General features: G+C 55.4%; 9 protein-coding genes across 11 annotated transcripts in view; 3 read left to right on the top strand and 6 right to left on the bottom strand.

Moving 5' to 3' along the window:
* The first annotated feature begins 14,659 nt into the window (after window positions 1-14,659).
* Window positions 14,660-31,135, top strand: LMTK3 (lemur tail kinase 3). The gene is made up of 15 exons (XM_087826801.1): window positions 14,660-14,735; window positions 15,622-15,755; window positions 16,018-16,168; window positions 16,677-16,753; window positions 17,222-17,340; window positions 19,587-19,674; window positions 19,987-20,135; window positions 20,477-20,561; window positions 20,646-20,767; window positions 20,904-21,053; window positions 21,529-24,056; window positions 26,676-27,073; window positions 27,499-27,649; window positions 27,797-27,934; window positions 30,924-31,135. Exons 1-15 carry the CDS (start codon window positions 14,660-14,662, stop codon window positions 30,938-30,940), a joined length of 4,383 nt encoding a protein of 1,460 aa, XP_087682927.1. The 3' UTR covers window positions 30,941-31,135.
* Window positions 31,136-35,114: 3,979 nt separating this feature from the next.
* On the bottom strand, window positions 35,115-43,003 carry CYTH2 (cytohesin 2). 2 transcript variants are annotated; one of them, XM_016206110.2, is made up of 12 exons: window positions 42,818-43,003; window positions 41,815-41,962; window positions 41,647-41,713; window positions 40,484-40,602; window positions 39,380-39,460; window positions 38,769-38,881; window positions 38,501-38,649; window positions 37,966-38,077; window positions 35,859-35,935; window positions 35,705-35,776; window positions 35,455-35,609; window positions 35,115-35,373 (listed from the first exon to the last, which is right to left on the bottom strand). In XM_016206110.2, exons 1-12 carry the CDS (start codon window positions 42,834-42,836, stop codon window positions 35,286-35,288), a joined length of 1,200 nt encoding a protein of 399 aa, XP_016061596.1. In that variant the 5' UTR covers window positions 42,837-43,003; the 3' UTR covers window positions 35,115-35,285. The 2 variants fall into 2 exon arrangements, with proteins under 2 accessions (XP_016061596.1, XP_087682928.1); XM_087826802.1 differs by lacking the exons at window positions 41,647-41,713; window positions 41,815-41,962; window positions 42,818-43,003 and adding an exon at window positions 40,690-41,637.
* Window positions 43,004-45,148: 2,145 nt separating this feature from the next.
* KCNJ14 (potassium inwardly rectifying channel subfamily J member 14) lies at window positions 45,149-50,195 on the bottom strand. Its single transcript, XM_087827288.1, has 2 exons — window positions 48,639-50,195; window positions 45,149-47,011 (listed from the first exon to the last, which is right to left on the bottom strand). The coding sequence occupies exons 1-2, from the start codon at window positions 49,353-49,355 to the stop codon at window positions 46,424-46,426; spliced, it is 1,305 nt and encodes a 434-aa protein (XP_087683414.1). The 5' UTR covers window positions 49,356-50,195; the 3' UTR covers window positions 45,149-46,423.
* Window positions 50,196-53,379: 3,184 nt separating this feature from the next.
* GRWD1 (glutamate rich WD repeat containing 1) lies at window positions 53,380-58,736 on the bottom strand. The gene is made up of 7 exons (XM_016206002.2): window positions 58,550-58,736; window positions 58,230-58,347; window positions 57,856-58,015; window positions 56,008-56,221; window positions 55,727-55,869; window positions 55,390-55,587; window positions 53,380-54,295 (listed from the first exon to the last, which is right to left on the bottom strand). Exons 1-7 carry the CDS (start codon window positions 58,734-58,736, stop codon window positions 53,978-53,980), a joined length of 1,338 nt encoding a protein of 445 aa, XP_016061488.2. The 3' UTR covers window positions 53,380-53,977.
* A 2,159-nt stretch (window positions 58,737-60,895) lies between these two features.
* GRIN2D (glutamate ionotropic receptor NMDA type subunit 2D) lies at window positions 60,896-87,676 on the bottom strand. The gene is made up of 12 exons (XM_087827287.1): window positions 87,212-87,676; window positions 82,440-83,059; window positions 78,970-79,084; window positions 78,440-78,651; window positions 78,099-78,267; window positions 77,502-77,655; window positions 74,981-75,106; window positions 74,551-74,780; window positions 73,066-73,226; window positions 62,781-62,968; window positions 62,359-62,591; window positions 60,896-62,227 (listed from the first exon to the last, which is right to left on the bottom strand). Exons 1-12 carry the CDS (start codon window positions 87,674-87,676, stop codon window positions 60,896-60,898), a joined length of 4,005 nt encoding a protein of 1,334 aa, XP_087683413.1.
* A 6,219-nt stretch (window positions 87,677-93,895) lies between these two features.
* On the top strand, window positions 93,896-100,586 carry KDELR1 (KDEL endoplasmic reticulum protein retention receptor 1). Its single transcript, XM_016206115.2, has 5 exons — window positions 93,896-94,059; window positions 94,722-94,822; window positions 95,027-95,185; window positions 98,366-98,618; window positions 99,866-100,586. The coding sequence occupies exons 1-5, from the start codon at window positions 93,969-93,971 to the stop codon at window positions 99,898-99,900; spliced, it is 639 nt and encodes a 212-aa protein (XP_016061601.1). The 5' UTR covers window positions 93,896-93,968; the 3' UTR covers window positions 99,901-100,586.
* A 2,547-nt stretch (window positions 100,587-103,133) lies between these two features.
* SYNGR4 (synaptogyrin 4) lies at window positions 103,134-109,869 on the bottom strand. Its single transcript, XM_016206003.2, has 4 exons — window positions 109,762-109,869; window positions 104,455-104,692; window positions 103,707-103,846; window positions 103,134-103,367 (listed from the first exon to the last, which is right to left on the bottom strand). Exons 1-4 carry the CDS (start codon window positions 109,852-109,854, stop codon window positions 103,134-103,136), a joined length of 705 nt encoding a protein of 234 aa, XP_016061489.2. The 5' UTR covers window positions 109,855-109,869.
* A 1,441-nt stretch (window positions 109,870-111,310) lies between these two features.
* Window positions 111,311-124,310, top strand: TMEM143 (transmembrane protein 143). Of its 2 annotated transcripts, XM_016206116.2 has the most exons (8): window positions 111,311-111,334; window positions 111,700-111,940; window positions 113,026-113,130; window positions 116,098-116,292; window positions 117,588-117,718; window positions 118,870-119,149; window positions 123,061-123,250; window positions 123,887-124,310. In XM_016206116.2, exons 1-8 carry the CDS (start codon window positions 111,312-111,314, stop codon window positions 124,135-124,137), a joined length of 1,416 nt encoding a protein of 471 aa, XP_016061602.2. In that variant the 5' UTR covers window position 111,311; the 3' UTR covers window positions 124,138-124,310. The 2 variants fall into 2 exon arrangements, with proteins under 2 accessions (XP_016061602.2, XP_087683407.1); XM_087827281.1 differs by lacking the exon at window positions 111,311-111,334 and having other exon boundaries at window positions 111,665-111,940.
* A 1,148-nt stretch (window positions 124,311-125,458) lies between these two features.
* Window positions 125,459-128,554, bottom strand: part of EMP3 (epithelial membrane protein 3 (MAM blood group)) — a 3,525-nt gene continuing 429 nt past the window's right edge. The window contains exons 2-5 of the mRNA XM_016206004.2: window positions 127,909-128,001; window positions 127,548-127,650; window positions 126,515-126,655; window positions 125,459-125,709 (exon numbers count right to left, since the gene is read on the bottom strand). Of these exons, the coding sequence (XP_016061490.1) occupies window positions 125,540-125,709; window positions 126,515-126,655; window positions 127,548-127,650; window positions 127,909-127,986 (492 nt within the window). The 5' untranslated portion in view covers window positions 127,987-128,001 and the 3' untranslated portion in view covers window positions 125,459-125,539. The remainder of the gene's footprint in view (window positions 125,710-126,514; window positions 126,656-127,547; window positions 127,651-127,908; window positions 128,002-128,554) is intronic.

Raw genomic sequence — 128,554 nt, 5'->3', positions numbered from 1 at the left:
GCCAGCATGACTCCCTCCCCCCAGCCTTCCCCTCTAATCAGCGGGTCCATCTTGGGGTGTGCATACAGTAGAAACCTCCTTCTCTGCTCTCCACCCTGATTACTCCATCCCACCGAGGAACCGCCCCGGGGCCGATACTGTGGCCCCAGCCCCACCCACACACTCACACGCCGCCCCGCCCACCCGCTCCCAGCCCGGGGTGGGCCACACCTGGTCTCCGGGAGGGGATGCTGGGACCCTGCAGGGATGCTGGGGCTGGGGGAGCTGGGAACCTGGGGCCCCACCTGCTGCCTGGTCACAGGAGATGACGGATGCAGGCACCCAGAGCAGGGGGTTGGGGAAGTAAAGCCTGGTGGTGACACTGTGTGAGGAAACCTAAGCCTTGGAGCCTGCACTCCTGGGTCTGAGGGAGGAGGGGCTGGGGGCCTGCACTCCGGGGTCTGAGGGCAAAGGTTGGGAGTGGGAGTCAGGTTCCTGGTCCCTGAGGCTGGCATGGACAGAGCTAAGTGAGGTTTCTGGGGTGGGGGTGTTGGATATGAGAGTTCGGGGTCCACAGGGATAGACCCATGAACAAAGGAGCCGCCCCTCCCCCGAGTCTTCCGGTCCTCCTGTCCGCTCCCAGCAACATCCTCACTTGTCCCCAGCATTTTTTTCTGCCAAGATGCCAGGACCTGCCAAACCAGCTGTGCCAGTCGGGCATTCCCTGAACCCCCACACACTCTCGTCCTTCCCTCCGGTGGCTCCGGAGGCCTGGGCCCAGCCGGGGTGGGGGGTGAGTAGGTGGGCGGAAGGCCGGCTCGAGTGGGAGAACAGGCCAGCCCATCACCGCATCATCCCGCCTCCCGCGCCCTGCCCGGCCTGCTCATCCCTGCTCCTGCTGTCCTGCCCTGGGCAAGGGGCGCCGCCCCACTTCCTTCTGGGGCTAGCACTTCCTCCTTGGCCCTCAGTCCCCCAAAACCTGCTCTACCAAGCATCCATCCTGCCCTATGTGCTCCTTGTGACTCATACTTTCATTCATTCATTCATTCATTCATTCATTCATTCATTCATTCATTCATTCATTCGACAACTCCTACGCAAGAGTGCCTACGGAATGCCAGGCCCTGTTCCAGGCCCTAGGGAAACAGGTGAACAAATAAGGAGAATGAATTGTGGTGGGCTGAAGAATGGCCCCTCCCAAAGATGTCTTCATAATCAGTCCTGGAACCTGTGAACATGTGACCTCACATGGCAAAAGGGACTTTGCAGATGTGACCAAGTTAAGGATCTTGATATGAGAAGATGACCCTGGGTTATCTGGGTGGGCCCAGGGTAATCTCGAGGGTCCTTAAAAGTGAAAGAGGGTCGAAGTTAGAGCGGGAGAAATGATGATGGACACAGAAGGTCCTAGTTAGAGAGATTTTTTTCTTTTTTAAGAATATTTTTTTGCCCGGCCAGGTGTGGCTCAGCGGTTAAGCATCGGCCTAGGATCCAGGAGATCGGGGTTCGATTCCCGGTCAGGGCACATGCCCGGGTTGCGGGCTCGATGCCCCGTCAGGGGCGTGCAGGAGGCAGCCGATCAATGACTCTCATCATTGATGTTTCTATCTCTCTCTCCCTCTCCCTTCCTCTCTCTGAAAACAATAAAGAGATATATTTTTAAAAGTATAGTTTATTGATTTCTAGAGAGAGAGGGAAGGAGAAGAGAGAAACTTCGATGTGAGAGAGTAACATCGATTGGCTGCCTCCTGCATGCCCCTGACCGGGGATCGAGCCCACAGCCTGGGCATGTGTCTTGACCCAGAATCAAACCAGCAATCTTTCCATGTACGGGAAGACACCCAACCAACCGAGCCACACTGGACAGGGCTAGAGAGATTTGAAGATGTTCCCCTGCTGGCTTTGGCGATGAAGGAAGGGGCCAAGGGCCAAGGAACACAGGTGCCGCCCAGAAGCTGGGAAAGGCAGGAAACAGATTCTTCCCTGGACTTTCCAGAAGGAAGTAGCCCTGCTGATACATTGATTTTAACCCTGTAAGAACCACTTCTATCTCCAGAACTGTAAGATAATAAAAATGTATTATTTTAAACCACTAACTCCATGGCCATTTGTTACAGCAGCCTTAGGAAACTAAAAGTAATGGAGAAAGATGACAGGCAGTTAAACCACGTCAATGGCAAGGAGTGACAAGTACTAGGAAGGAGACCTAAGTTAGGTGAAGGGCCTGAAAGTGCACCAGGGTCTGTTTTAGGTGGGGTGGTCAGGGTGGGCCTTTCAGAGGAGGTGACATTTTGCAGAGCCCTGAAGGAGGTGAGGGAGTGAGCCAGGCGGAGATGGTGTGAGAGGGTTGCGGACAGAGAGAAGACAAAAGCCAGTGCAGAGAGGCCTCGTGGTGGGAGCAAGTCTGGTGTGACAAGGGAACCCGGAGGTGGCAGTGTGGTTGGAGCAGGGGTGTGAGGGGCAGCTGGTGGTCCATACAGCACCTTCGTGTCCACTAGAGACTTCCTCCTTTCTCAAATGAATTTTTTAAAAATATGAGAATATTATCAAATAGCCTTACTAATGGTGTGTGGCTGTCCCACAGGGAGAGCTTTCCAGATAAACATGTAAATATTGTGCTATGAGAGAAACTAAGGCAGAGTGGGGGATTGAATTGCAATTTTTTTAAATACAGCTTTTAAAAACATTTATTGATTGATTTTAGAGAGAGCTAGAGAGAGAAACATCGATTTGTTCTACTTATTTATTTAATGTATTCATTGGTTGATTCTTTTTTAAAAAATATGTTTTTATTGATTTTTTAGAGAGAGAGGAAGGGAGAGGGAGAGAGAGAAATATCAATGTGAGTGTATAACGTCGATCGGCTGCCTCCTGCACGCCCCCTACTGGAGATGAAGCCCGCACCAAACCTGGGCCTGTGCCCTGATGGGGAATCGAACCCGTGACCATTTGGTACATGGGACACTGCTCAACCAACTGAGCCCTGACTGGGGGTGAAACTCAAATCCTTGGCATATTGGGATGACATTGTAACCAACTGAGTACAATGAGCCAGGGCTGAATTACAATTTTAAACAGAGGTGGTGACATCTGATCAAGCATTCGAACGAGTTGAGAAAAGGAAAGACAAAGTTTAGAAGGTGGGACAGTGCCTGTCAGCCAGAAGAACAGAAAGGTGGGGGAGCTGGATCCAAGCCCACTGATCCTCTGTGACCCAGGGTTGATCCCCGATGTGGCAAGCTCTCTCCCAGCTCAGGGGAACCGACACACCTTGCCAATGTACAAATGCAGCCAAGGACACTCTTGTTATTCCAAGATACGGAGTCATAGTTTTATTGTATTTGTCAAACGCTTACATAGCACTTACTCAGTGCCCGGCACAGGGCCAGGAGATCTACTCGGCTACTCAGTTAATCCTTGGGATGACCTATGAGGTCAGCGCTATTATTATTCCCATTTTACAGGTGTGGAGACTGAGGCTCAGAGGGCTGACGTCACTCACCCAGCTTGGATTCGAACCTGGCAGCCCATGCTGTTGGCTTTAACGGGGTTCGAGACGAAATACCTTGAACAGCTCCTGGCCCACAGTGCACACTTGCTCCACAGTGGCACAGGGTGGCCAGTCCTCACCCTGGCTGCCCATCACATCACGACCCTTGGACAACTTCCCAAAGTCAGTCCCCAGGCTGAGGACGTCGGAAGCTCGGGGAGTCTGAGTGTAACTGTCTATGTCCCTGTTGGTTGGCCACCTCTGGAGGAGAAAGTATGTCCACCCCCATCACCGTAAGAGACCCACTGCTCTTGGGACAAATGGGAAGACTTCACACCACAAAGGTTGACCCAGTGGTATTCAACTGAGGACAGTCTTGTCCACTGAGGGGACATTTGGCCATGTCTGGAGACACTTTTGGTTGTGACAGCTTGGTGTAGGAGATGCTTTGGGAATAATGCATTGAGGCCAGGGGTGCTGCCCCACATCCTACAGGGCACAGGGTGGCCCCTCAATGTCATGGAGCCCAGAAGAGAATCCTGCTCTGTACACACTTTGGGTTTAAGGGAAACAGGGGCGAAAGGGCCCCAGCTAAAGGAATCCACAAAGGGAGAGAGGAATCAGAAGGTGGGGTGTCTTAAACAGGACAATATGCCAGGCTCTTCAGCTCCTCAGATTGGGGACTGCAGCAGAAAAGGGCCACACAAGTCAGGTCTTTCTCAGAATGCATGAATTAAGACTTGAGCATGTTACAGTATGTACACGTCACCCCATTAAAAAAATACAGCTGGGGGAAAACAGAACTCTAGTTAACAATGGGCTTGTTGGAGGGCTTAGGGGTGAGTGGACTGGTTTCTGCTGCTCACTTTGAAATGCACCAAAAAGTTCGATGCATGCTATGTTATTGTGATTTATAATAATATGTGTTTCACCTTTATCCCCATTTCTGGCACAGAGCTCCTAAAACCCTTGGAATTCCCTAAGTGACAGGAGTGATAAAGGTGCCTTTTATTCATAACACACCCTTTTCAACCACATTTGAGTTAAATTAATGACGTGACTTTCGGGAAGCACCAAGGGAACCAACCATGTGATTAGAGGGCTGGAGTTTTCAGTCCCACCCCTGACCTCCAGGGAGGGGCCAGGAGCTGGAGCTGGAGCTCCATCACCAAGGGCCAAGGATTTCATCAGTCATGCCTACGTAATGAAGCCTCCCTTAAAAACCAAAAGCAGCGTGCGGAGAGCTGGGTCGGTGGACACGTGCATGTGCCTGGCCCTGTGCATCTGTCCCTTCCATCTGGCTGTTCCTCAGTTACACGTTTATAATAAACCGGTCATCTAGTAAGTAACGTGTTTCTCTAAGTTCTGTGAACTGCTCTAGCAAATTAATCGAACCCAAGGAGGGGGTCCTTGGAGCTTCCAATCAGCTGGTCGGAAGCACAGGTGACAACCTGGACTTACAATGGGCATCTGAAGTGGGGGAGGGAGGCAGTCTTGTAGGACGGAGCCCTCAACCTGCGTGACTTGGCGCTGTCTCTAGGTCGGTAGTCTCAGAATTGAGCTGAACTGTAGGACGCCCAGCTAGCACTGGGGATTCCCTGGTGTGGGGAAAACCCACACATTAGAACCGGAATTGGTGTCTGAATATCACATACCCGCCAGAGTGGCTAAAATTGGAAAGACCTAGCCCTGCCTGGGTTCCTCAGTAGGTTAGAGCATCGTCCTGATAAACCAAAGTTTCAGGTTCGATCCCCAGTCAGGGCACATACAAGAATCAACCAATGATGCGTGAATGAGTGGCACAATGAATCCATGCTTCTCTCTCTCTCATCAATAAATAGAATTTGAAAGGCCTAGGCCTAGTGGAGCGGTTGGAGCCCAATACTGCTGGTTCGGCCACTTGGGAAAACGGTTTGTCTTGATCAAGTTAAACACACACTTACATGACCCGGCAATCACACTCCTGGGTATTTACCCAAGAGAAAGCAAGCAAGCACGTCATGTTCATACCAGGACTTGTACACATGTTCACAGTTGCTTTATTTGCTATAACCAAACACTGGAAACAACCGAGATGTCTGTCAACAGGCAGCTAATCAGCAAAACATGACACACTTGGACCGCGGAATGCCGCTCGACACGTGGCAACGTGGACGACCTCAAGATAATTCTGCTTAGCAAAAGAAGGCAGACAAAAAATAGGACGCTCCATGCGATCCACTTATAGAAAACTCTAGAAAGTGTGAGCTAATCTACACTGACCGAAAACTGGGGGGGGGCCTGGGGGTGGGGGTAGGGAGAGGAAGGAGGAGCTATAAGGGGGCACAGGAGACTTTCGGGGGTGACGGCGTGTTCACCATCTTGATGGTGGTGACGGCTTCACGGGGGTGCATGTATGTCAGAGCTCACCAAATGGAGCCCTGGCCCGTGTGGCTGTTGGTTGAGTGTCATTTTGTGCACCGAGAGGTCGCTGGTTCGGTTCCCAGTCAGGGCACATGCCCGGGTCTGGGCTCCATTCCCAGTAGGGGCGGGCAGGAGGCAGCCGATCGATGTTACACTCTCACATTGATGTTTCTCTCTTCTCCCTTCCTTTCTTTCTAAAAATCAAGAAACTGTTCTTTAAAACAATAAATAAATATATAATAAAATTTGCACCATGTACTTTAAGAGGATGGGTTTTACTGTCCGGAGTCGTACAATTTTATGTAAATGATACCTCAATAAACCTGACTTGTAAAAATAAGATGAATAGCCTTGGCCCATGTGGCTCAGTTGGTTGGGCATCTCCCATGCACCAAAAGGTCACTGGTTCGATTCCCGGTCAGGGCACATGCCAGGGTTTCAGGCTCGATCCCCGGTGGGTGGTGTGCTGGAGGCAGCCGATTGATGTTTTGCTCTCACATCAATGTTTCTCTCTCTCCCTCTCCCTTTCTCTATAAAAATCAATTTTAAATTCTTTTTTTAAAAAACAAGATGAATATAAACCCCCCAGCCTGATAAGTCCTGGAGAGCTAATGCTCAGCATAGTGATTATAAGCAACAATATTGTATTATAAACTTCAAAGTTGCCAAGAGACTAGATCTTTTTGTCGTCATTGTTGTTAATCATCACCTGAGGATATTTTTTCCATTGATTTTCAGAGACAGTGGAAGGGAGGGAGGGAGAGAGAGAAATATCGATGTGAGAGAGACACGTCGATTGGTTGCCTCCCGCACCCCCCCCACCAGGGCTGGGGATCAAACCTAAGACCTTTTGGTGAGCAGGTCGGCACTCCAGTCACTGAACACACCAGCCAGGGCGAGACTAGATCTTCATGGTTCCCACCACAGAAAAACAAGTAAGTTATAATGTGACCTGATGGAGCTGTTGGCCAACTCGAGGCAGTAATCCTGTTGCAATATATAAATGCACCAAATCAACACGCTGTACACCGTAGCCTTGCCCAATGTTACGTGTCAATTACATCTCTTTTTTGAAAGTGGATGGATAGACCTCACCTAGGCCCCTCTTCATGGGGTTCTGTACCCTTTATCACATCCTGATAAACTGATAAACGTAACTGTTTCCCTGCATTCTGTGAGTTGCCATAGCAAATTATTGAACCCAAGAAGTGAATCATGAGAATTCCCAATTTGTAGTCAGTTGGTCAGAAGTACAGGTGACAACTTGGCACTTGCAATTGGTGTCTGGAGTGGGGACAGTCTTGCAGGACTGAGCCCTTAATCTGTGGGATGCACGTTCATCCCGCTAACTCTGGGTAGCGTCAGAAGTGAATTGAATTTTTGAACACCCAGCTGGTATCTGGAGACTTGGAGAATTGGTTGGTGGGCAGGTGCGGGGTGGGGATGGGGTGAGGTTTGGTGGGGAAGCCTAATCAGAGCCTTTATTGGGATTTCTTTGGGAAAGGCAAGTCAGAGCAGGATGAGCAGTTTAGAATTGGCTACTTTGTATAAATTCTGGGGGTTTTGGGCCATAGGGGTAACCTCTAGTCACCTGGTACCTCGATGTTTCTCTCTCACATCGATGTTCCTCCCTCTCCCTCTCCCTTCTTCTCTCTCTAAAATCAATAAAAACATATTTTTTAGAAAAGTTTTTATTGGACTCCAGTGTGTGTGTGTATATATATGAGAATATATTTCAGAAGTGGACAGCTTGATAAATTAATTTCTTTTTTTTCAATACTTATCTGAGGATACTTTTTCCATTGCTTTTCAGAGAGTGGAAGGGGGGGGAGAGAGAGAGAGAGAAAGACCGATGTGAAAAAGACACATCAGTTGGCTGCCTCCCACCCACACCCTGACAGGGGTCAGGGATCGAGTCTGCAACCGAGGTACGTGCCTTTGGCCAAAATCGAACCCGGGACCCTTCAGAACCCAGGCCGACGCTGCAACCACGGAGCCAAACCAGCCAGGGCTTGATGAATTAATTTCAAAAGGACACACCCAGTACCCAGCACCCAGATTAAAAAAAACAAGCCAGGCTCGTGTGTTCCGCACCCCTCGTCCCCCCCCCCCCCCCCGCCCCAGGTAATCGCGGCCAAGTCTCTCGTATCTGATAATCGCATTTTAACTGCCAGCTCCGACTTCCTAAAAGACGTGCCTGTGGGATGCCCGTGAAACCCGCGGCGCCTCGCGAACGCGCTCGCTCCCCTCCCTCCGCGCCCGAGCCTAACCTAACCCCGGCTTTCCGAGTCTGCATTCAAACAGCGCAACTCTCTCGCTTAAACCAACAGCAGATGCCCAAGCCCAAAGCCCAAAGCCCGAAGGCGGCGTGGGGACATCTGGATGGATGTCTAAAGGGCAGTGAGGTCACAGGGAACAGGAGTGAGGTCCCCCAGAGGCTGCGAGGAATGTCGCCCACCGGCAGGGAACATCTGAGCCACCAGTTTGAAAGCTGAGTGTCACAAACAAACGGACTGGATGATGTTGGCTATTTTACTGCCATGGGATGTTGGCCCCATATTGCGGCAGGCGCCCTCCAAACGACCTCCGACAGCCCCGGCTGGTGTGGCTCGTGGGCCAAGCACTGTCCCATGCAGCAAAGAGTGATGGGGGGGGGGGGCAGAGGTGGCCAGAGGTGGCCAGGCTCTGGGAATAGTTTTAAAGCAGAACCAGCTGAGGGAGGGAGTGGGGGTGTGAGAACGAGATACCAGGCGGCAATGACTGAGGTTTGGGCCCAAGCTGCCGGGCTGGAAAGGCAGTGGGTGGGGCTGGCGGAAGCTGCTTGAACATCCCGGCCTGTTTCACCTCCAGGCCCTCGTGCACTGTGTCCGTGGCCTGGCCTGGAATGCCCTCCCTTCTCCACTTCCCACCCCCAGCCTCGGCCTCGCCCCTGATCCCTCACAGCTGAGCCCAAATGTCACCCTTCCGGGAGCTTGTGGCACGCCCTCCTGCATCCCCACAGCACCACCCCTCTTGTCCTCCCAAATGCCAGCAACTCATGCCAAGTGGGTGACACTCGAATGACTGGGGAGGGGCCAGGGCTTTAACCCAGCAGCAAATGCATCGGTAGGCAATGGCCTTGAATTCTTTCCTTCATTCAGCAGCTATGTATCGTGCCAGAAACTCTAGGAGGCACTGGGAAGAGAGCAGGGAACAGGAGGAACGGACCTGGGCCCTTATGGGGCTCTACTGGGAGAGACGGCAATAACGAAAGCGAAGAAACGAAAGACCTAATGTGTCACATGTCCAGGAGGAAACCCCCTAGTTCCCCCCATCCCAAGGCAACCACTAGTGTACCTTCTGTCTGACTTGCCTGTTCTGGACATGTCCTATAAATGGGGTCCTACAATATGTGGTCTTTTGTGTCTGGCTTCTCTCGCTTAGCATAATGTTTTCTAGGTCCATCCATGTGGCAGCATCTGTCGGGAATTCATTCCTTTTCGTGGCTGAATAATATTCTGTTGTCTGGATAGACCACCTCTTGTTTATCCATTCATCAGTGGATGGACATTTGGGTTGCTTCCACATTTTGGTTATTATGAGAAATGCTGCTATGGACATTCATATTCATATCAAATATTTGTGTGGACACGTGCTATCATTTCTCTTGTGTAAATACCCAGAAGCGGAACTGCTGGGCTGCATGATAAATCTGTGTTTACCTTTCTGGGGATCCGCCAGACTGTTTTCTAAAGTGCACCATTCCCACCAGCAAAGTCCGAGAGTTCCGAGTGGCCCACATACTTGTCGGCACTGGTTACTGTCCTGAAGCCATTTGCCCCTCTTTGCCTCCACTGCCAGTAGCTGGCTTGAGCCGCTGCCATCTCTCACTTGGCCCACTGACGCTGCTCAGCCCTGGGCTCTGGCTCCCACCCTGTCTTTCCCTACACCACAGACAGAGGGAGCTGTTGGCACCCAGGGACAATCCTGTCCCTCCTCAGGTCAGACAGAACTCTTTGATAGTTCCTCAATGACTGAGAATAAACCCAAACTTTTCACCATATGGCTACTGCTCAACCCTCTGACATTACTCATGTCCTCATTTTCCTACCCATTCAGACCCAGCCACACCAGCTGTCCAGCCTCAGAGCCATCCCAGGGCAGTTCCCTCTGCCTCAGTACTCTTTGCCCTGCTCTCCTACCTATTTTATCCCCTCTCAGTCCTGGGCTTCATTGTAACCTTCCTAGAAAAGCCTCCCCTGACTCCGTCTCCAGTCTAAAATCACACCCCTATCCTCTCCCTCATTGCGTTTTACACCATTTCAAGTTGCACGTCTATTTGTGTGATGGCTCTCCCACTGGCTACCCCTACCTCAGGCTGGGATCCATGAGGGTGGGTGAGCGTCTGAGCTTGGCCTGCGATGAGAACAAACTAAATATTTGTGCTCATTTCACCCATTCAACGGCCACCTCCTACCTTCTTCCTCATTTGCATGTGCTGTTCCCTCTGCCCAAACACACTGTTCCTTCTCTTTTTCTCAGGGCCTCAGCTATATGTCACTTTCTCTCAGATAGTATTTCTGTTTAACTCTTTTCTCTCTTATTTCAGTCTTTACTGTGACCCACAGGACATACTTAGACACAAATCTTTACACTCGCAAAATTATTAAGGACCCCAAAGGGCTATTATTTATGTGGGTTATATCTACCAATTTACCACATTAGAAATGAAAACTGATACATTTTTAGAATATTTGTTTATGAATGCATTTAAAAATAACAATGATAAACCCATTGCAGTTAACATTCAAAACAATTTTAATAACAATAATTTTTCCAGACAAAAAAAATTAGTGAGAAGAGTGGCATTGCTCTTACCATTTTGCAAATCTTTTTAATGCCTGGCTCAACAGAAGACAGCTGGATCCCTGTAGTTGCTTCTGTGTTAGTCACCATAGGGCATCTGTGTAGCTTCTGGAAAATTCCAATGTACAAACATGACAATCAGAATGAAAAAGACAGGCAACCTCTCAGTGTTAGTATGAAAATAATTCTGACTTCTCAAATAATCTGGCAGGGTTTTGGAGACCCCTAGGGGACCCTGACCCACACTTGGAAAACCGGCTGATGGACAGGTCCACTGTTTTAAAATCAATTAAGCTCCAAAAATAAAAAGTTTATTTTTTATTTCTTCAATTACAGTTTACATTAAATATTGTTTTATATTAGTTTCAGGTGTACAGCACAGTGGTTAGACAATCGTGTACTTTACAAAGTGTTCCCCTGATATTTCTAGCACCCACCTGGCACCATACATAATTATCACAATATTATTGACTATATTCCCTATTTTTACATCCCTGCGACTAATTTGCAACTACTGTGGCCCCTGGAAAAGAAGGTACCTGATAAGAAGGGCTCCTGGTGGCTAACTGGGCTCAAATTTAAAAAACAGAGCCCAGCTTCCATTTCTACACAGGGGCCTCTCACTCAACTCTGCACTGAACTGCCCGCCTGCTCTCTTTCTGGCATCTGAGCAGCCCTTATGGAGCTCCTGGGACCCTACTTCAACGACAGGCCTGAGGCTGTCCCCACTCAATAGGAGCTGAGCAGCTATAGCCCATCAGCATCTCCACGGACGGATCAGAGCAGTGCCATTCTAATCAATCAGGACAGTGCCTTTCGGACCAATCAAACCATGAGAATGTGCAGTCCTCGTCTGCATGAGGACAGACCGACAGGGACCGGGGCAGGGACTTCTGTCCGCGCAGTCCAGCTCCCCTCTGTCTGTGAGAGCATTTACCCTTTGTACTGAAGACTGAACGCATCTGGCCCCCAGCGCTTCAGACGAGGGGCCCGTCAGAATGAAGGTTCTCATACCTGGACGTTTCCCCTGCAGCGAATATGCTCTAGCTTATTCTATTTTACTATCCCCCCAAAATATGGTCGCAACCCACAACCTGTAAGTCACACCTCGGTAATGGCTCTAGTGGGCATTTGGCAGCCCCTGTGACCCCCCACCACACCCCCATCCCCACCCCCACCCCGTGAAGGGCAGGGAGCTGGATTGGCTTGTTTCCTGCTGTACCGCCCGCTTCTGGCTTAGGGCCCGGCTAAGCACATAGTAGGCATTTAATAAATGTTTGTTGAGTGAATAATTAACAAGTAGCGGGACGGGGACAGAGTTAGGACTGTAAGTCCGCCTGTGCCGTTCCCTAGGAGTCAAGAATTCTGCCCACATCATTTCCAAAGACCGTGGCAGAGGCCTCCGCGTCCTCTTACCCTCATCCAGCCGCTCCTTCCTCCGGCGAAAATGCTTAACCCCAGCCTCCCTTTTGGATGAACCAGAACTACATTTCCCACAAGCCTCAGGGCTGGGACTACACTTCCCACAAACCTCTGCTTCCGCCTGGTTCTGTGCCCTTCAGCCAAGGGGGCAGATCGTGGCATATTTGCTGCCCCCAACCGCCTAATTTCGTTCTCTCTACGTGCGTAATGGTCAAGCCTCGTACAGCCCTGGTCGGGGCAGCCCCTCCTTCCCACCCTCCTCGAGCGATGAACCTGCCTCAGTTTCTCTAACGAGACCCCCGCAGCCCCGGTCCCTTCCCTGGGGTCCCCAATGAGGAGGGCTGTGCCCTGCGGCGCTGGGAGCCGCCCGTCCTGGGTGCGCGGAAAGGCCAGGGCGGCGCGTTCGCCCCCGGGGGGTCTTGGGCCCCGGCTGGAAGGCGGAGGCGGGTGGACCGCGCGGGGGAGCGGCGTCTGAGTCGCCTCCGCGCAGTGCGGTGAGGCTGCGTCTGGGATGCGCGGCGCCAGGCGGGAGGGACGCTTCCCAGGTGCGCGCAGGCCCCCGAGCCGGCCGCGCGCAGGGTGGGGGTCCGCGCCTGCGGTGCGCCTGCAGCTCGGGGTGCTGTGCGGGGCGGCGGGGCCCCCAGCGGCGGCGGCCTGGCGCTCGATGTGTGCGTGCTTGTCTGTTTTGTCTGTGTCCCTGACGCACCGAGTTCCAGTCCGCACTCTGCCACTTCCTGACTGTGCGCCTTGGGGAGGGTGACTGTCCCTCGCTGTGCCTCAGTTTCCTCATCCGCACGATGGGGGTGCTGCTGTGAGGATTAAAAGGTAATACGTGTAAAGCGCAGAAACAATGCCTGGCGCAGAGTAAACGCTCAAAAGAATAAATATATTTTTAAAAAATATGATCATGTATCTTTTGTGTGAGGCAAGTGTCCATGCTGTGTTGGCTGCGTAACCTCATAGGCAAGGTGGGCATTTGTGATGCGTATGTCTGTGTGTATCTTCGTACGTGTTTCGCATCTTGGTGTGTGTTGCGTGTGCCCGTGTGTGATGTGTGGCTGCGGTGGGGTAATGCATCTCCCGTAGCCTTCTGTGAAACGTGTGTTTCTGAAGTGTCCATCCCCGGGCGTCTCTGTGTTCCATGTGTGCGCCTGTGCTGTGTGCCTGCGTGTTTCTGTATGTATTCTACGTGGTCTGCATCAGTGTGTGATGTATTTGTGCATTTTTGTACGTGATTTGTGTAGCTTTGTATGTCTGTGACTCTTCCAGTGTGTCGTGTGTGTCTATAACCATGCCTGAGTTGTGTCTGTCCTTGGGTTTCTGTGCATGCGATGTGTGTGTTCAAGAGTGAAATGTGGGTCTGTGACATGTATGTCTTCACGTACCTGTGTTTATGTTGTGTGCCTGTGTATTCACGTATGTTATATGCGTGTCCCTCCATGTATCTGCTGTGTGGCTGCATATCTGTGCATGTGAAACGTGTCTATGTTGGTGTGTGTCATGTGTTTGAATGTCTGTGAAAGTGACACCTGTGTGTATTTGCGTAAGGTGCGTGTCTGTGTGCATCTGTGGATGTGATGCTGTGCCTGTGGGCGTTCTTTGTTGCCCATTTGCCTGTGGATTGTGTGTGTCTGTGAGAATGTCTCGTGTGTGACCGTGGCTTCCGCGTGGATCTTTGTCTGTGGCATGCGCATCTGTGTGTTCCGGCTTCACTTCGTCTGTGGCATGTGTGGGTCTTTGTGGAGCTCTGCCATTCCGCGTGGCCGGGTGCAGCTGTGCTGGGGGCCGGCCTGCTCGTGTTCCCAGCGCAGCCCCTCGTCCCTGCGTCTTTGTGTGTGACGTGTACGTGTCCCCGTCTGCCGATGGCTGTCCACCTTTGTATGTGATGTGCCTGTCTGAGAGGGTCTCTGCGACTTGTGTCAGCCATGTGCGGGCTGCGTATGCCCGCCTGACATCTGCATCTTGGCGTGGAGCACACGTGTCCATGCTGCTGGCATGTCACAGTGGTGTCCGGGACTGGCATGACGGTCCCTGCGCCCCCCACCCCAAGGGTCTGCTCGTCCCTGTCTGTCCCTCCCCCTCCCCTCCCCTCCCTCCTGGCAGCCAATGCTGCTGGGGAGCCAGTTGCCATGACGACGTTCCATCCTCCCTCCCTCCTCCCTCCTCCCACCCTTCCTCTGACAGGCTCTCTGCTCCCCCAATCCTGGCTGCCCTCGGGGGCGGGGCCCTTAGTCCCCCCCCCTCCCATCCTACCCTCCCCCCCACCCCAGCAACCCCGGCTCCCTAGCTCCTCTCCTCTGTCCTCCTCTCCATCCCTTCATCTGTCTGTCCCTTCAAAGAGGGGGAGGGGGGCACCTGAACCAGTAAGCAACCCCTCCCTCCCCCGTCCTGCGTCTCCTGCCCCTCTCCTAGGCCGGGGGGAGGCCAGGGTCGCGCGGGTCCCCATGGCTGGGGGCTGAGGGCCCGCCCCCCCTCCTCCCCAGCCGCCACCACCTCCACCTCCCTTCCATCACCGCCAAGATGCCTGCCCCGGGCGCCTTCATCTTCCTCGCGGCCGTCTCTGCCTCCGGCTGCCTGGCGTCCCCGGCCCACCCCGGTGAGTCTGTCCGGCCATCCGGCTGTCCATCGGGCCCCACTCCTGCCCCAGCTGGCCCAGGGGTCTGTCCGCGGGGCTCTGGCCTCATCACCTGTGTGCATGTCTTCCTGCAGCCGCGCCGGGGCCTGGGGCGCCGCGGAGACGGAGCCTCTGTCAGCAGGGCCTGTGGGAGGAAGGCCGGGGGCTGGGTGGGGAGGGGGTCCATTTGGGCAACATGTGTGTGTGCACGCATGTGTGCGTGCAGGTGTGTGCAGCGAGCCGGGGAAGGACAGGGCCTCTGGGAGAACTGGGGACCGCGGGGACGAAGACTGTTTCTCAGGCAGACAGCACAGGAGGCTGTCTCTAGCTTTGGGGAGCCCCAGGGCTTGCGGGGTTCCCTCCTCAGGGGCTTGGGCTGGGGACAGAGGACATGTGTGCGCTCCAAGTGTCCCTAAAAGAGACATGCCTCAACCTCACTAACTCGGGGGTTCCAGCATGGGGCAAGAATCTTCTGCCAGCCTGCAGCTGGGGGCTCACCCTCTTCCCCAAACAGGCGGTAATGAGGCTGTCGGTGGGAGAAGACGGTAAATTCTGGGAGCTCCAGGCTCCACTATTACTTCTGCCTTCTTCAGTCCTCACTGGAATTCCTCCAGGCCTGGGTGAAGTGATGGAGGCGGGGGCTGGTGTCCCAGCTTGGGGCAGAGGAGGGACCCCACCCCCAATCACCTGAGACCGCTCCAAACTACAACTCCCACAATGCACTGGGCCATCCGGCTCCTCTGCCAAGAGGCCGCTGGTTGCAGAGCGTCATGGGAGTTGTAGTCAAGACTGGCCCTGATGGGAGGGGCATGGAGTCCGGGATCCAGGGGCTTGAAGTGGGGACGCCAGCCCAGCCTTCTGCCCGCAGATGGATTCGCCCTGGGCCGGGCCCCTCTGGCTCCTCCCTACGCCGTGGTCCTCATTTCCTGCTCGGGTCTACTGGCCTTCATCTTCCTCCTCCTCACCTGTCTGTGCTGCAAACGGGGCGATGTTGGCTTCAAGGTGAGTGAGGCGCTTGATAGGGCTCCAGTGGGGAGGAGGACTCCAGCAAGGCCTTTCCCCGGACCCAGGTGGTTGGGAGGGAGAGTGGCAGTCAGTCCGAGGGCACCTTTCGTCCTGAAGCTATGGCAAGGGCCTGAGGCTTGGAATGGAAATAGGACCGGAACTGGAGACAGTTATGAGAAAGATGGGGAGAGATACTTACAGGAAGGACCGTGGCATGTCTCAGCCCTGAATTCTCCCCTCCTGACCCCTCCCGGCCCAGGAGTTTGAGAACCCTGAAGGGGAGGATTGCTCCGGGGAGTACACTCCCCCGGCGGAGGAGACCTCCTCCTCACAGTCGCTGCCTGATGTCTACATCCTACCACTGGCCGAGGTCTCCCTGCCCATGCCTGCCCCGCAGCCTTCACACTCAGGTACTGCCCCGTGCCCTGTCTAGGATCGCATGGTCTTGAGAGTCTTCCGTCAGGGGCCAGGTTGCTGAGGCCCCAGGCAGCCAAGGGGAAAAGTGGAGGTGGGAGCCACAGAAGCTTGACCCTGGAGGGGCCAGGGATCATCTGGGTGGAAGCAATTGCTTAATCCAAAACCAGATTCCAAAACCAGATTTGGGTTTTGGATGAAGCAATCAATGGTGGGGCAATCAAAGCTGAGGACAGCCTAGATCTCAATCTCAGAGGTAGCCAATGGCAGGCCCAAGACTGGTCATAGAACCTTTAGGGATGACAAGAGGAAGGACGGATTGGATACTGGAACCTGTGGGCAGCCAATGAGGAGGCTGAGGTCCCATCATTGGAATGTTGGGGGCAGCCAATGAAGAGAGAGATTGGTGCCTGCTTTGACCCCCAGTCGCCATGGAGTTGGGAGGTGTCCTTGGCACTTGGGAAGGGAGAGAGGCTCAGGGGCCTTCCCCTTTTGCTCCCCCAGACATGACCACTCCCCTGGGCCTTAGCCGCCAGCACCTCAGCTACCTACAAGAGATTGGGAGTGGCTGGTTTGGAAAGGTGAGTGGGCTGGGGGTGGGAGGCAGGGGGTCCATACAATCCGGGGTTGTACTTGTTTTGTGTCCATTCCCCCTGCTCCGACCACTTCTCATCTGCTCCCTGCCTCCTCCCCTGCCCCCTCAGCCCACCCATCACCCTTGCCTCTGTCCACCTCTCGCCCATTCCCACCCCCTCCAACCCCCCACATCTGTCCATCAGCACCTCCCTCCTCACTCCATTGGTCACTCCGCCTCGCCACCTGGCTTTCCACGCGTCAGTCTGTCCATCCTTCCATCCGTCCCTGCATCCATCGGACTCTGGGCCTGTGAGTCTCTCACCCCATGTCTGGTGGGGGTCAAGGGTGGTGGGATATGAGGGGAGAACCTGGAAAGGGGGGGAAGTTGGGAGCCTGCGGTGGGTGGAGGTGGTCCCAGGGGAGGGGGCTGGGGAATCCTGGGTGCACACCGACTCCCGGGTACCCTTGACCAGGTGATCCTGGGAGAGATTTTCTCAGACTACACCCCAGCCCAGGTGGTGGTGAAGGAGCTCCGTGCCAGCGCAGGGCCCCTGGAGCAGCGCAAGTTCATCTCAGAAGCACAGCCCTACAGGTATGCTGACATGGGCCCTGGAGGCCCAGTTATCCTGGTTTACGCCTCATGGAGGTCACATTTGGGAGTGAGAGGAGTATAGTGTGGGGTCAGACCTGGGTTTGAATCCTGGATCTACCTCGTTCGGGCTGTGCCACTCAGTCAAGAGTTTCCCTCTCTGAGCTTCATGTTCTTTCTTGGGACAGAGCCAGGTATATGAAAGGCAATATGAAGAGGGCAAGGGGAGGGCCTAGAATCAGAGCCAGAGGCCTGCCCCCTCCACTCTGAACCTCAATATCTTCACCTGGAAAGTGAGTCCAGGATGCCCGAGCGTTCCTATGTAGAGGGCAGCTGAGAGGATGCGAGATTACCCTGTGTTAAGCACTGGGTAATCAGGCCCCTGCTTGTGGGTGAGAAAGGGTAGACCAGGGCTCTGAGTGGGCATCCCAAATGGCCTGTGTACAGCCCACAAGCCCTGCACAGCTTGACCCTGTGCCCTTCCTGCCACTGAACCCCTTGTGCCAGCCACCTTCCTCACTAACCCTCCCATCTGTCAGCCTTTCTGCCTCAGGACACTTGCTTGCCCTTGCTGTTCCCTCTGGAATATCATTCCTGGCTCACCCACCCCCAGCTTCTGACCCTTCCCCTCCTCAAGTCTCAGCTCAGAGAGGCCTTCCCCCTCCCCCCCATCTAAGGCAGGCCCTGGGATCCCCCATCACATCAGCTCATGTGTTTTCTTCATAATACATATCCAGTGTGTCATTTTTTTCATCTGCTCAGTTGCTTATTTGCCCATCTCTGCTGGCAACCACTAGCCACATATGGCTATTTAACTTTGGGCTAAATCAAATAAAATTAAATTAAAAATTCATTTCCTCAGGTACACTTGCCACATTTCAAGTGCTCCGTGGCCACATATGGCCAGTGGCTCCCATGTGAGACAGCTCAGATCTAGAGCATTTTCACCCGCATAGAATGTTCTGTTGGAGAGTGTAGGACTACACTGGCTGCTCAGGGTCCATACTGTTGTCACCTGAGCACAAGTGCCATCAGCCCTCAGTAGACAGAGCGAGCCAGAGACCTGAGATCAATTCCCAGCTGTGTGACCCTGGGCAAGTCACTTTGCCTCTCTGAGACTCCATTTCCTCTGGATCAAATGGGAAACATCATCCTGCCTCTTAGGGTTGTTGGGAGAATTTGCTAACAGAGTGGCCGGCCTTGGCTCAGATTAGTAGCTGTGCAGTGGTCCCAAGCTTCCTGCTACACCTGTCACTCTAAATCTCCTGCACTGGGGCTCCAGCCAGTTTTCAAGCCCCAGCACATACCCGGTCTGTGATAGAAGCAGGAGCGACAGGAGGCGCTATTCTCCCAAGTGGAGAAGGCTGGAACACAGGCCATGGACGGCTCTCAGTGCACGAGCCAAGTGACAGAGGGAAAATAACTAACCAAGCACCTACCCTGCACCGGGCTCTGGGCTGCAAGCCTGGAGCATTTGAATATTCCCACAGACCCCAGGCCATGGACCAAGGCCAGATCCTTTGTTCCACACATTTTTATTGAACACCTACTGGTCTGAGGCACTGGGGACATGGCTACCTGAACAAAAAGCCCCAAATCCTTGTCTCAGTAGAGCTGGCTGCTTAGTGAACGGAGGGGCGCCCCCCAGTGTTGGGGGTCAGTGACTTTTCTTGGGCAAATGATGTTGAGCTGAGGCCTGAGGGATGAGGAGGACTTTGACGGGCGGGTGTAACCCACAGAGAACTGTTAGTGCAAAGGCCCCAAGGAGATGCACACGGGGGTGAGACGTGATGCTGGGAAAGGCGGTGGGCCAGCTGGAGGGCCAGGAAAGACTGAGGAAGGAGCCAGGTGGGATGCTGGGGAGCCATGAAGGGCTGTGAGCAAGAGAGCGGCAGGTCAGGGACAAACTGAAGGCAGGAAGGCCGGGATGTGGGGAGGATGCTTGAGCTGGGGCTGTAGGGAGAGGAGGGGGTAGAGAAGAGTCAGAGGGCAGGAAGGCTGGGGCTGAAGAGGAAGGTGGGACAGGGAGGCACCTGGGGGTCTGGCCCAGGAACTGGGGGACAGTGGGCAGTCCTGAGACAGGACATGGGGAAAGAGTGTCTATGTGTGGTGGGGGAGACCATGGGTGAGGAAACGGAGATCAAACAGGTTGAAGCAACAGTTTGGTTTTGCTGGGTGGCCGGGGTGGGCCAGGGGCTGGGCTGGGCTGGAGGAAAGGGCTGTTTCCTGATCTAGCTGTACCCCCACAGGAGCCTGCAGCACCCCAACGTCCTCCAGTGCCTGGGCGTCTGCGTGGAGACCCTGCCTTTTCTGCTGATCATGGAGTTCTGTCAACTGGTGAGGTTCTATGGGAAGAAGGAGTGGGGAGCTGGAAAGGGTGGGGGCCAGGGGTGCCTAGGGTCCTAGGACTATGACAATAGCACGGTCATCATCACAGCGACACCTGTGTGACAAGCGCTAAGGTGAGCACTCTGTCCACAGGTGGTGCCACTGAACTAGCAGTGAGTTGTGTTTTGTTTTCACCCCCCTAAAGCTCAGAGGGACTGCCAGCTGGGTGCGAGGCCTCCCCACCCTCTCCTCGGGTTGGCTGGATGTGTGGATACCTGGGAGGGGGTGGTGGTGCTGACCTCTCCCTGCCCTTCCTCCCAGGGGGACCTGAAGCGTTACCTCCGGGCCCAGCGGCCCCCGGAGGGCCTGTCCCCTGAGCTGCCCCCTCGAGACCTTCGGACACTGCAGAGAATGGGCCTGGAGATTGCCCGAGGGCTGGCGCATCTCCACTCCCACAACTACGTGCACAGGTGCCAGCGGGGGGCCACGGGGAGGAAGGTGGTGTTGGGACTGCTTAGAGGCAGGAGGTGAGGCGCGCGGGGAGGGGCTCGCGGAGCTGAGGAGGCTGGAGTGGCGAAGGCAAAAAGGGAAAGCCCTGGAGGGCACACTGAGGCGCAGGAGACTGGAGAGGAGAGGAAGGAGTTTGGAGGGGAGCAGGGGGAGGGGTCAGGGAAGGGGAGGGGTCAAGAGGAGATGGAGGGGCCTTGGGGAGATGGAGGATTGGAGAGGAGGAAAGAGGAAGGGGCGGCGTCCGGAAGGTGAGCTGCCCCAGACTGCCCCCTTCTCACCTGCGCCCCTTTCCCGCACCCAGCGACTTGGCCCTGCGCAACTGCCTGTTGACCTCTGACCTCACCGTGCGCATCGGAGATTACGGGCTGGCCCATAGCAACTACAAGGTGGGGGCTGCCTGCCTTCCGTCGTCGGGGCTGAGGGCAGTAGGGGTGTCTCGACCCCGCTGACCCTGTCCGCCCGCCCCCCAGGAGGACTACTACCTGACCCCCGAGCGCCTGTGGATCCCGCTGCGCTGGGCGGCGCCGGAGCTGCTGGGGGAGCTGCACGGGACCTTCATGGTGGTGGACCAGAGCCGGGAAAGCAACATCTGGTGAGGGGCCTGGGCGGGGCAGGGCGGGGGGTCGCACGGTGCTCGCTTCACGGATGGGGAACTGAGGCCCAGAGGGGAGGCCCCCAGACAGGTCGGGGCGGGGCTCTGATCTCTCTCTGCCCTCTGCTACCTACAGGTCCCTGGGGGTGACTCTGTGGGAGCTGTTTGAGTTTGGGGCACAGCCCTACCGCCACCTGTCAGACGAGGAGGTCCTTGCCTTCGTGGTCCGCCAGCAGCATGTCAAGCTGGCCCGGCCTAGGCTCAAGCTGCCCTATGCGGACTATTGGTGAGGGCAGGGCCTGCCCCAGACCCCTGACCTTCCACATCCCACCCCAGATGGTCCCAGAATCCTCCATTCACAGGCCACCCACGATCTCTGTCATCACCCGTTGCGGCCCCCAGTGTGGTGCAGGAATGTCCCCACCCCTCTGCCAGCATCTGCTACTTGGATGTTTGCTGCTGGGGTTGAGTGTAGAGCTGGCGTTTGAACCCGGGTTTCTCCACCCCTAGAAGACCTCTGCTGCTTCTCTTCTCTGACTCCAGACTCAGCCCAAACTGGAAGGCCGCCTTAACCATAAATCCTCACATCGGCCTCGCTATCCCCGCTTCCTCTAGGTCCCTGTCCTCCTCTCTCTGGGTCTCTGTCTCTCTCTCTCTGGGATTCTGTCCCCCGCTCTCTGGGTATCTGGCTCCCCTGTATCTTGGTCTCTGTCCCCCCACCCCAGGGCTCTGCCCCAATCTTGTCTCCTCCTCTCCCCCAGGTACGATATTCTGCAGTCCTGCTGGCGGCCGCCTGCCCAGCGCCCCTCAGCCTCTGATCTTCAGCTGCAGCTCACCTACCTGCTCTCTGAGCGGCCCCCACGACCCCCACCTCCACCCCCCCCACCCCGAGATGGTCCCTTCCCCTGGCCCTGGCCCGCCACCCACAGCGCACCCCGCCCAGGGACCCTCTCCTCGCAGTTCCCCCTTTTGGATGGCTTCCCTGGGGCTGACCCTGACGATGTGCTCACGGTCACCGAGAGCAGCCGTGGCCTCAACCTTGAGTGCCTGTGGGAGAAGGCGCGGCGGGGAGCTGGCCGGGGTGGGGGGGCGCCACCCTGGCAGCCGGCATCTGCGCCCCCGGCCCCCCATGCCAACCCCTCCAACCCTTTCTACGAGGCGCTGTCCACGCCCAGCGTGCTGCCGGTCATCAGCGCCCGCAGCCCCTCTGTGAGCAGCGAGTATTACATCCGCCTGGAGGAGCATGGCTCCCCACCCGAGCCCCTCTTCCCCAATGACTGGGACCCCCTGGACACAGGAGTGCCTGCCCCTCAGGCCCCTCAGGCCCCCTCCGAGGTCCCCCAGCTGGTGTCCGAGACCTGGGCCTCCCCCCTCTTCCCCGCGCCCCGGCCCTTCCCGGCCCAGTCCTCAGCGTCAGGCAGCTTCCTCCTGAGTGGCTGGGACCCGGAGGGCCGGGGCGCCGGGGAGACCCTGGCCGGAGACCCTGCCGAGGTGCTGGGGGAGCGGGGGACCACATGGGCCGAAGAGGAGGAGGAGGAGGAGGAGGGCAGCTCCCCAGGAGAGGACAGCAGCAGCCTTGGGGGTGGCCCCAGCCGCCGGAGCCACCTACCTTGTCCCCTGTGCAGCCGCGAGGGGGCCTGCTCCTGCTTGCCCCTGGAGCGGGGGGATGCCGTCGCTGGCTGGGGGGGCCACCCTGCTCTTGGCTGTCCCCATCCCCCCGAGGACGACTCGTCCCTGAGGGCAGAGCGGGGCTCCCTGGCCGACCTGCCCATGGCCCCCCCCTCCTCGGCCCCCCCCGAGTTTCTGGACCCCCTTATGGGGGCGGCGGCGCCCCAGTACCCCGGGCGGGGGCCACCACCCGCTCCCCCCCCCCCGCCGCCACCTCCCCGGGCCCCCACGGACCCCGCCGTCTCCCCAGACCCCCCTTCGGCCGTGGCCAGTCCCGGCTCAGGCCTGTCGTCTCCGGGCCCCAAGCCGGGGGACAGCGGCTACGAGACCGAGACCCCTTTTTCCCCCGAGGGAGCCTTCCCAGGCGGGGGGGCAGCCGAGGAGGAAGGGGTCCCTCGGCCACGGGCTCCCCCCGAGCCCCCCGACCCAGGAGCGCCCCGGCCGCCCCCAGACCCGGGTCCCCTCCCACTTCCGGGGACCCGGGAGAAGCCAACCTTCGTAGTTCAAGTGAGCACCGAGCAGCTGCTGATGTCCCTGCGGGAGGACGTGACAAGGAACCTCCTGGGGCAGAAGGCGACAACCCCCCGAGAGATGGGGCTCAGGAAGGCAGGGAGAAGCCCCGGGAACAGAGAGAAAGCCCCGGGCCCGAGCAGGGACCCCACAGTCCTGGGCAGCGGGAAGAAAGCCTCAAGCCCGAACGAGGACATGAGCCTCCCCGTGAACGGGGTGACAGTGTTGGAGAACGGGGGACAGACAGCCCCAGGCATCGAGGAGAAGGTGGCAGAGAATGGGGGCCCAGGGTTCCCGGAGAGAGAAGAGAAAGTGCTGGAGAATGGGGAGCTGACCCCCCCAAGGAAGGAGGAGACAGTGTTGGAGAATGGGGAGCTGAGGTCCCCAGAGAGAGAAGAGACAGTGCTGGAGAATGGGGGATTGATACCCCCAAAGACGGAGGAGACGGTGTCAGAGAATGGGGGCCCGAGACTCTCCAGGAACACAGAGAGGCTGCCAGAGACTGGGCCTTGGAGAGCCCCAGGGCCCTGGGAGAAGATGCCCGAGAGTGGGGGTCCAGCCCCCACGATAGGGGAGCCAGCCCCAGAGACCTTGCTGGAGAGAGCCCTCACAGCCGGCGCAGTGGCCTTGCCCCAGAACGGCGGGGAGACAGCCCCTGGCCCCACTGGCCAAGTCCCCAGGAGCGGGGGGCTGGAACTGGGGACCAAGAGGAGAGTCCCCGAGATTGGGGGGGCACTGAGAGCCCCCGGGGCTGGGAGGCTGGACCTCGGGAGTGGGGGCCGAGCCCCAGTGGGCATGGGGATGGCCCCCGGCGGCGGCCTCGGAAGCGGCGTGGACGCAAAGGCAGGATGGGCAGACAGCACGAGGCCACAGCCGCCGCCACCTCTGCCACCCCCGGAAGCGCAGCCGAGGAGGCCGGAGCCAGTGCCCCAGAGAGCCAGGCCGGAGGTGGCCCCCGAGGGCGAGTCCGGGGTCCCAGACAGCAGGGCCGGCGGAGACCCGGCACCCAGCGGAGACGGGGACCCCCCCAAACCCGAGAGGAAGGGCCCCGAGATGCCACGACTATTCTTGGACTTGGGACCTCCTCAGGGGAACAGCGAGCAGATCAAAGGTGAGGAGGCTGCTGGGAGCGTGGGAGCGAGGTCGGGGGCCCAGGAGCACAGTTGAGAATCTCAGGCTCTTGGATAGCGGACAGGTCAGGCTGGTGGTGACAAGTGCATAAGCTGGAGCAGCACTGCCTGGGCCCAGATCCCTAGCTCTGTGACCTTGGACAAATGACCTTACTTCTCTGTGCCTCGGTTTTCCCATCTGCTAAACATGGATGGTAAGAATAGCACCTGCCTAATAGGGTTGTTGTGAGGGTCAAATGAGTTCAGACTTTCAGTGACTGGCGCTCTTCAGCACCTGCTTTTGTTATTGCGATTCATAGACCAGGGTCTCAAATTTAGATCCCCATGGGGGGTGGGGGAGTGGGGGGGTAGACAGTAATAAGGAATGAATGAGGTCAGCTGGGAGAGGCGGGGTGGGAGTTGGGGAGGAAATGCAGCCACTTGTCAGCTCCATTCAGGAATGTTCCCTTGGGGTGGCCAAATCTGCTGCTTTTCCCCTTTAAGCCAGAGCTCTTGGTGTTTTAAAGGCTGAAACCAATTCAAACGGAGCTTATCTGTGGGCTGGGCTGCCAACATGTGATCTCTGGTTTCCATTTTCCAACAAGCTGAGGTATCTGTGGAGTGTGCCAGGCCCTGAGCTGCCCAAGGCTGGGACCCAGGGAGTCTCAGGCCCTGCCCCCATAGTATTGGTGACCTGAAAGCTTTAGAAATGCCTTTTCTGGGAACTGAATTTGGATAGGAACATAGGAAGTGTTTTGTTACAGAGGGGGCGAGTTAAGAGAAGGTAAATGAAGAGTAAAGATAAATTGAGTTAGAAAAGAAAGTTCCTGGCAGAAGGAACAGTCTATGCAAAGGCTCAGAGGGGGGAGGAATGGGGAGGTGGTCCATGTCATTGGATGGAAGTCAAGCCCCTATTTGATGTAGGGACTGTGGTTCCACTGGAATCACCTGCAGGCCTGATTTCCTTAAATACTGGTTTGAAAGTTGTGACAGGGCTCTTTCATACTGACAAACTCACAACCACACTTGAGTGAAGGGTTACATCGTGTCTACCAGGGGAGCCTGTGGCTCAGGAGGGAAAGGTCAGGAAGAGGTATGGGCAGAGAATATTCCTTCCTCAAATCCCATTTTATTAGAACACTACCACTTCCTTGAGGCTATTGTGGGGAGTTTGCAACCAGCTGTCAGGAAAGACCCAAGGCAGCATGAAAATGTCAGGGGATGAGCAGCTAAGATACCTCAGGATCTGAGGTGGGGTTGGGGTGGAGGTGGGTTTGATGTTGCTGGGTGAGAAGAGGCTGGGAATAGCCTGCTTTTTTTAAAAAGGAAAAAAAAAAAAAAAAGTGAACTCCTACTCATCCTTCAAGACCCCATTCAAATTTCTCCTGCCCTGGGAAGTCTTCTTGACTTCTAAAGGCTGTCATCCTGTCCTTCCTCTGGGTATTCACAGCCCCTGATAGCTCTCTCTATACAGCATGTCCACCCTATCACCCTGAGATGGGTGGCCACGGAGGGCCTCAATATAGAGGTGACTTTTGATATGAAGGAAATGAGCCAGGTGGACATCAGGTACAGGGCACTGAGATGGGCACTAACTTGGCATGTTCGGGGATAGCAAAAGGCCAGTGAAGCTGGAGTAGAGTGAATGAGGGGAAGAGAGTGACCTGGTCCACATCCATCTTCCTCCCTGCCCCACACTCACCCTCCTCTGATCCCCACCATCATCCCCCACAGGGCCTGGCACACTCACTTATGCATTAATGGAATGAGTGGCCCCTGTCCACTTATCACTGAGGAAACAGAGGCTCAGAGAGGTGGATCTCCTTGCCCAGGGGCACATAGTAAGTGAGCCATTAGGCTTGGGATTCGAAGCCAGGTTTCCTTCTCCAGGGACCTGATCTCATCCAGGGCCTAGAGATGGTTAGATGCCCCAGTTTTGTCTGGTTATTGAGGATCAGAGAGGGAAAGTACCTTGGTCAACATCACATAGCAGCGATTAATTTATTCATTAATCCCACAAACACTATTATGTGCTTGGGGCTTGAGGTTGCAGCCAGAATGAGCCGGGCTGTCTCTGTTCTGTGGAAAGGCCAACATTAATCACATCGCCACAGAAATACAGTTATATACTGAGATAATCTGCTCGGAAGGAGAGGTGCTTGACGCTGTGGGGTGCAGAGGTGGTGTTCTGGCCTGGTGACCTCCTGGGAGACCTCTGAAGGCTTGGGAAGCCCAGATACAGCTGGAGGATGAATAGGACTTGAGTTAGAAAAGGAAGTTCCAGGCAGAGGGAACAGCCTATGCAAAAGCTCAGAGGTGGGAGGAATAGGGAGGCGGGCTGTGGCGGGATGGAAGACAAGTCAGAACGAGAGGGGGACAGGCCCTGGAGAGGTCGGCAGGGCCAGGGCACTGGGGTCTGGCGGGCCGTGGGGGAGAGGTTGGCACTGGGGTCAGGAGTCGATCTCTCTGGCTCTGGGTGGAGAAAGGCCCCATTGCAGCCCTTGGGTTTGCAAGAAGGGAAACTGAGGCCCAGACTGTGACCTGAGGTCACTCGGGGGCACACGGGAGGCGCGCCTCAGTCGCCCCAGGATGGCGGGCTCACCGGGTCTCTTCTCCCGCAGCCAAGCTCTCGCGGCTCTCGCTGGCGCTGCCTCCGCTCACGCTCACGCCGTTCCCGGGGCCGGGCCCGCGGCGGCCCCCGTGGGAGGGCGCGGACGGAGGGGCGGCTGGCGGGGAGGCCGGCGGGGTGGGGGCGCCGGGGTCGGCGGAGGAGGACGGGGAGGACGAGGACGAGGAGGAGGACGAGGCGGCGGGCGCGGCGGGGCCGCGGGGCCCCGGGAGGTCGCGGGCAGCCCCGGTGCCGGTCGTGGTGAGCAGCGCCGACGCGGACGCGGCCCGCCCGTTGCGGGGGCTGCTCAAGTCACCGCGCGGGGCCGACGAGTCCGAGGACAGCGAGCTGGAGAGGAAGCGCAAGATGGTCTCCTTCCACGGGGACGTGACCGTCTACCTCTTCGACCAGGTGCGCGGCGGCGGCGCAGGGGCCGGGGGCGGGGCCTGCAGGGCGGGGGCGGGGCCTGCAGGGCGGGGCGGGGCCTGCAGGGCAGGGGCGGGGCCTGGGCACTGGACGGGGCCTGGTAATGGGGCGGTGTCCTGAAGGCGGGTGGGATTTACGGAGACTTATTGGGTTCGGGGCCCCCGGGGAGAGAATTCCTGGGGGGGGGATGTGAGGGGGGCGGGGCGCCGCGGTCGGGGGCGGAGCCTCGGGGGTGGGGTTACGGCTGCCCTGAGGCGTAGGAGGTAGATTAGGGAGGTTAGGGGCTGCAGCCTTCTCCAGAGCGTTTAGCAGTAAACAGAGAACTGTCAGCGGGGTTTGTCGCTTGCTGGGGTGCAGTGGTGGGATGTGACGGTTCGCCCCCTCTCTCCGCCCCTAATCTGTCTTCACAGGAGACCCCAACCAACGAACTGAGCGTCCAGGGCCCCCCCGAGGGGGACACGGACCCGTCAACGCCGCCAGCGCCAACGCCGCCAGCGCCCCCGACGCCTCCCCACCCCGCCACCCCCGGAGATGGGTTTCCCAGCAACGACAGCGGCTTTGGTGAGGGGGGCAGGGCTCGGAGGCGGGGCCGGTGGGTGGGGCCTGGGAAGGGGCGGGGCCTGAGGGCTGCCGCTGAAGTGGGCGGGCTTCAGGCGCGTCTGAGGGTCTGACCTGTCCTCTCCTCTCCCCCTCACCCGCTTTCGCTAGGAGGCAGTTTCGAATGGGCGGAGGATTTCCCCCTCCTCCCCCCGCCAGGGCCCCCCCTGTGCTTCTCCCGCTTCTCCGTCTCGCCTGCGCTGGAGACCCCGGGGCCCCCCACCCGGGCCCCCGACGCCAGGCCCGCAGGTAGGGTGCTTCAGACCCTCCGCCCTGCCCTCGCCTTTGCCGAGCTCTCTCTGTTCCCGTCTGTCTCCCGCCCATTCTTGTCCCTGCCTCTGAATTTCCCTGCCTCCCTCTCTTAGTCTCCTCCTTCCTCTCTCTGTCGACACTGCTCATCACTGAGACCCCACCAAACTCTGGAACCAGACCAGGCAATGTCCAGATGGGCCTCCCTGAGCTCAGTTTCCCCTTCTGTAAGGTTTCCGAATCTTCCCCTGTCTCTGGGTTTGGCTCCTGCGGGTTACTTTCAGGATCCTCAGCCCACCTCCCTTCGGGAGTACACAGTGACCAGAGGCAGACAAGGAGAGGGGACACCAGCATGCTCAAAGCTGGGTAGTATGAACCCGAGCAGAGAGGGCCTGGCCAGGGAGTCCCACAGCAATAACAGTGGTAGCACTGCTAGTAATAACAGCAAGCACTCACAGAGACCCTACCGTATGCCTGCCGCACCTTAACCCATTTAATCCTCGCTGTGACGCCATTCTGGTCTCATCCCCATTTTACAAGAGAAAACCCAGGCACAGGTGGGAAGGAGGAGCCCGGATGCAAAACCCAGCTGCCTGCCGGAGTGCGTGCTGTCTCCGGTAGTCAGTGTTCGTCAAGTTCCTTTCCCGTGGTATTTCACATACGTCATATTGCTAATCCTCACCACCACTTTGGGAGAGGGGCATGTCACCCTTAGTTTTTGACTGTCCCAAAGCTAAGGCCATTCTCACAGAGAGGAGGCCGCAGCCATGTCTTAGGGCAGGACTGGGGCTAAGGAGGGGATGAGACCCAGGCTCTCTGCTGCCTCCTGCTGCCAATGCTGAGAACTCCCCTGGATGCCAGGCTTGCACTGGGCCAGGCAGGTGCAGGTGTCCTCTGGACAGAGCTGAGAAGGTAGAAGGGACAACTGGACCTTTTCAGGGCGCGTTCATTCCTGCTTTCCCAAGTCATGCGAGTCCAGGAATTGGCCCTGCCACTCCTTGGCTAAGTGATGTAAGGCAAGTTGCTTTCCCTCTCTGTGCCTCAGTTTCCTCAGCTGTGGAATGGGGATGATAAATAGGCTCAGATTCATAGGATTGTTGAGAGGGTTCATGGCTTAATCCTCCCCATGTGTGGAGCATGGAGTCTGAGCCCGTAGCAGCAAGTGGTCTCCAACTGGCAGCTGTTACTCTGCTTAAATAAGTAGCTGTTTATTGAGCATTGGCTGTGCGCAGGCGCTGTGCTGGGCACCGGCATCCCCTGCTGAGCAAGATCGATGAGCTCCGCCCTACCCCCAGACACTGACCCCACAGTCATCTGAGAAAGCTGATGATAGGAGGAAAGGGCTTTGTCTCCCTATGGAAGTGTCATTTAACCAGGGACTTGAGGGTTGGTTGTCGTTAACTAGGTGAAGAGGAATGGGACGCGAGCTGGCAGACTGAACAGCTTGCGCAAAGGGCCTGAGGCAGGAAAGAGCTTGGCCAGCTGAAGGAACAGAAGGGAAGCAGTGTGTCTGGGGGTGACCGAGAGACTGGGGCAGATGGAGGGTGGAGAGGGTGAGGTGAGGGGGTGGGCAGACAATGTACGAATGTAGGGCTGGGGGTGGGCTGAGGGGTGGGGACTTAGTCCTGGGGGTGTTAGGAAACCATGGGAGGGCTGTGACAGAGGATGGAGCTACTCAGCCCTGGGTGTAGGACGACCCCCCTGGACCACTGGGGGCTGACTGGAGACTGGGAAGGAGGCTGGGTCACAGTCCAGGAGGGAGATTCAGGTACACACTGAGTCAAGGGCAGTAGGGATGGGGCTGAGGGCTGACTCTTCACTTGGCTACGTCTTCAGGTTTTTCCCCAAATGTCACTTCCTCCCAGAGGCCTTTTCTGAGGCCCCCATGAGGACAGGGTGAGGTGGGTTCCAGGACATGGGGCCAGTGGCCAAGTGGTGAGTCAGGGCCGAGGCTGGTGGCAGACATGGAGATGACTTTATCTTTAATCACCAGGAGGGGAGAGGCACGGCCTCACTGTCTGAATCCCCAAGTCCCTTTACTCCATCGGCAGCCAGTCCCACTGCAGCTGGGCTGGGGAGCACAGAGCCTGGCAGTGACGCAGGACCGTGGCATGGGGGCCCAAGCAGGGCCCCCTAACTCCTCAGACCCCTGTGCTCACCGTGGCTCTACCTACTCAACAAATGTTTCCTGGATGCTGAGTGATGCCATGTATCCGAGTCTCCCCACTCCTTTGAAAAGGACACGAGGGTCATGCTCCCCATTTAAAGAGAAGGAAACTGAGGCTCAGGGATGGAGCGAGGGCACTGACTTGACCTAGGCCACTCAGGAAAGAGGTGTGGGGTGGAGAGCGAGGGTGCCTGATGAGTGGCCCTGAGTGAGGTCCTCCATCCCAGAGACCTTGTTTCCCTGGCCGTGTGGAATGGGGCAGGGGGTAGTTCTTTCCACTGGGAGGGGCAGGGTCGTGGGGAAGGCAGGTGCGAGGGCGCTTTCTGCACTGGGATGCAGCAGTGACCACAGGCCTGTCCTTGAGCCTTCATTCTTGAGGAGCAGCAGACAGGAAGCTCTTCAACAATGACTGGGATTATCCCAGAAGAGAGAAAGAAAAAGAACCATAGCCCAGTGCGATGGAATGGGGTGGGGAGGCACCTGCTTGACTGGAAATGGCCAGGGAAGGCCTCTGAGGACGGGGGCGTCACGGCAGGGGCCTGAGTTCATGGAGTTCTAAGGAAAGGGGTTCTCTGCAGTGGGAACCACAAGTGCAAAAGCCCTGGGGTAGGGCTGTGCTTGGAGCCTAGAAGGAACAGCAAGGAGGCTGTTGTGGCTGGAGCAGAGTGAATGAGGGGGAGGGGGAGTTGAGGACAGAAAGGGGGCCCAGCCGATTGGGGGTCCTCTGAGCCACAGTAAGGGTTTGGCTTTCACTCTGAGTGAGCCAGAAGCCATGAGCCTGTCGGCCCAGTAATCCTGTTTCTCTCTCCACTCTGTCATCAGGCCCCGTGGAGAACTGACCCCTCGAAGACCCGACCCCCCTGCTCCCCCAGAAGAGGGGTTGAGAATAGAATCCTCTGTGGACGAGGGAGCCACTGCCACCACCACAGACACCGCCTCTGGGGAGGCCCCTGAGGCTGGGCCCTCCTCCTCTCCCACCATGTGCCAAACGGGAGGCCCTGGCCCCCTGCCCCTCAGCCCCCCTGACGGCTCCCCTGACCCCCCGGACCCCCTTGGTGCCAAATGAGGCAGGAAGCCCCTCCCCCTCCCTGGTGAGCCACCTTTCTTGGAACTGAGCTGAACTTTTTGGGCCTGGAGCCCCTCGGCACAGCGGAGGCCCCGCCTCACCCACCCCCGCCTCAGATAGGGGCAGCAGGCTTCGGGGACCTGGCTCCCCCATCTCGCGTTCCCCGCCCCCCCCAGCCTGGCCCCCGGAGGGGCTTCCGGTTCAAACCTTCGCGTGGCATTTTCACATTATTTAAAAAAGACAAAAACAACTTTTTGGAGGAACGCAGGGCCTGCGTGTGTTTCAGGGGGCGAGGAGGGGAGGGTGTAGGAGCAGGTGCCACCCTGGAGTCGCCATCCTCACCACCCGGCATGACAGATGGGAACATTGAGGCTCAGAGAGGCTGACAAACAGCTGTGAAGCCCCAGCTCCTCGCGTCTCTGGATCCCAGCTCCCTGGCTGGTGTTTGCATCACTGACTTCAGCTGCAGCCTCAGCTGACAAGAGGCCATGAGGCGCTGGCAAGGGTCGGGGAAGGTCACAGATTATGGTCAGAGCCGTGTTTCCACAAAGCGACCTGCAGTGGTGGCCAGAAGTGACCTGCCAGCACCTACGAATCATCACCACATTCCACACACCTCGGAGTGGCATTGCCTGTTCCTTTAAGGTCGCCTTTTATCTCCCTGCCAACTGTGGCCCTTCCTCAGTTTACCTGTTTCTCCATACAACCACCCACCTCCCTGACGATCTCACCTCCAGCCCTCCCTGTAACTGCATCTCCATTGACATTTCTCCCTTTGGTGCTGTCCCTTTGACCTCCGTGTCTCACCAGGCCCAGTTCTGGTCACCCCTGTCTTGGAATCTTCCCATCTCTCCATTTGGGTCTTTGTCACTCGGCCTCTTTTTTCCATCTGATTCTATTTCTATTTCTTCGAGTTTGCCTGTCACTACTTTTGCCCCTTTGTCGTGTCTCCCCGTCGCCTTCCTGTCTCTGTCTTTCTGCCTTGTCTTGGTTTCTTGGCTCCTCCTGACTCTTGACCGGTTCTGCTTCCACCTCTGTCTTCCCTACTGACTGTGTCTGGCTCCGATCTTCTGGTTTCAGCCTGTTCCATCACCTGGGTACCAGGAGGGTATCCAGCTGGGATGCTGTGGACTCCTAGCTCCAGATGATGTGGGCGTTAGGGTCACATTGGAGTCTGGGGATGGATGGTGAAAGGGAGAGAGGATTAGGCTGGGGCCTTTTCCCACTACCGCCACTGCTCGTAGCCCTGGTGGCACTTGAACTGACCCCTGCCTGCCCTGGGGCGCTGCATGGAACCAAGCCAGGCAGGGTGGTGAGGGCCCAGACTTCTGGGTCTGAGGGAGGAGGGGTGCTTTAGTTCACTAGGGCTACTTTAACAAAGTACCACAAACTGGGTGGCTTAAATCACAGACATTTATTGTCTCACAGTTCTGGAGGCTAGAAGTCCAAGTTCAAAGTGCCAGCAGGCTCGGTTCTAAGGCTGTGAGGGGAGGATGTGTTCCCTGCTTCTCCCCCAGCTCCTGGTGTTTTGCTGGCAATCTTTGGGGTTCTGTTGTGTGTAGATGCATCACCCCGAGCTCTGCCTTTATTGTTACACAGTGTTCTCCCCCGGTGTGTCTGTCTCCCTGTCCAAAAGTTCCCTCTGTGTAAGAACAGCAGTCATATTGGATTAAGGCCCATATTAATGAGCTCATCTTAACTAATTTTATCTGCAATGATCTTATTTTCAAATAAGGTCACATTTTGAGGTCCTGGGGGCTAGGACTTCAACATATAGGTTTTGGAGGGACACCTGTAACAAGAGGGTTGAGAGTTTGGGGTCCTGGGAGAGAAGATTGCAGAGAGGATGGAGGCAGGGAGCAGTTGAAGGACAATTTTGAATGACTGGAGTCTCACTTGAATGTTCCACCGACAATCCAGCTTAATTTGGCTAAAACAGAAGCATTGATTTCCTACCACTGCCCCCACCAAAAATTCCCTCTTGATCATCTCAAATGATCAAAGTAAATGGCATCGCCATTCACCAGATACTCAGGCCAGAATCTGAGTTGACCCAGCCCTCAGCAAGTCCTACTGGCTCTTCTTCCAAAAGGACTCACATGGGGCCACTTCTCTCCGCCTGTACAGCCACACCCTCTCCCACCTGGATGACTGCACCGCCTCCTCTTACCTCCCTCCCACCAGCCGGCCCTTCTCCAAATTATTGTCCTGCAGCAGCCTGGGGACTGAGGCATCTAAGTCACTCTCCTGCTTCACACCCCTGGGTGGCTTCCATTAACTAAGAATACATTCTGTAAGTCCCAGGCCCCGAATGATCAGGCCCATGCATCCCTTCATTTTCTATCACCCTCCCCCACCGTCACCACAAAACAGGCACACTGGTCTGCTGTCAGTTACTCCCACACACCATGCATTTTTTTTGCCTCTGCACATGCTGTTCTCTTTGCCTGGAATGCTCTTCCAGGGCCTCTGCACTGAGCCAGCTACTTCCCCACTAGTAGGCACTCAGTACCTATGGATTCATTCTGTGGGAATGCAGGATAGGGTGAGTTAGTGATGGGGCCCTTTATTTACCCAAGGATCTCATTTACCAGAACCTTCTTGGCTTGATGACTCCATTTCCATGAAACCTTTGGGAAGAGTTGGGAATTCCATTTCCCATCAGCCCCCAGGGGTTAAAGCAGTCAGGGCCTCTTTTCCCAACCTGCACAAGGGTTGGGAACCAGGTTAAGGTAATCCCGACAGTGGTGTCTTGAGAAACTACAACTCCCTGGAGACTTTGAGAATGATTCTCCTGTCAGTGGGGTACCCAGAGCTGCACAGCTTGCCAGGAATTGTAGCCCGACAGTCTCACAGGAGATAGGATGCCTCCTCCGAGGGTGTTACTGCACTTAGGAGCGCTGTTCACCAAAGGATGCCTGTGACCAAAGGGGGGCTGGGACCAAGGCCTGAGATTCCAAAGTTCTGGGCCCTCCCCATCCCACCAGGAGTGCTCAGTAATTAGGGATTCAACTTCTGGAGGATGCAGAATGTGGGAGAAACCGCACTCTGCAAATCCCAGGGTGAGGCTGCAGATCTGAGCATAGGAGAATGACATGGGTGGGTTGCCCAATTTGCCAACCCACCTCTCTTTGCTCTGTGGGGACACCATACATACCCCAAGCTGGAGGGCAAACTTGGACAGGCCAGTACCTGGGATTCACAGGCCCTCAAAGGTGGTCCTTATACTTCAAGGTTGTGATTCCCAGGGACGAGATGCTACAGAAACGCAGGTTCTCCATCCCTGTTTGGTGTAAAATGTCCTCACCAGGAGGTTAATCCCCAGCTGAGAAACCGGTCCATCTACCCACATCCCTGCCCTCTTGGCACCATCCAAGAGGGGCCCAGCCCACTTCCGACACCAGCAACCTCTTGCTGAAGGCGTGAGCAAGGCCTCCCACTGCTGTGCCGGATACCAGGCCTTCCTTTTCTCCGGATTCATCCTTCCCAGGCCCTCCCAGCTCTCTGGTTTCCCCTCAAAACACTAGCCCAGCTAACAACCCCATCAGCTGTTATTTGCTGCCCATCAAAGACCACAAGCCTCATGAGGACTAAGGGAGGGGCCAGCATCTGCCAGCTCGGGGCTGTCAGGTAAGGTCTGGGATAGATGCTGTGCCTCGCCTGGGAATACCCGGTTCTAGTGAAACTAAAGCAACACTAACTCCAGCCACATTAACTGCCTCCCACTACTCCACCCATGCAGGCTTGGGGTGCAACCAGAACTGAGCCACCCAGAGGCCCCCATGGGGTTACCCTGTCGGGCAGCACCCTTGCCTTGTGCTCTAACAAATCCCAACAGAGACCAGTGCCCTTGGCGCCGGTCATGGTCATGGATGGGGTTGACTGGCTGTCTCCCCAAGCACGTGAGCTCTGTCAACCCCAAGAAATAAAGGGGTCAGCAGGCCGCGAGCAGTTCAATAATTAATATTACCAACAGCGTGTTAATTACAAATAACGAGAGAGGAACTAGAGGTGGTAAGTTTTCCAAACGGGAACCAGGATCCACAGCCCCAGTCCCAGGGGTCCGGCCACCCGGGCGGGGCGGCTCAGTAATAAATAATGGGGTTGGGGACAAGGGGTCAGGGCTGCTCCTGCTTCTTCTTGACAGAAATCCGCTTCTTCCTGGCTGCCAGCATCTCATAGAAGGGGTCCACGCTCACGGCTGCCCTGCAGAAGGGGAGGGACCCCTGGGTGAGGGCCCCGGGGCCGGCCCGGCCCCCCGCCCCGAGGCCCCCGGAGCCCGCTCACTGGATGGACTTGATCCACTCGTCTTTCTCCTCCTGCGTGGGGGCCGAGATCCGGTACACCATGTGGTTCCCCTCGACCACGCGGCCGTCTGCCTCCGTCTTGCAGGCTTTGATGAGCTGCCCCTTGTTGTTGGGGATGTAAAGCTCAAAGCAGTTCTGGGGAACACCGAAGAGGCGCGCTGGTGGGTAAGAGCGGCCCGCGGGCCAGAGGCACCCCCACTGCGCAGGAAGGGGCACACAGACGCTCTTACCGGTTTCCGGGGGTCGTCCACCTCGCGGATGCTCAGGTTCTCCAGGGGGATAATTCCTCGGGGCTCCTTGTCCTGAAAGAGCAAGTGGGACAGGACTCAGACTTCCCAGCCCCCCCTCCCCCCAGGGCCCGGAGCGCAGCTCGCCCGTCCTCACCGTCGTGTACTCAAAGTAGTAGAGGCAGTTGTCCGTGAGGATGAACCAGCGCCGCTTCCACGTCTTCACCCGGCCCCCTGAAAGGGAAGGGGTGGGAGGCGGCCTGGGCTCAGCACGGGGACAGGGCCTCTGGGAGGGGGGAGGGGAGTGAGAGGCAGAGCAAGCGCAGGGGGCGGGCTGCCGCGGCCTAGGACAAAGCGACGTGCGGGAGAGACAGACAAGCAGGGCCAGGCGTGTTTGGGCCCCAGGAACTGGCCCACCCCCAGCGCGGGGCTTTACACTTTCTAAGCTTGTCGGTCAGCCCAGGGCCCAAGAGTTGGAGCCCCCAGCCCCCTCTCCCTGTAGTGTCGGGGAGCTAGGACGGCCGTGTACCTACCTCCTGGGGCAGACAGCGAGAAAGCAGGCAGGACCAGGCGAGAAGGGAAGGCAGAATGGGGGGCCCCCAAGAGCCGCAGGCAACAGAAATAGGGAGGGCGAGGGAAGGAATGCTCAGGGGTAGGCCAGAGACAGAAACAGCAAGAGAAACACGCAGAGAGGGAAGGAGGGGGGAGAGAGAGGGAAGAAAACCAGTTACATCCACATGAGGGAGGATCGGCCAGGTCCTCTCCCTCCTGGGGAGGCGGCGGCCCTGAGCCCCACAGAGGCAGCAGTGAGCACCTCCTTCACCAGTGCCCGGCTCCAGCCCACCCTCAGGACACGCCCTTGGCCAGGAGGGCCCTCCATGCCACTGTGAGCACATCTCTCCCCTGGAGGGCATCCCCACGAGGGAGAAGACACAACCCCAGTCCTTGGCCCGAAGTGGGTGTGGGGACTCATGTCAGGTCTAGTACAAACTGGCTGTGTGACCTCAGTACAACCTCTTGCCCTCTTAGGCCACCTTCCTGCTTCCAGATGACCTGCTTGTGTTCTTTGCGGTGCAAGGACTAAATAGGAACAGTAATAATAGCTTTTGTCAACCATCGCTGTGAACACAGCCACTACCAGAGCCCTCTCCTGTATTTAAGAAGTGCCTTTTTCTAATGGCCATAAAGCAGAGACGTGCTTGGGTTAGAGATCTGAGTTCAAGGCCACCTCTGCCCTGCAGCTACTGGATGGTGACCCAGCCTCAATGTCCTAATCTGGGAAACGGGAAGGATGCCTGCTGATGGGAGTGGTGTGGAGGAGAAATCTTCCCGGTGAAGGTGCCTATCCCAACAACACATCCTCACTGCCGGGACACCGCTGGAACCCAAGGGCCCCAGTACATTGGTGGAAGTGATGTGCATTTCTTATGTGCACCAGGACCCATCTGCACCTGGGCGGGGATCTGCTCTGGGGCTGGAGAAGTGTGCCTTGGCTCAGGAGCACAATCCCACACTGGGGAGGAGCAAGAAGGCCCCGAGGAGCAGAGTCCTGCCTTGACCCTGCACTGGGCTGGGACTTCCTCTGGGCCTCCCACTGCCCTGGCTGTGTCCATTGTCCACACTGGACTGATTCCTGCTCAGTGACTCTGTCTCCTGGAGCAGCCATTCATGGCTTCTCCATTAAAAAGCCACATTAACGCTCCCGTGGCACCACCGTTACCAGGCATGGCTCCAAGCGGCACTCTCAACCTCAGCTCTGCTTGCTGTAGGGCCACCTGGGGAGCTTTCACCATGATTGATGGCTCTCCTGCCCCGGATCCTGACTTCGCAGCCCAACCATCGGGGCTTAAAAGCTCCCAGGTGACTCTCCTGTGCAGCCAGGGCTGAGAACCACTCCAGTCCTCAGTAAGAGGCACCTGTGTGACCCCTGCTAACTGACCAAATTTGCTGGTGCCACCCCACCCACACATTCCACCCTGGCCAGGGTCTCTATTCATAAGCAGAGCCTGGCAGCAGTCAGCCCTCCTGAACCTCCTCTTCACCCACAAATGTCATGGAGCCCCTGTACGCCAGGCCCTGGCCTGGGCCCAGCACGCAGCCCTGATCTGTTTTAAGCCTCACTATTCAGATATACAAACAGGTTGAGAGAGGTCCAATCACTCGCCTAAGGTCACACAGCAGGCACGTGTGGAAGCCGAGTCCAGAGCCCAGGCACACTAACTTCCCCTTGCAGAGGGAGCCAGCAGGGTCAGCAGGGGACGTACCCAGCTTAAGGAGCCAGCCCTCCCGGTCTGGGTTGAAGAAGGTGTGGGTCAGGTCATTCCCGTCATCCTCCGGGATCTTGAAGGGCTCGTTTCGGATGCTGTCATAGAGGTTCTGAGGGGCGAGAGCCCAGTCAGTCACTCCAGGCCCCTGGGACCCTCCCAGGGCCACTTGGCAGGGGCGGAGGGCAATGAGACCAGAGGTGGGACAGCCCACGGAGAGGGAGGAGGCTGAGAGATAAGGGAAGCAGCAGGCAGGAGTGGAGGGAGCCCCGGGAGGAGAGAAAGGAGGAAAGACAGACAAAATGGAGAGGAGACAGACGCAGTTGTAGGATCCTACTAAGTTCTCACAGATGGAAACAGACAGAGGTGGATAATGGCATGGACCAAGACCCTGAGAGTCAGAGGAGGGAAAGAGACAAAGACAGACGCAGCTGGGGAGAGAGAAAAATGGTGACCATGAAGGGCGGATCCCAGGGGGAGAGCTCAGGGGGAGACCCATGGATGACGCGCTGTGGGGAGGGGAGAGGGGCCTGACCCTGAGCAGCTCCTCAGGCAGGTCTCCGCCCTCGTTGATGCCCCGGTTCATGGCCACAAAGCGCTCCAGGCCCGGCTTGTCTCGGACGTTGGGATTGTGAAGGCTGGTGTTCAGCATGATCACGGCAAAGGACAGCACATAGCAGGTGTCTGCAGCACAGCCAAGTGGTGACGACATGGTAGGTGGGCCCCCTACCTCCTGCCCCCCGGGCTCCAGGAATTCAAGCCCCCAGCCCCTCCCTCCAGGCCCCAGGAGTCTGGGTGCCCACCTGTGGACTGGAAAACCCCCGGGTTACACAGGCAGTATCGCTGGGCAAAGGCTTCCATCATCCGGTCAATCTTCTGGGCCTCTCCAGGGAGGCGGAAGCTCCACAGAAATTGCCTGCGTTAGAGAGGGGTCAGGTTGGCTGCTGGGACAGGTAGAACCCCTTTCCCAACCTCAGTCCTCATATTAGGAACTAGTCAAGAGCACCAACCCTTGTGGCCTCAGCAGCTGTTTCTGGAATGGACACAGGATTCAGTCTGACCAATGAGCACCGACTATGGGACTTTTGGTGGATTTAAGGAAACTACTCTTTCTGCTAAGGTTGCTAAAGAGGCCTGAAGGTTGCTAGGGGCTTGTGTGTCCCGTGGGAGGAGGGCCTGCAGAGAGCATTGCAACATAGTGGCAAGCACAACTGAGAGATAAAGCTGAACTTCTGACACCATTTGAGCACCTGGATACAGCTATGCCTGAAGGACCTAATGTGGATCTTTGTGTTACATGCGGCAACCAATTCCCTAATTTTTGTTTCTGTTTTTGTTTTGGGTAGGCATCACCACTTGTAAAGAAAGAGGCCTGACAGGTCCATTCCTGACCTTCCAACCCAGTCCCTCTCACCTGAGGGCCTGTACCAGATTGAGGTCGGTGAACTCATGCAGATCCACAAAGGCATGGAGCACTGCCAGGTTCAGCTCTTCCCTGGGAGGACAGGGACACAATCATTCACAAAAAGGAGTTTAGGAAGGTGGGAGTGGACAAAGCACTGGGGAGGCTGTGCCACCACTTCTGTACCCCAGCTGCCTCCACAGAGGGTGAAAGTTTTGGCCTGGCCCCATCACAGGCGTGGCACCAGGGCAGGGATACTCAGAATATGCTCTCTGGAGGACCATCTGTTGCAAGAACCCTGGTTTGGCTGACCTTTGCACAGCTGGGTGAAATGCAGCAAACATGCTCTGCCTACTGTCACCTCTCTCAGATCATTCCTAGGTTCCTCAGATGTCCAGAGATAGTCCCCAAACCCTCCAAATATCCGTGGACAGTCCCCACACCCCAGATGTCCACAAAAATGATCCTCACAGTGCCAGATGTCCACAGTCTCCACACATACCAGATGTCCATGGATGGTCCCCAGGGATCTACAGAGGGCCCCCACATACCCCAGATGCCCACAGAAGGTTCCTAGACATCAACAGACAGTCCCAATACACCTCAGATGTCTAGAAAGTTCCATACACCCTAGATATCCACACAACCCCTAAGCACCCATACATCCACAGATGGTGCCCATACACTCCCAATGTCCAGTCTCATGCACCCTAGACTTTTAGACAGTCCCCATACAATCCACAGTCCACAGAGGTCCTCATGCTCCCAGGCTTCCACGGATCCCCATGCTCCCCAGATATCCACTGATGATGTCCACATGGTTCCCATGCACACCAGTTGTCTACACATGATCCTCACATTCCTATGAAACTCACAGATTTTCTCCTTCCCCAGTCATAAATGAATGGTCCGCACACTTCTCAGATGTCTACAGGTCCCCACACCCCCAAGACGCTCACAGACAGTCCCCAGATCCCTGTGTCAGTTTATCCTGTCACAGTTGGAAGGCTAGTCTATCAGGGCCTGTCCTGGAAAGAGGAGCTGGCAGTGTGAGGGCAGGAGCTAGATGCAGGGAGTAGTGGGGAGAGGCCCAGAGGAGCTGGGGAGGAATCTCACCTCTCCCCCAAGTAGTCTCCGATGGCCGTCTTGTTCAGGCCCTCGCCCTTGTACAGGAAGCGAGCGATCTCCTCAGGTGTGTTCTGCAGAAGTTCATTCTCCACCAAGAACTGGATTCCCTAGTGGGTGGGGACTGGGTCTCAGTGCCAGTATGTTCAGAAAGCCACTCCCACGACCTCCCCAGAAACCTCAGCACCCAAACTCACCCCCATGCTAACGGAGCAGGGCCAGGTGTCATTTCCAGGCTTCTCTCAGGTCTTTAGATACCATTCCCTCCCACCTCATACAGCCTTTGCACCTACTGTTCCCTCTGCCTTTGCCTGGTCAATTTCAGCACCAAGAACAGGGTCTGGCAAGGAACAGGAGCTCAACAGATGTTTGTTGAATGACTGAACAAACTATAGTGCTTGGGGCAGGAAGAATAAAGTGAGAAACTTAGTAAACAGCAGTCCTTCAAGAACTGTGAGGGCCAAACCTCCAGCTGGACTCTGGCCTTCTGTATGCCATGAGGACCTCCATTACAAATCCATCTCACTCTGGATTATGGTAATCATGTCTACAGGCTCCCTGAGGGCAAAGCAGGGTCGAACACTCTCTAGGTCCCCAGCACTAGCTAGCAGAGGAGCAGGCCCAAGGAAGGCATGAGGAAATGGGTATAAAATAAGTGACTGAATGAACAAATATCTTTCTTCCACCTGATGAACAATGACTCTTCCTTCAAACCTGACCTGAATATTCCCTCCTCCAAGAAGCCCTCCCTAACTGCACCAGGCTCCCTCCTCTGAGTGTCCACAGCCACTGTGCCTCTGTTATGGCACAGGTCAACCCTCTTTTGTGCATGTCACTGTCCACGGTTCCTACCAGACACGATCTCCTCCTGGGACTCTAGATGACACCTGAAGTGGGTCCAGAAATATGAACAAAAAGGGGAAAGAGGATCTCCGGGCAGAGGACATGGCACAAGCAAAGGTAAGGAGGTCGGAGCACTTGGTTAATGTTCAGAGAACAAATGGACAGTCAGTCAATATCAAAATACAGGGATTAGGACCAAGTCTGTCCACCTAAAGCAGGCCTTTAACCATCACACTACTGGAACTTGGAGGTGCCAGAAACCCCCAGCGGGATGTCTGCCAGGCTGACCCCAGCCCTGTGGCCCCAAGCACCTTCTTGGGGTCCATGTTGAACTTCTTCCTGCCCATTGCCATCTTCCGGTTCCGCTGCAAAGTCTTACTGCAGAGGCAGAGAGCAGGGGAATGGAGGGTCAATGCCCGGGCATCCCAGGTCCTGGCCTGGCCCCATGACCCAACCAAGTGCCCCACTCCAGCCCTCACCTGCCCTCATTGGCCTCCAGACCCTCCACCTCGCTCATGGCTTCGCTGAGCTCCTCCCGCAGGCGCTGGATCTCCACCAGCAGCTCCTGCTTTCGCCGCCGGATGTTCTCCAGCTCCATCCGCTCCTCTGGAGTCAGGTCTGGGGGTTCTGGGGGTCAGGGGTTGGAGGTCAGTTCTGGGGACTGGGAGTCTGTTTTCCTGCAACCTGGGGGATTGCAAGGCTGGGGGCATGACTCCTAGGTTCAGGAGGAGGATGAAGATGAGGGTCAGGCCCCTTATGTCTGCCGGAGGGGCTGGGGGCCTGGTCTCCTCACTCTAGGGGAGACAGAGCTGGGGATCTAGACTCTTGAGTCTTGGGGTTGGAGGGTCCCGGGGTACGGACTCCTGAGTCTTAGGGAGAAGGGGGCTGGGAATCTGAACTCTTAGGTCTGGGGGAAGAATGGGCTGTAAGTCTGAATTGTTGGTTCATTACTTGGAAAGGGCTGAGGCCTTAGTTTTTTATTTCCATTCTTAGGGATGTAGCTGGATGCCTGGGTGTCGGGACTCCCGGGTCCATGAAAAGCAACTATGGCAGGGGAAGCTGATAAGAGCTCGTAAGAGTTGGGGAAGGGGGCGGGGCATCAAAGGCCACGGTCTTAGTGGGATCTCTGTAGCCCCAAGATTTCTCCCTCACCCCAGAGCCCCCAGAAGCCCCCCTCCCTGGTCCCAGCAGGCACTGGGCTCCCCCGGCCCCTCCAGGGGGAATGGTTCCGCCGGGCCTCGACTCCACCGCTCCATCCCGCCCCCTCCCGCAGCCACCGGAAACAGGATCGGCCCAAACAATGGCCTGGAACGCCCCGTTCTCGGGCCCCGCCGGAAGCCCATCCTGTGCCCCACAAAAGCGAGACCCCACGACGGTGCCGAACAGCTCCGCGAGGCGCGCATCGGAGGAAACGATCGCGGCCGAACGTTCGGGAGGAAAGGCTTCATCCGCTCCAACCGGCCCCACCCCTCACCGACCTACCATAGACACCGTCCTCCATGGCGGCTAGGAAGGCCCGGGGGGAGTCCGGGGCGGTCCCGCCGGTGGGGCCTGGTTCCGCGTTGGCCCGCGGGCTCCGGTGAGCCCGCTCAAACGCCCCGGGAGCCACCGCCGCCTCCTCAGCGCCAGTCCTCAGCGCTGAAAAGACTCTCCCTTCGTCTCCCAACCGCCCCGCCAGTAGGGACCGCCCCTCGTCTTGACACCGCCCAATCCACTTCGGGCCCTTTCGTCTGCTCCGCCCTCCTTGCCGAAGGACCGTTCTCCACGGCCAATAAGCGCGCAAGGAGCAGACGTAGCCGGGTCCGGCCGGAGGTGGACAGTATGTGGGGCCAATCGGAGAGCGGGCCGAGGGCTGGGCACCGCCTCTGAAACAAAAGAAGTCGCTTGGCCGGTTTGCCAGCCTCTGAGAAACCTCAGAAAGGAATTGCTCGGAGCGGGACTACGCGGGAGCAAAGAGGACTGCGCCTGCGCAAGGATTACGGGCGCCTCGGCTGGGTACTTGTTAAACCGAGCCCTCCGCTAGTTATATGTTGCTGGGGGGCGGTACTTTGTTAGCCTTGTTGCCAGGGGCGGGGCCCCAGCTGTCGGTTGTTACGGTGAGCCGCACCTCCTAGCGACCTAGCTGCCTTTCGACAGCAGCGGTTGCCCCGCAACCGGGGGCAGGTTTGCCTCGCCTTTCTTTCGGCCTCCTTTCTCCCGCTTTGCCCCTCCGATCTCCAGACCCCTTTCTTACCCGCTCTCATCACCCCACCACCCCAGTCTCCTGAGAGTTAAGAAGTGGTGAAACAAAGACTTATTCTGCCCTTTTAATGTCACGCTATTTGGTATCTGTGAAGGAGAATGGGACAATAGAGGAATCGCAAATCTAGTGAAAACACAGGCTCCGCCTTCCTGGCGCCAGCCCCTCCCCCTCCCTGAAACTCCTCCCCGTATCTTAGCATCCTCCACCTACGACCACGCCCCTTTCCTCGGCGCCCTCCCGCCTTCTCGGATTCCTTACCCCTTCTCGGAGTCCTCGCCCTCCTCTCCTACTCGCCTCACGTCAGGTTTCCCCCGCCTCTCACACTTGCTCTCCTCCCGCCTCTCAGAGTTCTCAATCTAAGGCCTTCACCCCACCCCAACCTCTCATTCCCACTCCCTGCTGCCAAAGCCGGTGCAGGACCCCGGCCGGAATGGAGAACCTGGGCACCCTGTCATGGGCAGGTCCCGAACTGGGGCTGAGGGGTATCTGGCCCTCGTCCGCATTCGCCGCCCCTGAGCGAGGCAGGTGGAGTAGATTCAGGGCTAGGACCTGGTTAAGCTGACAGACTAGAGCTTCCTAATCTCATTGACCTTTATGACCAGGACCTGCCCTCCCCAGTGGAAACCCAGGCTGTGCCAGCCCTGACCCCACTCCCCCCCTTTCAAATAGAACCCTTTCCCTGTCCCTTTACCTCACACTTAACATCCTTCTCCATCCCTATTTCCATTGCCCCCTGCCCCCAACCCAGACACCCTGAGCTGGGAGAGCCGCCAGCTAATTAATCCCATCCGGTTATTATGTGAGGATTCTGAAGGATAAAGGAAGGTGGGGAAAGCCAGAAGGGGGGACCTGGGTTGGTGCAGTAGTTGGGCAGGCTGATGGGCATTGACAGTGCCCACCCTCAATCCTGGGACACAAGGATGGGAACATGTCATCCCTGGCATTGGTTCCTTCTGTGGCTGGCTCCCTGCCTGCTGGGCACTTAGGTAGATAGAAGCATGGGCAGAGGCCAAGCCCCAGAAGCACACTCAGACACACCACCAGGGCTCCCAGTGGTTTAATCTGGGGGACATGTCTCCCCCTAAATACATACTTTCCCCTACCATTGAGCTACCTCCTTCCCCTGTTCCCAAGCTGGACCAGGGAGGAGGTGATTCTGGCCCTTAGCCACAGCCCACACTATACCTTGCTTGCTCTGTCATTCAGACATCCAATTTCAGAGCTAGCCTCCAGGGGAATCTCCCACCCCAGGTGCCCCTGAAAGGGCCCTGAGTTCCAGCACCAGGGAGAGCTGGGAAATCTAGGACCCTCACCCCCACTGTACCCTCAGTGAAGTGAGGAATCATTCTAGTGGAAAGGCCCTTGGAGAAGTTCAAGTTCCAATGCCGCATTTTTACAGAGGGGGAAACTGAGGCCAGGAAGGGAGTGATTTGCCCCAAGTCACACGATGCTTAAGCAGAGTTAGGATTAGAGCAAAGCTTCCTAGATCCTTGTAAGAGACTCCATTCCAATTAGCTCAAGCTCCATTTCTAACCCTTCTGTTAAGAACCATGGGAAAAATTAGATATCTGTATTTATATGATATATAATACACATATGTATAACATCTTTAAGAAACAGATAGACATCACTAGGTGTAGGATTCCAGAGCATTGCAGACTCACCCGCCTTGGGCCTCTACTTCCCTTGGCCAATAACTAGCCCTGTTATTCGCAGGGTCTTATCTGGGTCCACCTTCTAGGTCAGCCCAGAAATGCTGCCTATCAAATCCTGAGTCCACCTCCTAGAACTGCCACATTCTAGGAGCTTAGAACTTCCAGGCTTTGATAATGGGCAACTCTTGATCCCTGAAGCCTTGGTTCCTTTTGGCATTACAGAACCACAAGGAAGTCATCTAGAATCAACACTCCTTCCTTGACTCTGTGATCAATCTAGAGCCACAGAATCTTGATTCCTTTGGACATTCTAGAATGGCACTTAAAAAACAACCTGTGGATCATTTAGAAGCACTGATTATCCCCTTGCTTCGATGTTCTACAGCCAGTGGCCTGGAGTTATTTAATATCAAGAACTCCCAATCTGTCACTTTAGTCCTTTTATACCCAGAGTCTCCATTGTTTTGTGCATTCTAGAAACGCAACTCGTTGGGTTCTGGAGTAGTTCTGCCATCTAGGTGAAATCCATTCAAGAACCATCAGTACTTGTCTCTGTGGTGAATCTAGATTCACAGAATCTCAAAACATGGGCTTTCTGGAACCACAGGTCTTTTCTTGACTTGCAATCAACATTCCTTGTCTTTGGTTAATCAAGAGAGTACTGAATTTTTAGGGCATTCCATAACTTTCCCTCCTTAGGTGCTCTAGAAAAAATGACTTGCTACTTGGTTGGCTGAGTAAAGAAACAACAGTCCCTTGAATCTTAGATCAATCCAGACCTATAAACTCTTGACCTCTCTTGCTGCTTGAGAGCTGCTGACTTCCTCCCCCAGAGGCAGTCTATACCATTGATTCCTGACCCTGCTCAACAACCCAAGCCAGCCCCATGAAGAATCTAGAACCACCTGCCCTTGCCTCTTGGGTGGTCCAGAATCCTGAATCTCTTAGCTCTGGTGAGACTCAGGAATCAGGCTGATAAAGGGGTCTCAGGAGGGAGCACGCAATGCAGAGGAATTAAAATCCAGTATGTCCATGGTGGGTCCATAGGCATGGCAGAACTTCACCAGCTAATAATGTATCCAGCAGGCCTGTTGGTCTTGGGGAACACTTGGCTCCATCCCAGGAGAGGGCCCGATCTTTCTATCTTGCTGCCTCTGGGAAGGGGATGCACATGGGGGACACCAGCTGGCATCATGGGGGCAAGGTCAGCGCCAGGGTTGGTGTGAGTATTCGGGGGCTGGTGGCCCCATCTTCTGCCTCCTCCTCCTCCCCCTCCTTGGCTTCCTCTTCCTCCTGACAGAAGCTCAGAGCAAGTTCATTCTCATAACAAAATGCAGTCAGAGAACCAGGGAAGCTAGACTTGGGGCTGTGGGAATCCTGCTGTGCCCGTTCATCCAGCTCCTTGGCGCTGCAGACTGGTGTCCCTGGGACCTCATAAGTGCGATGGAAGTGGCGATAGTCGACCTCATACTGGGAGCCACGCTGGAAGAGGACTGGCTCAAAACGATGGCCCCAGAGCAGCTCACCAGGGAGATAGGAAGAGCGACACTGTGTGGTCATAGCCGTGGCCTCAACCATGCCCTCCAGAATGACCACTAGCTCAAAGTCGGCCTGGGCCAGCTCGGCACGTCCTAGTTCATAGAGTGGACTGGAGGAGTCAATCTCGTGCACGATGGTGATGGGAGACACAAGGAAGATGCGATCAGTGCCACTGTCAAAGCCCACGTCCACATCCTGGTGGTCCAGTGGTATGTACTCACCTTCTGGAGTCACACGAGGCTGCAGCAAAAAACCAGGTGGCCGAAGACAGACATCAGAGAGCATGGGGATGAAGACAGAGATGGCGATAGGAAGGGGCATTCAGAGAAAGAAAAGAGCAGAGACCGGCAGGGGTGGGGGTGGGTGAGTAGAAGAACCCAGAGAGAGGGAGATGGTGACCCAGAAGGAGAGGGAGATGGAGGCCCATAGAAAGAGGGGTCAGAGACCCAGAGATAGAGAGGGATAGAGTGATATTGGCATAGAGCCACAGAAATCAGCAAGACAGAGAAGTCAAAGAAACAAGATAAGGATGACATCCAAGCAGCAATAGGAGGAGACAAAAAGAAAACTGGCTTTCAGTAAACAGCCAGAGAAAGATAAGCCAGGGTGACAGTCTAGGTCCGACATCCTGTGTTCAACCACAGCTTCAGGCTAGCCCCTGGGCTCTCCGCCCCCCACCCCCACCCCAATGACAAGCGCTGCAGGCCCTTGTGTATATGTGTGTGTGTGGGGGGGGGGGGGGTGAGGGTGTGCAGTCTACAGGCCAGGTAAGGATAGTTTCACCCCACCTCCCCATTGATTCCATACCCACCTCCCAGGCCATGTCAGCACCCCACAGACTTCTGGGATTGACAACATCCCTCCCAGGTCATGAATCCTGGTGTCTCAGTCAAGCTGGAGACAGAGGTGGAGGTTGGGACCCATTCTCTCCCACCTGTCTCTGAGAGAACCCAGTCACTGCTGGGAGCTGTAGTTCCTACCACCACCCTGTCCACTTTTTTACACAAGTAGAAGCTCAGCCCAAGATTAAGTGTCTACTTGGACAAGGGCAGCTAGCCCCAGAATTTGGGCAGTTTGACTACAATTCTAGAAATACTAAAGCGCCCTTTGCAGGACGCAGGAAGCCACTACCCCAGGAGCCAATGGGAGCTGCTATTTTGTTTTGCCGAGAAGCTAAAATTCAAGTTTCCCATCCCCGGCCCTATACTCCTCCAAGCAGGAGGATGGTGGGACATACTGGGCCACTGAAGTGGAGAACAAAGTTTCTCACTAAGGCTCCAGAACCCCCCAGAGGTCATGGAGAATTGTGTTCCAGGGCTCTGTAGGTGTGAGCTGCACCCCATCCTGGGACCTACACCTCCCACAATCCCACAGTTGCCAGTCATAGGGCGCTGGAAATTGGGAACCTGAGCGGTGATTTACACCATGCACAAAACTGCGCCTCCTCAGACCATCTCGTGGGGGGAACTTACCCTGCCCCCAGAGGCTTCTGGGAATTGTAGTTCAGAGGCTTTGCAGGCTAGGTGTGGTCCCAAGGTTTAGATTTCTCGCAATCCCACTGGGGGCCCATCCTCAAGCCCCAGAAAGCTCTCTATGCCTCAAAATCTGTCTCACGTCTAGGCTTCCAAGAAGAGCTGGTCACAGACTTCTCTCTTGGGTTTATATCTCCTACCATTGCTCCGGGACTCAACCTCAGGCCACACGTGGAGCAAGAGGGTCCCGGCCGGGAGACTGCTGGGAATTGTAGTCCATGCACCCTCCAGGGCGGGCACACCTCGCCCTCAGGCCTACATCTGCCACAATCCCCCCGGGCTCCCACCCACCCGGCGAACGGCCCCCCCTGCCTCGCTGGGCGGTGGCCTCGCACCTGCAACAGCTGCGCCCGCACGTGGGCCTCGACCAGGTGGCTGCGGCGCAGGTTTCCCACGCGCCACATGAGGCAGAGGCGGCGGTCGCGCAGCGCCACGACGGCGTTCTCGCTGAAGATGAGCGTCTCGTTGCGCTTCTTGGGCTTGGCCATCTTGGCCATGACGGCGCCCACGACGAAGGCGTCGAGCACGCAGCCGGCGATGCACTGCAGCACCACGGCGGCCACGGCGGCCGGGCACTCCTCCGTGACGCTGCGCACGCCGTAGCCGATGGACGTCTGCGTCTCCAGCGCGAACAGGAAGGCGGCCAGGAAGCTGGCCACGTGCGAGAAGCAGGGCGCGGCGGGCGGCGGCGCGGCCAGGTCGCCGTGCAGCGAGGCGATGAGCCAGAACGCCAGGCCGAAGAGCAGCCAGGAGGCGAGGAAGGAGCAGGAGAAGAGCAGGCACATCCAGCGCCAGCGCACGTCCACGCACGTGGTGAACAGGTCGCTCAGGTAGCGCGCGCCCTGGCCCCCCAGGTTCACGAAGCGCACGTTGCAGTGGCCGTCCTTCTTGACGAAGCGCCCGCGGCGCCGCCCCGCCGCCGCCGCCGCCGCCGCCCGGGCTGGCGCCCACCCGTTTCGGCACAGCGCAGGCCCGGCCTCCTCATCGCCCGCCCCGCTGGCCCCCGACTCCAGGGCGCCGCTCAGGCGGCGCAGGGCCTCGGCCAGGCCCATTAGGCGGGGACACCCCCTTCACTTGGCCTAGGGGGGGGCGGGCGCCCCGAACCTGCGAGGACAGGAAATGGGCAGAAGTGTCAGAGGTGCCAGGAATGGGTGAGCTACCAGTTTTTCTTTCACATTGATGTTTCTCTCTCTCTCTCACTTCCTCTCTAAAAATCAATAAAAACATATCCTCGGGTGAGTATTAAATATATATAAAGAGTTCTTACAACCCAATAATAACAAGACAATCCAATTTAAAAATAGGCAAAGGATCTGAATAGACATTTCTCAAAAAAAGATATTCAGATAGCCAATAAGCACATGAAAATCATGGCATCGTTAGCCAACAGGGATGCAAATCAAAGCCACGAGATACGTCTTCACAGCTACTTAGGACGGCTGAATAATAAACAATACACAACAAAACCAGAAAAAGGCATTGACAAGGATGTGCGGAAATTGGCACCCTCAACAGCCTGGCAGTTCCTTAATGGTTAAACATAGAGTTGCCATGTGACCCAGCAATTCTACTCCTCGGTATTACCCATAAAAGTGAAAGTACTGACAAATGCTACAACATGGTTGAACCTTGAAAACATCACAAAAGACCACACATTGTATACTTCCATTTATCTGAAATATCCAGAATGGGCAAACCTATATAAATTGAGAAAGTAGACTAGTTATGCCCAGGATTGTGGAGATGGAAGGATTGGGAATTAATAGCCAAAGGACATGGCATTTCTTATTGGGATATACAAATGTTCTAATATCAATTGTGGTAATGATTACACAACTCTGTGAACGTACTAAAGACCCTTGAATTGTACACTTTAATGTGTGAGTTGTATGGTATGTGAATTGTATTTCAATGAAGCTGTTACACACACACACACACACACACACACACACATACACACACACAACCCAAGCTACTCCCTGACTGTCAGACCTTGGGCAAGTCTGAGCCTCAGTTTCCTCAACTGTAAAATGGGGAAACTGGACTTTATAAGGTCAGGAAGGGCCTCCAGTCATATAGACCCAGGGCCCAATCCTGGCTCAGCTGCTGACCCACTATGAGCCTTGGGACAACTGACTCCCTTTTCTGGAGCCTCTATTTACTCATCCATGGGATGGGAATAAAAACCCACCACCTTGAAGGGAAGAAGGATCCAGAAGAAAGACCTTGGGCTTTTGAATCAGGCAGTTCTAGGTTGAATCCCAGCTTTGCCACTTACTAGATGTCACATCCCTTCCCAAGCCTCAGTTTCCTCATCTGTGAAATGGGAGGGAACCTCATCAGCTAGACAGGGTGGAGGAGAGGAAGGGGCAGGGTATGGAACTGCAGACCTCATCACCCTCCAGCAGCTACCGTGGGGGACCTCAGGACCCGTTTGGGCTAGGAGTGAAATATTTGGCATACCGGTTCCATCAATATTTACCAAGCACCTGCATATTATGTGCCCCTGTGTCAGGCTCTGGAATCCTGATGGGCTTCCTGGCAGGGCCGGGGGCACTCAATCTGAAGAGAGGGCTGTTAGTCAATGGCAAGTTCAGTACCAAGGGGTTCTTCTCCCCCCTTCCCCTCCACTGCCCCACCTCCAGCTCTGCACCTGTTGTCCATGACCCCCTGGACAGCCCTGCCACCTGTGGCTTTTTTTTGGCCCATTCCACAGATGCAAAACCGCAGCTCAGGTCAGAGTGGACTGGGCCTGGCAGTGTCCAGCATCCATGATGTATCCCAACCCTCTCTTTTCACCTTTAACTACTATGGCTATTAGAGATGCTACTAAACTGAGGCTAGTCGCTGAAGAGGGCAGGTTTGAGGTCAGGATCCAGGCAGGCTCTGCCCTCAACATCTATAGTCCTCTCCTGCCCAGAAGCGCCCACTATGTTCTCCTTCCCATCTCAGAAACCACAGATGACAGGGTAGGGGGAGGTGGACTAGCTTCCCACTGACCCAGCCCCCACCCCAGGCTGGGCCTCCTCACATTCACTCACCTCTCTAACCACAACCCTGGGGACTTTGCTTTTCACAGGAAACAGCTGCTGGTCTGTCCCTTGGCTCAGTTTCCTCAGCTCCAAAACGGCAAATCCTGGGCTCCCTGGGCTCAGGCTACAGACCATGGACAACCTTATCATAGGATGTTCTGAGCACCTGATATGTCCCAGGCCTTGGGATGAGCTCCCTGGATGTCCACAGCCCACCCACTGGACTCCACCAGACCCCACCGCTCACCTTGACTGCTCAGGATACTGGGAGTTCAGGGTCATTGCCCCAATTCACAGGTTGTGGAACAGGCTCAGAGACCTCCCAGACCCATGCAGTGCGGGGGTGGGTGCCAGTTGAGTTCTGAGCCTTTCCAACACAGGACTGCATCCCAAATAAATCCTGAGTCCCATACGCAGCTGGTAAGGCCGATGTGACTGTGTCCATTTCCCACAGCAGATGGGGCAGGGGCTTCACCTCCAGGGGGCCCTGTCTGCGTCCAACATGGCCCAGCTCTCAGGGGCGGATGCTACTAGGACTCAGGGCAACCCCCTGCCCCGCAGACAGGTAGACAGGATGGGAGGGAAAGGCTCCAGAGCCTGAAGTCCTCCCCCATCCGCCCCTGACCTTCCAGAGCAGCTTAATGTTTCCATATAAAGGCGACAGGGGGCTTAAGGTGTCAGTCACTGCCTAATCTGAGGCCAAGAAGCTCCACCCCCAGGCCCAACCTCCCTCCCTCCCAAATAAAACACACACTTTCACTTTTTCCTAGACCCTGGGTGCCCCCTCCCCAGTGGGGTCTGCAAGGCAGGCTGAAGGACAGGGACTGACAGGAGGGGGGGAGGGGCAGACTGGGCAAAGACAAGGGTACAGAAGCTGAGATGAGTGGGAAGAGAGGTGCTAAGAGAGGGAGCCTGAGAAAGAGGGAAGAACAGAGATGGAGGGATGGACAGAGACCCCGAGAGAGAGAGAAGCCCAGAGAAGGACAGAGACCTAAAGAGAAGGGGACAGAGACCCAGAGAGAGGGGGAGACAGACTCAGAGAGAGGGAGACAGGCCTAGGGAGAGAGGGACAGAAACAGACAGGCAGATGGGAAGCAATTGGGAATGAGACGCAGCGATGTGTCTTAGGAAATGGGAAGACGGGGAGCTGGAAGACACCAACGGAGGACACAGAGATGGGACAAGAAGGGCTCCGTTGAGATGGGGGATGGCAGGGGGTAGGGCAGTGGAAAAGGCAGAAAATGTCAGTGGGTCAGAGTCGGAGGCACCGGAACTTGAAGGGAGACTGTTCTTGGGCTGCACCATCACCGAGGGTAAGAGGACCTCTCCGAGGGGGAACAGCGGGGATGCGGTGGGGATGCTGGGGTAGAGATGCCCAAGGACGGGGGTGGGGGTGGGATGGCCCTCAGCCCCAGGACCCTGCCCAAGCCTCTGCATGGAGCACATACCTGGTGGGGCAGCCCACCCCCATGCCCTCGGCTGGAGGCTCCTCTGTGGGTGCTGAGGGGCTGCGGTCTGTCCTGGGCCCCAGGGGCCTTGTGCCGGGCGCCCGACCTCTATGTCTACAGGAGGATCAGAGGCCTGGTCTGAGGGGGGAGCAGGGGGTGGGGCCATCTCAGAGCCGCAGAGGGGGAGCCAGGGAGGATGGCCAGGCAGGCAGCTGGGCCGAAGCCCAAGCAAGCTGGAAAGGAGACGGTGGCAAGCACACAGAAGGGGGAGGGGGCAGGGACAGAGCATGGGGGCCAGGAGACACAGGAAGATGGGGACACAGATGAGGGAACAAAAGTGGTAGGATTATGATAAAGGGGACAATGACTGAAGGAGATATGGGGGGCTCCCTGGTTCCCCTTGAGATGAAACCTTAAAAAGTTGGGGTCCCAGGTGAGATACCCTCCAGAGACCCGGAGTGAGTTCCAAATGGAATCAAATTTAGGGAAGGCAGAATCGGTTCGCACCCAATGGGTCAAGGGCTGGAGCAGGTGCCAGATTCCTGCTGCTCCTCTCAGTTCCGCAGAGGGAAGTGGCCAGGAGGAAGAGTCACACATCAGGCCTATTCTGGATCTTTATTGCCTCAGGAGCCCTGAGCTTCCTCGCTCCGTAGTGCCTGCCTTCAGGAGAGAAGGCCCAGGCAGCCCCTCACTGGGGAGTCCTGGCCAAGCCCAGCTGACAGGAAGACAAGGGGCAAAACCTAATCCTGCTGGGGGAACCCTCCCTCAAACATGTCCAGTCACTGTAAAGCACTTGAGTTCCCTGGGGTCAAAGGGTCCAGCCAAGTGCCACAGCTGACAAACTATCAACAGTAACTTGGCCACACCAGGCCCACCTGTGAAAGGGGCCAAGCACCCTCTGAAGGGTGGGGAATCACTGGGCTGAACCAAGTCTTCAGGTGGATGGGGTCACTGGAGTCAAACCCAGTGGTTTTAGAGGAAAGGGGTCAAACCAGGTCCTTTGGTGAGAAGGGTCATCGGACCAAACCAAGCCCTTTCAAAGAACAGTAAGACAAACAGAATCCATCATGGGCCAAACCAAGTCCTTCTTTAGAGGGGAGGATGGACTGACAGATCTGAATGGTCCCTCCAGGGAAACCAACTTCAACTTCAGTTCCCAAGTGCGCGGCCAGAGCAGGTGCTGCCAGGCCCTCCTCAGACACTGATGGTGCGGAAGACAGTGAAGCCCGACAGGGCGGTGCTGACCAGGACCCCGGGGCACTGTGGGTGCCAGTGCAGCTCCTTCAGGTCTGTCTCACCCTGGTGCACAAACAACAGCTGCTGGGGGAGGTCCGCCAGCCCGGGGTCGGCCTCCGTGTCACCCGCCTCGGGGTCCCGCTCCACAGCCAGGTCCCACTGTGTGATCTGGTTGTCTGCACCCGAGGCTGCGAAGACCCCACTGTCCTGGGGGTGCCACTCGACGGAGGTCACAGGGGCCACGTGCTGCTTGAAGGTGGCCACTGGGGAGCCAGACTGTGGGAAAACAGGAGTCCGGGCTTTGAGCACCTCAGCCTGACTGCTGGGGTACCCCAGGCAGAGCCCCCACCCCTCTCTAGCCTCAGGGTTCAAACAGGGCTCCACCCTTGAGTCCCCACAAGCCAAGATTCTCTGAAAGGGACAGAGGGAAAAGTATAGCTAGTAATAAAGAACTAATGTCCCAGAGGCTGCTTGGAACCCTGGTTTCACCTGCAAAGAGGCCCCTCCCAGGAAGGGGTGGTTCTCCAAGTGGGGTGGTTCCTCATTGATTCTATGGCCTTAAAGGGGGCAGAAGCAGGGCTCCCAGGCTCCAGAAGGAGCCGATGCAAAGAACAAAGACACTGTTCCTAAACAAAGGGGCTGCTGGGGATGGAATCTCTCTAATTTGGAGAAGTGGCTCCAAAGTTCCAATGGCTAATCAACTTGGCCATGTGACCTGGCCACACACCTGCCTTGGGGGCTGGAATCCACTTCTAGAAGCTCCCTAGGGTCGATTCTATAGAACCCATTACACTGGAGGGAAACAAATGATAATGCGGTGGTCCCAGGAGGGCATGGAGCCATACAAAGTTAGGGTTTTGTCGAGAGGGATCCTGGACGCAGCAATTTCTCCCTCCCAGAGCCCTCTCAGCTCTACAAAGTCAGCGTTAGCTGGGCCTTAAGGTCCTGTCTGCTTCTGTCCTTTCTATGCCTCAGTTTCCTCTCCTGCAATGAGAGCGCTGGGCTCCGAGTCTCAGCTGATTCTATAAAATCCACTGAAAAAACACCTACAGCTCCCAGAACCCTTAAGCCCCCAGCAACACAGCTAGCTGTGTGGTCGTCATGGGCAGATGGGAATTGTCGTCCCTGCCTGCCACCATCTAGCTCCTTCTGTCTCCAGCTCTCCAGCTGGTAGAGTGAGTGACTCCACACCAGCCACAGCCATCCTTTTGCTGAGCTGCTTCCTCATCTATACCCCAAAAGGGACAGACCCCAATGCAAAGGGCTTTCCTAACTCCAGTGTATAAAACCACCCAAGGGCAAACCCACAAATCCTAGCGGCTGCTGGGAACAGGAGCTTCTCCAGCCCCAGGCGCCCAGTGGGAAAGTACCTTGAACTGCCGCAGGTCCCAGACCTTGAGGGCCCCGTCATCCCCACCACTGAGCAAGAAGGGCTCCCGGCGGCTCCAGTTGATGACATTGACATCTCCATCATGGGCGGTGGCAGTGGTGAGCATGCAGGCCTTGCTGGGGGCGGCCCGGATGTCCCAGATGCGAATGGAGGCGTCGGCGGAACAGGAGGAGAATACCTAGAAGAGGAGTCTGAGTGACCCGGGGCTCCACCCACCCCACCCGAGAATAGGTACTAGTAGTGGACCCCTCACTAGGACCTGCCCCAGCCCCCTCCTCCCTCAAGATGCACAAGTGCAGGCCCCAGGCCTCCCTCACCGTGTCCTCGGTCGGGGACCACTGCAGGTCCTCCACGGAGCGAGTGTGGCCCACAAATGGCCGCTGATCTACGTGCCAGGAGCCGCCATCCGTGGGCGTCCAGAGGTGGATGTTCTTCTGACAGTCACCAGTCAGCAGGCGCCCTGGGGGAGTCAGGACACTATCTGGTTCCAGCTGGCTACAGCTCACTTCCCTCCCTGCTCTGGAGTCTCAGCACCCACCCCTGCTGCAGACCCTGCTCCCTCTCACCCCAGGACTAAATGTGCACCCCAGGGACTCACCGGGCACACGGGGAGACCAGTCCAGTGCAAAGCCCTCCCCCATATGGCCAGTGAAGGCGAAGATAGGCTTCACGCGAGCCTGCTCGTCCCGGAGGAAGGCTGCCAGGGCCTGGGGGTCATCGACCACCTGCAGAAGCCGCCGCAGAGCAAAAACCTCCACCTGGCCCTTCTCTGACCATACCCCAGCCACCGGCTCCTCGCCTAGCCAAGACACCTGTGTACAAGGGGGGAGAACAAAGGGAGGTGAGTTGGGAGGGACAGGAGGCTCAGAGTGGTGACAACAGCTCCTAGCATCCCTGAGAACTAGGACTGCAGTTCCTCAGACACCCCATCCCTAGGGCTGGGACTATAATGCCAAGAAGCCTTTTTGGGAAAAGATCACAGCCTGCAAGACCAGTCTGGTACTTCGGACACCTCCCCACCCTGTGGTAGTGGCGGTGGGAGAACAAAACTCCTTCAAGACCCCTGGGAATCAAGGCTGCAATTACCACCAGCCCCCACCAGACTCCTGGCCTCTGTTACCCTCTAAACGTTGGAGAGTCACAGGCCTCTGACCTCAGTCCATTTGCTCACAGGAGATCCCGTTCAGCCTCAGGGTTCCCAGTAGCTCCTACCCCGCCCGACCTCCCTCTGAACTCCAGACTCATATCACACTGACCATTCAAACCTCACATGATCAAAACCAAGCTCCTAATCGCAGGATGCAACCTACTCCTCCCCAAACTGCAGGACGTATTCTCAACTTCTCTTCTTCACACCTGCCACCGATGCTGGTTCCACTAAAATGCACCACTTCTAACCCCTTCTCACTACCTCTTGTTGTCAAGCACATTATTACTATGTCATCCTCCCCTTGAACTACAGCCCCCCACAGGACTCTGTCCTCTGCCCTTGCCTCCCTGCAGCCCATTCTCAACACAGCAGCCAGAGGGATCTGCTTAAAACACAAGTCAGATCCCATCTTTCCTCTGCTCTAAATTCTCTAATGGCTCCCAATTTCCCCCCAAGTGAAAGCCAAGTCCTTACAATGGGCCACAAGGCCCTAGACAATCTGTCTCATCCGTGCCTACCCCCAAAATCCTGTCACTGTACCCCTTGCTCATTGTACTCTAAACACACTGGTCTTCCCAACTTCTCTCAAAACTCCTCAAATGTGCCAAGTTCATCCCAGGGCCTTTGCACTTGTTTTCCTTGCATGCAATCTTTTCCCACAGGCCCTTGGCTCACTCCCTCACTTCCTGTGGGTCTCTGTTTAAATGGCACCTTATCAGTGAAGACGTCCCAGATTATACTATTTAAAGTAGCAACCCACCCAGGAACACCCTAAATCCCTTACCTGACAACACTTAGCACCCTTGACATAGTATACATCTACTTAGTTTGTTCTTGTTCCCTTCTCCGCTAGCATGTAAGTCTCGTGCAGCCAGGGACCTTTTGCTCCCTATTAAATCTCCAGGGTCTAGAACAGTACCTGGAACACGGCAATACTTTAATGGAAACACATTGCAAGAATTACAGGCCAAGCACTGCTCTAAATGCTGTATATGTCACCCCATTTAAATCACACATCAACCTGATCAGAAGATGCTATAACCCTGAACCAGAAAAGTAACCCCATAGCTCAGAACAGTTCCTGAGCAAGCTTTTACCGAACATAAAAAGAAGCACCCAAGAGTACTTAGCACCTAGTGACGATTCAGAAGAGCTAAGACATATACAAACTAACATCTAAAATTATGTGCCTGATGCTTTCCCAAAAGCTGAAGGGTGTGAGGAGGTTCCGGGATGGATATGAGAGGAGGGGTGTGCTCCAGAGGATGTAGAGCAGACTCCTTAGACTGTACTTACCCGAACTCGGTTGATGCCACCATAGTGGGGCACCATAGCCAGCTCCAGCTGAGGCTTCCTCTCCTCTTCTTCCTCCTCCTCCTCCTCCTCCTCTTCCTCGCTGCCCTCTGATGGTGGGGGCTTGGTCCCGTGCAGATTGTGCATCCGAAGCATCATTAACCTGGGAGAAAGTGCGATTGACTAAGACTCTGGACATCAGGGTCCTTGGGAGGGAGGGAAGCTTGAAATCCCGACTACTGGGTCTGAGGGAGGCAAGAAGCTGGAAGCCCTACCTCCTCGTCCTGGGGAAGGGGATCTGGAGGCTGATTCCTAGATCTTGAGGCAGTAAGAGGCTGGGGATTGGACTCTTGGTCCTGGGAAAGCCTCTCACTCACCTGTTGCTCTGGGCGCTCTCCGCCTGGGTCCCAGCACACAGGTAAAGTGTAAGAGGAAGCTCTGTGCGATTGTCTCCCAGGTGATCCCGGACTATGTCAAAGCTGAGACAGGGGGCGCCTGGGGAGGGAAGGAGAGGTTGTAAAGTTATGATGGAACAGCGGAATCTCAGCCCTCTCCAGTGTGATGTCACCCCTCTTAGACTCCAGTCTTCTCTTTCAGAGCGCCTCTTAAGTTAAAGGCTCAGGACCTGAGCCCCTTAGGACCCAGGATTCCAGCTCCCTCCTTCCTCTGGGCCCAGGATCTGGGTACCCAGCCCTACCAGTCTGAGCTCGGTGGTACAACACGTAGGCCTCCTCGTCCATGACCAGCTCCTCTCCTTCGCGCAGCGGCGGTCCCCGGCCGGGCAGGTAGACCTGGGCCGGGCCCTCCGACCCTGAATCGCGGGATTCGGCCTCCATGGGCTCCTCTGTTTCACACGTGCGCCGCCGACCCTTGCGCGCCGCCATCTTCGAAGCCTCTCACTCTCGGCGCGAGGTAAGAGCGTCACTTCCGGATTGCATTTTCCCGCCCCGCCCCCTTCCGAGATCAGCCAGGCTGTGCGGTTACCTTGGAAACTTTCTAGTTCACCAATTAGAGGGGCGGGTGGGGAGAGGGAGAAGGAGAACTGCCGTAAGGGCGTCCTGGTTTAGCCACAGGGGCCTGCGGTGGATACCGGGAGACTACACGCCCCGCATGACTTGGGGCGCTCTTCCGCGGAGCAGTGGCAAGGCCTCCTGGGAGTTGTAGTTCTCTGGGAGGCCTGTATTCCCCATCAACTAATCAACTTGAGGAGTTCTGAGCCTCCACTCCATTTTCCACTTTGACTCCCAGCGGTTTCTTTTCGCTTAGATGATTATTCATGTATGCAAATAAGAGCTCTTACTGACAAGGAGCGCGGGTTTCTGTTCTCTGAGGACCCATAAAGCCGCTTTCTTCTCCCCTCCTTGTGATGATGGCTTTATTTCAAAATGCTTAATGTAAACAGGATGATATTACGCGTAAGTTAGTCGGTTGAATCTAGCCTCTTGGGGCAGTCAATTGCCTAACCAGGACTCCATATTGCAGCTATGGTCAGCGGGCACTTAATCAGATAGTCAACCCTCTGGAAGCAGCTATTACAAGCGCTTCGACTCTTTATCGCCCATCAACACCAGAGGTTTGGCTAATTGGCATAATGAAATGTTAGAAATAGATTCTCGTTGGTGAGAGTAACAGTATTCGAGATATGTGGGTTTCCTGGAATGTATTAGACACTCTCCTCGCTTGCATGAACAGGGCATTAAGAATCTTGCAAGCCTCGTTGCCTGTGGTCATAGAAATGGGACCCTAAACTTGATCTTAAAATGGTTTGATCCTGGATCTTTCCTGAGTTCTGCGTCCCCCACATCTCTAGGTCTCTGTCCACCCCCGCCCCTTCTCAGCCCTACTCTTCTTACGGTCTTTTTTCATCTCCTCTTTCTGGGTCTTTGTCTCCCACCTCCCTCCAGGGTCTCTGTTCTCGCTCTGATTCTCTTTCTGCCCCCTTTTTTCGGTGGGACTTTTCTCAGTTTCAGTTTTCTCCAGAGGTTTCGGGGTGGGGGTGGGGCGGTGGCTAAGAGATAGACACGGAGCTCACACTTGGACTGAGGAGGCATAAAAACATGGTTTATTCCAAACACTGCAATGTGGAACAGGAGAAGGGGAAGGAGGGCTGGTGGTGAGCGTGGACTCCCAGGCCCTCCCCTCCACCACCCAGCTCCAGACCCGGCTGGAGATCAGGGAAGAGGAGGCTCTGGAGGGGGGTCTGCTGGGTCATCACTGGAGGGTCACAAATAAGGGCTGAATTTGGAAAGGATGTGTTTGGTGGCACCTGGGGCTGGTAGTGAGGTGCGCCATGGTGGGAAGTTTCGGCCCCTGCAGGTTGGGGTCAACGCTGGAGCAGGCGAAAGGAGGGGAGGGGAGACGGGGCTTCCGTTGGGGGCGTGTCCTATGTCAAATAGGGAAGTGTGACCCGGGGTGGAGGAGAGGGTGTCCCGGTTTGACGTCAAGGGTCACAGTCTAGTCGGGGCCCAGTCTGGGGTTCGGGTCACAGTTTGGGGTCAGAGGTCACAGTCTGGGGTCGGATGACCATTTGTAGGGGTCGGAAGTCACAGTCTGGGGTCAGGGGTTTCTGTATGGCGGGGCCAAGGTCTAGGGTCACAGTTTGGCGAATGTGTCTCACAGTTTTGAGTCCCGATGGATGAAAGGTTAAAAACGGGCTTCCCCGGAGGCGTGGCTGGGGCCGGGGAGCTGCACAGTGATGTGGGGGCCACGGCCCCGGGCGTGGGGGTGGGGCGCGGGGGTGGCGTGACCCCCCCACCTCCCGCCCCATCTGGTGACGTTAAAAAGCCCTTATCGGGTTTTAAAAAAGGTCCAGTGGGCGCCGAGACCTCCACCCCCTCTCTGTCAGGCTGGGGTGAGATTCGGGGACCAAATCCCCTCCAGCTCACGGTGCCCCGAAAACGAAGGGGCACAGGACGCTGCTCCAGGCGAGGTCCGGTCAGTTCCACCATTTCCTTTCCCATCCCACGCGGGTCCTGTCCACTGCGCGTGCCCCCTCGGGCCGTGGCCTGCGCTGACCGAGGGGGCAGTCGGGCCCCCGGGGCCGTCATACCTCGGACTCGAGGCTGGAGAAGTGCGCCGAGCCCCGGCGGGTCCCCAGGTCTCCACCCCGATGTCTCCGGTGGGACGCGGCGGGCAGCGGCGGCCCCCAGTGCGCTGCGTGCATGCACCGGCGCGCGTGGCGGGAGGGCCCGGTGAGCCGGCGCGCGGGGGCGACGCGGGGACACGAGCTGAGGTCCTCGAGCGAGCGAGAGGTGGGCGCAGGCGGCGGGAGGTCCCAGCCCCCGGCGGCGCGCCGGTGCCGGTGGTGGTGGGGGGCAGGCGGAGCGGGCACGCGGTGCGAGGCGCGCGGGCGGTGGGCGTGCGGCCGTGGGCACCCGCAGCGGGCCCGGCGCCGCGGCGGGGGTCCCGCGGCCCAAGGCGGGGGCGGCGGCGCCCACCAGCCGCCGTCCAGGCCGTCGTGGGAACAGCTGAGGTGGCGCGGCGGCGGCAGGAGCTCCAGGCTGGCGCAGTGGCGGCAGTGCCAGGCGGCCGGGCCGCCGCGCGGGGGCAGGTAGTCCCAGCTGCCGGCGCGCCAGCCCCCGAGCTTGTCGACGGACCAGTAGCGGCCGGGCGGCGGCCCGAGGCGCTCGGCGTACGGGTAGGGGAAGTCGGCGAACCACCAGGGCTCCAGGCCGCCCATCGACGCGCCGCCCAGGCTCTCCGAGTCCTCCGAGTCCGACGGCGACGGTTCGAGGTCGAGGTACGGGCAAGGGGGCGGCGCGGCGCGGCGCGGGGGGGGCGCAGCCTGGGCCCCGGCGCCCGCCCCCCCCGCGCCGCCGGCGCCGCCCACGCCCGGCCCCAGCAGCGGCTGGCTCTCGGGGTCGGAGCGCGGCCAGCGCGCGGGCGCCGGCGGGCTCTCGTCCTCGTAGGCCAGGCGGCAGAGCGGCGGCCCGACGGCGGCGGCCGCGGCGGCGGGGGGCGCGGGCGGCGACGGGAAGCCGGGGTACGCGCCGGCGGCGGGCTCGGCGGGCTCCTTGTCCCGCACGATGGCGAAGTAGGAGGGCGGCGGCTTCTGCGGGGGCTGCGCGGTGGTTGGGGACAGCGGGCGCCCGGCCGCGCCCCGGGGCGCTGTGCGCGCCTCGCCCACGCCCAGGCCCTGAGGCTCGATGGGGCCGTAGTAGCGGTGGAAGCCGTCGGCCAGGCCCGGGGCCCCCGGCGGCCCCGCAGCTTTGGTGCGGCGCCAGCGGTCCACCGCCGCGCGCTCGCGGGGTAGGAAGGGCGCGGGACCCGGCGCGGGACGCGCCGCAGGGTACGCGGGGCTGGGCAGCGGCTGCGGCGGAGGCGGGGGCTTGGCGGGAGGCGGGGCGGCTTCTGCGCTGCAGCAGCTGTACATGCCCTGCGGGGGGCGCGGGAGAGGCGGGGTCAGCACCGCCCGCCTCCCCATCCCTCCTTCCCTCCCGCACCTCCCGGGTGTCCCCTGCACCCCAGGCACCCCCGCCTGTCGCCTCCGCCCCGCTCTGCCCCTACCCTGGAGAAGGCCAGCAGGAAGTCCATGCGGTGGGTGGGCCCCAGGCAGTGCCGCAGGCGCCAGTACACCAGGTGCTCCCACGCGAAGACCAGCAGGGAGAGGCCCATGGCCACCAGCAGCATGTAGAAGACACCCGCCATGTTGTCGATGTCCAGCTTGCTACTCATCACCTCGATTTTGTCGTTGTGGCAGATCCCGGAAAGCCACAGCCGCTCCAGCATCTCGATCTCATCTGGCGAGGGCGGGGCAGGGGGCAGTCCGAGGTCACCCCTCGCGGGCATCCCCTGAGGACCCGCCTCTCTGATGTAGGAATCGAGGCCCCCAGCCGCCTCCTCCCGCAGGCCCTGGTGCCCTGGTGCTCACCCCTCCTCCTGCGGAACCCAGGGCTCCCCCCTCCCCCAGGCCCCTCGAGCGGCCGCACCGTCTCCGAGGAACTGCAGGAGCGCCAGGTCGATGGGCCGCTTCCAGCGGGAGCCCTTGTGCAGCGCGATGCCATAGCCCGTGGTGGCAAAGACCTTGCCCGAGCCAATGGTGACGAGCTTGCAGCCCTCGTCCTTGCGGGCCATGTAGTTGAGCACAGCGGCGTCATAGATGAAGGCGTCCAGCTTCCTGGGGGCAGGGGCATGAAGGGCAGGGTCGGTCCCACCCAGATGCCCTCAGCGCCCAGCCCGGAACCCCTGCCACCCCTAACCTCCAGCTGCTCCAGTCATTAACTAATAACTCTTCTTGAGCAAGCTGCACCTCTTTGTGCCTCAGTTTCAGTCTGAAAAATGGAGACAACAGCTACATTTCCCCTGGGGTTGCTGCAAAGGTTAGATAGTGCTTGGTGCTGAGGAAGTGCTGGCGAAATGTTAGCTGAGACTGTTAATGAGATAATTACTCGTTTAATTGGCACCGGAGCCCTCCAAAGGAGCCCTATAGATTCCTCCCTTTTCGAGAGGACGGTCGCCCAAAAAGAATCATATAAATAATAATACAATGTTAATGATCGCTAATATTGTGCCAGGCACTGTCCATCTGCTTAAATAAGTCATTTAATCCTCACAACATTCCTATAAGGTAGAAACTATTATCTCTATTGTTCAGACCGGGAAATGCAGGCCCAGACACCCCACCTTAATTTGCTTGCTAATTTCTAAAACTTGCTGAAAAGGTGGTCGGGGATATGGAGTCAGCTCTCACAGAGGGATACATGGTGGCATTTGCCACATGTCACGTCCTTCACAACTGCTGCCATTGTACACTTATTTCTGTGATTTATCTCAGCCCCTCCCACTAGACTGAGAGTCCCATGAGGGGAGGGCCCGAGTCTACCATGTTCCAGGCCATGACCCAGCACAGCTCCCGCACATACAAGGTGGTTGTAAACATTTGCAGGATGAATGAGCGAGTAAATGAATCCACACCGTGGAACGCTGTGTAATTAATGCTTATGATCTGACATCAGAAGATATCCAGGGTGTATTAATGTGAAGAAAAAACCCCCACAAAAACTAGTCCCAGAATCCCATATAAAGTATAAATACCTATGTGTTTTTTTTAAAAGGACATATGTATGGGGTGAAATTTTGGTCATCTTGACTACAGACACCAGACTAGCTCCTAGAGGGAGGCGCCTATCTTGCCTAGCCCAGCATTGCCCGAAAGAACATTCTGTAGTGATGGAAATATTCCATCTGCACATCCAGCGTGGCAGCCACCCATGGTTCTTGACCTCTTGAAATGTCCCAGTGAGACCAAGGGATGGAACTTTACATTTAATTTGAATTAATTTAAATTTAAATAGTGTTGGACAGTGCCGGTTGGGGGGGGGGGAGGGTTGGCAAGAGAGAGATCAAGACGTGTGGCTGGTTGCTGGGTGGCAGAGAAGGCAAAGAACGTCACCTGGGGTTCTGAGTTGTTTGCCTGTCTGTTGATGTAAATACCTGTGTCCCCAAACGGCCAGTAAAGCCCTATCCACACTCCCACACATGTGCACCTAAATGCCTGTGTTGGTTGCAGAGAAATTAAAGAAAAGGAGAGAATTAGTCCATGCACCCCAAATAGGGAGGCACGCAGAGCCAGAGAGCGTTCCCCACAGTGAACGGATCGGCGGAAGCAAAGCCCCGGGGTGGGGCGAAGAAAGCCCGGGAGAAAGAGCAGAAGCGCGGGGAGGTCCCCTCCCACCGCTGGAGCAGGCACTTGAATTCACTTCATATAGAGCCTAACCGGCAGGGAGATCCCAGCTGACATCTGGAAACACATATAGGCAAGAAAAACACCACCGCTGCCTGCGGGCACTGCCGCCTCTAGACCGACTGTGACTTCTCCAGGTTTCTCTCCGTTTAGCAAAATGCCCTTGAGGACAAAAGGTGAACTGCTTCCCAGTTTCAGGGGGAAAACCTTGGAGTTCCTGGGGTCCGGCTGCAGAGGCAGGATGAGGGCTCTGGGGATGAGGAGGGGGGTCTTTGGGGGTCCTTGGGGGATGCAGGGAGGGGTATGGTGGGGAGAGGCTGCGGAGCATTTTACTTTATTTTTTAAAAATATGTCTTTATTGATTTCAGAGAGAGGAGGGGAGAGGGAGAGAGAGAAACATCAATGATGAGAGAGTCATTGATCCGCTGCCTCCTGCACGCCCCCCACCAGAGACCGAGATGGAAACCAGGGCATGTGCCCTGACTGGGAATCGAACCGCGACCTCCTGGGTTCTAGGTTGATGCTCAACTGCTGAGCCACACTGGCTGGGCCCGAGAAGCATTTTAGAGAGAGCCCCAAACCAAGGCTTCCAGAATTAGGAAGGTTTGAGGGGCCTTCGGGAAGAGGGGACCTAAGAGCATTCACTTTTAACCATTCACTGTGTTCTAGAATATACCCCCCCACTTCCTATCCTCCATTGTCCCTAAACCCCTAGTAAACTCAGCCCTGCCCTACAGCCTTTGTTGAGGCGCAGGTTTGGGAAAAATGAAATACCCAGTGTCTGTCCTTCCTTTCTTGTTTATTCTGCCCTGTCCAACGGGATCTTAATGTTTGAGTCAGCTCCTGCCTCTCCTCAGCTCACAACCCTCTCCTGCCCCTCACTTCACTCAGAGTGACTACAGTTACCTTGAGCTACAAGGCCCTGTGCCACCAAACTCTCCCGCATCCCTCCTTACTCCTCTGTCCTTGTCTCCCACGCACCAAGTCTGCTCCAGCTACGCGGGCCTTTGCACAGCTCCTGGACCACTCCAGCGCGCTCCTGCCTCCGGGCCTTTGCACCTGCTGTTCGCCCTGCTAGAACATTCTTCCTCCAGATCCCCACCTGGCTCACTCCCTCACCTCCTTCAAGTGACTGTTCAAAATCCTGAGCACATTTACTACTGCAACCTGTAGCCTCCTTCCCGGGTCTCCCAAACTCATTCATCCCATTTTGTCCCTAGCGTTTAACCCCTTGTAACCACAAAATGGTTTAGGCGAATAAGTCTATCGTCTGTCTCGCTCCACTGGAATTTAAACTCCAGGAGGGACAGACCTTGTCTGTCTGATTTACCGCTGTATCCACTGGGTCTGGAACACCTGGCATACAACAGGTGCCTAATAAAGAGTGAACGAATTCAGAAGGCTGTTCTGGGGGCCAGGCACTGGAGCCGAGAGGTAAGGCTTCATTAACGTGGGAAAGATGCCAAGAGTTGTTCCTCTGGGGACAAAGCCAGATGAGGACAGCGTGTACTTTGGTAAGAAATGCATAAAGAGAGCGTGTGCTCCGTGGTGTAACTGATCTGAGGGAAATAGAGAGAATGCCTCCTTTAGGAAAGGGGGCCTCACGGTCTGCTTCTGCCCCCCTAAGCCAGTGGGCTTCCAGGACCGGCTGGAGGAAAAGCCGTGTTTCTTTATTTCTTTGGAAGAAATGCGTTTCCTTTCTCTTCCTTGCCACTGAGGGCAAGCCCATGGTTGGCATGTGAGCCAGCCAAGGCCACGTGACACTGCCGATTCCTGTACCTCTCTGTAAGGGCGGAATTTTCGAGTGGTGTCCTCGGTGGGAACCATAAGCCACACGTGGCCATCTGAATTCAAATTTTAACTAAAGTTTAAAATGCAACTCCTTGCCCAGCCAGGCGTGGCTCAGCAGTTGAGCATCGACCTAGGATCCAGGCGATCAGGGTTCGATTCCCGGTCAGGGCACATGCCCGGGTTGCGGGCTGCAGCCAATCGATGACTCTCATCATTGATGTTTCCATCTCTCTCTCTCCCTCTCCTTTCCTCTCTCTGAAATCAATAAAGATATATTTAAAAAAATAAATTAAATAAATAAATAAAATGCAACTCCTTAATCACACCAACCACATTTCGAGTGACCGAGAACTGTGGTTACCGTACTGGACTGTCCAGGTCTAGAATATTTCCACCATCGCAGAAAAGGCCGCCGGAGAGCGCCGCTCTGCACACACACGCCTGTCTCCCAGACTGGAGTGGGGGCTCCGGAGAGCAGGACTTGCATCTGCTCACTGCTATACCCTTGGGGCCTAGGCCAGCGCCTGGTGCAAGAGCTTAATGAACACGTAGTGGGTGATGCAGGCCATGAGCCAGGCTGCAGCAGCCAGAAAGCGCGAGAAACCTCTTCAATCAGGTGAAATTAATGGAGTACACCTGACTCGTCTGAATACATGAAGAGGTTCACGTAGTTAACAGAGAATGTGGGTTTGAATTAGTTAAGCAAAAGAAAACTCAGACACTAAGCGACTGAAAAAAAAAAGACAATCATTAACTCCAGGAAAAACAAAGACTCGTGTAGGAGAGGAAGCCTTCTTGGTTTACTCCTTGCGGCAGCTGTGGGAGTGTTGACACAGTCATAACATGTAAATACTGCATATCCAGCCAGCCGGAGTCGCAGCGTGGGAGGCTGGAGGAATTTAAACTAGAGCGTGAGTATGTGTCCTCCATTGGGAAAAGTGAATGGAAAATGCCTAAAGTTGAAAAATCGAGAGGCAGCCAACCAAAGGTGGTATTTAGAGACCAGGACATAAATAACAAAATGACACAATAAATGAGGTGAAAACAGATACCTCGGGGGGGCGGGGGGTGGTGAGAAACAGAGGGTAGGCAGATGGAGACTGTTGGTTTTCATTTAAAAAATTCTTGTATTTGACTCTCCAAATTATGGGGACGTATAGCTCTGATAAAAATAGAACTAAAAATTAGAAAAAAAATGTAAAAAGGAATACTGGGAAGAAACAATTCAGCAGAGGCATGAAATCAGAAGAGGTGACAGTGAGACACACAGGGGTATCCCTTGTGAGCCCAAGAAGCTTCTGGGGAGGGCACGCGGGAGGCACTGTATTGCAGTGGTCGAGGCTGGGCTGAGAATCAGATGGCAGGTGATCAAGTCCCAGCTTTGCCATTCAGCTATGGGAATCTTGCTGTGCCTCAGTTTCCCCATCTATAAAATGGGAATAATAGTATTCACCTATGGCGTGTTACAGGTTGAACTGTGTCCTCCAACACTCGTGTGTGTGTGTGTGTGTGTGTGTGTGTGTGTGTGTGTGTGTGTATGGGAGGAGAGAGAGAGAAATGTTGATGAGAGAGAAACAATCGGCTGCCTCCTGCACGCCCCCTACTGGAGATCGAGCCCACAACCCAGGCATGTGCCCTGACCAGGAATCAAACCAGCGACCTCCTGGTGCATGGGGCAATGCTCAATCAACTAAGCCACACCAGTCAGGGCAACATTCATGTATTAAAGTCCTACCCCAGGGCCTCAGAATGGGACCTGAGTGGAGACAGGGTCTTTACAGAGGTAATCAAGTTGAAATGAGGTCAGTGGAGTGGGTCCTGATCGAACAGGACTGGTGTCCTTATACCAAGGGGAAATTTAGACATAGAGACACACATAGATGGGAGATGGTGTAAAGACACAGGGAGAAGACGGCCACCTACAAGCTGAGAGGAGAAGCCAGACACAGATCGTCCCCCCACGGCCCTCGGAGGGATCCAGGAGGACTTCTAGCCTCCCACAGCGCAACTATAAATTTTTGTAATAGTCCTGGCAAACAAATAATGAACTTAAGTGAGTGTTGATAGCTAGTAAACACTATCATAAATTTACAAGACTTGGGAATGACACGAAGCCTTGGCAAGCACACGGAACAAGTGGAACTTTCCCGCACTGCCGATGAGAGTGTGAATCGGTGCAACCACTTTGGAAAATGCCTGGCAGTATTTTCCGAAGCCAAGCACCCGCCTCCCTATGACCCAGCAGTTCCACCCGTGGGAATTTACCCAAGAAAAATGAATGTGTGTGTCCTCCAAGGACTTGCGCCAGAATGTTCACAGTAGAATATTCGTGACGGCCACACGCTGGGAGCAGCCGGTGCACAGAGGCGGGGAGGGTTCTGGTGTACACATGTAGGGGTGCGCTCAGGGGATGCAGCCGGGGGCCAGCACCCCGTGTTAATGCGGGCAAAGCGAGGCAGACGAGAACGCTGCTGTACACGCCGTTGGACTGTGTGATCGTATGTCGACACCAGGCAAAACCAGTTCCCAGGGAGACCGTATGGCGCCTGGAGGCGCAGAGGGGAGCTTTCCGGGGAGCTGGGCACTTTCCTGCCTTAGTCCGGGTGTGGTCATATGGAGGTGTAATGCATTTACAGACAATCGATGAGCTTCACACTTCGGACCTGTGTGCTGTATCTCAGTGAGGAAAGGTCAGACATGCCCTGCCCGGCTGGCTCCGTTGGTTGGACATCAACCCATCACCAAGGTCGCTGGCTCGATCCCCGGGGAGGGGTGCGCAGGAGGCAGCCGGTCCCTGTTTCTCTCTCTCACCCTCTCCCTTCCTCTCTCTAACATCAATAAAAACATACTTAATAAAAAGAAAAGATAAAATATAAAAAGACGAGGGGAAGCCTCAAGCTGTTTTTACTCAGTGAGGGCTGGGGTTGTGGCTGACATTTAGATGGGGTGGGAACAGTACAGGGATTCTCTGCTCTCTGAATTCAAGTACTGGAGAGATTTGGATTCTTTTTTTTTTTTTAGATGAATGGGGCTGGTCTCCCTTGCTGGTCACACGGTCAACTGCTCTCCCAAACTCAGGAACCAAACAGGTTTGAGATATGATGTCCTGTCCTGTCCCCCCTACACACACCAATCTCTGAATTCTCATTCTCTGAAAGTAGGAGCAAACTGGACCCGGGAAGTGAGGGATGCCTGTGGAAGCAAAAGAGTAAGGCAGTCCCCCGTGCCTCCTGGGGAAGGGCACTGTGTGCCCATGAAGGGGGGGGCAGGGCCTGGGAGAACCACCCTGCTTTGCCTACGAGAGGGAGGCTCTGGAAATCCCAGGGGCCTTCCTGGAGGGAGGGGCTGAAGGAGACAAAATGGAAGAAGGGGGAGGGGAGACGTCGGCTGGATGGCTGGGGGGTCTGGGGGCGAGTCCGGAAGTGGGACAGTCCCAGGGGGCGGGGGTCATGGCCGGAGCTCTTGAATGTTTCATGTTCATTATGAAACCTTTGCATTTAGGTGGTGGGTACCCGGGCTGCCCCACAGTAGCTCTGTGCCGCCCGGGGTGACAACCAGTAGCCCGATGCCACCACTGAGCCCTTGAAATGCGGTGAGTCCGAATGAGATGTGCTCTGAGTGGAACATACACTCAAAGCACAAAAAAGAAGAAAGGGAAACATCGCCATTAATTTCTATACTATATATAGAAATGGTAACATATTGGAGCTATTAGGGTAGTAAAGTATATAATTAAAATTAATATTTTCTGTTTCTTTTCCTGCGGACCCTAGGAATTTTTCATTATCTGCAGTTCCCCATCTGATGGAGCCTCTGGGGCCGAGGGGTTGTTCCCGCCCCAAATCTGTACCTCCCTTGGAGATAATTCTCTGGGAAAATGTGATAGGCAGAATAATGACCCCCAAAGATCCCCACACCCTAATGCTTGGAACCTGTGCATGTTACTTTACATTTCAAAAGAGACTTCGCAGATGTGATTAAATTAAGGTCTTAGGATGTGGAGATGATCCTGGGTTATCCAGGTGGGCCCAATATAATCACACGGTTCTCAGGAGAGGGAGGGGAAGGTCAGTCAGAGAAGGGGACATGTGACAATGGCAGCAGCCTGAGTGATTCAGGTCCCTGAGCCAAGGGATGAATGCAGGGAGCCTTGAGAAGCTGGAAAAGGCAAGGAAACAGATTCAGGTAGGAAGGCAAGGAGTCAGTTCTCTCATGGAACTCAGAACTCTAAACCTGAACTTGTTAACCTTTCTGTTTGTCCAGGTACATTCATCAAGGGCAGGAGGATCCAACAAGTTGAATGGTTTGTTAGCTTGATTTATAAAGTTCAAGCAGTTAGACTTACAGTATGGGAGCCTCCTCGTGTACTCTTGGGCCGGCCCTGCCAGTGTTAGCCGTGGGCCTGCCCAAAGTCTCGGTTAGAGAAGAAAAGTCTATTACCCAAACCGCCTCGTGTTAGTGGTGCTTGGGAGAGGGTCAAGGGGAAAGTGACAGCTCCCTGAAGGGGTTGAAGTTGGGCAGAGAGAACAGCAGTCACAGGAGATGAGAGAAAAAAAGAGGTGACTGATAAGAAAGTGCTGAAGTTCACAGCATCAGAAAGGAGAGGCTCGCAGGGGAAGCATGGAGAGGACACAGAAATGGGAGACAAGGGACCGCGTGACCCACAGAAACTGAGAGAGAGGAGACAGGGCTTTGGAGGAAAGGCGCAAGAGAAGCTGCTGGGTGGCAAAACACAAACTGCACAAGGGCATACCCCCGGACGACGGCTTGACTGCCAGAATCTTTGTTTGCAATCTCTTCCTTTGCCATTTTCCACAACAGAGGCTGGAAGGCGAACATTTGCCAGCCTCCCTTGCAGCTAGGAGTGGCCATCTGATGCCCTCCGAAAAATAGCCAGAAGTCCCCGGGAAAAGCATACTTTTCCCAATAAAAAGGCAACATCTTGCCAGGAGAAAATCCTCTCCTCTTTTACGCTTCCTCCTTCTTGCCTGGAACCAAGATGGGTTTCAGAGGGGTACGTGACCATGAGGCAACCAAAATGAGCAGCAAGGTCTGTGCTTCAAGGTTGACGGAACAAATATATGGAGAGAGTTTGGATTGTGGATGTAATCTCTGAGCTATCACACCGCCCCTGGACTTCTTGTGAGCGAGGAAGAAACCTCTGCTTGTTTAAGCGCTCCTAACAGATCTGAGAAACTTACCTATTTTGTTGACTGCCATTAGCCAGTGCAGAACTGTACCGGGTACTCCTAAATTTTTTTTATATGAATGAATGACTTTCACATACATTCAAAGCCCAGCTTTACTTTCTGCAACTTGTTCTGAGAGACTCTGCTGTGTCCTTATGCAAACCAATCCATTTTACAGAAATCAAATTGACTGGGTTTCTTTTCTTGTGGCCCAACAATTCTAATCAAAACAGGGGTTAAGGGGGACTGGTTAGGAGTGGCTCCTTGAGGGGTGAGCAGAGGATGGCCTTGGGGAAAGGTGCTCTAAAAAATACGATAGCTGGACTCACTGATGCCCCCCATCCATTCTCCACATGGGGCATTTACAGACAGAAATCAAATCACACCCCTCCCCTACTCAAAGCCCCCCCTCTCCATGGCTTCTCACTGTCCTTTGAATAAAACCCAGCCATGATGTCAGAACTCAGGGGTCACACCCCACTACATCCTCTCATCTACCCTCTAACCTCAGCCTTCCACATTTCAGCCACCTTGGCCTTGTTACTGTTCCTCCAATAAGCCAAGACCACTCCTGGCCCAGGCCCTTTACACACCCTGTTCCCTCTGCCTGCAAGGCTCTGCATAAGTCCACCTGGCTGGCTCCCTCACTTCGTTCAGGGCTCTGCTCAAGTCACCTCCTCCGAGAGGCCCACCCTGAAAACCCTGGTGAATATATCTCAACTCAGTCATGCTCTAGCTCACCATGACTTTCTGAAATAAGCTTGGTGATTTTTCTGCTTGCATATTTATAGTTCACTTCTTACCCCTAGACCCTAAGCTCCCTGAGGGCAGGAATTGTGGTCTAATTGTCCACTGCCCTCTATAGAATAGGGGCTAAGAAAGTAAATGCATGCTGAGTGACTAAATAAGGGAGGGACAGGGAGAGGGTTACTATGCTCAGCTTGGACTGTACTCTGGGGCCAGAACTTAACTTTATCCCTATTTGGGGGGAAAACTAATGTCAAAAAAATTTAAAAAGCATAATCCAAATATTCACTGCATTGAGTTCAACCCTAATAATGATGATGATGATGATGATGATACTAACAGCAATAATAATAATAATAATAATAATAATAATAATAATAATAGCAACAGCAAACACCTACAGTGTGCCAGGTACTGCTCTGAGTGTTTTGCATGCATTAACTAACAATACTAACAAAGTAACACATTATATTAACTAATAATAATAAATATAGTAGTCTTTATAACAACCTTATGAGGTGGGTCCTCCTGTTATCCCCATTTTACAGAGGAGGAAACTGAGGCTCAGCGAGGTTGAATGACTTGCCCAAGGTCACACAGCCAAGAAGAGACAAATCCAGAATTTGAACTACTAGATCCCTAAAACCATCACAAGAACCCTCAATGACCTCTGCCCTCCAAGCGGACCCACCCCAGGCTGACCTCTAAGGCAAATAAGTGACCCCTGATCCTCACCACCCGGGAGCGCCCTCAGGGCGCGCGGACCCGCCCCCACTGCCCTCCCTCCGCGGAGTCTGCGCTGACCCTGCCTTGAGATGAGTGAGCGCCTCCTCCACGCGCGGCTGGTTGTAGCGCACCATGTAGCTGTGCATGTCGGGGTAGTTGCTGCGGATGTTCTTCTCCGTGGACCCGTTGGGCACCGTCCCGAACTTCAGGGGCGGGTACTGCTCCTGGGGCCGCTGGAACTAGGGCAGAACGGAGAGTTACTAGGGCGCCCCCTTGGGGGCATCTGGGTGAGGCTGTCCTCCACCCAGATGTCCATTTGGGGGGATGCTGGCCAACTGGGGGACACCCCAGTGCAGAAGAAGTTCCTCAGACTTGCTCACAGTGGCCCACAGTAGGAAACACCACTCCTCACCTCGAGATAGCTATACATTCGCAGATATATAGGGCGTTCCAAAAAAATGTATGCACACACTTCGAATAATTATAAAGGCGGCGTTTACTAAAATACATTCCATTTTCAAAATTGAGTTATCAGCTGTTAAAGTATGTATACATTTTTTGGGACACCCTATATACATATACATATACATATACATATACATATACATATACATATACATATACATATACATATACATATACATATACATATACATATACATATACATATACATCATATACATATACATGCACATAATCAGTAATATTAAAATATTTAACACCCAGCATGGCCTGATCATGTAGTGCACCATGTAGTGCACCATGTAGCTGTGCATGTCACGGTCCCGTCAAAAAAGACACTGGCTATAGAGCTTCAAGAAGGGTCCCAGAGGCCCCTGATATGCCAGGTATTAACCCTTAACTTGCTGGGTCATGGGAGGTCCCAGGGGCAGGGGTTGGCATGGGGAGGGGGGCTGGGGCAGTTGTTATTTACCAGTCTGTTCAGAAGTAGTTCACTATTTTAGCAACAGACATAGCCAGGCAGGTGTGTGCTGGTTCGATATCAAGCATGTATATGACTAAGACAAATGTTTCCTTATTTTTATTTTGTAAGATGCAGTCAAACATATTTTCTATTCTATTCCATTCCATTACAAAAATTGCTTGTGGCCATCCATTGTCTTGATTTCTCAAGCTTCTAAGAGGTCCTGACACCCAGTGAACAGACTGTGCCCCTCCACCAGGCAAGCACAGAAATCGAGAGTCAGCGTTTAGAGCAATTTGACAGGATAATTTTATGTCTGTTGAACCTCATACGTTAAAATTTGGGTTTGAATTTCCCATGTCTTGGTTTTCAATTTTACTTTTCTAGTAATTCATTTCTATTGCATTTTACAAAAGCATTGGTCTCCACTGGATTAGAAAATTCAAATATTAGTTCTTTATCAGCTTGAGAGAAACAATGGTCTGAACTATCCCACTTGGCACTACTGCCCCTAGAACATTTGGGGTCACTTCCCCTGGGAATATTTAAATAGTTCATTGTGAGCTCCAGAATTCTACCATTTGACAAGCTCTGTGACCTCCAACCCCAGTCAATTCCCCCTCCCCAAACACACACACCTTTCGGTCACTGAGCCCAGACACGGTGTCCACGTACTCCTCCTGGATCATGAAGGCGGCCAGGTTAGCTGTGTAGCTGGCGAGGAAGATGACAGCGAAGAAGGCCCACACCAGCACCATGATTTTGCTGGTGGTACCCCGGGGGTTCTCCACGGGCACCGAGTTATTGAACACCAGGGCCCAGAGCAGCCAGATGGACTTTCCAATGGTGAAGGTTGAGCCACCAGGGCCTGCAGGGGCCAAGGGGGTGAGGCATGGACCCCAAATCCTTCTGCTCAATGAGGGAGCAGAAAAACTACAGTCCCCAGTGGCCCCTGAGGCCTCTGCCACCTCAAGGGGCCAGAGCTCTACCCCAATGCCTGCTGGGAAAGGTAGTTCTATCTGTAGTCCCAGGAGCTCTGAGGGAGGGTGCTGGAGGGAGGGGACTCACGCTTGCCGGTGGCCAGGCTGCGGTTGTAACCCACAGGACTGAGGTACTCGAAGATGAAAACAGTGACGGCGACCACAGTGAGGCACATGACGAACATCATCACCCACACGGCGGGGCTGTAGGGCTCTGGGGGTAAGGGGGTGTATGGTCATGGCTCAGCCAAGCAAAAGACTGGGGGACCACAGACATTTGACCAAGCTGCAGCCCAGATCTGACCCTGTTGTGCTCTGTCCCCTTCCCAAGTTTCCCACCTTGGGAACCTCATCGTCTACCCAGGCCCCTGAGAGTTCAACCACCAAATAGAAACTGTCTCCTAAGTATGTTTCCTGAGGCCTGGACCTGAGTCTCCATCTCCCGATGGCCATCCCCCAGGCCATTCATGTCCCACACTGAGCCCAGCACCAACTCCCAGGTTCCCCATCCTGGGAGTCCCACCATCCATCCAGTCACAACCCAACCCCCATTTGCCATCCTCTGCCCCTCCCCTTCTCTCCTTCACCAGCCACAGCCTGTCAGTCCTCAGCCCCATTCTCCTGTCCCTGCCCCTGGATCAGGCCTTGTCCTCTCTCCTGGACCGTCTTCCCATTTTCTCCTTTCAAGCCCGTCCCTCCTCTCCTTGGCCCTAGAAGCTCTTTCTACACCCAGAGATGACCTCACCTCTCCCCAGCTCACAGTCCTCGGTGGCTCCCCAGCACCCCAGGACAAAGTCCCCACCCTCAGCCTTGCTTCCACCCTCCTCTCCAGCCTGATCACTCTCTCGATAACCCATTGCTTTAACCACCCAGGACTCGGTTTCCTGAATGGGTCACACCCTCTCTGCCTCGGTCTCCAGCTCCCTTGCCAGAGGTGCCATCCTGACCTGTCCATCAGACAAACTTGAGTTCATGTGTCCCCTCCTCACACTGCCTCTGGGAGTTCACTGACAATAAGCCATCTCTTTGAGATTAGTACTGGCTGATTTGATCTCCCTGGGCCAAGTGCAAGTGACCAGGACTGCCCCTGTCACAGGAGAGTCACCACCCTGGACAGTTCCTGCAGCATCTGGGGACATGCCTGTTGTCTCCACTGGGCAGCATGGTGGGTCATGCATATGACCTTGTCACTCCCTGCTGAAAGCAGAGGCCCCACGTGGTGCATCTCAAGATGCCCTGCAGAGACCTTGGTGCAAAGAGGAAGCCACAAGAGACATTGTTGGGGAAAAATACCGAAAACAAAACACAAAGAAAGGCTGTCCCTTGTCCCAGCACCTCCCCCTCCCAGGAGCTCTGCTCAGACTTCAGACAGCAAGCGGGAAATGACAAGAGCGGTGGCTCTTGGCTGGGTGTTCACTTCTCCTGTCTTCCTCCACACTCAGAAAATGAGCTCTCTATCCTGTTCCAATTCGCCTCAAAGCCGCCAACCCACCCGGGTGCCAGCTTCCTAATCACATCTCAAGGCTGTCTCCTTGTCTCACCCTGCCATCTTTCTCCCACCACCTGTAGTTAAAACCCTTGCCATTTCAGTAAGAGAAAAACCCAATCTTCCTACCAAGGCCCAACTGCCACCCCTCTCACTCACTCCCCTCTCCAGCCACACAGGCCTCCCACTATTTCACAAATACTCCACCGCACATTCCCACCTTGGCGCCTTTGTCCTTGCTGTTCCCTCTGCCTACAGTGCTTTTCCAGACAGATCTACACAGGACTGACTCATCTCCTCAAAGGGGCCTGCCTGCCCAACCATGGCAGCACCAATACTATTCCTTTCCTTCTCTCCCTCCCCTTACTTTCTCATAGTATTGGTCACCATCTTAAGTGATTTTGTCCTTGTATCCCTTCAAGAGTTCAATTTTGTCTCCCCCAGGAGGCCAAGAGGCCTTAGAGGGCGGGGATTTGTGTGCAGCTCAGAGCCTGGCACACACTAGGTACTCAATAAGCTCTGTCTGATGGGTGAATTGTGCACTGACCCTGTGCCAGTGCCATGCTAATCTCTTCCTCATCTCATATGTATATACTGGGGAGACTTGGATTTTGTGGGACCTGAAGCTCATACAATTTGGTGGGTTCTCTTTAAGAAAAAATACAGCCCTAGCCTGTTTGGCTCAGTGGTTAGAGCGTTGGCCCGTGGACTGAAGGGCCCCAGGTTCGATTCTGGCCAAGGGCACGTACCTCGGTTTCAGGCTTGATCCCTGATTCCAGTCAGGTGTGTGTGGGAGGCAACCAATCAATGTGTCTCTCTCACATCAGACGCTCCCCTCTATCTCCATTCCACTCTCAAAAGCAATGAAAAAAATATATCCTTGGGTGAGGATTTAAAAAAAAGAATACAAAATCATGATTGCAAAACCAGGTACAGGGTCTTGAAGAGGCTGTGCAAGAGGAGGCTCCTGAAGCTCCGCTTCCTGCTCAGAATGCTTCTGGTAGTAATTACTTCTCCCATGTGACAGATTGGGAAACTGAGGCTCAGAAGGGAGGCCACTTCACCGGAGTCACAGCGCAAGCACAGGCAATACCAGATGGGACTGGGGCACACAGCTGCTCACCGAGGAAGGCGGAGGGGGACACGGTGCCGTTGCTGCGTGCCACCATCACGCTGATGCCTGTCTCCACGAAGGGGACGGAGAAGTCCACGATCTCCGACCGCTCCTCGTTTATGGTGAGGGAGCCGATGGCCATGTCCGCGCGCTGGTAGAACACCTGTGGCGAGGGCGGGGAGGGGGTGAGGGCACCCGGCTGGCTCGGGCAGACAGAGGGGAGAGGCGGGCAATACCCGGCCCGGGAGGACACCAGCGAGTAAGAGAGAGGCTAGGAGGGTGCGTGAGTGGGTGAGGGGGCTGCAGGGGGGGCAAGAAAGGTGGAAGTGCGAGAGTCTGGGAACAGGAGTGGGGAGAGGTGGCCATGACCGCACCCTGCTCCCGCAGCACGGTTTTGGGCTCCCGCCTCCAGGCCCCGCCCCTCCTGAGTCCCATTCTCCAGGCCCCGCCTCCTCCGCCCAGAGGTCCCTCCTCGCGGCCCCGCCCCTCCACCCGGGCGGGTCCTTCTTGTGGCCCCGCCCCTTCGACCCTGGGCGGTCCCTCCGGTTGGCCACGCCCCCTGCCCCGAGTTCTCCTCGCGGGCCGGGGTTCCCTCGGCCGCCGCACCTCCCCGATCATGCCGTTCCAGACGCCGTCGATCTTTTTGCCGTGCTTGCCGTTGGTGACCAGGTAGAGGTCGTAGCTGAAGCCGATGGTCTGGGCCAGCCGCTTCAGGATGTCGATGCAGAAGCCCTTGCAGCAGCGCTTTTCGGGGCGGGGGGCGTCCGGCGGAGGGCTGCGGAGAAAGACCAGGCTTGGGGACCCCTCATCTTAATGGAGGGAGGGACAAGCAACAACTACAACTAAGGTTAGCGCTTTCTGGGTAAACTGAGGCTCAAAGGAGTTATGGGACTTGTCCAAGGTCACCAAGCTGGAGGGCAGTGTGGGTCCTCGGTCCCAGTTGTCACCTGTGGGTGCGGTTGAGCTGGCTCCGGCAGGGTACAGAGTCTCGGATGCAAGTGCCGCTGATGGGGTCAGCGGGCTCCACGATGACAAAGGGCCTCTCCTCCAGCGTGGCCACCGTGAGGTGCTGCGTGTCATCTACTGGCTGCAGGAAGCGACCATAGCGGGACCATAGCGGGTACTTGAGGCGGAGAGTCTGCTGCTCCCAGCTGCCCACCTTGGCCAAGAAAAGGGGGTTCAGGCTTCCTGGGGGGCCTTCCTAGAATGCCCTGGCCTTCACGGCCTGGCTCCAAGCTCCTCCCTCATATCCAGGAGACTGGGCCCCATCTCCCTCCTCCCCTAGGTCTGGGCTCCCAGTTCTTCCCATCAGGACCCAGAAGTCGGGGCTCCCAGCTCCTTCCTTCCTAAGAGGCCAGAGTCCAGGGCCTCAGCCCCCACCTCTGGCAGGACCCAGGAGTCTGAGTCCTCACCCTCTCTTCCCCAGGACTCAGGAGTCCAGGCCTCTCCCATGCCTTTGGGCAGGGCTGGGACTCACCACCTCCCAAGTCCTGTCCCTGGTAAGGGAGATGACCACCAGGGAGGGGTTCACCAGGAAGCCATCCTCATTGAAGGAGTAATCCCGGTTGTCCCAGGTAATATTCATGAAGTACCTGCCCAGGAGAAAAGGAGGGGACAGGTGGGGACCTGGTCTGGAACTTGGTGGCTGAAAACAGAAAAAGTCCCCTTTCTACTGACTAGCTCCAGCCCCCAGATGGAATCTCTCCTCCAAGATCTTGAAAATTCTAATAAGCCTCTTTTCTTCCAGGTACTCTCCCCTCGAGGCCCAGCGCCCCCCCCCCCCAGGTCCTAGACCCTCGGCCTGGGTTTGAGGTGGTGGAGACCCTGAGTGTCCTGGCCCTACCATCTCTAATTGCTTCCCATCTTCTGATTCTTTCCATCCCAAACCTACTTTGTGCCTAACACTGAATGTCCCCAAACATATCTAGTGGTTTTCTGTCTCTAGGCCTTTGCAAGTGCTGCTCTCTGCCTGGAAAACATTTATTCTGTCCCTTCTCATCCTGATCATTTCTTATGTCTTCAAGACTCAGCTCAAACGTCCCTTCCTCTAGGAAGAAGCCCCCGAGGGCCTCTGGACCCCCAGATATTCTCACTATGCAATGGCACCCTATACCCTGAAGGCCTGTCACATTGCCTGGGTCACTGGGCCAGATCCTCAGCAGACCCCTCACTCCCCCTGCCCAGGCCGTCGGTCCCCAAGTGCCATTCTTCCTGCCCCTGGATCTCTCTGTCCCACCCCCTCCTCTCCATTCCCATAGCCCTCCTGAACCCCCACCCCAGCCTCCTGCCTGGCCTCCAGCCTCCAATCTCTCTCCTTCAGTCTGTTCCCCACCTTGTCCCAGAGGGGCCTTTCTATACCCAAAACTGACTCTACCTCTCCCCTGCTCATAACCCACCCATGGCTCCCCAGTGCCCCAGAACAATGCCAAGACTCTCAACCTTGTGTTCAAGGCCCCTGTGGCTTGGCCCCGTCTACCTCCACAGCCTCATCACCCCCAAACCATAATCCTCCTGCCTTCATCCACCCTGAGCTATTGTGTATCACCAACCTGCCCCAGTTTTTCTCCCCTCTGGGCCTTTGCACAATGCTGTTCCCCTGCCTGGAATACTCTCTCTGGTGAACTGCCAACCACTCTTAGAATCAAATCCAAACCACTTAACCTGGCCTAAAAGCCCTACATGAGCTGAGCCCCATGTGTTTCTCCATCCCCTAGTCATAGTCCCTCCCCCTTGCCCATTAAGCTCCAGCCACACTGGCTCTTTTTTTTCCTGTCTCATTTTAAAATTTATTTTTAACTTTAATTTTTAGTATTGTTTTTTCTTTTTTTCTTTTTCACACTGGCTTTCTTTCAGGCTTCCAAGCAGGCAATTCCAGCCCCAGGGCCTTTGCACCTGCTGTTCCTCCTCCCTCTCTTCACTCAGATCTTCCAATAGTTGTCTCCTTCTCTTTATTTTTTTTACCTCCAAATTTCACCTATTCAGAAAGACCTTTCCTGATGACCTCACCTAACCCAGACATCTCTTGTCACATTCCACCAGTCTGATTTTCATCTCAGAAGTTATCACCTGCTGGTATTTTCTCCTTCTGTTTCTTGTTTGTCCCCTATGAGATTGTAAGCTCTGTGAGAGCAGGGGCCTTGTTCAAATTATATACCCTCATGCCTAAAGCAGTGCTTGGCATGTAGTAGACTCTCAAAAAAAGGGCCTTTCAGTGAACGACTGAATAAACGAGCAATTCATCCTTCAGGTCTCCTGGAAACCTCCCTGTCTTCATAGGCTACCTGTGACTTGCATAGCCTAGTTTGGAAGGCTGATTGGGACCAATTAAATTCCTCTCTTGGGAGGATGTTGACTGTGGCATTTGGAGGGATGGGTGTGGACAGGATGAGTAAACTTATGAGTGTTAGGAGGAAGCAGAATCCTGAGTAAGTGGTAGTAAGAAAGGAACTGGACAGTGTTCTGGAGTGGCAAGTAAAGGGCCTGGGGGGTGTCTTGGCCACATCTGGGTTTCTGTGCGTGTTTATCTTTCCAATAAACCCCCTTTTCCCGGAGGAAACTTGAATGAGACTCTGCTTCTTGCAACCAAAAAAGTACTGGTTTAGACAGTACTCTCCCCGGTGCTCCCCCGATGCCCATTTAACCTCCATTATTGCAAGCGTCACGCTGTGTTGTCATTATCCTGTCCATGTCTGCCGCCCCTACAGGACCCTGCGTTCTTTGAAGAGAAGTCCATGGCTTTTTTCATCTGTGTTCCCAGCACCCAGCATGAGCCCTAGTTCCTAGCAGGCTGAACTCAGTAAGTATTTATGAACGAGGGATGTTTTTCTCACTCTCTTGTCCCTGCATCCTGATTCCCAACTCATCAGTTCTCAATTCTCCTCTCCTAGGTTTGCTTTCCCACCTATCACCTCTTCCTAAGCTCATTTCAGGACCCAGGCCTCTCCTTCCACTGTTCTGTCACCCAGCCTATCAATTTCCCCACTCAAAAAGCTTCCTATGGTGGAGATGCTGTTTTCCACCAGCCTGTTCTCCTTTTCTGAAATAATAGTGTGTCCGCTGGGCGCACAGCTGCCCAGCTAGAGTCGGCATTCCCCAGTCTTCCTGGCAGCCAGCCCAGGGCACACGCAGGGGCCACATTCAAAACATCAAACCATCAGTAGGGCAGAGGCACTAGCCAATCAGAACCTACGTCTACCATTCTGCATGAACATGACTGTAAACAGTCAATAAGCCAGCCCTGGCCACGAGACTACATTCTCACTAATGGGATGGGATATTAGACCTGTCCCTTCCACCTGACTTGCCCAAAAGGAAATTGCTTGTTCCCTACTTCCTCTCTTTCCCCCTTCACATGAGCTACAATTCAGATTTGCCCATGACCCAGCTTTGACTATGGGGAAAGGAGATGGCAGAGCAACAAGGTGGGAGGGGCCTGGGTCCTTGAATGGTCATATGGAGCAACAGAGTCTCCTGATAACCTGGACCTCACCTCTCCCGACTATTACGTGATAGAAGAACAAACTTCTACCTTGTTCGGACCATTGGATTGTTGAGTCTTTTTGTTACTGAAATTCAGCTCAAACTCTAACTAGGGTATTTCCTAAGATGCTATCAACTAGAAGATGTATCATTATTTCTATGTACCATAAAGAAAGAAAAGAGCGCTTCCAGTTAAGCCATGATAAGACATCAATTGTGAGACACATTGATTTCAAAGACATTAAACTGTGAAAAAATGTGCATCTTATAATCGCTGTGTCTTGGGTGCTTCTTCCAAATTACCTGACTGAAACCCAAAAAGGAGACCCTATTATACCCATTTTACAGAAAAGGAAACTGAAGCTCTGAGAGGGGACATGACCCATTTGAGGACACTCAGGCAGTGAGTATCTTATGTAGTCAGGCTCTGGAGTCTTCCCACACCCCTCCCAGCTCAATTCCACTCACCTATGCAGACTCTCCCCTCGGTGGGTGCGGTTCTGGGCACGACAATCATGACCAAGCTCAGGCAGGAAGCCATAGTCACGCAGCAGGGCCTGGGCACCTCTGGCCACTACAGCCACGCCAGCTGCCACACGCCGGGCCAGGTCATCCCGCCAGCCAGCAGAGCGCACTGCAAACAGCCCAGCAGGCAGTGGGGCGCCTCCTGGCAGAAGAAGGGGCTCTCCAGGGGTGCCTGAGCCCCCGCCTCCAGCTAGCTGGGGCCCCACCATGAACCAGATGTAGCCAGGCCCAGTGAGGCCAGCTTCCTCGGCTGCCCGGAACACAGGCTCGGCCTCCTCGCGGGCACAGAAGAGCAGACGGATCTGTGCGCTGAGGCTGCGAAGCTGGGCACTCAGCACGGCCTCCCCCGCCCCAGGGTCCAGTGTCAGAGCTCCGCGGTGCTCCCAGCCCACCAGACTGCCATCAGTCAGCACCTCGATGTAGGATAGGAAGGCCCGGTGGCCAGGGGCACGTGTGGTCACGGCTACAAAGGACGTCCAGTCATACTCCTCCAGCACCTCAAAGATGACCTGAAGCTGCTGCTCTGTGGATGAGCCCAGCTGCAGGAAGGTGGAGCCCTTCTCCTGTGGGGAGGAGGAGGGTGTCAGGCATCCTGATGTGGAGATCGCAGCTCCCAGGAGTCAATAGGGGCCTTTGGCAACCAACAAGGGGGTCATAGCTCCCAGTGGTCAAGAGGGGACCTCATCTCCCAGAAGTTGATAAAGGGACCACAGCTCCCAGCCACCACCGGTGGGCCATGGCTCTCAATCTGACAGACTGACTAGCTGTTCAAACCTGCCCCCTTTTCCTGCTGGGGCTCAGAGCTAGACCTGGGTTAGGTTTAGCCGCATAACTGAGTTCCCGGTTCATCCATTAAAACTCTCCCCTATGCACCTTACTTTCTTCCCTGAGGGCAGATGCAGAGGACTCAGAAGAGAACTCTGAAGTCCTAGGGGATTATAGAGACACAGAGGGAAGAGCCCGAGTCCCTGGGTCACCACTTGGAGGCGTGCTACCTCCAGTCAGAAACACCAGTTTGGATTTTATGAGTAAGAAATACCTTTTACCTGGGTGAGCCACTGAGATGTAGCGATTTATCTGTTAGAGGAGTAATGTTGCCATAATGAATACGCCAGTATCCAGTAAGGGAACTACAGTTCCCAGCATCCACGGAGAGGGACTATATCTCCCAGCATGCAGTGAGGGTGCTTGGAAGCACTATCTGTCCCAACTGGAAGCAGCTTTGCTGAGTGGACTTGCCCTTCTCTAGTTTTCCTTCTATCTTCCTGTCCCCTCCTTCTCTGTTTCCTTTGCTGGACTTTCTCAGTCAGGATTCTACATGTAGGTTTGCCCTAGTCTCCTCTTTTCTCCCCTGTCCTCTCTCCCTGGTGATCTTATCCAGATCCCATAGTGCTGTCTCCCACGCTATCCAATATGGTAACCACTAGCCACCTATGGCTATTCGAATTTTAACGAACTAAAATTTAGTTCCCTGTTGCACTAGCCACATGTCACAAGCCCAGCACCCAAGCATGGCTAGTGGCTATCATTTTGGACAGAGCAGATGTAGGCCATCTTCATTGCAGAAAGTCCTATTGGACAGTGCTGGAGGTGTTGATGACCCCTGTCTTCAGTCGCCACCTCTTCTGTGAGCTCTGGACAAAACTTTCTACTCAACATCTCCCCTTGGAGCTCCAAGAAGCATCTCAAAATTTACATGTCAAAAACACAATTCTTGATCTTCCCCTCACCTCAAACCCATTCCCTGCCTTTTCCTAACTCATCAGGTTTGAAAGCTAAATCATCCTTTCCCTCTTTTTCCCTCACACCCCCATCCAGGCCATCTCCAAGTCTTCTTGGCTCTCTGTTTAATACATAATCTCAGTAGTCCACTCCTCATTACTGCCCCTGTCACAACCCACTGTCACCACTCTATTGCCTAGATAATGACAGCAGCTTCCTAACCCGTTTCTGCTTCCATTCTTGGATCTCCCAGTCCATTCTCCAGACAGCACCCAGAGTGATCTTTTCAAAATATTAATTGGATCGCTTCCCTTCTTGGTTGAAAACCTTCCAATGATTCTATCTTAGAGTCAAAGCCAAAGTTGTCTCTGTGGCCTACAAGGTCCTGCATAAACTGGACCCCATTGCCTCTCTGACCTCATTTCCCACCACCCCCACCTCTTGGCTCTTTCTCAAAACACATCAAGTTCCTTTTGACCTCAGGGGCTTTCCAATATGGTAGCCACTAGCTACGTATGGCTATTCAGATTAGTTGTTACCTCTCCTGGGGGCACTTTTCCCCAGCTCCTCCCTGCGGACCAACCCTTCCTCATTCCTCAGGTTCAGCTCAGTTGTCCCCATCTCAGGGAGGCCTCCCCAGACTGCTATCTATTGAAACCCCATCTCAGTCATTACAACATCCTGTTGCTTTCCTCTAGGAGATTTTATTATGTTATTTGTTTTCTTGTCTCTCCATTAGAATGCAAGCTCTACGAGCAGGGAATATACATATATTTCCTTTTATAACTATATTCTCCAGAATCTAAAACATCCCTGGCACAGAATCAGCCTTTGACAAATCTTCCAGTAATGCAATGAGAAGAGCAAGTGGACTTACTCCCTAGGCATGTGCCTGTGGTTTATAAGCACTGGGGAGAGGCAGTTGGCCTGAGGGGATGACATGCAATGAAACTATAAGAGGTCCTCACCCTTTGCAGGTGAGGTGTGCTGAGGGGACCACGTTCCCAGCATTCAATGGGGGCACAGATGGAGCTGTGAAGACCACTCTTTTTTAAAAAAATCTTCACCCGAGGATATTTTTAATATATTTTTTGGATATTTTTTCCATTGCTTCTCAGAGAGAGTGGAACATGGGCCAGGGGAGGTCATCAATGCAGGAGAGACACATTGATTGGTTGCTTCCTGCCCCAACTGGGGCCAGGATAGAGCCTGCAACCGAGGTACATGCCCTTGGCCAGAATCGAACCTGGGACCCTTCAGTCTGCCCGCTGACACTCTAACAACTGAGCCAAACTGGCTAGGGCAGGACCACTCTTTATTTCATCTGAAGACACTGAGGGGCTCCATTTCCCAGAAAGGAATGGGTGTACACAGAGCGGGCCACAGTTCCCTGTACCCAGGAGCCGATAAATAGAACAGACCATGCTTCTCAGCAATGGCGGCACAAGGTTCCACATCTCTGGGTACACCATGAGGTGGCAGCCAGGAAGTTGTAAGTTCACCTCGAAGGTGATTTGCCTACAAATCTCTGGACAACTCCACGCCAAACAGAAGAAGCAAGTTGGACAGAGGCCTTTGCAGGAATGCTCTGGACAGAACTATGAGTCCCAGCAAGCAATAGTAATCTAGTCACAAAGCCACCGGCCCTCACAGCTGGGAACCTGTTGAGATTTAGGCTCCATCCACTCAGGTGGCCCAGTCCTCTGGTGAGTCCCACCTTGGTCACACTGGCTCCAGCCCTGAATAGGCCCCTTTCCTTCTCAGTCTGCACACTACGCTAGTTCCAATTCTGCCCTTGCTACCAGAAGTCCTCTCCAGCAGGCCCCTCCTATGTCCTGGGAGGCAGGCCGCTCTCCAGGCCGCAGCCAGCTCTAGCTTCTGCCCCAACCTCTCCTGCAGGCTCCAGCTCTGACCCCTCAGCGGCTGGACCTTCACCCTCCCAGGCCCAGCTTCTGGATTCTTGCTTCCCACACCTTACAGCTGAGTAGGCCCCTGCCCAAACCCATTGCCAGGACCTGCTTCCTCTCTAGACACTGGCCCTTTAGTGCAGAGGGTAGTTTCTGCCTCCTCCCTGGGCTCTCACGGGTTAGTCCTGCACCCTCACTGGCTGGCCATGCCCTAAAACCCACTTGCTGAGTGGCTCTACCCCTCCACAGCGCACTTGTCACTAATGACTCCTCCCTTTATCATACTCCTTTCACCAATGGCTGGGTCCTTCTACGCAGATCTCCAGACCCCATGCTCAGCCTGCCCAGCCTCCCTGTGCCTCAGTACCTGATAGCCCTCTTTCCCGGTCCCTGTCCCTGCCTTCCTGGCTCCTGGCTCCTCACTATTTTTATTTTTTATTGATTTTAGAGAGAGAATGGGGGTAGACAGAGAAAGAGAGAGGCATAAATGTGCCTTCTATACATGTCCCACTGGGGATGGAACTCGGAACCTGACTGGGAATTGAAACTGCCACCTTTTGGTATATGGGACAAACACTCCAACCGAACCACACTGGCCAGGGTTCCTGCCTCCTCACTAGACCTCCCCCCATTTCTTCCCAAGTGACTGTTCCTTCGCTGATCCCAGATCCCACCCCTCCCTTATTAGATCTTGCCACCTCAGGCTGGTCCCTTTTCTTCCCAGTCCCGCCCCTCGCTGGCCGGGCTGCTCTTCCCGCGATCCCACCCCCTCCTTTGACTCACCTCTTCTGTAGAATCCTTAACCTTCCCCATAACCTGACCATCCATGACTGCCCTCTCCCAGACCCTACTTATAGATGCGTCCCCAGACAGGCCCGCAAGCGCCCCACGCACATCCTATAGACCACGCCCCTCCAAGTTAGCCCCGCCCCTCACCTAGAGCTGACCCCTACCATCTGGCCCCGCTGGTCCCAGAAGCTGACCCTTAAGACTGGCCCCGCCCTGCAGGCCCCGCCCCCAGGGCTCGGCCGGGCCCCGCCCCTCGCCTCTGGGCCCGTCCGCCTCCCCCCCGCAGGTCGCGCGCACCTTGGGCGTGAGCACGAGCGCGGCGCCGCCGTGCACGGCCACTATGGGCAGCGAGGTCTGCGCAGAGAGGAAGTCGAGGATGGGCGCGACGGCGGGCGCGCGTGAGTCGTCCTCGAAGACGACGCCGTGCACGCGCAGCCCCGACAGCAGGTCGCAGAGCTGCAGCACGAGGCTGCGCGGGTCCGAGCCGTTGAGCACCAGCGCCACCGGCCGCACGTCCAGGCCCGGGCTGCGCACGGCCGCCGCCACGGCCGGGCCCAAGCGGGCCGCCTCGGTGGCGTACGCGGGCCCCGAGAACACCAGCGCCACGTTGAGCGGCCGCGCCCCGCCGGGGCCCCCGCCGGGCCCGCTGGCGCCGCCCGGCCCCGGCGCCTCCTCCGGGAACGGGCTGGCGCAGGCCAGCGCCAGCAGCAGCAGCATCTTAGTGGGGCCCCGAGGGCCGCCGGGGCCACCGGCACCGCGCATCGCCTGCGGGCCCCGCGGGGCGGCCTCTGAGCGCCGGGCCGGGGAGGGAAACGGGAGGAGGAGGGGGCACACGGAGACGCGGAGACAGGAGCAGAACGAGAGACAAATAAGAGAGAGACACAGCGGTGGGAAGACAGAGACAGGGAGACAAGCACAGAAAGAGATACTCGAAGATGAGATACAGGGAGGGAGAGACCCAGGTGGAGGGTGGCGGTGGGTAATGGGGGCAGGAAAGATACAGAGGTGGGGAGGACAGTGAGACAGGACAGCCGGGAAAGAGACCCACAGAGATGGGATCAAAATGGGAGCAGAAAGAGAGACCCAGGGAGACAGGAAGAGAGATGCAAACCGTAGAGATAGGGAGAGCGCGACAGAAATCAGGAGAGAGGTGGGGAAAGAAACAGGGATAGAGGGGCTCAGAGTGAGAGCCAGGGGGATGAGGCGGAGAGATAAGACGGGGTGACATGCGGGGGAATGTTAGGGAGGCAAGGAGAGATGCGGGGAGAGGCGAAGGAAGGCAGCAGAGAAGAGAGATGGGAAAGTTGGACAGAGAGGAAGATGGAAAGAAACCCAGGCGACAGAGACCCCACAGCCACCAAGAGACAAGCATACACAAGAGATGGAGAACCAGGCAGAATGGGAGATCGAGGGAGGAGGCGGCGGGCAGAGCAGACAGAAACAGGCGGACAGAAATAGCGAGGCGAGGCAGAGATCAAGACCCCCACCAGGCAGGGGCCCCGCGGACATGAAAGGAAGGCCGGGAGGCGGGTGGCGGGAGCGATCAGAAATAAGAGGAAGAAAAAGATGAGAAAGGGAAAAGGGGTCAGGTGTGTGGGGGAAGAGAGAGAGAAAAAATTAGTGGGGCATCCTCAGGAGAGAAAATGTCCCATGACATTACCCCGCACCTAGACGGCAACCCCCAGCCCATTTTGCCCCTTACCCCTGCCCCTGTTCCCTCATTCTCAGTGAGAGCTGGAAAGAGTCACAGCCCGGGGTGGGCTGTGGGGTTGAGGGGCACAGCTTCGGAGAGGGGCACAGGGGTCCCTGGCTCCCAGCCTAGAGCAATTTCATAAATGAGAGGAAATAGCATCTCTTCCCGTGTCCCCTGTTGAATACTAGCTGCCTGGGGAGGTCGGGCTGGGAGCCCAGACTCCTGGCTTCTGGGTCTGAGGGAGGAGGGCATTGGAGGCCTGGACTCCTGGTTCCCAGAGAGGAATTACAGCCTGCACTAGGGCTTCCCGAAGGGGTGAGGGTCTAGACAGGGAAGGGTTCTCTCCTGGTTGTCAATCAAGCTCCTGTCCGGTTGCCATGGTAGCACAGGCCTGTCTACCCCACTGATAGCCAGTGTAGGGGAGAGGCCCCCCCAGAGGCCTCCACCCCCACCCCACCCACCTTCCCAGAGATCCTGGGTCACTGTCTTCCCAAGAATGGGGGTGGGGGCTCCCAGCATGCCAAAATCCCTCCCAAATCCTAGCTCCCCATGTCCCTCCTCTCCTCTGCCCTTCCCCAGGCAGCTGGCTCAATCAGTGCTCAGAATAGTCCCCCTGCCCCAAAATAACCCACAGCTGTGGCCTGGCCCCCGCAGGGTTAACACTTTGCTCTCCTCCATTCCTGGTGGCTGCTCACCCCTCAGCCCCACCTCTGCCTCTCAGACCCACCCCTGCCTGGCCTCTGCCCTTGGGGTCCCCAGGGTCCTGTTCCCTGCTGAGGCCCAGGAGGGCAGCTTCAGCCCCACCCTTCTAGGGAGGCTGGACACCCAGTCCTCTCCCTTGAGGGATTCAGAGGGCAGTCCCCCACCCCTCGGAGACTGAGAAGCAGCATCCCCAGGCCCAAACCCCAGAACCTGCACCCTCAGGGAGGGATCATACTGTCCAGGCCCCCAATCTCCACCTCCTCTGGCCCCACTCCCATCCCCATGGGGCCAAAGAGTCCTGTCCCATCCCCTGCCCTGTCAGGGACTGAGGAGACTGAGCCCCAGCCCCCTCCTCCCTGAGATACAAAACCCTACCCTCCAACTTCTCCAACAGACTCCGAAGTCCTGGGGCTCGGTTCCCTCCTTATGCAGACCCAGGAGGCCAGGTGCTCAGTTTCCTCCTTTCCCAGGACCCAGGAGTTCCAGCTCCCTCCTGCCTCTAAACTCAGGAACGCAGGTGCCTGCCCAGCCTCCTGTACGCCCAGGACCCGGGAGGCCAAGCCCACAGCCCTCTGGTCTCTTAAGGACCTTCTTGTCTCAAACCCCATCAGTCCCAACATGCTGGGCACCCCCCAGCTCCAGGCTCGCAGCTGCCCAACTCTGGTCCTGTGCACAGCACAGCCTGTCCCCCAGCTGAGGAGGAGGAGGGTACCAGAGGTTCCTGGGGTGCCCCATCTCCATCACTCCCCCTCAATCCATCACAGAAGAGAGGAGAGGCCACTTTGATCAACAGCCCGCCCCCCCTCGCGTCGTGCTGCAGACGGCTTCCCGTTCCCCCCCCCCCCACAACACTATTCTCTCCCCACCCTAATCCTGGTGCTCAGAAGAGGCTGGAAGGGTGTTCTAGAACCTTGGGGAAGGGGTGGTAGCTTGGGGTAAGGGGTGCTGGGGCCTGGATGCCCTCAAGGTCCTTGGCAGGGGTATTAATAGCAGACTCATAGCTCTGAGAAGGGAGGGGAGAGCCAGAGGAGAGAGGGAGAGGAACGGGCCAGTGAGGGGGGAGACTGATGCGGACAGGGGGGTGCAGGGAAGGGGAGATGGGAAGATGGGGGACAGGCATGGGGTGTCAGGTAGGTGGGGCAGGGGGAGGGTGCAAAATGTCAGAGAAATTGGGGGGCGGTTAGGAAGTCTGAGGTGTAGAGACCTAGGAAAAAGGGACTCAGAGAGAGAGAAAGATGGGGGGCAGACGAGTCCCCAGGAGACAAGGGAGCTGGAGGGATGAAGACCCCTGCTCACTATTCAACCCCCCCTCCTTCCCTGAGGCCCAGGGCCAACTTTCCCTGCCCTAGATCTGGGGGTCGTCTCCACCCCCACCCCTGCGTCCTCTACCCCAGGCTTACCTTTTCATGACCCCGTTCTGTTGGGGGGATTACGGGGGCTAAGACCGGAACCCGGAGTCCAGCGACCCGAAGATTCCGAAGAGGGCTCAGGGAGCCGCTGGGGGGGCCAGGCCCGGGGCGGTGGCGGAGGCGGTGGCAGTGGCGGCGGCAGGGCAGCGGCAGGAACGGGGACCTCCTGATTGTCCCTGGCTCCGGCTCTCTGTCCTCTTCTTAGGTCCGTCCTGCCCTGTCTGTCCCCCAAGGTTGCGGCCACCCCGACTAGGCGAGGACGCCGCTACACATGTTGCACTGGAAGTTGGGCCCCGGACATTGCGGAGGCTGTCGGGGTGTCCTCTCACCGCCTGGACCCCGTGGGGATCCCCCTCCACCCACCTGGGGTGCCCCCCTCTGCTGCTTCAGCCCCGGCTCCTCCCCCCAGTCCATGTGTCCAGTCCCGCCTCTCCTTGGCTCATTCTCACCCCCCTTTGTGCCCTGAGCGCCCCCCCAGCGTCTGTCTGTCTGTCTGTCTGTCTGGGTCACCTCTGAAGCCAGTGACTGGTGTGTGTCTGTGTGAGGGGCGGGAGACCGCCTGTGGGGGGAACCGCTTGCCCTTCTTCCTTGGCCACCTGCAGACCCCCCCACACCCCCACTCGAAACCCAGGCAGCAGCACACACATCCACACGCACACACGCACAACCTCACTTCCCTGGGATTCCCTTCAACACCCCGGAGCTTGAGGAGGCCCCCCCCAGACACACGGGGGGCCGATGGGGGCCGGGCTGCCACTGCCGTCAGGGACTGTGCGACAGACAGGAGGACACACAGGCAGCCAGGGATGCCAGACGCCGGCCGGACGCAGGCAGGAGGCACAGAGCCCAGGTACACACCATCCACTTGGGTTTGGGGGCTGGCGGGAGGAAACTGGGGGGCCCACGACACCCAGGCAGGAGGCTCAGGGTCGGTACAGACAGACCGATCCCCCTCCCTCCCTCCCTCCCTCCCTCCCTCGCGGCCGCGGCCGCCGCAGCCCTTACAGACACACCCCCCCTCCACAGCCCAGCCCGACACCCGCCCCGCAGATCCTCACCGGGCAGATGGCTGATGCGCGAGAGACCCCTGGGGGCCGGGCGGACCCACCCAGGCCGACACCCCCAGCTTGGTGCCGGTGGCCGAGGGAGGCTGCGGTCGTGGCGGTGGCGGCGGCCCCGGCTTGGAGGAGCCGGAGCGGGAGGGACCCGCACACTCGCTCTGTTCTCTCTCACACACACTCACTCGGGATGCGATTAACATTCAGTCCCCGTCCGCCCCTGCCGGGAGATCCACAGCCCCCCCTCATGGCCTCCCTGGGGACCCCTCCTCCTGCCGGGGCTGGGGAAGGGGCTGCCCCCGCCCCAGCTCCCAGCCTCTGCCTTCCTCCTGGGACAAGAGAGTGAGGGGCTGCAAATAAAAAGGGAGGTAGGCAGGGACTCAGAATCTGTCACTGAGACATCAGCTTCGGACCTGGACTTCAGGGCCCCAGGGCTGCTGCCCTTGGCCCCCTCCCCACTTTGAGGCTTGAGAAGCAGGAGGCTGTTCCCTGACTCTGGTCTCCAACATGCTAGGACCCAGCTTTTGGCTTTTATTGATCTAGAAGGCCAGGCCTGCAAACTAGGTCTCCATGAAGCCAGGAGTCCAGGCTCCCAGCCCCTCCTCTCAAAGACACAGAAATTCAAGTCCCCAGACTCCTCCTCCTCCAGGACCTCCAGCCCCCTTGGTCAGACTTAGGACTCCAGGTGACTGGTGCCTTTTTCCCTCAGACCCAGAAGCCTAGGGTCCCAGGAGTCCAGGCCCCCAGCCCCTCCTCCCTCAGACTCAGGAGTCCAGGCCCCTAGCCCCTCCTCCCTCAGACTCAGGAGTCCAGGCCCCCAGCCCCTCCTCCCTCAGATCCAGGAGTCCAGGCCCCCAGCCCCTCCTCCCTCAGACATAGGAGTCCAGACCCCTGGTTCCCTTCTCCACTGGTACCCAGTGATTTAGGACCCCTCCTCCCAGCCTGAGTCCCTTTTAAGCACTCAGACAACCTGAACCCCTAGTACAAGCCACCCTCAGGGGTCCACTAGTCCAAGGCTCAAGGATGTCTCTCCACCCCTCTGAGGAAGTCATACCCCTGTACTCCTTCTTTTATTGAGGGGCCTAGGCCTATACCTGTGGGTACTCAAACCCACAGGAGGAAAGCAGCATCTACCTCCTAGAAGACACAGCCTGGCCCTGGCAGGTCCCCCAAGGCCAGCTGCCAGCTCCTACCCCTCCTGCTAGAGAGGCTAGGCCCAGCACTTCTATAAAGTATTGGGGTGGAGGCTGGCACAAAACACCTGGGCTCCTGAGGGCAGAGGCCAGGAGTGTGTGTGTGTGTGTGTGTGTGTGTGTGTGCGCTTGTGAGGGGCAATTCTGGGGTTGGGGCAGGAGCCAGGGCTGTGGGCTGTTGACTCCAGGGTCTGGGAGAGCAGGGATGAAGGCTTTTCTTAAATAAAAAAAAAGACTGGGGCCTGAATTTGTGGGTCTCAGAGGGAGGAAGGAATTGTGCCCCTAGATTCCTGGGTCTAGGATGCTTGAAACACAGGATAGTTGAGGTGGGACCCTAAGGAAGGGGAGATGGGTGCCTGGACTCCTAAGTCTTGGGGGAGGAGGAGGGTTCTATATTTCCGAGGTCCTGGGAGGGGAGGAGGCTGGGGGCTTGGACTCTTGTCCTGGGAGGAGGGGCTAGGGTCCGGGACTCCTGGGTCTGAGGGAGGCTCTGGGGGCTGCTTTTTTGCCCTTTGGGCAGATTAGAGCTTGAGGCCCAAGAAAAGCCAGCCTCTGGGTGCCTGTCTAGGATTTTTAGAGTTCAGAGGCCAGCCTCCCTAATCGCTGTCAAGGGCAGAAGCTGAGCACAGACTGCCTAAGGGAGCAGGTGCCAGATTTGGGAGTTTCAGGTCCCAGCGAACCCACAGATATCTAGGAGGCTGCCTTGGGGGTGCATTCCGCGCCGACTCTGCAAGCCGGCGGGCGCGGGTAGGGGGCGCCAGAGAGCCGGGACTCCGCCCTCCGGGGCGGAGCCTCCCCCGGACTCCTCCCCCTCCCGCTCGCCTCCCTCTTCCTAGCTCCGGCTCCGCCGCCAGCTCCCGCCTCGGCTCCCCCTCCCAGAGCCCCCTCCCAGGAGCGGAGCCCACCCGAGGGCCCCTCTCCCGCCTCCATCCCAGCCGCCCGGCCAGAACAGCAGCCCCGGGGGGCAGCCCCCCTCCAGTCCTTCCAGACCCCCCAACCATGAATCTCTTCCGATTCCTGGGAGACCTCTCCCACCTTCTAGCCATCATTTTGCTACTGCTCAAAATCTGGAAGTCCCGCTCGTGTGCCGGTGAGACGCCCACGGGAGCGGGAGGAGGGGGGCAGTGCGGGGGACATTCCAGGACTCGGGCGAGGGTTTGGAGGCACCAGGGGGACGGGTCCCTCCCCCTACCGCTTGCTGGGGATCCCCCCCCCTTCCAGGTCCAGGGTCACCGGGGGGTCAGCTCCTTTCACCAGAGTGGGGGTGCATACAGCTTGGTGGGGGTGGCTCCAGGCACCCAGTTCAGCCTCCCCCAGCCTCATGTGGGCGGCCCTGGTTCCAGGGCTTGAACAGGGAGCCGTGGCAGGCAGGGAGGTGGCTGGGAGTTGGTGACGTGGACCGTGGCGGCCAGGAAGAGAGCGGGGGGGAGGCAACCTGTTCTGGGGGCGCTGAGGTCAAGTGGGGTTCTCCCGTGAAACCCACCTGGAGTCTGGACTTGGGAGGACCCTGAGGGGGCCCGGGGTGGCCGTGAGGCCTAGCCTGGGACCGAGCCTCGGGCTGGAGTAGCTCTGGGGCCGGGCTGCCCCCTGGCTGTGGGCCGCGGGAAAGGGCCCTGCTCAGGCAGGGCGGGCAGGGGAGGCCTCCAGGAACGACTGCGCCCCTGAGGGGTGTCCAGGCGCATCTCCGGCGCTGGGCCTCGGTTTATGGCCGTGCAGCCCACCCCAGACCCCCCCACTCTTTCTGCACCGCAGGGATTTCCGGGAAGAGCCAGGTCCTGTTTGCCGTGGTGTTCACTGCCCGGTACCTGGACCTTTTCACCAACTACATCTCGCTCTACAACACGTGCATGAAGGTAAAGCTCTACCCACTCGCCCCTGCTGGGCCTTCTGAGGGGAGTGTGGGTCCCAGGCCTCTGGGTTGGAGGGATGAGGTGACAGGAGCCCAGAGCCTGGGGTCCGAGGGAGGAAGGGCTGGGGCTCCAGGCCCCGGGACTGAGCCTGTGCGGGGGCGCAGGTGCTGCAAGCTGAGGCCCCCTCCTCTGGGTCCCCCTCCACAGGTGGTCTACATCGCCTGCTCCTTCACCACAGTCTGGATGATTTACAGCAAGTTCAAAGCCACTTATGATGGGAACCACGACACGTTCCGGGTGGAGTTTCTCGTTGTTCCCACCGCCATCCTGGCGTTCCTGGTCAACCATGACTTTACCCCCCTAGAGGTAGGCTGCCTGGAAGGGTCCCTGTTTGGGGGATGGGCCGTGGCGGAACAGCTGTTGACAGTGGACCTTCTCAATGGCTTCCTTCTGCAAGATTTGCTCAGACTTCTTTATTTTAGGACATAAGTTCGGCTCATGGGCCCTGGAATCAGATGATATTAACACAACGGCAGCAGCACTCGCCAGGTGCCAGATGCTGCTCTCAGTATTTCATGTACATTAACCCATTATTTTTCACAGCAGCCTCATTTTACAGATGAGGAAACTGAAGCTTAGGGAGCCTAAATGACTCGTCCAAGGTCAATAGCCTAGTGAGCAGCTCAGGAACTGGGAACAGGGGCTCTGGAGCCAGGCTACTTGGATTGAAATCCCAGATCTGCTACTTTCTGTTAGCATGACCTTGGGCATGTGATGTGACCTCTCTGTGCCTCACTTTATAAAGTCGAGATCCGGCCAAGTGAGGATTTACTGATTTTATACAGCATTGCCTAGTGGTGAAACACATAGGCTCTAGAACCACAGAGCAGGGATTTGAAGCCCACTTAGCAGCTGTGGGACTTTGGGCAAGTCAGTTTCTCTGTGCCTCAGTTTCCTTGTCTGTAAAATGGGGATAATCAATTCCTACTTTAGAAGTTCTAAGGAGGGGTTGATAGTGGTAAAGCACAGTGTCTGGCACTAGGTAGGAAGTTCTATGTTAATGTTTCTTCAATGACTGAAGTGTTTAGTTCCATGCTGATACTTTTACTCCTAAACATTAGCTGTTGTGGTTTTTATTCTGTGGCATTTTGGTGGCACTGTGCAAATTCCTGGGAGGATTTTTGGTAGAGGCTGTGCTAAGTCTTCACTCTCCTGCCTCCTGAAGCCTGGCAGGAATCAAATTCAGAACAATGCTTCCTCCCTCAGGCTCACTCCTGCCTCGTAGGAAGCTGGCCCTGAGTGGCCAGGTGGGCTGATGTTTTCAACAGAAGCCACAACTCAGGAGTTTTCCTGCGAGATCATGCTTTAAAATTTTGGCCACAGGTTCAAAATATATTTCTAAAAGCACCCTGCAGGCCAGACAAATTTGACAGAGGGTGACTTTGGCCCACAGGCCCCAGGAATGTCAGAGGGAGGTGGCATTGTACTGTGGTGGGGATGCTGGACTTGGCTGCAGGCCTTGGACTTTGCAGACATACCGTCGCCACCTTGCCAGGAACACTCACCCAAACTGGGCCCATTTTACAGAGGGCGAGACTGAGGCTGGGGGAGGCAGTGGGGCTTACTCCAGGTGGAAGAGACCAGAACAGAGCCCAGGCCTTTTGACTCCAGTTTTTTTGGTTCCCTCATTCAAAGCAGTGAGTTCACTTGTACAAAGTCTTATTACTGTTCCTGGCTCCACGCTGGCCATTCTAAATACGCCAGCATCCGGCCTGACCCCTCATCCCCATCTTTTGGAAAACTAAGGTGGGCTCAGGAGAGAGCTCACAGGATTTAAACTCAAGTCCGCCTGCCTTCACAGGCTATATGTGTTGGTGCGTGCTCAAAAATTATTTTTTTAACCCTCTTCTTTAAAAATTCAGACGTCATGAATAGATAAACATAAACATGATGAAAACGTGACCTTCCATCTCCCCCTATGTTATGATTCTCGTCCCATGGTTGACCCAGGGGTACAGTTGGGTGTGCATCAGTTTAATTGGTAACTTTTCCCAGAGCCTCCACTAAGCTGACCTGCTAAGAGCTTTGCAGGAGGATTCTGAGTGATTATGGGAGCAAGCCCTGGAGTCCAGCTGCCTGGAGAAGAATCTACTCACATTTTAGCTGTGCGCCTTTGGGCCTCCATCTCCTCATCTGTATAATGGGGGATAAGAAGGCAGGGTGAAGGCAGCAGCCAGTTAATGCCTGTAAGGCCCGGGGAGCAGTGCCTCGTGGTAAATGCTGTAAAGCACGCGTTGCAATGAATATGTCCTAATGTGGCCCACTCCCTCCCACAAATGCAACAACCTGCCACCTGGCCTTGCTCTCTGAGGGGAGGTTTCGGTGTGTCTGTGGATCCTGAATTACCCCAGGTGGGACTTTCAGGTTCCTGTGGACTGAAAAGGGGCTGACAGATGTCTGCAGTCTCTTCTTCCCCCTCCTGTGGTGCCCTGTCCTGCACACAAGTGATGACTGGCACTTGTCCCTAAATGGTGGCCCGTGACAAGCACGTGGGAGCTGACTTCCATTCACTCATTCACTCATCCAGGCATCGAATATGTGCCAGGCGTTGTGCCAGGGGTGGGGTCATGAGGTGAACAACGTGGAGGATCTGAGTCTCATGACTCACATTCTGGTGAGGGCTGCCAGGAAAGAGATAAAACAGGGTGATGTGACAGTGCTGTAGGAAGGATGGTCAGGGAAGGCCTCTCTCAGGAGTTGACTGATGAGCCAAGCCTGGAAGGAGGTGGAAGAGGCAGAATGTGACAGTCTGGGGAATTGTTGCGTGAATAGCAAGTGCAAAGGTCCTGGGGCAGGAAGGAGCCTGCATGGTGGAGGGCAAATAGAAGGCCTGACTGCAGCCCAGAGATTGAGGGAAGGGAGTAGGAGATGAGGCTGGATTGGGGAGGCCTTGAAGACCCAGGTTAGATTTTGATTTTATTCTGGTTGTGATAAGAAGTAGCTACTGGATGGTTTTAAGCCAGGGAGTGACACAGTCTGATTTATAGCTCTAAAGATTGCACATAAAATGTCGCCCCTACAAGGGCAGGAAAATCGTATCCATTTTTGAGATAAGCAGAGGCTCGGAGAATCTGGATCTCTTGCCCAAAACCTCATAGAAGGGAGGTCTCACAGCCAAGATTCCAACCTGGTGCGCCTTTTGCCGAGTGCTTGTGAGCACCGACTCTGAACCCTTGGTTCGAATCCCAGCTCTGCCACTTACTAGCTGTGGTCTTGGGCAAGTCTCTTCCCCTCTCTGGGCCTGTTTCCTCCTCTGTAGAATGGGGATGCTAATTATAGCAGCTCCCTCATGGGCCATGTGGAGGATTAAGTGAGAATACACATGGCTCAGGCAGAGCGCTGTCTGGCACACAGGAAGTGCTGGCGGCATTGCTGTCGGGTTTTCCTCTCTCCTGCATGGTCTGCACCTGACATCTGCCTTCTCTCCTGCCCTGTCCCCTCCCATTTCGTCCTGCCCTCTGCCCCTGCTCTGCCGCCTCCCTGCAGATCCTCTGGACCTTCTCCATCTACCTGGAGTCGGTGGCCATCCTGCCGCAGCTCTTCATGGTGAGCAAGACGGGAGAGGCGGAGACCATCACCAGCCACTACTTGTTCGCACTGGGCGTCTACCGCACGCTCTATCTCTTCAACTGGATCTGGCGCTATTACTTCGAGGGCTTCTTTGACCTCATCGCCATCGTGGCCGGCCTGGTCCAGACAGTCCTCTACTGCGATTTCTTCTACCTCTACATCACCAAAGGTAGCCAGCGTGGGGGTCAGCAGAAGGGGTCCTGCTCACTCCCTAGCTCTCGCCCTCCATCGCCCCAGCCCTGTGTCACTCGTTACTCAGGGGAGAGAACTTCCTCTCTCAGGTCCCAGGGTCCCAGACACCCCCCCCAGGAATTCAGCCTCCAGCCCCAGCCTCCCGAAGGACAAGGGGTCACTCTCCTGGGGCCCCTAGGCCCTGAGGGAAGACAGCAAGGCATCAGGGGCCGCCTTCCTGCACAGAGGTGCCTCTGCTTGGACCACGTGAAGACCAGGCATCTTTCTCCCCAGCCCTTGAGCATTTGCGGGAAGAGGAGACAGGGCAAAGAGGGGCACGGGCGGCCTCTGACTTTTCCTCTCTTGCAATTTGTCCTAAGCCCTCCTCCTGCCCTGAGGTTCCAGATCCATAGGGTTTCAGTCTCACACCCTAAAAAATCTGAAATTCCCATGTCCCCAGCCCAGCAGTGCTCAGAGAAGGGAGGGCCTCATCTCTGTTCACTGAGCGCTGCCCTCACCCTCAGGGATGCAGGCCCACTGAGATTCATTGATTGGCTGGTTGATTGATTCACTCGTTCATTCAACCAAGAAATTTACTGGGCCAGGGCTGGGCTCTAGAGACACAATAATATACAATTCTAGTTGGGGGAGATGGTGAATGAACAAGTAAAGAGAGATGACTGCGAGTAGTGCGGGAGCTACGACAAAGAAACCAGGGGTGCAACAGCTGTGGAGGGTGAGGGGGCTACTTTCCATGGGGAGGGGGGTCTCAGGGGAGGCCTCATAGAGGAGATGATGATTAAAGCAGAGACCCGAGAAATCAGGTGTCAGCTGATGTGAAGGAAAGGGGGTCAGGAGAGCAGAGGACCGGAGGCAGCCCCAGGCCCTTGGGATTAAAGCTGGGAGGGCAGGATACTGGTCTCGCCTGGTGAGCCCGGCCAGACCCTCGACCCCAGCTCCCTCTTGGGATCCAAGGCCTCCAGCCTGAGTCCTTCAAGGGTGGGAGAGGAGTTGTCACCACCCGGAGAAATGGGGCCTCCTCTAGCCTCAGTGCTCAGCACCTAGGACAAGACTGGGGTCCCTCCAGCGCAGCCCTCAGTAATTCAGGCCGATTTCCCCAGTTTATAATCCAGGGCCCTGGGACCAGCCCCCCTCGCATCTCCGTCGTGCCCAGCGCCCAGCTTGGTGTGGGAGGCTGTGCCCTCCCGGCCCCACGGTAACGCTGCCCCCTCTCTCTCCTTGCAGTCCTGAAGGGGAAGAAGCTGAGTTTGCCAGCGTAGCCCTGGCCCGCGCCATCCCTCTCCTCGGCAGGGAGAGGGGCAGAGGAAGGCAACGGAAGACGAGGAGTCTTCCTGTCCAGGGGTGACTTTTTTAAGAACCGACTTTCCCCCACTCCCCACCTTCCTCCTGCCGGGTTTCAGGGGGTGGTGGAGGACCCAGGACTTGGGGAGCTCAGGACCTGGGCTGTTTCTGGTTTTTTGCCTTTTAGAGAAGAAAAAAAATCTTTCCACTATTTAGTTTTTGATTCCGATGACTCCTTTCTCTTCTACTGTCTGGCCCTGGTTTTTATAAACTATTTCAAGTATCCTGTATGGGGGGGGGGGTGCAGGGTGGGAGATCTTCTCTCTCCAAGCCCCTTAGCTCGCTTCCAGACCATACCCCCCAGCTCCACTGTTTGCCAAACACTAAGTCTGCCTACACCTGACCTCCCACCCTGGCCATGAACACAGCCCCTGCCCCCCAAACTTCTGGGCTGAGGAAAGGGAGGAGGAGAGGAAAGGTCTCCCCTGATTTTTCATAATAATTTTACCCAGAGTTTGGGCTTTTTTAGTCTTGTCCTCGTTTTTGGGGCATTTAGGGGGCTGGCTCCAGGGCCACCGTGACTCTGCCATGTTTTTGTACAGAATTGATGGTTGATTCTTTGTTCTCTTGAAATAAACCGAGGAAAATGATGCCTCTTTCGCTACTCCTTGCCCTCGCTCTCTGGCGTTTGTGGGGTCCCAGCCCAGCCCCTGTCTGCTTCTGCTTTGTCCCATTGACTCTCCACAGGCAACTGAGGCCTGAGAGGAGCAGGAAGATGAGAAATTGGGTTTCCCAAGACTGAGCTGTATCCTGACTCCTCAGGGTCCCACTGGGGAAGATGCTTTGGAGAAAAATATCTCGAAGATTCCTCCTGACTGGCACAGAACTTCCCTGACTGTTGTCCTGAATCTCAGGGTTACAGAGGACCTTCGGAGGTCACCAGCAGGCAGCTCGTTCCACCCTCACCTGGCATTTTGTTGAGCCATTCTGTTTTCTTAAAAAAAAAAAAGAAATCGGTTGCCAGTATTTAAAATCCAATTTCACATTAAAATCTGAATTTCTGGCTTCTCTTGAAAAAATCTGTCAGTCTGACAATGCCGGGTCCTCATTTCCGGGTGGCAACAGATGGCTGGAGCTGAATGGACGCAGCTTTCCACCACGGTCCCCAGGACTTGGCTGAGGGGTCTTTACCATTCATTGTCCGGCTGACACATCGCTTTCTGTTTTTGTTTGTGGAATTAAAAGGAAAGTGGGATATTTTCCACATCTCCCTCCAGACTGGCTTCACACCTGCCTTTATCTTTCACTTGCATTACCTGCCTGGCCCTTGGAGCTTTGGGGGTTTTGCCCCCGGATTTAGGATTTAGTCAGACTTCCTAGATGTCCACTGAGACCTTCCTTGACCACCCCCAGGTCTCCCATAGGATGGCCCTGGAGGCTTCAGGAGGCAGGTAGCTGGCATTTCCTGAGCATTTCACGAGTGCCAGGCAATGTGGAGGGACCTTAGCACCTCCAAAGAGGGACACTGCAGAGGAGGAAACCAAGGCTTAGGAGGGTGAGTGGCACAGGTGGGTTTGTGTCCGGGCTGCCTGTCACTGGAGCCTGTGCATTTAGCCACTGTTGTGGGATTTTTCAACGATTTATGTTTTTCTTTCTTTTAAGCCAAGGGACCTCCTGTTTAGAGGAATGTTTCCCAGAGCCTGATGTGGAGAACACAGGAGCAGGGCTGCTAGGGTGGATTTGGGGCTGGGAGGCGGCACCTCTTTGAATGTGGTCTGAAAGCCATCACTCAATCTGGACCCAGTCTCTCAGTTTTCCAGCCAACTCAGTTCAGGCCCAGAGAAACTAAGCGATACGTCCCAGTTTATCCAGCTAGCGACAGTGAGGATGAGAGTTTGAATCCTCCCGCTTCCCACGTCACAGCGCTGCCCTCCACTCCACCGCTGCCGCTTCTCCCCATGCCCAGGGAACCATGTCCTATTTATTCTGTACCCCCAGAACTGAGCATGGGGCTGCCACACAGTAAACCTCACAGAGCGACTACAGAACTCACGTTTGACCCCCCCACAACTCTCGTCCCTTTGTCCGTCACCCTTGTGGGGGTGTTTTGTTTGGCCTGCATAACATCAAGAAAATTTGCATAAAGAGGTGTCCAATTGTTCTAGAAAAACCAGAAGATTCTAGAGCTGCACTGTCCAATGTGGCCATCAGCTACACGTACCATTAGCACTTGAAATGTGATGAGTCCAAATTGAGATGTGAGATATGCAAAGGATTTCGAAAACGTGGTATGAGAGAATGTAAGATATCTAATAATTTTTATACTGATGACATGTTGAAATAATATTTTGGATATACTGGGTTAAATAAAATATATGAAAATCATTTTCACTTGTTTCGTTCTACTTTTCCTAGTGTGGCTACTAGACTATTGAAAATTCCACGCCCTGCAGCTCGCATTATATTCAATGGGACAGCGCTGCTCTAGGCACCCCAGGCCCACGGTGCTGAGCTGTGGGTGCTCAGTGAGGGCTGCCCCTCCTAGACACACCCCTGCCCCCATCCACACTTAATGGCTGCTTTACTCACTGGGGCTGCCCGCTTGGCCCTACAGATGTGAGCATCTTGTGGCCTGTGTGTGAGTCCCTGATGAGCTTTGGGTTCTAGAATAAACCCCTCCTCTTTCCCAACAGTCTCCCAAATATTTGAAGACAAGGATCTCCCTGCCCTCAGTCGCGGACTCATGGCCCCCTGTTCCTTTAATGACTCCTCACACAGCTTGCTTTTGAGTTGGTTCCCTTGTCATTGGAGTGAGTGAAAGAGCTTGGGCTTTGGTGTCAGCAACAGGGTGGGCCCCAGTATTGGCCCCGATTCTTAGCGCTTTCTCTACAGGAGGGAGCTTTCTCTCCCTCTCTGTACTTGAACTCCCTCAACTGCACAGTGGACGCCTTGTGCCTCCTTCCCAGGGCTAACGGACCCAAAAGATGTGTCTTTCCTGTCACCACCTCTAATGTGCCGCTGTCACAGTGGTACCCAGATGGAGAGCCTGGGAGGTGGCATGGACCTACTGTAGAGACCACCTGGTTGGATTTCTCCCCACCCCTGGCCACTCCAGGAACCAGCGCGGGACAAACATGAGAAGGACAGAGGACTGTTTTCAGTAAATCCTTCCGGAGGGGGATGAGCTCTTTACTGAGGTGGATGAGGGTGTCTAGTTGTCGGGCATCATAGCGAGGCGGGGGACCTTTGCAGTGGCCAGATAGGGGGACAAGGCGGAGCTTGCATAACTCATGTTGTTGGGGCCTGTGGTGGGCGTGTTGATAGGGCTGGTGGCAGAGGGTGGGGAGAGAGTGGTGAGCACCACTCCACCTTCATCCAGGGAGCGCTTGTAGGGGACCGGCGAGTCGTTGCGGAGGTCCTGGAAGGCCAGGTAGGCCTGGAATATCTGTGGGCAGAGAAGGGCATGCTGAAGGCTGGCTTGAGGGGACAGGAGAGAAGAAGAGGGGCTGGGGCTGAGGCTGGGACTGGGCCTGGGGCCTGGCCTGGCAGGGAGACGCAGGGTGCGGCTGTGCCCACTGCTCACTGGTCACCCGGCTCACTAGTCACCCAGCATCAGGCCTAATGCTGGCCTGAGTCTGCTTGGATGGAAGGCGCCTTCTTTCCAGTTTTCCTGGGAGTTGGGGAAGGGGCTGGCAGAGGCCCAGGGAGCTGAGTGAGAGGGAGGATGGTCTAGCCCCCCCACTCCTGCCCCCGCAGAGGGTGCCGGGGAGGGGCTCATCCTCACCCAGATGGGGACGGAGAAGAAAGCGAAGGTGATGGCGGCCTTGGCGCTGCTGTTTCCCAGGAGGAAGTGTTTGGGTGGCGAATGCTGCCACTGGTTGGCCAGGAAGCAGAAACCCAGGAACCAGATGCCCGCCCAGAGGACTGGGGTCGCAGGAGAGGAGAAAGGCGGAAGATTCGGCTCAGGAAGGGCTTCTGGGCCTGGGAAGGGTGGGCTGCATGGCCTCTCCCTCCCAGCCCCCCCGCCCCCCATGAGGTGCACCACTGGAGTGGAGTTGCGCGCCCACTGCTGGCACACAGGGCTGCTTACATTTCAATCAATTAAAATAAAAGAAAAAAACAATTCAGCCCCATGATCCCACTGGTCACACTTCAAGTGTTCAGGGGCCATGTGTGGCCAGCGGCTCCCCTACTGGGAAGCGCAGGCACCAAACATTCCCACCCTCACAGAGGGCCCTCCCAGCCCTGAGATGCTGTGCGGAGGAGAGGGGGAGGGGAGGAGGAGGAGAGAGGGGGAGACTTCTAGAATTGGCCTGGGGAACAGAAAAGGTGACCCTTACACTGAGTCTAAAGGACAGCATGATAATTCCCCGGGAGGAAATTGCAGGTGCCAATGAGCGTGAGAGGGAGGGACAGAGCTTTGGGTCACAGGTAGCCCAATGGGCAGCGAAGGGCAGTGTCCTGGGGGTCCTCTGGAGCCAGGAGGGCTGGGAGCAAGAGCAGGGAAGCGTGGGCAGTGGTCCCGGACTCACCAGCCGTGATAAAGTCCAGGAGCTGGAAGGCCGTCCTGAAACGGGTGCAGGCGATGTGGCTCTCCCGGGCATCCAGGGCCAGGAAGGCCAGGCAGCTGAAGAAGGCCAGGAGGCCGGCCCCCACGGCCAAGCTGCAGGCCATCTGGTTGCTGTTGAGGACACAGTGGAGCTGTGAAGAGTCCGTCTTGTTCTGGTAGCCGTCGGTCAGCAGGACAGAGAAGACGATGAGGGCGAAGATCTGTGGGTGTGGGAGCAGGTTCCAGGGACCCGAGTGGAGCTCAGCACCTCCCCAAACCCTCTCGTCCCCTCTGGGCTCCCCATCTGTGGACTGGACCCTACCATCCACCCACCGGGCAGCTCTTGCCCCTCCCTCAGAGCCTCCAAGCCCTGTCCGTCTTGTTGCCCCTCACCCATCTTCTCCATACTAGCTCAGGCCTCCTCCTCTCCCTCTGGGCCCTTGCTCCAGCCCCTCCTGGGCCTCCCTGCCTCCAGTCTCAGCTTCTCCACACCCCCCCTCCCTGCTCACAGCCCCCCATGGCTCCCTAGTGCCCCCGGGACAGAGTCCTGGCCCCTCAGCCTGGCCTGTGAGGCCCTGCCTGTGCTCTCCTCACTCACCCCACTTCACCCACACTCCCCTTTTGCCACCCCAAACTGGTACCTGCCACCAAACCCAGGTACCAACATCAGATGGTTAGCTCAGTGCCCTGGACACAGCATGAGCTCCATGGGTGCTTGCCGTCATGATGATCCTCTCTGAGGCCAACCTCTGCCCGCTGCAGCCTGTAGCTCCCTCCTCCTGCCCAGCTAGGCTAATCCCTACTCATTTTTAAATTTGTGAAATAGTTGAAAAACACAGAAAAGTATGGAAAGAAATGTAACAAACACCCAGGACCTACCAAACATTAACATTTTGCTTTTTTTTTTGCTTCAGGACTTTTTAAAAAATATATCTTTATTGATTTCAGAGAGAGGAAGGGAGAGGGAGAGAGAGAGAGAAACATCAGTGATGAGAGAGAGTCATTGATCAGCTGTCCCCTGCATGCCCCCTGCTGAAGATCGAGACCGAAACCTGGGCATGTGCCCTGACAGGGAATGGAACCTCCATGTCCTGGATCCTAGGTCGATGCTCAACCACTGAGCCATGCTGGCTGGGCCAGGACTTTTTTCGAAGCGAATACAACCTCACTGAGAGGGTAGCCCCGGCTCTTGCACACGCCGCATGGAGCTCGCTGTAGTAAAATTGCCTGCATCTCCGCTTGTAGTCCGCGGTGTTTATTAAGCGCCACTGACGTTCTCCACAAGCACCAGCCTGTGTCATCCTTACAGCCACCCCAAGATCTGGGTATTACTAATGGCCCCATTTTTAAGATAATGGAACTGAGGCACAGAGAAGACGAGGAATCACCCAAAGTCACTCAGTTAGCAAGTGGCAGTGCCTGGGTTTGAATGAGTTATCTGGCTCCTGAGCTTTCCTTAACCTCCTGCTATACTGCCTCTAGCTGGACCAGACAAGACACCTCAAGGGCAGCGGTTTCTACCAATGCCATTCAGTGAAAATTTTAAGCCCCAATCATTTGTCTCAGACAGTCGCAATGCAGGTGATGAGGTCCAAGCGAGATATGGAAGGACCGGGGTGATATGGGGCAGGTGGTGGGAGTTGATCCAGTAAGGCCTTCTGGATGAGGTGATGCCTGTAAGGAGTGTTGCAGGGTAGGAAAGGCGAAGGAATGGGGAAGTTGCCAGAAGGGCAGTAGGGAGCCACAGCAGGGCTCTGAGCAGGGGAGGGTCAAGGGCAGCTCTGGGTGCACGAAGACCCCTTTGGGACTGTGTGCAGATGGACTGGAGGAGATGAGACTAGAGATTGGAGGCAGGCAGGTGACCAGGGCCTGGGGTCAGGGAGAGAATCAAGGTTTGAGCTAGAACTGAAGTCGTGGGGCTGGATTGGGGAGGAAACAGAGTGAGATCTGAACTGCATCTTAAAGAATAAGTTTTCCAGGCAGACAGGGGAGGAAGGGCAGTCCAGGCGGGATGGACTGTGTGTGCCAAAGCCAGATGCTGCAGAGGCGGGCTCCTTCAGGGCCTGGAGAGAAATTGCATGTGAGGGGTCGGGTGTGAGAGGAGGCTGGAAAAGTGGATGGGGCCTGACTCTCAGAGGTTGAACACCAGACTAAGGGGGCCGGTCTTGGGAGCCGTGGAAAATGAAATTTCTTGCTTGAATTTAATGACAAGCATGGAGAGGTTCTGCGCAGAGGATGGCTGGGGTCAGACCCAGGAGTTAGAGCAAATCTCCAGGGTCATGATTGTTTGGAGGGGGCAAGACAAGAAGCCAACAGAAAAAAAAAAAAAGAAGAAGCCAACAGATCAGAGAGATTGGTGGGAAGGCCCAGGCAAGAAATGCTGAGGCCTGAGCTGAGGTTGGGGCTCTGGGGAATCAGTGATATTTAGGACATAAAAGTGGAGTTGGGGGTTGATTGGTGTGGCCATGCTGGCTGCGTAGGTGAGGGGTAGGGAAATCCATTAGGATTTGAACTCCTTCTGGACAGGTCGGTATGGAACTCTTCTATCCCCAGGACCCAGCACCAGAATGGACCTTAGCAAATGTGTGTTGAAAGAAGGAATGATCTTAGGACTTTCTTCTTTGTTCTTGCCCTGACCTTCAGAGTGGGGAGTAGAGAGGCAAAGGATCGCCCCCTAAGCTCCTTAGACTCTGTTCCTCCTCCTTGATCCTTTGTCTTAATTGTCTTCTCTAAAATAATAATAGTAATAATAATAATAACAACAACAACAGCGAGTTCCTCTTTTTGCCCAGCATGTTAGCATTGACTGAGGGTATTGCCTCCATTCTGCTCTGGGCTGAAGAACAGAGTCTGTAGAGGGGAGGGTCTGGCCTGGTGGTCTGAGGCAGCCAGGTCAGGCAGGACCAGCAGGCCCACTGGTCATTTTTAAGCTGCACTCATTTTACCTGCATCACCTCCCCAAAGCATCACATCCGCCCACACTGGATGTTACTAATCCATTTCTGTTTCACAGGTGATAAATCAGAGCCATTGTGGTGGAGTGGAAAGAGCCAGACACAGCTCACTCGGCCAGCTGTGTGGCCTTGGGCAAATCGCTCACTTCCTGGAGCCTCAGTTTCCCAGTCTGTCTCCACACTGCGAAGAGGGGGCATGTGGGGTGGGGGCTTGGCCCTGATGATAGTTCTCATGAATTGCCCAGGGCGGGAACGAAGTGTCCTCTCAAGGTCAGTCAGTGGAGGAGAGGGGATTGAGACCCAGCTCTCCTGACTTCTAGTCAGTGGGCTATCTGTCCACTGATCCCAAAACCCTTGGGCTGTGGCACTGGAGACGTGGGGAGGAGGCTCTGCTGGGCCAGAGGAACCCTAGCCCTTGGAATCCTGAGTCCAAACCTCCTTCCACGCCCTCTCTGGCCTGTCCCCAGGGAGGGAGCAAAGATTCATCAGTTAAGGCACCAGCTGGCAGGCGGCAGTGAAGACAGGCGCGCCAGCTGCCCAGAGAGTCCCTACTGAGGAGCCAGGCCAGGGGGGAAGGAGAGCTGGGAGGGAGGGAGGGTGGATGCAGGCAGCGGGCAAAGTCTGTAACCGAACCTTCTCGTTGGCGGCCCTTCCCTGCCCCTTCACCACACCAGTCCATAGCAGCTGGGCCGCCTCCTCCCTTGCCACCCGCCCTTCCTTCAGAAGTTTTGGAGGCGTGTAGATCCTTTTGACTTGCTCACCAGCTGGATGATGTCCTTGGGTAAGTCACTCAATCTCTGTGGGCCTCAGTTTCCTCTTGGGTCAACCAGGGGTAATAACGCCCATGTCATAGGGTCGTGGTGAGGAATAGAGGTAACACCAGTGAGGGAGCTGGAACTAGGATGTGGGACTCGTAATTCCCCTCTTCCTCTGGCTGAGAGTGACAGTGGACAGGAGTCACCATCACCTAGGCCCCCCCAAACCCATCTCTCTCCTCACTCACAAGTAATGATTTGTCCCAATAATAATTGCTATTTAACGAAAGCTTAGCATGTGCCAGGCCCAGGCTAATCAGTTTAGGGACATCACCTTGTTTCATTTTCACAATCCTTCCTGTGAGCAGGGTATCAGGGCCCACTTCTTATACATGAGGGTGCAGAGGTTTGGAGAAATCAAGTACTTTCTCAAGGTCACACAGATATAGGGTGACTCAGTAAATTATCAAACAAAACAAGGTACTTTCGAGAATGAAAGGTGGTGCTGCTGATAATTAGGTCAGACAAACCGAGGCGTATGTCACCCTATGTGTACAGCATGTGACAGCCAGGATTCTAAGCCAGGCCCATTGGATTTTCTGACTGCAGGGTCCAGAAGGGGTAGGAAGGGGATACTCTGGATTAGGACCCTGGGTTCAATCCAGGGTACCTCATCTACTCCCATGACTCTGATCAAGTCTCATCATCTCCCTGGGTCTCAGTTTCCAACTCTGTCAAAGGAGAGGAATAGTGGCAGCACAGCCTAGAGCCCAGAGAGGAGCAGTGATTGGCCCAAGGTCACACAGCAAAGTGTGGCCTGAATGAGGATTTGAGCCCAGGTGTCTTGACTCTTTGGGAATGTGGTGATGACTAACCAAATGCCTGTAAAACCCTTGCTTGGCACAGTGCCTGGCCCAGTGGCCACCCAACATCTGGTGTCTTAGGTTACATATTCTCTCCCACCTCTTCCTAGAGGCCCCAGCCCCTGCTCATCTCCCAGCTCCCTGTCTGAAAGGTGGAAAATGAACAGGCTCTGGCACCTCACAGGCCTCGGTTTGAATCCCGGCCCTGCCTCTACTGTGTCACCTTAGCCAGCACTGTTTGTCATGATGGAAATGTTCTAGATCTGAGCGGCACTGTCCAGTACGTGAGCCACTAGCTGCCTGTGGCGGCTGGGCTCCTGAAATGTGGCCCCTGTGACTGAGGAACCGAACATTTTATTTATTTTAATTATTTTAAGCTGAAATAGCCACATATGGCTTGTGTCTTCCCCCTTAGACAGTAGAGCCTTATAAAAATTATTCAACTTCTCTGATCCTCAGTTTTCTTATCTCAAAGATGGGGCTCATAGCACCTGCTTTGAAGGGTTGTTTCTTCCTATGAGAGTAATAAGTTCTCAGAATAGTGCAAGGCAGGGCCTACAGTTAGGTGCTGAGTAAAAGGTGACCAGTTATTAGCTCCCTTTTGCGTCCTTTCCCCCACCTGGCCCCTTCTGTCCCCCACTCCCTGCGCTGTGTCTGAGAGGAGAGACCTCCTGTTTCCTGTCACCCACGGGGCAGTGGGGCCACAGGGGGGCCTCACCCCTGCGAAGATCCTCGTGATCGTCTTTGGCCTCTTCAGAAACTGCACGGCTTCGCTGTCAGCCAGGTCCTGGAGGCTTTCGGGGATGTGCATGGCAGCTGCTCTGCTTCTGGGGCCCTGGGCGGCTGGAGCAGGGGCGCTCTGCTGACTGCCGGAGGCCCCGGGCCCACCCTGGGGCTCTGCTGCTGAAGGATGAGATGGATGGTGGGAGGTTAGTGAGAGGCATGGGGTGAAGGAACTTTCAGGGGTCCCAGGAGAAGGGGGCACGAGATAGGGGAGTCCTGGGGGCCCCAGGAATGGGGTTGTATGGGGTAAAGGGCCTGGTAGGGTTCTTAGGAGTCGGGCATGGGGTGACAGGGCTGCTGGGGTCCTGGGGGTGGTGGTGCAGGACAAGAGGGCTGCTGAGGATCCCATGAGTTGGGGTGCGGGGTAAGGGGGCTCCAGGGAATTTCAGAGGTAGGGTCACCAGGCGTGGAGGCAGCTGGGGGGCCCAGAGGTGGAGGTGTCAGGTGAGGAAATCCCAAGCGGGGAGAAGGGTTGGAGAGAGGGCTGGGATATTGGGGTCATGTCCCTGACACAGGAGCAAAAGGGCCACTTTGAAGGACTGTGTTCTCCCCGTGAGAGGACACAGTGGCATTTCCAGGGAGTTGAGGTGCTGGATCAGAACTCCTAGAAGATCCGAACCCTTTCAGGTTTGGGGTGACGGCGCCCACAATGGAGAAGCCAGGCAGAACAGGGCATATTTTAGGCTGTCCTCATGCCTTGGGGTTATTTCCTTAGAATACAGATCTCCCCTTAGAACTCAGCTCTATCTTCATAAAAGTGACTTTCCTCAAGTTGGGAGGGGGTCTGGATCTCAGACGTGTGGGGACATGGGCTTAGAACTGAGCTGTCCCCTCAAAATGAGGCCATGCCCCTCGCACTAGGTTACCTTCTTAGAATCAGGGTCTTCCCTTTAAGGACGTGAGATGGGGATGTTGGGTCTTGGGGGGACGCTGCCTGACAAAGGGTCACCCCTACTCTGAGGCCCGGTCTGCGTCACTTGGGGGCCCGCTCTTCCTTTCGCCCACCCTTCCCATCCCTGTCCCAGGCGCCACCTCAGACCAGTTTTGCTTCCGCTTTTTCCCGCCTTTTCGCTCCTCCACAGCGGATTGGTTGCGCCCAAGCCCCGCCCCTTTCTTTCCCCTCCTACTCAGCAGCCGACACGAGCCGGGGCGTGGCCGCAGCGGACGTTGGGCTGTCCGCCCGTTGGCGGGCTGCGCGCGGGAGCCCTACCCCGCCCCAGCCCTCCCGGGAGTCTCGCGCCCGCTCCGTCCTCTTCTCTTTGAAGCACGGGGACAAGGAGACATTCCTGCTGCGCATGCGCTGCGCCCAAAACAAGGCCAGCGATGGAGAAAGGCAGGCATATTGCTCGTGCGCAGTTTATATGACATTAGAGAAAGAAGTGGACAGCGCTCAGTGACCCAGGTTTTTGCGCATGCGTCCTACTGCTGCATGAAGCCGAAGCTCGGGGGCCCAAGAAACCTTCCTGCACATGCGCAGGAGGCTCAATGACAGCCGAGCGTTGGCTAAGGTGAGGGGAGGGAGGGGGATTGCATGGCCAGGGCGGGACGGCCCTGCACCCTCTATGTAGACGTTCCAGCTTCTCCTATGCTCCCAATTTCCACCTCATCGCCTAGACCCCGCTGAAACCAGTTGTACCACTACAGGGTGTCTGGGCCCTCAAAATGCCCCAGGACCTAAGACCCCTGACCCTTCCCTGGGACCCAGGTCCATCGAGCAGTGTGGGAGGGGACCCGCAAGAAGAGCTATGAGGTGGGCGGCTGGGCTCTGCGCCCCGCCTGGGCTAGGGACAGCTCCTGCAGGTTGAGACAGGGAAGTGGAGGGCGTGCTTTTCCATCAGATGTCTTTTGACCCCTACCTATTTCCCTCGTTTAGGCTCGGGGGACAGGGGCTGGCCATGTTGCACGTGACCCGGGGGGTCTGGGGATCCCGGGTCCGAGGATGGCCACTGTTGACCGCGGTCCTCGGGCCCGACCGGGCCCTGTCCTCGCTGGCGGCCAAGATGGGGGAGTACCGCAAGATGTGGAACCCCACGGAGCCCCGCAACTGGGCGCAGCAGTACCGCGAGCGTTTCATCCCGTTATCCAAAGAGCAGCTGCTCCGCCTCCTGATACAGGTACCGCCCGTCCGGGGTCCAAGAGCCTAGGGCCTACGACTCCCGGCAGGCCTTGCGGCGGCAGGGCCCTGCTTGCTACAGAGGACTGCCCTGGCGCCTCCTGGGAGTTGTAGTTCCCGTTCCCTTAACAGCCCCCACTGGGCGCAAAGAGAACTGGAATGTAGGGGGAAGAAGGCCGCTGAGATGCAAATATAGCCGCGGTTCCCAGCCCTAGCTTGTTCTGGGGGCTTGAACAAGCACTCTCTGGGGCATGTTTTTCCCCTCTGCAAAATGGGTATAATAATTATTATTACTATAATTACTACCTAATAATAATTATTATACCTACGAAGCTATAATCATAATTATTATCACACTGTTTGAGCTCTTATTACATGGCACTGTGCTAAGCATTTTTCATGTATTGTTTTCTTTTAAATGAAAACCATCACCAAAAGAGGTTAGAAGACTTAGAGGCAAGTTCTTTCTCCAAAATGAGATGACATCAGTTCTAATTCTTACCGAGATTACTAACCAACCATTAGGATATTATTTTACATTTTCCATGTATTGAATCATCAGAACAACCCAATAAGAGAGATACCAGCATCATCCCCATTTTACAAATGAGGTCACTGGAGCAGGGGAAGGAAAATGATAAGCATAAGTAATTGGTTAAATATGTGTGCTCCGGAGTCAGGCCTAGACTGGAGTCTCAGTTTCTCTTTATCTAGACATTAGGCCCTCAGTGAGTTACTTCCCTGAGCCTCATTTTTCCCCCTCTGAAAAATGGGGGTTATAATTCCATTGGCCTCTCTGTATGTCACGTGGGTAAGCAGTGCCTGGTGCACAGTAAGCATCGTGTGAATGTTGGCGAGTCAGTGTCAGAATGAGAACTTGAACTCCCAGCTCCTTCGGTCATGTTTTTCACTATACTGGGCTACCTCAGTTTCTGGATAAATAAAACTCACACCCTCCCCCAAACAAAGCAAAATTTTGAAAAGCTCAGAGCTTTGACTGCCTGTATGGGCTGCCAGGGAAAGAATTCCTCCTCAGGAGGAAGGGAAAAGAGGCCTAAAGAGCAGTTTTGCTTCCTGAGGTAACAGGAATTCCACTCCAGTCCTGAGGAGAAGGCGGCTTTGGAGGAGTTCTCAGCCCACGTGGACTTCTGCACCTTGTTCCACTACCATCACATCCTGAGCCGGCTGCAGGTGAGGACAGAGCCCCTCCAGCCCTGTCATGTTTGTTTGCTCATCCATTCTTTTAGCAAAAGTTCTCTGAACACCTGCATGGAACCTGGCCCTGTTTTAAGCCCTGGGGACATGTCCATGAACAGGACAGATAAAGCCACACCCTCAGGGAGGTGGTCTTTCACAATGAATGAATCAGTTCAGACTGAACTTGAAGGGCGAGGTCCAGGAGAGTGGATGAAAAAAGCTGACCTTGGTTTCTGTACCAGGGTCTGAGAGTTGGGGAGACAATAAATAAATACGAAATATGATACCCAGAGTGGTAAGTGCTGAGAAGAACAACGAAGCAGAGAATGAAGCAGGTTAGACAGGGGTGAGATGGGGGCCTGTTTTAGACAGGTGGTCAAGGAAGGCTTCTCATGAGGAGGTGACAGGTAAGATAGGACCTGAGTGAAGAGAGGGAGCATGCCTGATGGATTTCTGGGGGAGGGCGTTCCAGGCTGAAGGAAAAGCAAGTGTGAAGGCCCTGGGGTGAGAGAGGGCCTGGCATGTTGGAGAAACAGCAAAGGGACCACTATAGCTGTAGGGCAGTGAGCGAGGGAGAGAGGGCGGAAGGTGAGAGCAGGGAGGGGGGCAAATTGTGCCTGGCCTGTGGGCCGTGGTGAGGACTTTGCTTTTACTCCAAGTGAGCTGGAAGCCACAGGAGGGCTCTGAGCAGAGAAGGAACTCGAGCTGATTTAGTTGTTAACAGGATCTTTCCGGCTGCTGTGTAGAGAACAGACTGTCAGAGGCAGAGAGATCTGGTAAAGAGTCTATTATGTCTGTCCAGGCGAGAGGTAATGGCAGCTCTGACAAGAGTAATAGCGGTGGAAGTGGCGAAAAGTGGTCAGACGCTGGTAATAGTTGGAAGGCTGCAGCATTTGGCTGTGTAGGCCAGGCAATGAGGGAAAGAGGGGTGCCTCCAGCCGTTCTGGCCTGCTCCCCCAGAAGGATGGAGGTGCCATTTTCTGAGATGTGGAGGACAGGGAAGGGGCTGGAGGCAGATCTGCAGGGAAGGTTGAGAGCTCAGCTTTGGACTTAGGAATTTTATGCTGCCTATCAGATAGCCAGGCAGAGAGATGGACTTGAATGTGGGGTCTGGAGGTCAAGGGAGGGGTCTGGACTGAGAAGCAACCCCGGGAGGACCTAGATGGTACTAAATGGCACCATGAAGGGAATTAGGTGTACCTCGGGGTGTGCCAGCCTTGAGATCAGGAAGGGGAACTGGAACTGGGGAGGAGGGTGGACAAGGAGCAGCCAGAGAGAGAAGTGGAAACGCAGGAGAGAGTGCTGCCAGAAGACAAATTCTTAGCATCCTCCTTCTCCTCCTTCCTGGGCCCTGCCTGTGTTGAGGGTCCCCAAAACCAGCCTCAGATTAATTGATTTTCTTTTTTTTATATATGTTTTTATTGATTTTTAGAGAGAGAGTAAGGGAGAGGGATAGAGAGAGAAACATCATCCATCAGTTGCCTCTTGCACGCCCCCTACTGGGGATCGAGTCTGCAGCGTGGGCCTGTGCCCTGATGGGGAATCTTAACCAGGGTCCTGGGCTTTGCTGAGGAGCCAGCTGGAACCTGCACCCTGCCCTCAGGGAGCTGAAGTCAAGTAGTGGCGACAGCCATGAATCAGATGCTCTTTCCCAAGGAATGGATAAGTTCAGATTGTGAACTTGAAGGGCACAGTCCAGGCAAGTGGATGAAAAAGCTGACCTTGGTTTCTGTACCAGGGTCTGAGAGTTGGGGAGATCTCTAATAGGATAGTCCCTATCCACCTGTGGCTGTTTAAACTCGGAATAATTGAAATTAAATACAATTTTAAAGGTTTATTCCTCAGTTGCATTCACATTTCAAGTGCTCCGTAGCCACCTGTGACTAATGGCATTGTAATGGGGGCACAGATCTAGATGTTCCAGTAATTGCAGGAAGTTCTGTTGGGTGGTGCTGCTCTATACCCTTTAATTTCATCCAAAAGGGTGATTGTTAGGATAAATGTACAGGGCTACAGCATCTACAATGGTGCCTCTTAGACCTGGCACCTCTCTGCCGTGCATACCTTGCCCAGCCACACAGTGGCCCTGCTCAGCCTAGGCATCTGGGAGGGCTTGTAGGGAGAGAGTGATAAAGGAGCTGGAATACAGAGAAGGAGTGGGGATCCCAGCCCTGGGAGTTAGTTCAGAAGATTAGCTGGGTTTGACTCTCCCCTGCATCACCTGGCTCCTTGCTCAGTTGTTTCTAAGGTCCTGGGCCTCCTACCTCCAAACCCTTGTCCAGGGCGTTCTGTCCACTTAGAGTACCCTCTCCTCTTTTCTTCCACTAATTCAAAGTCACGCTTTGCCTTAGGCTCCCTTTCCTGGGAGACACTCAGAGGGCGGGTTTATGAACGTTTTAATGAAGTGCTTTCCCCCTGAGCTTGGGACATTGTCTGCATCTCTGTGTGGTCAAAACTGGGTCATGGGTACAAGAATGTTCTAAGCTGGCAGAACAAGGAAAGACTGGAAGGTCCAGGGGGGCAAGAAGCGAGGGGGAAGGTGCACCCATCACTTCTGCTCACATTCTATGGATGAAACCTTGTCTCCTGGCGGCATCTAGCCTCAAAGGAGGCTGAGAAATGTAGTCTCTGGGCAGTGTGTGTCCACCTTTACTTCCATTCCTGTGGGAGACCAGGACGAATGCTCGTGTGCTGGACTTGGGATTAGGTCTGGAACTTGGTGGAGAGGTCCAGGCTGGAGATGTGAGCGGGCACTCATCTGCAAGACAGGGTGTTGAAAGGCATGGGAATGGCAAAGCCACTGAGAGCAAGCTTGGAGAGAGGGAAGGGAAGAGGGTCCCAGAGTTGGGCCCTGGGGTACTCCATCATTTAAAGGAGGGGGCCGGGAACATCCTGAAGTTCATCCGCAACCCCTCATGCTGTGACATAGCCTGTTTTTCTCCTCTCTGACCCTCTCCTTAGGCCTTATATGATCCCATCAACCCCGACAGGGAGACCCTTGACCAGCCTTCGCTAACAGACCCCCAGCGTCTGTCCAACGAGCAGGAGGTGCTTCTGGCTCTGGAGCCCCTGCTGGCCCAGGCCAACTTCTCCCCGCTCTCCGAGGACACCCTGGCCTACGCTCTGGTGGTCCACCACCCTCAGGATGAGGTCCAGGTACCTGGCTTCCAGTTCGAAAGGAGAATCAACACTCCCAGGCATTGGGACAGGGGCGGGGCCTCTGGGGGAGGCAAAGGCTGCTGGGAGTTGTAGTCCTGAACACAGGACACTAACCCATGTGGCGCCTTGGTGAATTAGAAAAAGTCACCTCTTTCTCAGGTCACTTCACTTCCATCTGTTGGAAAAGTATCATAAGATACAGAACTACAGATTTTATTGCCAACTGCTAGAAAATTGTTATAATAAATAATACAAAATGCTCATCCTTAAAGTCAACAAAGTTATAATAAAAATACTAAAATCTTCCAAAGTTCCATATTTTTGTGATTTTCAGATGTAGTTTTTCTTTCTTTCTTTCTTTCTTTTAGGGTATATTCCTAGAATTGGGATCACTGGGTCAAATAGCAGTTCCATTTTTAATTTTTTGAGGAACCTCCATACCGTTTTCCATGGTGGCTGCACCGGTCTGCATTCCCACTGCAGTGTAGCTCCCCTTTCTCCACACCCTCGCCAGCACTTGTTTGTTGATTTATTGATGCTGTCCCTTCTGGCAGATGTGAAGTGATACCTCATTGTGGTTTTAATTTACATCTCTGATGATTAGTGACATTGAGCATTTTTTCATATGTCTCTTGGCCATTTGTATGTCCCCTTTGGAGAAGTGTCTATTCATGTCTTCTGCCCATTTTTATTTTTATTTTTTAAAATATATCTTTATTGATTTCAGAGAGAGGAAGGGGGAGAGAGAGATAGAAACATCAACAATGAGAGAGTCATTGATGGGCTGCCTCCTGCACACCCCCAACTGGGGTTCAAGCTGCAACCCAGGCATGTGCTCTGACCGGGAATCCAACTGCAATCTCCTAGATCCTAGGTCGATGCTCAACTGCTGAGCCACGCCCGGCCGGGCTATACTTTTTCTAAAAGTCACATTTTATTGTTTCTGAAATTAGGATGTGACTTCTAAATGGTGGTGTGATATAGTTTAATTGGCAATATATTCCCTTTTAGTTGTTTTATAAAATAATGGAGTAACTTAAAATCAGTAGCATCTTAGATTGGAGGAAATATGGCAGTTATGACTATCGTATGAATAGTGCCATCTGAGATGGTGCCCCTGTGCTCTGTGGGACACGAACAACCATGCGTGACTGCCCTGCCCGGACCCTGCGGGATGATAAGCCTGGGGGAGGGGGGAAGTCACTGGGAGGAAGGATGTCTCATGTCAGTATCCTGCCCTCACACTCCAGCCCATGCTCAACTGCCTCTGTTTCCTTTGTCCTCCTTGGCAGGTGACGATAAATTTAGATCAGTATATCTACATGCAGTTCTGGGCCCTGGGCCAGAGAGTCGGACAGATGCCTCGTAAGTCCAGCGTGGGCTCCCAGCGTAGCTTCTTCCTCAAGTCATCCCCTGCAGAGAGGTGAGGCAGCCCTTGTTCCTCAGGTGCAGCGAGAGGGAGCAAGGTTAGAGTCGAGAGGGGACTGACAGGTCAGTGTCTGGATTTGGGGGTCTGGGATCCTGGTGGGAGGTTGAGAAATGCTGCTTGTTCTTCCCAAGGGAAAGTAAGAGCTGTAATTCCCAGGGGACGAGAAAGGGTAGGGACACTTCTCCCCATTTGCCAGACGAGGGAAGCAGGGCGCAGAGAGAAAAGGCCACATTCTGAAAAAGTGGCACAGCAGGCATTCTTATATCATATATATATTTTTTAATTTCTTTTTAATCCTCATCAGAGGATATTTTCTCCGTTGCTTTTTCAGAGAGAGGGGAAGGGGGAGAGAGAGAGAGAGAGAGAGAAACACCAATGCGAGAGAGACACATTGATTGGTTGCCTCCCCAAACACCCCTACAGGGGATGGAGCCTGCAACTGAGGTACATGCCCTTGACTGGAACCGAACCTGGGACCCTTCAGCACACAGGCCTACGCTCTAACCACTGAGCCAAACCGGCCAGAGCATGACGTCATATTTTTAACAGAGGATATTCAAATACAGAGTAGGGGCAGGTGAGCCGGACCTTCTCCCAGTCAGCCAGTGGGCCTGTCCATTACCCAATCTTCCTGGAAATCAGTTTATCAAATATGGTCACGAATCCAAAAACCAAACCAAAACAAAAACCAAAGACAAAGAACCCCTTACGTCCCTCAAACCAGTAATTCCACTTTCAGAAACTCATTCCAAGGAGATATTTATACTTGCAATGTGTGCTTAATTATCTGTCTGTCACGCTGCTCACAAAGGCAGTGACTGATTCGTTCTGCTCTCTCTCCAGAGCTTCATAGCGCTCCCTGGCACCTAGCAGCCACTCTAAAATATATGTGGAATTTGAATTTGAAAATTAACGATACAAAAGAATTTTACTCAGCTCTCCTTTCTGAAGTACATAAAATCAGAAGCAACCCATGTGTCCAACAATAGGGGATTGTATTATGTAACCGAGCCCCTATTACTGGGCACTCAGCTTATATCTGACTTCCCTCCCACCATTGTTAAGTAGCCTTTAAAATGACTGTGTGACTGCAGAGCTCCCTGGGTGGTCCTGAGCACCCTGGCCTCTCTGTCTCCATTGGTCAGGAGATACTTTAAGCGGGTGGTACTAGCTGCCCGGACGAAGCGGGGGCACCTGGTGCTGAAGAGCTTCAAGGACACGCCGCTGGAGGGCCTGGAGCAGCTGCTGCCTGAGCTGAAGGTGCGCACACCCACCCTGCAGCGCGCCCTGCTCAACCTCACGCTGGTGGTCTCGGGCGTGGCGGTCTTCGTCAACGTGGGCATGGTGGTGCTCACAGACTTCAAGATGGGCACCTCCCTGCTGCTGCTGTTCTTCGCAGCCTTCATGGGCCTGCGGGCCTCCAAGGTAAGCTGAGCGGGCCACCCGCTGTGCCTCCTGGGTCCCTGCTTCTCCAAGGCCAGAAGGTTGGGACAGCCTGTGGTTTTGTTTATTTCATTCATTATTCCTGCTCATCCCTCCCCCAGTTCCATTCCCTTCCCTTTGTCCCCCCCCCCCCCCCATTCCTCACCTCCCTTCCTTCTTTCCTTCTCTACTTTATTTCCTCAGCACAGCCTTGGGCAGGTTTCTTGATCTCTCTGTGCTTCAGTTTCCCCATCCGGAAAATGAGGATAATAGTGAGACCCACCTCATAGGCTTGTTACGAGGATTAAAGGAGCGAGTCCGCGGAAAGCACTGGGCGCAGTGGCTGGCATGTGGCAGCTGCTGCCTTTGTGTTCACAGCTACTCACTGAGCGCCTGCTTTGAGAGACACTTAGTGACGGGGTGAAGGATGTGTGCTTTAGAACCAGGCTGCCTGGGCTTGAATTGAGCTCTACTGCCTTCCAGCTGTGTGACCTTGAATAAGTCACTTAACCTCTCTGTGCCTCAGCTCCCGCATCTGCAAAGTGGGGATGTCAATAGGACCTGACTTGAAGGGTTGTTGTGGGAATTAATAATACATAGGATGCTGAGTACAGAGCCTGGTGCTTAGTGCGGAAGGTACTACATGAGAGTTAGCTGTTGCCAGTATTATTATTATTGGGATATTGTGCCCTGAGTCCACGCTTTCCCATCCTGGCCAGGTGTCACTATCACCAAGGGAGCTGTTTTTTCTATATTTTTTTCTTTTGTTGATTTGAGAGAGAAAGTGAGAGAGAAACATCAGCCTGTTTCACTTATGCACTCTTTGTTTGTTTCTTGTATATGCCCTGACTGGGGATTGAACCTGAATCCTTGGCGTATCCAGACAGTGCTCCAACCAACACAGCTACTTGGCCGGGGCTGGGGGAGCTGTTATTAAGGCAGCCTTTTGGGCTCTAGCCCAAGTGGACTGAATTGGAAACCTTGGGACTGGGGCCCAGGAAACTATTTTTAACACGCTCCCTTCTTGCTTTTGCCACGTGTGAGTGCAGGGTGGCCGCGCACAGTTATGCAGGTTGCAGGTTGTTCCCTCTAAGGATTCATGGCCAGAGTTGGGTGGGGACGGGCACCCAGCTTGCGCTTTTCTGGCCGAGTGTGTCCTGTCTCCATGCTGAGTCTGAGTCTCCCGGAGGGGCTGCCAATGTGCCGCCTCTCCCCCTGGGTTGGCACTGGCCCTGGGAGGGACTGGCATGAGGCGTCTGTTGTACCTGATCATTCACTCATCGGTTCATTGGGTTTCAAGCTGTTTTCAGCCATCCCAGTGGGCTGTTAGGAAGACTGGTAATAAATTCTGCAGATAACAGCCAGGCTGTGCTGGCTGTGAGGGGGAAGGGCTGGGGAAGGGCAGAGAGCAATCCAAGGACCCAGGAAAGTTTTGAAAGGGCAGGGTCTAGCCTGGTGGAGAAGGGGCTCTGGGGACCATGGCTTGGGGAACTCACAGGGCTGGGGTCCCTGGTGCAGGATGGAGAAGTGAGGCCCCAGAGGTGGCAAGGGCCTTGAATGCCGACATAGGGGCCTGGGCTTTATCATTAGGGCAGTGGAAGCCAGGGAAGGGTTGTAAGCATGAGGGAGTGCCTGACTCTTGGCTTTGAAGGGCCCCGTTTAAATCCAGTTCACTAGTTAATTTAGTGCATCTGTTAAATGTTTTCCCACGCCCCCAGCTGAGCCTCCAAGCCTTGACTGTGGGCCCTCTGCATCCTCAGTCCAGCTGCCCCCTCCCTGTGCACATTTGTCCCCTCCTGCAGGTCACTCCTAGATTGCAGTCCCCAAGCTCCTGTCCCCACATGCAGGGTAAACTTGTTTGTTCAGCATGGGCTGCATTCAGACAGAGGAGTGGGAGAGATCCTCAGGGGCCAGGCCAAGGAGCTCGGACTCTCTGAGGGCACTGGGGAGCCATAGGAGGTGCTCTAAGCAGGGGAGGAGCAGGGTCGCCTCAGGGGCTGTGCAGAGACAGACTGGAATGGGGAGACTGAGGACAGGGAGGAGGCTGGAGGGATGCACTAGGCTGGTTGGAGAAGAGGGGACAGCAGAGAGAGGACAGGGGGACTGCTCTGGGAACTGCCAGGCTGGTGGGGTGGCTAAGGATGGTGCCAGGGATCTGGCCTATGACTGGGTAGATGGTGGGGTCACCCCAGATATGGACCCCAGAGGAGGAGGGAGAGTGGGCTTGGGTTAGATGAGGGGAGACCTTGCAATCACTGTGGGCTATGGTGAGTGTGAAGGGAACACGCCGGTGGCAGGTGCTGAGCCCTCTCCAGGGAGAGGTCTGATCTCATCTGTGCGCTGTAGAGGAGCATGACCTGCTCATTACACCTGTGAGAATTCAACTCCACTGGCTTGGACAAAACAGGCACAGAACCAATGTATTTTCATACCAGCTGGTCCCTAACACGCAATTCCTGTATCTCGCCTCCAGCCGTAGGATTGGCGATTCGTTCCAATACAGGGACACAGACCAACTGTGCTGGGCTTGTAGGAAGAGAGCACGGTCTGCACACAGCGTGTCATCGGTGCCATGCAGGCTGTGCCTGAGGTTTTCAGGGCGGTGTTGACTTAAGGCATTTAACCTTTGGGTCTCCATGTGAGATGGGTAATGCTCTATGGGGGAAGATGCTTTTATTTAAGAGGCGAGGCAGCCCCCACCCAGGGTGTGGATGAATATTCAATAGCTGTTAATGTTTAAATGCTTTGCAGGCCCAGGCTCTGTACCAGGGATTTCAGTAACCGCTTTGACTTCCTGAGCACTTCCTGTCATCGGTCTCATTTCACAGATAGTGCTACCTCCAGGGGATCTTGGGTCTTAGCCTCCAAATCACAACCGGTAGGGGGCAGAGTTGGGACTCGCTTCAAGGCCTGCCCTCTGCAGAACCCAGCAGCCTTGAGCTTATTTTGTGGATGAACGGAGAAATTCGGTCAGAGGTTTTTAGTGTGAGCCCCAGAAGGCACTGGTGGGCTCTCATTCCCCTCTTAGGGACACCAAGGCTGGGAAAAGAGTCCAGGTGAGGAGGGGCTGTGGAGTGGGGAAGGGTGCCAGGAACAGACAGCTGGGCCCCAGACCTGCCCTTCCCTCCTTCCCTCAAGGCTGCTCTTCAAAAATATATATATTTAAATCCACACCTGAGGATAAGTTTTTATTGATTTTTAGAGAGAGAGGAAGGAAGGAGGGGAGAGAGAGAGAAACATGGATGTGAGAGAGAAACATGGATTGGTTGTCTCCCTTATGCACCTGTCTGGGGATGGAACCTGCAACCATTTTGGTGCACGGGAGGACGCTCCAACCAACTGAGCCACCCGGCCAGGGCTACTCTTCGTGTATTTTTGTCTGTTAGCACTTCTCTTTACAGTTTACTATTTTAAACCTTTTTATTATGGAAAAGTTAAAACAAACAAACAACAACAAAAACACCACAGAAATAGTATGATGAGCTCCCATCCAGCATCTACAATTAGTAAGTCATGTTTAGTTAAAGACCCCCGCTCTCTCACTACTGAGTTATTTTGAAGCAAATCTTAGGTATATTATCTGCAAATAATTTAGTATTGTCTAAAAGATAAGGACTTTAAAAAATAATTGTAACAAAAAGTTCCGAGGCTAAAGCTTGTATCGACTAGAAATCCTTGAACAGCTCCCATAATGCACGACTCCGATGAGCACACCAGGCTGCAAAATATTGTTGGCGGCCTCAGAGTCACAAATTGCTGGGCCCCGGTCTTGGGGACCTGAACCCAACAAGTCTGGGGAAGGCCCGGGAGTCCGCGGGAAGGGTCCTACCAGCGTGGGAGACCGCGGGGGGTGTGTGCGGGGTTCGCGCGGCCCTGCCCCTCGGGTGGCCGAGCTGCCCCTGTCCCGCCTGCAGATGTTCGGGCAGCAGCGCAGCGTGCAGGCGCTGGAGCTGGCGCACATGCTCTACTACCGCAGCACGTCCAACAACTCGGAGCTGCTCAGCGCCCTGGCCCTGCGCGCGCAGGTCGAGCACGCCAAGGAGGCGCTGCTGGCGCACAGCTTTCTGGCCCAGCGCCCTGGGGGCGCGAGGGGTCCGCCCGAAGGTAGGACCCTACCCCGGGACACCCAGTTGTGTCCCCCCCACCCCTGCTATGCAGCCCAGCCCCGCGAGGCCCCGCCCATCCCATCTCTGCCGAGCACCGACCCAGCCCTACCTGAAAAAGACTCCACAGTCACTAACACGATTGAGACTCCCCTTAACCCCAAGGACCTGCCCCAGTGAGACACTATCCCCACGTTGCCCACCCGACTCCCTGCTCCCAATGGTGAACCTGACCTATTCCAGCTTACAGTCTTGATGGATGTGTTTTTTTCCTGCGGTGGCCTCCCTTTCCTGACCTCAACCTTGGGAGCGGTCTTGGATCAGACTCGCCTTGTGCCCCACTCCCGGCTTGCTCCTTCCTATAGGAGCCCACACTTTCCCTACAAGAGACCCTTGTTCCTTCCCTATGTAAGCCCCAGGTGGTCCCTTCCCAACAGGAACCCCCACTCTTTCCTGGCTTGTCCCCACATGAGAGCCCCAGAGCAGAGCCTCCCAGGCCTTGTCTCACTCCCCTCCTAGCCACAATATACCCCCAGGCTTCTCCCAAACCCAGGTCCTTCATATTCCTTGCCCTGCCCCATCCCAGGCCTTCCAGGGCCCATTGACCTCCTCACAACACCTGCCTCTCCCCCTGCAGAGACATCCCAGTGGCTCCAGTCGAAGGTGGAGAATTGGCTCCTGGCCCAGACAGGCTGTGCTGTGACCTTCAACGGAACTCGGGCTCTGGGCCATCTGCACGCCTTGACAGAGAGCATGGGGATGTACCCATCCTCGGGTTTCCCCAATCTAGACTCGTTTGCTACAGTCACTTCCCCCCAGGTTTCGCCCAGCAGTACAACCCCTGATGGAAACCTCTCTCTGCCCAGCCCTACCCAGCCACCTGCTTAGGAACTAAGCCCCACCTCCTCTATGACAAACTCTCAATCATAGCTATAATGCTTTGCAGCTCCCCAGTTTCCAATAACAGGCAGTATGTTACACTTTATTCTTAAAACAAAGCCCCCAATCAAGACAGCCTACATTTGCTATCCCCACCCCTTCTGATGAATAGCCTTTCCGATGAAACTTTTTAGGTTCTGCCTCCTGCCTCCATTTCATGTCTGAGCGCCCCCCCAGCTGTAAACAACCAAACATGGTTTCAGCTCAGGGGAGAGTGTCAGCCAATCACAGCTGTTAACACTACTGACCACCTGGTAGGGTGGTTAGGCTGTGCCCTCCTGAGGCTATATGTCATTGTCTTTTTAGCCCTCTCTGGGCAAACTGCCCATCATGTTCTCCAAGGCGGAGCCCCGGCCCACAGCCAATGAGAGCCAACGACAATTTCTGGGCACTCTCAACTTTTGGGCAGCCAGTTGTCGCTGCATGGAAGCAATCAGAATTTCTAAGGGAAACCTGATCTTTCTATCAGTTGCCACTACTTATATGGCAGGCCATCTGGTCAACTGCTGATCATCTTGTCCAGGCTGAAGGGGTTGGGAGCCTTGTGCCAGCAGGAACTGCAGGCCAAGAGGAGCCATCCTCACCCCAAGACACTTCCATTCAGGCCCAACCACCTCAGGTGCCTTCCCTGTCCCAGTTCCTCGCCCTTTCTACAGAATCTACCTCGATCTGGACCTTCCCTGCACCAGTGGCCTGTGCACTATTTATTGGTCTATCAATTTCCCCTCTCCCAGAGAAATAAATCATGTTTAATAATCTGGATGAATGGGGTAGTTTGCAGGGGTGCCATGTAATTTTTACTAAGGTGTCTTATGCGCTAGAGGCAGCATTTGGGGATGAGGGGAAATAGGAGGCGCTGGGTTGCAAAGAGGGAGGAAGACTACATTCTAGGAGGGAAATGGAAAAGTGTCTTCCCAGAGGAAGGTCAGAGAGAAAATAGAGACCCACAATCTGGAACAACACACGCCCTGCCTAGTGAGAGAGAGAGACCCTTGTACAAGGACAGAAGGGACTGGAAACCCAGCTCCTGGTTCTTCCCCAGTATCTGAAGGTTTACTCTCCAGAGGAATCCTGAGACTTAAGACGGACGGGCCCATGGCCTTGGGGCCCCTGGGTCCTGTGTTCGAGTTTAGAAGCACCTGGGGACCTGGAGCTGGGCATTCTGAAGGTGGAACTGCTGGTGGTGGGGCTGTTCCAGCTTCTGGAGACATCAGGCGTGAGCAGCCTGGGTCCCTGGAGGAGGGAGGATGGAAGGAAGGAGGCAAAGGCAGGCAGTTAAATGGTTTTATTTCCTGGAGGCGGGTAAGAAAAGGGGCCTGGATGGGCTGGGCCACAGGGCAATGCGCAGCGCTCACTCCCGCTTCCGCAGGTGGATGTAGATGACGCCACTGGCCAGGGCGAGGGGGAAGGCCACCCAGGCCAGTGCAAAGCAGTACCCAAAGCTGCCCCCAGGCGGATGCTTCGCCAGGATCTCCTCAGCGTGAATGGCATAGATCAGCGCCCCGGTGAACACTGCCACGCCTGTGAGGGGACAGGAACCAAGTGTCACTCCATTTCCTCAACAAGACTGCATATCCCAGCAACCCATGAGGCAGAGAAGCCTCCGGAGGGCAAGTGGGCTGGGAGTTGTGGTTCACTCCCCCAGCTCCACGCAGCCGGCTACTGCAGATGGGCCTTGGACACTTTACTCACTGTGTCCCCTTATCCATACAATGGGATGATACTATCTGCTCATCCATACATACAAGGAATATTTTTTAGTGTTTTTCTCTCAAGCACACAAAGAGTGAATTAATAAAACAAGAGAGGAATTTGCAGGTACTTAGGAAGATAATGTTCCCCAAACTGAGGATTATGAATAACTTGGTCCTTTTTACCTGAAGTCAAAAAATTTAAAAGTACATAAAACTCCCTGAAGTGTCTGATACATGGTAGATCCACCAGAAACAGCAGCTGACTGTGATTGTAATTATGAGACCACTATTATGATTCAAAGTTCTGAGGTATTAATTAGCCACCTGTCCCCAATTCCCTCCACCTCCATGCCTGGGATTTAAATTATTTGCCCACACTACCTTCCTCAGCTCTGGCTCCTTGAAGCCCCAAGTGCCAACTCCCCCATGACTCAGAGACACAAAACACCACTGAGTCACTGAAGACTATAACTCCTGTAAGTCCCTGGGGACAGAGAAGTGCCATGAAGGCACCTCAGGTGGTCCTTGGGCTCTTGAGAATTGTTTCCTTTTACCAGATGTTCATTCTCCAGGTCCCCAGCATCCTGATAGGCCCCCTCCCTTCCTTTCAATTCCCAGGGAACAGTGCTCACTGGTGCAAAGCTGGCAGAGGCCAGTGGCGTAGAAGAGCCCTCCTCGCCGCATGGTGTAGAGTTGAAACATGAACAGGATGAAGGACAGACAGCAGAGGATGAGGGAAAGCACCATGAGGACCTGCACCGCCTTCAGCCAGCCTGCAATAAGGAGGAGACAGAGGTGGAAGTCACGGCAGGTCCAGAGTTCCAACTCCACCTTCCTGCCCATCATCTGAACAAGCCCCGCCCCAGCCCCCAGTTTAGAGGCGTATAAGTTTGGATACTTAGGAGTATCACAATATCAACTTTGACTCCTGTAACTTTGCTAAATTCCCTTATCAGTTTTAGAAGCTGCTTTGCAGAGTCTTTAGGATTTTCTACAGAAACATGTCCACGGGGAATAGAGACATTTTTACTTCTTTTCCATCTTTTTGCCTTTTGTCTTTTTTTCTTGCCTTGTTGCATTGGCTACCTCCAGTACAACACTAGATATAAGTCATGAGAACAGAAATTCTTGCTTCACTCTTAGGGTAAACTCATTTCATCTTTCACCTTCTTTAACTTAGAAATTTTAATGGATTCCCCTTTAGAACTCATATGCATCTGCCAGTGCCCCCTCCTTTAGAGCCTTGGAAGGATTCAGCCCCACCTTCTTAGAACCTCAATGTGGTTCCAGCCCCACCCCCTTGGAACTTGGACAAACTGGTCCCAGCCATCCATTCAGAACACCAGTCCCATCTCCTTAGAACTTTGGAAACATAACCTTATCTTCTCAATCTTGGGACCATTCTCCCAATTCCTTAAACTTACAGCATGTAGCTTCCACTCTTTCTGAATCATAAGGGAGGGGGGCTTTTAGCTCATCCTCTTTAGAACATGAGCATATTGCTCCCTACCACCAAGATAGGTGGGTCATACATCGGCCCCACTCACTCAGCATTGGAAACCAGACCCACCCACTCAAACCTTGGCAGGTTTCCAATCCTTGGTCCCGGAGAAGAGACTTGGGGTTACCCCTCTCCTTTGCATACCAGTCCCCAATGCCCCTCACCATTCTCGCTGACAGTACTGCAGGCCCATGTCTTGTTGTCATTGATCCATGTGCAGTCATACCAGAGATTCAAGGACTCCTTTCCAGGGAGGGTCCACCAGGACTGGGATGGACAGAGAAACAAGGGTAGAGATAGGAAAGGAAATCGGGAGAGGTTGGGGAGCCTTTGGGAAGGTTTAGAAAAAGGGCGTGGTGCCCAGAAGGGGCTGATCTGGGGAAAACGGATTTAGTAGGAAAGGGAAGGGCGTCTGGGGAAAGGGCAGGGTGGTGGCATCAGAGGCAGATGCTAGGGAAAGGGGTGGGGTGGCCTACCTCTCGAGGAGGGGAGGGGGGGTGTGGGGGGCCCACCGAGTAGGCTTACCTTGTCCAGAGTGGCCACGAAAAGCAGTATGAGAATGAGGATGTGAAGGGCGGAGACCACCAGCAGGAGCAGTGACATGGCTGTGGGGGACACCTGGGGTGGGGGACGTCAGGAGGTGCTTGTTTCAAGAGGTTGGCACAGGGGCGGGTGAGATGCCCAAATCCTCCTGGAGAGAGGGGCTGAGTCCAGACTCCTGGGTCTGAGGGAGGAGGGGGCCAGAGGCCAGGACTCCTGAGTCCGAGGGAAGAAGAGCCTGGAGGCCCGGACTCCTGAACTCCCCAGGGACTGTAGAGCCAGCAATGTGCTTCACTCCGTGTGCTCAGAGCCCTTTCCCTGGGTGCATGTGGATCAGGATGTGAAAATGCAAGCTGAAGCCCCTCCAGATTCATCAAAAGCTGTTGGTGCCCCTAGGGACAGGCATCCTTGACTCACCCCACCCCTCTCCTGGGGGGGGGAGGGGTTCCCGGTGAGTCATCAGTGACTCATTCCAGCCTCCAGCCTCCAAGTACCAGGGAAACCCCAGGCCCAGGCCTTGCCCATGAGGTCCCCACCACACCCAGCTGCCAGACTGGTGCCTGCTGGGCACCTTGTTGGGAAAATGGACAGGATCTGTGTTTGGGAAGAGAGGCCTGAGAAGAAGGAACCA

This window comes from Miniopterus natalensis, chromosome 18, assembly GCF_054644295.1.
Source record: "Miniopterus natalensis isolate mMinNat1 chromosome 18, mMinNat1.hap1, whole genome shotgun sequence".
NCBI classification, from domain to species: Eukaryota; Metazoa; Chordata; class Mammalia; order Chiroptera; family Miniopteridae; genus Miniopterus; species Miniopterus natalensis.
The sequence above is the reverse complement of the archived record's forward strand: the minus strand, read 5'-3'. Positions and strand labels throughout refer to the sequence as shown.

What these genes read in the sequence shown, in the direction of transcription:
- GRWD1 (XM_016206002.2), bottom strand. Translation starts at nt 58,736, where the DNA reads ATGGCGGCGCGCAAGGGTCGGCGGCGCACGTGTGAAACAGAGGAGCCC. An exon ending in GGTCCCCGACCGAGGACACG is followed by an intron (nt 55,588 to 55,726) that starts GTGAGGGAGGCC and finishes CTCCTCTTCTAG; the next exon opens with GTATTCTCCTCCTGTTCCGC. An exon ending in GGGACCTGCGGCAGTTCAAG is followed by an intron (nt 54,296 to 55,389) that starts GTACTTTCCCAC and finishes GTTTTCCCACAG; the next exon opens with TCTGGCTCCCCAGTGGCCAC.
- TMEM143 (XM_087827281.1), top strand. Translation starts at nt 111,665, where the DNA reads ATGTCTTTTGACCCCTACCTATTTCCCTCGTTTAGGCTCGGGGGACAG. An exon ending in ACATCCTGAGCCGGCTGCAG is followed by an intron (nt 113,131 to 116,097) that starts GTGAGGACAGAG and finishes CCCTCTCCTTAG; the next exon opens with GCCTTATATGATCCCATCAA. An exon ending in AAGTCATCCCCTGCAGAGAG is followed by an intron (nt 117,719 to 118,869) that starts GTGAGGCAGCCC and finishes TCCATTGGTCAG; the next exon opens with GAGATACTTTAAGCGGGTGG.
- KDELR1 (XM_016206115.2), top strand. Translation starts at nt 93,969, where the DNA reads ATGAATCTCTTCCGATTCCTGGGAGACCTCTCCCACCTTCTAGCCATC. An exon ending in GAAGTCCCGCTCGTGTGCCG is followed by an intron (nt 94,060 to 94,721) that starts GTGAGACGCCCA and finishes TCTGCACCGCAG; the next exon opens with GGATTTCCGGGAAGAGCCAG. An exon ending in TCTACAACACGTGCATGAAG is followed by an intron (nt 94,823 to 95,026) that starts GTAAAGCTCTAC and finishes CCCCCTCCACAG; the next exon opens with GTGGTCTACATCGCCTGCTC.
- GRIN2D (XM_087827287.1), bottom strand. Translation starts at nt 87,676, where the DNA reads ATGCGCGGTGCCGGTGGCCCCGGCGGCCCTCGGGGCCCCACTAAGATG. An exon ending in GGGACAGGACTTGGGAGGTG is followed by an intron (nt 78,652 to 78,969) that starts GTGAGTCCCAGC and finishes TTCTTGGCCAAG; the next exon opens with GTGGGCAGCTGGGAGCAGCA. An exon ending in GTCCCCCTCCGCCTTCCTCG is followed by an intron (nt 75,107 to 77,501) that starts GTGAGCAGCTGT and finishes CCTTACCCCCAG; the next exon opens with AGCCCTACAGCCCCGCCGTG.
- CYTH2 (XM_016206110.2), bottom strand. An exon ending in TCAACATGGACCCCAAGAAG is followed by an intron (nt 40,603 to 41,646) that starts GTGCTTGGGGCC and finishes CCCACCCACTAG; the next exon opens with GGAATCCAGTTCTTGGTGGA. An exon ending in GGGGGTTTTCCAGTCCACAG is followed by an intron (nt 38,650 to 38,768) that starts GTGGGCACCCAG and finishes GCTGTGCTGCAG; the next exon opens with ACACCTGCTATGTGCTGTCC.
- SYNGR4 (XM_016206003.2), bottom strand. Translation starts at nt 109,854, where the DNA reads ATGCACATCCCCGAAAGCCTCCAGGACCTGGCTGACAGCGAAGCCGTG. An exon ending in CCTGGACTTTATCACGGCTG is followed by an intron (nt 103,847 to 104,454) that starts GTGAGTCCGGGA and finishes CTGCGACCCCAG; the next exon opens with TCCTCTGGGCGGGCATCTGG. An exon ending in TCTTCTCCGTCCCCATCTGG is followed by an intron (nt 103,368 to 103,706) that starts GTGAGGATGAGC and finishes CTCTGCCCACAG; the next exon opens with ATATTCCAGGCCTACCTGGC.
- LMTK3 (XM_087826801.1), top strand. Translation starts at nt 14,660, where the DNA reads ATGCCTGCCCCGGGCGCCTTCATCTTCCTCGCGGCCGTCTCTGCCTCC. An exon ending in CCCGCAGCCTTCACACTCAG is followed by an intron (nt 16,169 to 16,676) that starts GTACTGCCCCGT and finishes TTGCTCCCCCAG; the next exon opens with ACATGACCACTCCCCTGGGC. An exon ending in CCGTCTACCTCTTCGACCAG is followed by an intron (nt 27,074 to 27,498) that starts GTGCGCGGCGGC and finishes CTGTCTTCACAG; the next exon opens with GAGACCCCAACCAACGAACT.
- KCNJ14 (XM_087827288.1), bottom strand. Translation starts at nt 49,355, where the DNA reads ATGGGCCTGGCCGAGGCCCTGCGCCGCCTGAGCGGCGCCCTGGAGTCG. An exon ending in TGCGGGCGCAGCTGTTGCAG is followed by an intron (nt 47,012 to 48,638) that starts GTGCGAGGCCAC and finishes TTTTTGCTGCAG; the next exon opens with CCTCGTGTGACTCCAGAAGG.